General features: G+C 42.9%; 24 protein-coding genes, 1 long non-coding RNA gene and 1 other non-coding gene across 33 annotated transcripts; 8 read left to right on the top strand and 18 right to left on the bottom strand.

Annotated features, from left to right (window-relative positions):
* Window positions 1-27,063: 27,063 nt before the first annotated feature.
* On the bottom strand, window positions 27,064-29,368 carry LOC9661513 (beta-glucosidase-like SFR2, chloroplastic). Of its 2 annotated transcripts, none has more exons than XM_024666019.1 (10): window positions 29,173-29,368; window positions 28,999-29,108; window positions 28,783-28,950; window positions 28,551-28,717; window positions 28,287-28,508; window positions 28,071-28,236; window positions 27,779-28,018; window positions 27,574-27,723; window positions 27,387-27,516; window positions 27,064-27,326 (listed from the first exon to the last, which is right to left on the bottom strand). In XM_024666019.1, exons 1-10 carry the CDS (start codon window positions 29,357-29,359, stop codon window positions 27,154-27,156), a joined length of 1,713 nt encoding a protein of 570 aa, XP_024521787.1. In that variant the 5' UTR covers window positions 29,360-29,368; the 3' UTR covers window positions 27,064-27,153. The 2 variants fall into 2 exon arrangements, with proteins under 2 accessions (XP_024521787.1, XP_024521788.1); XM_024666020.1 differs by having other exon boundaries at window positions 27,209-27,326; window positions 27,383-27,516.
* LOC9661534 (cyclin-dependent kinase B1-1) lies at window positions 29,340-30,891 on the bottom strand. The gene is made up of 8 exons (XM_024666021.1): window positions 30,656-30,891; window positions 30,453-30,597; window positions 30,331-30,392; window positions 30,160-30,271; window positions 30,010-30,103; window positions 29,882-29,951; window positions 29,668-29,806; window positions 29,340-29,598 (listed from the first exon to the last, which is right to left on the bottom strand). The coding sequence occupies exons 1-8, from the start codon at window positions 30,850-30,852 to the stop codon at window positions 29,506-29,508; spliced, it is 912 nt and encodes a 303-aa protein (XP_024521789.1). The 5' UTR covers window positions 30,853-30,891; the 3' UTR covers window positions 29,340-29,505.
* Window positions 30,892-31,193: 302 nt separating this feature from the next.
* LOC9661512 (O-glucosyltransferase rumi homolog) lies at window positions 31,194-32,845 on the top strand. The gene is made up of 5 exons (XM_024666023.1): window positions 31,194-31,834; window positions 31,891-32,086; window positions 32,162-32,226; window positions 32,280-32,490; window positions 32,547-32,845. Exons 1-5 carry the CDS (start codon window positions 31,230-31,232, stop codon window positions 32,763-32,765), a joined length of 1,296 nt encoding a protein of 431 aa, XP_024521791.1. The 5' UTR covers window positions 31,194-31,229; the 3' UTR covers window positions 32,766-32,845.
* A 169-nt stretch (window positions 32,846-33,014) lies between these two features.
* Window positions 33,015-35,202, bottom strand: LOC9661533 (diacylglycerol kinase 5). 2 transcript variants are annotated; one of them, XM_002992280.2, is made up of 12 exons: window positions 34,880-35,202; window positions 34,699-34,809; window positions 34,514-34,642; window positions 34,364-34,449; window positions 34,214-34,298; window positions 34,113-34,161; window positions 33,974-34,056; window positions 33,851-33,918; window positions 33,720-33,794; window positions 33,582-33,669; window positions 33,419-33,535; window positions 33,015-33,368 (listed from the first exon to the last, which is right to left on the bottom strand). In XM_002992280.2, the coding sequence occupies exons 1-12, from the start codon at window positions 35,060-35,062 to the stop codon at window positions 33,075-33,077; spliced, it is 1,368 nt and encodes a 455-aa protein (XP_002992326.1). In that variant the 5' UTR covers window positions 35,063-35,202; the 3' UTR covers window positions 33,015-33,074. The 2 variants fall into 2 exon arrangements, 1 of the variants encoding a protein (XP_002992326.1); XR_002991169.1 differs by having other exon boundaries at window positions 33,264-33,368; window positions 33,419-33,507.
* A 98-nt stretch (window positions 35,203-35,300) lies between these two features.
* TRNAG-UCC lies at window positions 35,301-35,372 on the bottom strand. The gene has a single exon. It is a non-coding gene; the product is annotated as a tRNA-Gly (tRNA).
* An 88-nt stretch (window positions 35,373-35,460) lies between these two features.
* LOC9661532 (actin-related protein 2/3 complex subunit 5A) lies at window positions 35,461-36,187 on the top strand. Its single transcript, XM_002992302.2, has 4 exons — window positions 35,461-35,618; window positions 35,681-35,753; window positions 35,813-35,913; window positions 35,997-36,187. Exons 1-4 carry the CDS (start codon window positions 35,500-35,502, stop codon window positions 36,130-36,132), a joined length of 429 nt encoding a protein of 142 aa, XP_002992348.1. The 5' UTR covers window positions 35,461-35,499; the 3' UTR covers window positions 36,133-36,187.
* A 207-nt stretch (window positions 36,188-36,394) lies between these two features.
* On the top strand, window positions 36,395-37,858 carry LOC9661511. Its single transcript, XM_002992301.2, has 3 exons — window positions 36,395-37,098; window positions 37,161-37,398; window positions 37,470-37,858. The coding sequence occupies exons 1-3, from the start codon at window positions 36,395-36,397 to the stop codon at window positions 37,758-37,760; spliced, it is 1,233 nt and encodes a 410-aa protein (XP_002992347.1). The 3' UTR covers window positions 37,761-37,858.
* LOC9661510 (pectin acetylesterase 8) lies at window positions 37,795-40,136 on the bottom strand. 2 transcript variants are annotated; one of them, XM_002992279.2, is made up of 11 exons: window positions 39,980-40,136; window positions 39,506-39,930; window positions 39,345-39,427; window positions 39,120-39,249; window positions 38,971-39,065; window positions 38,834-38,914; window positions 38,659-38,780; window positions 38,487-38,601; window positions 38,353-38,430; window positions 38,078-38,299; window positions 37,795-38,015 (listed from the first exon to the last, which is right to left on the bottom strand). In XM_002992279.2, exons 2-11 carry the CDS (start codon window positions 39,717-39,719, stop codon window positions 37,908-37,910), a joined length of 1,248 nt encoding a protein of 415 aa, XP_002992325.1. In that variant the 5' UTR covers window positions 39,720-39,930; window positions 39,980-40,136; the 3' UTR covers window positions 37,795-37,907. The 2 variants fall into 2 exon arrangements, with proteins under 2 accessions (XP_002992325.1, XP_024521774.1); XM_024666006.1 differs by having other exon boundaries at window positions 39,506-40,136.
* Window positions 40,137-40,340: 204 nt separating this feature from the next.
* On the bottom strand, window positions 40,341-43,593 carry LOC9661509 (U2 small nuclear ribonucleoprotein A'). 3 transcript variants are annotated; one of them, XM_024666007.1, is made up of 13 exons: window positions 43,440-43,593; window positions 43,339-43,379; window positions 43,152-43,281; window positions 42,558-42,922; window positions 42,451-42,501; window positions 42,327-42,374; window positions 42,201-42,250; window positions 41,912-42,076; window positions 41,348-41,851; window positions 40,945-41,274; window positions 40,790-40,884; window positions 40,662-40,722; window positions 40,341-40,604 (listed from the first exon to the last, which is right to left on the bottom strand). In XM_024666007.1, exons 7-12 carry the CDS (start codon window positions 42,246-42,248, stop codon window positions 40,689-40,691), a joined length of 1,176 nt encoding a protein of 391 aa, XP_024521775.1. In that variant the 5' UTR covers window positions 42,249-42,250; window positions 42,327-42,374; window positions 42,451-42,501; window positions 42,558-42,922; window positions 43,152-43,281; window positions 43,339-43,379; window positions 43,440-43,593; the 3' UTR covers window positions 40,341-40,604; window positions 40,662-40,688. The 3 variants fall into 3 exon arrangements, with proteins under 3 accessions (XP_024521775.1, XP_024521776.1, XP_002992324.2); XM_002992278.2 differs by lacking the exons at window positions 40,341-40,604; window positions 40,662-40,722; window positions 40,790-40,884; ... (1 more) ...; window positions 41,348-41,851; window positions 41,912-42,076 and adding an exon at window positions 42,101-42,120; XM_024666008.1 differs by lacking the exons at window positions 42,327-42,374; window positions 42,451-42,501; window positions 42,558-42,922; ... (1 more) ...; window positions 43,339-43,379; window positions 43,440-43,593 and having other exon boundaries at window positions 41,912-42,120; window positions 42,201-42,245.
* On the bottom strand, window positions 43,580-45,128 carry LOC9661124 (GDSL esterase/lipase At3g48460). The gene is made up of 5 exons (XM_024666011.1): window positions 44,801-45,128; window positions 44,508-44,729; window positions 44,288-44,451; window positions 43,958-44,228; window positions 43,580-43,883 (listed from the first exon to the last, which is right to left on the bottom strand). Exons 1-5 carry the CDS (start codon window positions 45,039-45,041, stop codon window positions 43,639-43,641), a joined length of 1,143 nt encoding a protein of 380 aa, XP_024521779.1. The 5' UTR covers window positions 45,042-45,128; the 3' UTR covers window positions 43,580-43,638.
* On the bottom strand, window positions 45,100-46,752 carry LOC9661123 (pentatricopeptide repeat-containing protein At1g11290, chloroplastic). The gene has a single exon (XM_002992276.2). It carries the CDS (start codon window positions 46,750-46,752, stop codon window positions 45,100-45,102), a length of 1,653 nt encoding a protein of 550 aa, XP_002992322.2.
* A 2,487-nt stretch (window positions 46,753-49,239) lies between these two features.
* LOC9661531 (GDSL esterase/lipase At3g48460) lies at window positions 49,240-50,902 on the bottom strand. Its single transcript, XM_024666010.1, has 5 exons — window positions 50,542-50,902; window positions 50,224-50,451; window positions 50,003-50,166; window positions 49,636-49,903; window positions 49,240-49,575 (listed from the first exon to the last, which is right to left on the bottom strand). Exons 1-5 carry the CDS (start codon window positions 50,816-50,818, stop codon window positions 49,337-49,339), a joined length of 1,176 nt encoding a protein of 391 aa, XP_024521778.1. The 5' UTR covers window positions 50,819-50,902; the 3' UTR covers window positions 49,240-49,336.
* A 1,534-nt stretch (window positions 50,903-52,436) lies between these two features.
* On the bottom strand, window positions 52,437-54,096 carry LOC112343102 (GDSL esterase/lipase At4g01130-like). The gene is made up of 5 exons (XM_024666005.1): window positions 53,606-54,096; window positions 53,320-53,541; window positions 53,099-53,259; window positions 52,778-53,045; window positions 52,437-52,722 (listed from the first exon to the last, which is right to left on the bottom strand). Exons 1-5 carry the CDS (start codon window positions 54,069-54,071, stop codon window positions 52,481-52,483), a joined length of 1,359 nt encoding a protein of 452 aa, XP_024521773.1. The 5' UTR covers window positions 54,072-54,096; the 3' UTR covers window positions 52,437-52,480.
* Window positions 54,097-54,144: 48 nt separating this feature from the next.
* On the top strand, window positions 54,145-55,410 carry LOC9661122 (leucine-rich repeat protein 1). The gene is made up of 7 exons (XM_002992300.2): window positions 54,145-54,207; window positions 54,277-54,409; window positions 54,479-54,550; window positions 54,616-54,759; window positions 54,810-54,881; window positions 54,965-55,036; window positions 55,101-55,410. The coding sequence occupies exons 1-7, from the start codon at window positions 54,153-54,155 to the stop codon at window positions 55,153-55,155; spliced, it is 603 nt and encodes a 200-aa protein (XP_002992346.2). The 5' UTR covers window positions 54,145-54,152; the 3' UTR covers window positions 55,156-55,410.
* Window positions 55,411-55,600: 190 nt separating this feature from the next.
* Window positions 55,601-58,082, bottom strand: LOC9661121 (pentatricopeptide repeat-containing protein At1g11290, chloroplastic). The gene is made up of 4 exons (XM_002992274.2): window positions 57,974-58,082; window positions 56,216-57,917; window positions 55,859-56,169; window positions 55,601-55,801 (listed from the first exon to the last, which is right to left on the bottom strand). Exons 1-3 carry the CDS (start codon window positions 58,065-58,067, stop codon window positions 56,049-56,051), a joined length of 1,917 nt encoding a protein of 638 aa, XP_002992320.2. The 5' UTR covers window positions 58,068-58,082; the 3' UTR covers window positions 55,601-55,801; window positions 55,859-56,048.
* A 19-nt stretch (window positions 58,083-58,101) lies between these two features.
* LOC9661120 (leucine-rich repeat protein 1) lies at window positions 58,102-59,468 on the bottom strand. Its single transcript, XM_024666012.1, has 7 exons — window positions 59,208-59,468; window positions 59,026-59,158; window positions 58,887-58,958; window positions 58,507-58,650; window positions 58,365-58,436; window positions 58,242-58,313; window positions 58,102-58,183 (listed from the first exon to the last, which is right to left on the bottom strand). The coding sequence occupies exons 1-7, from the start codon at window positions 59,293-59,295 to the stop codon at window positions 58,132-58,134; spliced, it is 633 nt and encodes a 210-aa protein (XP_024521780.1). The 5' UTR covers window positions 59,296-59,468; the 3' UTR covers window positions 58,102-58,131.
* A 395-nt stretch (window positions 59,469-59,863) lies between these two features.
* Window positions 59,864-61,587, bottom strand: LOC9661119 (mitochondrial adenine nucleotide transporter ADNT1). The gene is made up of 8 exons (XM_002992272.2): window positions 61,276-61,587; window positions 61,150-61,198; window positions 60,935-61,098; window positions 60,825-60,862; window positions 60,643-60,755; window positions 60,463-60,576; window positions 60,080-60,409; window positions 59,864-60,021 (listed from the first exon to the last, which is right to left on the bottom strand). Exons 1-8 carry the CDS (start codon window positions 61,467-61,469, stop codon window positions 59,938-59,940), a joined length of 1,086 nt encoding a protein of 361 aa, XP_002992318.1. The 5' UTR covers window positions 61,470-61,587; the 3' UTR covers window positions 59,864-59,937.
* LOC9661530 (2-(3-amino-3-carboxypropyl)histidine synthase subunit 2) lies at window positions 61,580-64,337 on the bottom strand. Of its 2 annotated transcripts, XM_024666004.1 has the most exons (13): window positions 64,221-64,337; window positions 63,966-64,169; window positions 63,800-63,903; window positions 63,513-63,741; window positions 63,271-63,455; window positions 63,104-63,209; window positions 62,767-63,036; window positions 62,641-62,711; window positions 62,522-62,589; window positions 62,339-62,454; window positions 62,186-62,292; window positions 61,995-62,128; window positions 61,580-61,935 (listed from the first exon to the last, which is right to left on the bottom strand). In XM_024666004.1, exons 4-13 carry the CDS (start codon window positions 63,591-63,593, stop codon window positions 61,688-61,690), a joined length of 1,386 nt encoding a protein of 461 aa, XP_024521772.1. In that variant the 5' UTR covers window positions 63,594-63,741; window positions 63,800-63,903; window positions 63,966-64,169; window positions 64,221-64,337; the 3' UTR covers window positions 61,580-61,687. The 2 variants fall into 2 exon arrangements, with proteins under 2 accessions (XP_024521772.1, XP_024521771.1); XM_024666003.1 differs by lacking the exon at window positions 64,221-64,337 and having other exon boundaries at window positions 63,966-64,187.
* On the top strand, window positions 64,255-66,200 carry LOC9661118 (beta-glucosidase 6). Of its 2 annotated transcripts, XM_024666002.1 has the most exons (7): window positions 64,255-64,408; window positions 64,469-64,670; window positions 64,723-64,876; window positions 64,926-65,512; window positions 65,601-65,729; window positions 65,801-65,978; window positions 66,065-66,200. In XM_024666002.1, exons 1-7 carry the CDS (start codon window positions 64,271-64,273, stop codon window positions 66,096-66,098), a joined length of 1,422 nt encoding a protein of 473 aa, XP_024521770.1. In that variant the 5' UTR covers window positions 64,255-64,270; the 3' UTR covers window positions 66,099-66,200. The 2 variants fall into 2 exon arrangements, with proteins under 2 accessions (XP_024521770.1, XP_002992345.2); XM_002992299.2 differs by having other exon boundaries at window positions 65,801-66,200.
* A 28-nt stretch (window positions 66,201-66,228) lies between these two features.
* LOC9661117 (50S ribosomal protein L15, chloroplastic) lies at window positions 66,229-67,412 on the bottom strand. Its single transcript, XM_002992270.2, has 5 exons — window positions 67,305-67,412; window positions 67,080-67,233; window positions 66,766-66,978; window positions 66,552-66,700; window positions 66,229-66,505 (listed from the first exon to the last, which is right to left on the bottom strand). The coding sequence occupies exons 1-5, from the start codon at window positions 67,353-67,355 to the stop codon at window positions 66,281-66,283; spliced, it is 792 nt and encodes a 263-aa protein (XP_002992316.2). The 5' UTR covers window positions 67,356-67,412; the 3' UTR covers window positions 66,229-66,280.
* Window positions 67,413-67,759: 347 nt separating this feature from the next.
* On the bottom strand, window positions 67,760-68,908 carry LOC9661529 (GDSL esterase/lipase At3g05180). The gene has a single exon (XM_024666026.1). The coding sequence runs from the start codon at window positions 68,906-68,908 to the stop codon at window positions 67,760-67,762; it is 1,149 nt and encodes a 382-aa protein (XP_024521794.1).
* A 190-nt stretch (window positions 68,909-69,098) lies between these two features.
* Window positions 69,099-70,571, bottom strand: LOC112343104. The gene is made up of 2 exons (XM_024666015.1): window positions 69,429-70,571; window positions 69,099-69,355 (listed from the first exon to the last, which is right to left on the bottom strand). Exons 1-2 carry the CDS (start codon window positions 70,482-70,484, stop codon window positions 69,305-69,307), a joined length of 1,107 nt encoding a protein of 368 aa, XP_024521783.1. The 5' UTR covers window positions 70,485-70,571; the 3' UTR covers window positions 69,099-69,304.
* Window positions 70,539-72,416, top strand: LOC9661528 (diphosphomevalonate decarboxylase MVD2, peroxisomal). The gene is made up of 9 exons (XM_002992298.2): window positions 70,539-70,806; window positions 70,908-71,106; window positions 71,179-71,245; window positions 71,297-71,360; window positions 71,420-71,500; window positions 71,557-71,643; window positions 71,705-71,911; window positions 71,967-72,088; window positions 72,157-72,416. The coding sequence occupies exons 1-9, from the start codon at window positions 70,591-70,593 to the stop codon at window positions 72,323-72,325; spliced, it is 1,212 nt and encodes a 403-aa protein (XP_002992344.1). The 5' UTR covers window positions 70,539-70,590; the 3' UTR covers window positions 72,326-72,416.
* Window positions 72,417-91,167: 18,751 nt separating this feature from the next.
* Window positions 91,168-93,503, top strand: LOC9661116. Its single transcript, XM_024666025.1, has 9 exons — window positions 91,168-91,423; window positions 91,504-91,613; window positions 91,674-91,702; window positions 91,755-91,827; window positions 91,880-92,661; window positions 92,724-92,823; window positions 92,894-93,144; window positions 93,199-93,325; window positions 93,376-93,503. The coding sequence occupies exons 1-9, from the start codon at window positions 91,168-91,170 to the stop codon at window positions 93,382-93,384; spliced, it is 1,737 nt and encodes a 578-aa protein (XP_024521793.1). The 3' UTR covers window positions 93,385-93,503.
* A 110-nt stretch (window positions 93,504-93,613) lies between these two features.
* LOC9661115 (plant intracellular Ras-group-related LRR protein 1) lies at window positions 93,614-95,364 on the bottom strand. Its single transcript, XM_024666013.1, has 4 exons — window positions 95,118-95,364; window positions 94,690-95,028; window positions 94,438-94,604; window positions 93,614-94,367 (listed from the first exon to the last, which is right to left on the bottom strand). The coding sequence occupies exons 1-4, from the start codon at window positions 95,310-95,312 to the stop codon at window positions 93,716-93,718; spliced, it is 1,353 nt and encodes a 450-aa protein (XP_024521781.1). The 5' UTR covers window positions 95,313-95,364; the 3' UTR covers window positions 93,614-93,715.
* On the top strand, window positions 95,357-96,269 carry LOC112343103. Its single transcript, XR_002991168.1, has 3 exons — window positions 95,357-95,459; window positions 95,514-95,926; window positions 95,985-96,269. It is a non-coding gene; the product is annotated as an uncharacterized LOC112343103 (long non-coding RNA).
* Window positions 96,270-108,890: the final 12,621 nt, after the last annotated feature.

Here is a 108,890-nt window from a genome sequence, read left to right as displayed (position 1 = left end):
GTAGTTGATTCATTAGGATTCTGTGGTTGATTAATCCTTGGCTTTGGATTTTGTCTCATTATGGTTGTTAACAATTATGTTGGTGGTTTTAAGTTCTTAAGGTAGTTTATAATCACCTAATAGAAGTTCTATATATTTCACCTAATTTATTATCATCATTATTTCATTTTTCAGAGGGGAGGATGATGTAAGGTCTATAAATATATATATGTATATATATGTATTACCTGGTAATACATTAATTATAGTATTATAACATATGGACTATCTATTTAGGACTAAATTTAGTCCATTCATTCTTGTATTTTTTCTTCTATCTCTATTTTTCTTGTATTCTTATATTCTTTCTTCTATCTTCTATCTTCTAAATTTTTTATTATATTAGTAATAAAAATGTAATTCATTTTGTATATTTGATATTCTATGATTATAAGTAAGGTTAATATGATTTTTATGAGGCAAATTTTGAAAAATCTGTTCCAATTCCTATTAAACCGTGTTAGAAATGTATTTAGCTTGAGTAAGTAAGTTAGAGGATGTCCTGATTATATTATAATAATCTGTCCTCCTTTCAAATATTGCAAGAAATAAAAGGTAAATGAGCTGTTGGCTAAACACAAGAACATGGCCCAACCACGGTCCCCATCCATGGTCAAGCCCTCACCCTAAATTCTTCATATAAAGTTGGTGTTCATGCTTGATGGTTAGCAATTGCAGCACTCAGGAAAATGCCCAGCCTATATTGATCAAATTCTAGCTGACAATCTGTGCTTGTATACTACTATTTGATTGCCTTGGACAAACACTTGGATCATCAGTTATATTTTTGCATTTGAACACTCATTTTGTGCAGAACTTGGATCGATTAAAAAATGTACAGCTGGAATCAATTTAGGGTCTTACCACACCAAAAGTTTTGGAATGTGAGTATAGATTAAAATATGCTATCAAGACTGATAAAATTTTTGTTTTCACATCAAAATTTACAGCTTCATTTCTACATACAACCTTTCTTTTTTTCTTTATTGCAAAACGAAGGTGGAAAAAGCTGGCCATGAATTAGCAATGGAAATTAACTAATAATAGAACTAAATATTTACAACTTCTTGATGTCAAAAGTGTAAATGACAAGACTAACATTTTGAAACACAAAACAGCCTAATGAGGTGTGAAAGTGATTGCAACACTCCCTATACCCTATAAATATCAAAATTATTGTATTATAGCATTTGATTGAGTGGGCATAACCTTTCTATTAGGATGTTAAAGTGTAAAGTCTAGCTTGAGCATTATACCAGTATATGCTAAATTATGCTAACATTTAATTCTTGGCAAAGGGTTCTTTAGCTTGATCAATCCATACCTTGTCTACTCACAAGTCAAGCAGTAGCATATTCAGCCTCAACACTGCTTAGATTCAATTTGGAGCTTTGAGAATTTGGTTATAAGTCACTGAGAAATTTGATAACAAGGAGACTTGAGCTTGTTAGTGAACTATGCAGGGTATTCTTACAAAAACACATAAAGTGAAAATTAAAGAAGAACTTGACAAGTTCAAAAACATTGGCTTCATCTACCCAATTTAAAACCCAGAATAGTTATCACCACTTGTTATTGTCCCAAGAAAAGTGGAAAATTCAAAGTCTGTGTCAACTACAAAAAGCTTAACAATGCAACTCGAAAAGACACTTTCTAAATTCCATTTTCTAATGAAATTCTCGACGTAGTAGCTAGACATGAAATGTACTCATTTCTCAATGGCTTTAATGGCTACAATCAAGTTCACATTGCACTTGAAGATCAACACAAGATAGCCTTCATCAGTCCTTACGAATGCCTTTTGGTCTTTCTAACACACTATTTACTTTCCAGAGAATCATCACCGACACATCTAGAAAATACTTTATCGACTTCATGTGAGTTTTTATGGACAACTTTAGCATCTTCAGCAACAAAGAATGACATCTCTAACATCTCAAGAAATGCTTCATCAAATGCCGAGAGAATAACATCGCCTTAAACCTTGAGAAATCTACCTTCTTCATCAAATCTGGCATCCTATTTGGACACATCATCTACAAAATAAGGCATCCTTATCGACAAAGCCAAAACATTTGCCATCATCAATATGCAGCATCTAACAAACATCACCAGACTACGATCTTTCCTCGACAAAATAGAATACCATCAACGCTTCATCAAAGATTACATGAGGATTGCAAAACCCCTCATAGAGCTTCTCAAGAAATATCATGTCTACAATTGGATTCAAGACTGTCAACAAGCATTCCACTTACCCAAGAATTCATTGACAAGAGCTCTAATACTCCCCTAATCAAACTAAGACAAAGACTTCAACACACAAGTCGACACTTCCAACTACACCATCGGAGTGATTCTTTCTCAACAATAACAAAACCTCAAAGATCAATCAATCTACTATACTAGCCAAAAACTCAAGAAATGAACTATACCACCACCAAAAAAGAAGACTTAAGAATGATTTACGCATTACAAAAGTTTTGACATTACTTACTTGGCACCAAAGTCAAGATCATGGTCAACCACAAAGCACTTCTACACCTCCTCAACAAAACCATCTTCACCAGTAGAATTGCCTGATGGTTCATACTGTTTCAAGAATACAACTTTGAGATTATTCACAAACCCGAAAAACAACATGAATAAGTTGACCACCTCAACTATATTACAATTGGCGAACAACCGAAATACAACATGGACAACTTTCTTGACTCCAACATACTTGACATCCACACATCACCAACATGGACAGACGACATTTATTGCTACCTCACAACAGCAATAATACCAAATTGATACTCCATCTCTGATCCCCATAAACAATTTTTCTTGAGGACAAGATTGTATTTAGTCGTGAGAGGAAGATTGTATAAGAAAGGATAATCACCCATTTAGCCAGTTAACTTTGAGACAACATACTATAAAGATGTGTACAACTTAAAGAAACTCAAAATCTACTTGAAAAAGCTTACTGTGAACAAATAAAAAGCCACTTTATAGAAGAAATCACAACTTGCAAGATTTTGCAAATAAAACTTTAGTGCTAAATCAAATACCCTTAAAGGAAACCTGCGAAAAGAAAACAAAAAGCAAGAGTTACCATTTTGCAATGGCTGTCAGCTTAGAAAAATGCCACACAAACTATTTCCTGCTGGTCGTGCTCAATGTGCTCATGAGAAAATGGAGCTAGTCCACACCAATATCTGTGGTCCCATGCAGACACTTCGACAAGGTGGTTATCGATATTTTCTCATATTTATTGATGATCTTTCTCGCTACATAGTGGTGTATCTTCTACGCTTCAAATCTGAAGCCTTACCGCATTTCTCCAGTTCAAAGCTGTTGGCAAGACACAAACTGGGCAGCACTTGAAACAACTCAGGTGTGATGGAGGTGGTGAGTACATCCAATGAGTTCAATTGACTTTGCCAAGAGGCTGGCATTCTTCGTGAATTCACAGCTGCATATTCTCCTCAGCACAACGGTTGTGCTGAGAGGAAGAATCACATCTTGATGGAAGGTGCACGCGCAATGCTACAGGTTAGTGGCCTTCCAATTCCTTTTGGGTTGACGCTATTTGCTAACTATGTCCACAATCGGTTATCTACAACCACTGTGGATGGAAGAACTCCTTAGGAGGCATGGACTGGCAGAAAGCCCTTGGTGGCACACTTGCGTATTTTTCGCTGTGAAGCTTGGGCTCAGGTGCCCGTACAACTGCAAAGAAAGCTTGATGCAAAGAGCATTGAGTGTAAATTCTTGGGCTACAGCTTGGATCATGCTGCCTGGCATCTCTGGAATCCTGCTACACGCACAGAGATCATCAGCAGGGATGTGAAATTCAACAAAGAGCCCCTGCTCAGCTCGTCTCGCAGCTTACCTGGTCCAAACACTGTGGGAGACTTTTCAACGGTGGGAGATCCTCGTGAGGAGCTTCTAGTAGGCTATTCCTGTGACACATCTGCCTGCTGCCCATTCCTACGGTGGACCACGTGCATAGGAATCCAGTTCCTCCAGGCCAGTCATCTGACCGCCAGCGCAAGAAACCGTCTCGTCTCATTGAGACGATGGTTGCTTCTACTGCTGGCGAAATTCCAGTGGTAACTTATGCACAAGCCTTGGATTCTCCAGAAGCCAAATTCTGGCTTGCAGCGATGGAGGACGAGATGCGCTCGCAGAGGAAGAGTGGCACTCACGTGCCATTCCTGCTGGGAGGAAACTTGTGAGGAGCATGTGGGTGTTTGCTTTGAAAGTAAATCCTGATGGCACCACTCATTTCAAGGCCAGACTAGTTGTGAAGGGCTGCACTCAAGTTCCTGGAATCGATTTCCACGAGACTTTTGCGCCCTTGGTCAAGCACACAACTCGTCGTGCTTTGATCCATTTTGCTGTAGCTGGTGACTACGACCTCGAGCATCCATGTGTCATCATGTTCTAGAGGATGTGGTCCTTTAGCAAAAAACCTTAGAATACACCACTGCTCTTAATAACCCTTTTGCCATACTACTGCTTTCCTCTATGGAGGAAAAGAGAGTCACGTTTGGCTTTTAAAGAAGGCGATTTATGGACTCAAACAATTGCCTCGTTCTTGGTACAAACGCTACGACAGCTTCATGTTGAGCATGGGATTCAAGCGAAGCCATGCGGATAGCAATCTCTACATCCAGTTCCGCCCACCAGACTTCACAATCCTTGGCCTCTACGTTGATGACAATCTGGTTACTCACAACAACGCTGCCATGTTTGCCCAGGTGAAGAAGATCTCAGTTCGAGATGAAGGCACTAGGGCCAGCGAGATATTTTCTTGGCATGGAGCTCCTCCGTGACCGTTGTTCATCAGTTCCCAACCAATGGAGCCTGGTTGTAAATTGACGAAAGAGATGTCTCTGGTAACGGAAGAAGGGAAAGCTGTTATGTCTTGCTAGGGTGTACTTGGCCTTTGCCATGAGCAAAGGTAGTTAATTCTTGGAGAACCCTGGCCCGTCTCACTGGGCAGCGGTTAAACGCATCTTCAGGTATCTTTTTGGCACCACTCAGCTTGGCTTGTGTTACCAGGGCGAGGAGCTCAAGCTTCATGGGCAGCAGATAGCGATACTCGATCAGGTTACATTTTCAATTTGGGCAGTGCAGCGGTTTCTTGGAGTTCCAAGAAGCAATCGATGGTAGCTAGAGCGCGGAATTTCCTGGTGATCAATGTTCCGGCTGAGTACTTGGCTGCCTCACACGCAGCTAAAGAACTCGTTTGGCTCAGGGCCTTACTTGCGGAGATTGGCATTTTTCAGCAAGGTCCAACGAGGCTGTGGTGTGATAACCAGAGCTGCATCGCCCTGGCTGCTAACCCTCGCTACCATTGCCGCACCAAGTATTACGATATTCATCATCACTTTGTACCTGAGAAGACTGAGGAGGAGATTTCGAGCTAGCATACTATGCTACAGGAGACATAGTGGGTGATATCTTCACCAAGCCATTGGCTCGTGATTATTTTCTTCAAAATAATGTTGGTCTTTATTCATTGACTTAGGTTTTGGGATTATTTTTTTTCCTTTCCATAGTCTAGGATTTTAAGATACAAATCCTATGGGTACAATAAAGGCTTCAGTGCTGAAGATGGTGAATCCTTGCTCTTTCCACGTCAGTGCCATGTAGCATCCTAGGTCACGCCTTATGGCAGTTTGGCATTCCACCTTCATTCGCTATAAAGTATACAGAGCTCTTCTTCACTCATCAGTCTGATTAGTTTTCTTGGCCAACAAGGAGCAAGCTGTTGCCATTGCTTCAAAAATGTACTGTGGAATGGCAGCTATCAACGATTTTGCAGTCTTATATGTGCTAGGTATTCTAAACTTTTCTTCATCCATTTAGCACCGTGGTCAGCTTTCCTGCAGTCTCTTTTTTTTGGAGGTGTGAAAAAACAGCGGTTTTGGAGAGTTTGCCGGCGTTGAGGCCTTCGAGGCTGCTGTCTGGTGAAATCTATTGCCGAGGATCGATTTCCTTTTTCAAGACAGTGATTCCCACCCCAAGAGAACCTCACTTTTCCTTTACTGTGTAGTAATCATCCTCGTCTTTGCTGCGGCAGTATCCCATAGCAGAGAATGCTTTTCAGTTTGAGGAGGCTCTGGTAAGAATGTTTTATGGGGTTACAGTCGTGGAAAAGTTCCAGGGCCTCGTCAACCTGGTGAAAATCTTTACAGAACAGGACGTGAAAAAGACATTGTAAAACACGTACAGTACAAATTGTTGACAATTACCATGACTTATGAAGATTCAAGAAGCCTGGGGACGCTCACTAGAAAATCTGCGTTAGGAATCCCTTTGCCAACAGGTGGGAGTGGCATTTGGAAAGGTGTTCACCAATTTTCCACGCATTATATGAAGGTTTATTTATATATAATAATATACACTAATTATTTCTCTCATGAATATGCAGGCAAACGTGCCCGGGCATACTCGGATCATGCTTACATAATCATTCGTCTTGAAACTCTTATCAAGATGCTTATGAATGGATCTCACTTCTGCCTCGATCGCACTTTCTTGCTGCAGCCGTTTGGATAATTGAATGGCCCTCTCTTTAACCTGAAAATACACTGTTATAACAATAATTTGAAACAACAAAGAAAAATCGAGCAATACTTCAGGCTTGATCATACACTGGACCATTGTCTGCAGGGAGATTTGAGATAGGTGGATCGGTGTTGGTCCAGCCCCATTTGAATGAACAATTTCACCCCAGAGCTCTTGATCACAACAAGCATGAATCACTGCTGTTGGACACTGTCTATTGATTAGCCTATGCAGGATCCAGAGCGCACAACAGAAATCATCATGGAAGCTCTCAAACTGACCGGCCAAAGAGGGATCATTTCCAAGGGCTGGGCTGGACTGGGTGGTCAATCAAGTACACCAAGTCATGTTGTGCATTGTATCATTAGTCGATTGAATTTCTGCATCCTCCTTGCAGCTGAATTCCCAGACCACATTTACGTGCTGGATGAAGTTCCTCACGACTGGCTGTTTCCTCGTTGTTCTGGAGTCATCAACCATGGAAGCGTTGGCACAGTTGCTGCAAGCCTCGGGGCCGGGGTAACAAAATCGTGCACTCGTCTTCTTCTTCTGATTTACGACCTTGGCAAATATATTGCGCAGCATGGTTTTGATGAGGTTAGTCCAGAATGAAAACGTTTCAAAGTTTTTCATCTCACCAAGCTGCCAAACCCGATATGTATGGGAGGTTGCCCGGATTCTAGCCAACTGAGAAGCCCATGTGCTTGATCCAAGAAGCAAAATCCAGTCACATCCACGTTCTCGCCCCAGTCTGATCACAAACAACAGATCAATTTCCTCCCTTGCTTGTTTTGTGTTTAACGTTCTTTATACTACAGAATGCGTGTTCAAGCATACTAAATCTATTTTGCTGCCTTAAGAAGTGATCCTAAAACAAAGTCAAAGAGAAAGATTGAATTTACATGTTGTTCTTATGGAAAAGTAGAAATTTTTATAAATTCTACTTTGAAATCTAAATATAAATGGTCTTTATGTATTAGTGTGGTGTTGGATAAGTTCTTTTCCAGGCTGGCTGCTGAAGCACCATTCATGCATAATGGCCTCATTGTGGATAGCATGTCTCCCTGGCAATTTTCAAACGTGACAACGAAATCAACCAGCTATAAAAATCTTGATTATTTTAAATTGAAACAAACAACAACTAGAATTGGAAATAAAATTTGAAATAAATAATTTCATGAACAGTTCATTTGTTGAGGTAGTGATGGAGACTTTCTGGGAAATTAAGGAAGATACCAGCCAAAAATCAAACCCTTAATAGGTGTATTAAGTGATGAAAAGAGTGATGCTTATGTTCCAATTGCAATCGCGTACTTCATCCTTCTGAGTCTAGGACATAGCTTGGATAATAAGGTTCCGATTTTAATAATTGGTTATAACCATGGCATGGATACAATGGATTGTTATGCATGTACACTACTACACTAGAAGATATGCACTACCATAGTTAACGGGAAAGTGTGATATCTATGTTTGAAACCCATTTCGGAGAAACAAATCTAAGCTGTAGCTTGCTCTTTCCACAACTGATAGTTCATGAGCCAAGACAACATTGACTGTGGCCCATGAAAGCATGACATTGAAATGAGATAGCAACCTCCACACCTTCACTCATGGCCAGGCTGCCATGGTGTCCGCTTGGAATTAGAGATTCCTTTACATGTTTATATTAAAAGAAATCAGAAATGTCAAGAATATACCTGAAATATCTTAAGTATATTTAAGGTGGCTTGACTAGAGCCTGAATAACTGTGTGACCAATTATAAAAATTCAATCGGGCTCCAATATATCTAATTTTGTGCACTTGGATTTAAAAAGCCGGTCACAGGAATGTTGGTTGATGCCCGAGCTTGTGGGAGAAATCCTGTCTATCCAGATGGCAGTAGAGAATCCATGGATGAGCCCAGCTTCTAGAGCTCATCTCACCTTTTCTGCAAACCAATTTTCATATGATTCAGGTTAGAGGTAGATAAGAAGGTAGATGTTGTTGGAGAATAAGATTGGTATGGCATGCAATTTGTAAAAAATGTAGATTTTCACACATAAATTTCCATGCATACGTGTCCTTATATTTTTCTCTTGCCAAAGAATATTATTTCCTGTTAGTGAAATTTCTATGCACAATTTTTTTATGGCCTTCATACCTATTCTAATGGTATATGATGACCACATCCTATATATATAATGGATTAATCAATGGGCTATACAAGTTGCCATGCCATAACACCACTATTGGCTATAGACAATGTTTTCTCTATCAAAACCTAGTAAGAATGCTTTTCACATCTTTGCAATATTGAGTTTAGTCCTTTAATATTCACAAGATGATAGTTTACTATGTTTGCCAAGCACCCTCATTATCATGCACCTAATGTTAGTTCCATTTAGTTTCAATTGTTATTTATGAAAAGTGTATAAATTTGTTAATTTGGCATATCTATGGAATGTAAAGATTATCTTGAACATAATGGTGTTGGTCCCATGTCCAAATTCACAATCTAACACTATTTCATATTTAATAAGTTTCGAGGTTAGTATGGCCAATTAACCTAAAGCATAATTTAGCTTTCACTTGTGTGCCTCTCCTTGTTCTGCGTCCGCTTGAGTATAAACTCAAGTTCCACACCATGCTAGCTAGTGGGAATACCCATATTATCGTGTTAGGTCACCAATATACTAAAATAGCACTAGCCTCTATTTGGCGTCATTTTGCATGTTAGTCCTAACATTTGGATGCTGGATATTTTAGGATTGTTCCAAGTTGTTCTATGCTCCTATCCCTTTGTTTCTTGGGCTATACGATCAAGAATCACTCTATCCTTCAGTTCTTATATTTTTTGGCTTCATGCTTAAGAGTTTGGCTTTATTCTTTCATTCAATAACCCAAGGCCTTGACACTTATGTTCCTTTCTAGTTATCCTATGGTGAATTATTATAAGATAAAGGGTGAAAACCATTGGTATCAGAAGATATGTCTTAATGAGTACTATCTAATAAGATTAGGCAATTAGTTTTGTTGCATACGCAGAAATGAAAATGATAGTTCAAATGGGTATATGTTTAGGTGCAAAGATTTTGCATTTGTTCCTTGGGTATGAATTTTAGTTACTTTTTTGTACCATATTACATGAGTTTGCTCTTAGGCCCATAAAATGGACAAAGATGTTTCATTTGCACGAGTTTGCATTTGGGCTTGTGAGTGAGGTATATTAATAACTCAAAGTTACACTTTGAGTTGGCAAGATGGATTTGAGGCATACCATTTTGCATGAGTTTGTGCTTGGGCTCGTAAGTGAGGCACATTAGCAACTTAAGGTTACATTTTGAGTTGGCAAAATTAATGTTAGCCTATAAAAGGTTCCATGAGTTGTTCTATGTACCATGGGTGAAAATCGACCTTTCCTAGGTTTGTTATGAGTTGCAAATAAGCTAACTTATAACTGTTTAGCATAGCATTAGTGGATCCTTCCTAGGCATAATTATAAATGGATCAACCAAGACTGTAGGGATTAGTCTATTAGTTCAAATAGTCATTGTCATGCTTTCTCATAAACTTTTTTTGGATTAAACTGAAGGCAGTGTGACCACAAGTTTAAGGTTTAGTTAAAGATGAGACCGAAAAGAGAGTCATTAGGGACGAAGAATCAAACACATAAATCAATTTTTTTTCTTGGAGAAATGATTTGTAACGAGGTGTTAACTTATTGCTCATACTTACGTCATGCAATCAAGAGTTTCTATCTTGATATATGTTGGAAATAATGGTTTTATAAGTGGTGAGTCATGAGATGAATAACGGTGAAATGTTAAACCATTTTGTCTAAGTTTGTTATTGAAAACTTAGGTTGCAATGTTTAATTCTTTTCCATAGAACCTTGTTATTACTACTTGAGTAGCTTAGTGTTGGATTAATTTTGAGTTTGGTCAAATAAAGAGTAGCATAAACTTATTTGTATTGTAAACAAAAGGTAGTGGTGTTGAAGGTTGTAAATCTCTATTGGTAGGGTGTGGCATTTATGTTACATTTTGTTGAATCGAGTTGGCACTTGATACTCACATAAACCTTTGTAATGGTGATATAGACATTGCTCATGGTGTTTCTCAATTGATGATCAAATGATTGTGATTTTTATATCATATCCATATAATAGTGAGTAATCTGTTTATGAAGTTGCTTAGTTAAAGGATGATCAAACCCAAAATGGTTGATAGTGAAGCTAGTCTACTTGCAAGTAGTAGCATTGAAATAGCTTTGACTTAGTTCTTAATAGTGATTTATGATATGCTATTAAATAAATAATATTTCAATGCTATTTCAAGCAGAGTGTTAGTACAATATAGATATTTGAAGATATAGTCTTTGTGATCAAAACTATATCACGTCTTGATAGTCTGCTTGAAACATCTATATTGTACCAGTTTAGATATAGTGTTTTGGCTATATTAAACAAAATATAGTTAATACCTTATTTCCTTGAGGAACATCCAAGGCTTGATCACGAAGACTATATCTTTAGATATCTATATTGTACTAACACTTTTCTTCAATCACCTTCAAAATCTAATATGAAGCCAAAACACTAACAAAAAAATTGACATGGAAAATCAAGGTCTAAGGAAAATTCCTTATCACTTGAAACAATACTTCCACTAATACAAGTGTTAGTGATGTCAATGCCTCAACTATACATTTTCACCATCTAATAATCTATTCCAAGTATTAATGGATAAAGCAACAAGCCTTAGCAAGTGAATTCTATAACCCTTTCCAACACTTTATAGGAAAACCATGTTGGATGTCGGAAAAATGGGCAAAATATTCAATGTTTAAATATACTGTTGGGTCATAAGAACTAGTGTTGAAGTGAACTTATGTAAAATTGTTAGTAGGAAGAAGTTGGTTCAATTTTAAAAGTTTGTATTCCTAAACCGAGAGTCATTCTTTCTCTAATATGGGAATTTTCCACAAATTTTCTTAGATTTTTCCAATGGTTGATCTATTGATCATTTTGCTCAAAAACCATTCCATTTTCGTAAGCCAATACAAATTGGTAAAAGGGTTAGAGTTGACTTTGGTTAACTTATACCTTAATAGGTAGTTTGTATGATACGGCCCGAAAGGAATGCTGACTTTTGAGGCTAAAACAATTGAGTTGGATAGAATTTGGAGTTAGTGTAGAAAAATAGCCATTGCACTTTTCTAAAAAATGACCCTTGTGTCTTTGTCCAAAGAACTTTTCTCTCATACCTAGTGTATTATGTTCATGTTGGACAAGTATAAAACTCAATGATGTGAGTTTAATGTTTAGGTCTTATGAAAGTAAGTTGAAGAGTGATTGTTGGTTGCTTTGCAACTAGTGATTACTTGTAGACTCATGATCATTGTTAAGTGAGATTTGGCTTTAGACTTCTTCAAACTTTTGGTTTTTTGAGTTTTTATGCTTTGATATTAAAACTCCATTTATTATGAGTTGTTAGGGAAGGCATTTTGACTCTTTAGCTTTGATATTAAAACTAGTTTTTACATCTGGCAATCATTGGTGATGATTGACTATCATCTAAGATAGTTGATTATCCTTGTCAAAGGTTTTACTTGATTATTGTTGATCTGGAATGATTTGCCATTCTTTGGGATGGTGGATTTTTTCTTCAATAATGATTATGCATTTTTTTATTTATAGGATAATTGATGATCTTTCATGATAGTTAGTTGTTCTCTTTGATAGCTTTTGGATTATCACATTACCATATGTTCTTCGTGGTTTTCTCTAGATTGGTCTCTTGGGTTTGATATAAGCTCTTGAATTTGGACTTTCTAACCCAGTACTATTCAAACCTAAGGATGCTTAACCTTAAGTATCCCAAGATCCTTAACCGATTGAAAAAGGGGTGCACTTTTGTTTATGGGCCCTTTCCCTATATATTTGAACCCCATTGACCATCTCTTGAGTCGTTCCCTTTGGTTGCTTACAATCCACCATGCTTACTTGCAAGTTCATGCCCTCGTGAACGGAAGCTGAGAGTCACAGCTCTCCTAAGAGCCCCGCTCTCTTGACACCCTACCCCTCGGGTCGAACCCAATGGGAGCAAACTAAACCTGCCAAATGTCAATCAACATGTGGTGCGATTCCCCTAGCCAACCAACAGAGTCAGACCCAAGACCCCTCTGATACCAAATGTAAGCTCCTAAATTTGGACTATTCAAACCTAAGGACACTTAACCCTAAGTATCCCAAGACCCTTAACCGATTGAAAAAAGGGGTGCACTCTTGTTCATAAGCCCTTTCCCTCTATATTTGAACCCCATGGACCGTCTCTCGAGTCGTTCCCTTTGGTTGCTTACATTTGAGACATCAGTAAGATATTATTAACGCTTGTTTAAACAATTTGAGTTCCTTTGTATAGTTGACTAAGCTCTATTTAAATTAGCTAGTGTGATAATTAGCATGAACAAGTGTTTGTTAGTCTTGCCACATTTATTCTGTTTTGTTGATTATTGCTAATTATTAATACTGGTTTATTAGTAATTAAGTCTCTAAGATATCATTGTCTATGACTTTGATATTGTCCATCTCTAGATCTTTGGGTTTGGGCCAATATAAGTAAATTGACTTCAGCACTTCGTGTGCATGGTGAAATCTTTAGTCATGGGGTAACTAGTATAGATTGGTCATATCACTTGCCTCTCTCTTGATATTCTTTATTTTGTTTAAAAAGGGCGTGACCGTGTAAACAACTTCAACTACATATTTATAGTAGTCTATCTAAACCTTACTGACAGGTTTAGTTTCTTTGCTCAAGAGCCTCTGGCTTCTCTCTCTATGCCACCTGCAGATAGGGGTGTATCACACTTTTGTAAGCTAGGTGGCACCCAGAGCAACAAAGGTGGCTAACTCTGTTGGTCATTTCTTTGTCAGTGATAGCCGAAAAGTGTCTGAGTGTAGCACATTTACGTTAGACAGAGAGGTTGCCTCCTAACTCATTTAAGTTGGTGCATTTCACAAAGTGTGAACACCATGAACTTTTTCTAGAGTTGTTTCCTTGGCGGTGTTCTAGATTAAAGTTTGTATCAATGAGGATCTCAATCTTCCCTAAATGGGGGGGGGGGGGAGAGTGTCGCGAATATGACTATTTGTATCGAAAGTTACTTGTTAACTAGTCCTTTTGGATATTCTTTCCTTACTACTATGACAGCAGGAGGTTGGTATTGTTGGACCCTTTATCAGTTGTTCTTGTTCAAATGTTAGTAAATTGGACTTAGCATCTGTACTTGACCAAACAAGCATAAGGAAGGAACTCCTAATTGTCTATTTAGCTAAGCATACTTGGCTCAACTTGTTAGTTCTCTTTTGCTCTGTCTTGCATTGGCTTAACAAGAACCCTCTCGTATTGAGACTAATCCCTCAATATTGTTAAATGATAGCTTATTGTGTTTATTAAACACTTTCACTATCATGCACCTTATGCTAGTACCGTTTGATTTCAATTGCTATTTATGGAAAGTGTCTATATTTGCTAATTTAGTATATTTATGGAATGTAAAGATTGTCCTAGACATAATAGTGTTCGTCCCATGTCCAAATTCACAATCTAGTGCCATTCTATATTTAATAAGTTTCAAGTTAGTCCTAAAGATTAACTCCTGGTACTAAAGATGGCTAAGGGTGAAAGCCCAAAGCGTGCATTCCTCAAGGGGGGGGGGGGGGGGGGGCTATATAGGGGTGTTCCAAATGTATATTAAGGATAGTGGGGTAGGTCAAGCATGGTTAACCAACCTAAGGCATAGTTTATCTTTCACTTATGTGTCTATTTTTGTTCTGCGTTCAGCTTGGGTCTAAGCCCAACACCATGCTAGCTAATGGAATACCCATATGCTTGCATTAAACCACCAATATGTTGAAATAGCACTAGATTTTGTTTAGCTTCGTTTTACATGCTGGTCTTAACATTAGGATGCTGGAGCTTTAGGACTGTTCCAAGTCACTCCGTGCTCTTGTTCCTTCGCTTATTGAGCTGTATGCTCGAGAGTTGCTCTGTGCTTTAGTTCCGTCACTCTTTGGCTCAATGCTTAGAAGTCCAGATCCGTTTCTTCATTCAGTGGCCTAAGGCCTTGAAACTTAGGTTTCGCACCACTATCCTTGGACATATGGCATGTGACACATGGCATATGGAGGGTTTAAATTCTACTTTGTGGTTATCCTATGTTAAATCACTATAGAATAAAAGGTGAAAACCACATGTGCTACACTTGGGTTGTACACTCGGGAGTTGCTCCATGCTCCAGTTCCTACACTCCTTAGCTCCATGTTTAGGAGTATAGCTCAATTCCTTCATTTAGTGGCCCAAGGCCCTGAAACTCAAGTTTTGCTCCGTTGTCCTTGGACACGTGGCATATGGCACATGGCATGTGACATGTGGCATATAGAGGGTTTAAGTTCTACTTTATGGTTACCCTATAGTGAATCACCATAGGATAAAGGGTGAAAACCACGTGCACTACATTATGAGTAGATCAACTTACACACTCTTTTGACATGAAAGCCAATGCTTGTCAGCTAGATAGTCGCCCATATTATACAAGTAGATCACTAACACATGTTGATCACTGCCTCTATTGCAACATTTGACTATATTGTTTGTGTTGACCAGTAGCAAGGTTTACATGAGCTTGTAAGCGATTAATTTTTCCATTCTACTTTAGTCACTTAAACATACCTCCAACCACTTGGAGGAATCTCACTCACAACCTCCATAAGTCCTATTCCAGACTTGGGCTTGCTAGCCCCGAGAATGGCATCCCTGCCACTCAACATTTGCATTTGGCCCAAATGCTCCACGTGTCTGATCCCAAAACTGACACCCCAAGGTACCACTGACATATCAACCCGTTACGCTAAAGCTATGCCCCTTCACCTTGGTCACACCAATGGTCTAACACCACTTGCATCACAATCCCGTCTCTTAAAGACTTGGCCATCCATCCATGAGTGATCATCCTAGATCCACTCCTTAGCATCCTTAGGATGCCTACAAGCATAGGGAATAGACTTCCCCAATGTCCTTTTTCTTGTCCCCACCAAATCCCTTTTTGTCCATGGCCGTGTTTGCCAACACTGCCACTGGATCAAGGCTCACAGGCCTAACCACTAAGTCCCACAATCCTCTGGGACTTCCTTTATACATGACCATATCCTTGGTCTTTACACCAGAGGACTACTCCTCTTCCTTTTCACAGTTTAGGACTTTGGGACAACATTTCGGAACACCGTGGCCTTACGCGAGCCTCGTGGGTACTCTCCCTGCCTTCCGCCTTTGGGTGCTCTAGCCATGAGCTTAGAGTGAGGTTCCGTTGAGCCACACTAAGTATCCAAGTAGGTAGCGCCACCCACACTTGGACTGGGAGCATTGACCATTCGATCTTCCAGGGGAACTAGAGCCAGCTCTTGAACACTTCACCAAGCTACCCCACTTGTCGGTCCGTATTTACTCTAGTCTTGGATTTTCCAGTGGTCATCCCATCACCCAACAGCTGGGTATAGCCTTCCTGGGCCAAATTAACCTTTCCTGGCCAAATTGACTCCACTGGGCTCCAACCTACTATACTTTTGGAACCCCCTGCAGCCCCCCCCCCCCCTGGGAGGACGATCGCTTTGGGCTTTCACCCAACAGCTTGTATTAGTATTTGGACTCGAACTTGAACTCGAACTTGGTCTTGGCCTCAGGCTCAGACTCGGACTCGGTCTCGATCTCGGTCTCAGTTCCATCCCGAACTCCATTTCGGACTCCATCTCGGGTTCATCTCAAACTCCATCTCAGGTCCATCTCGGACTCCATCTTGGGTCCATCTCATACTCCATCTCGAGTCCATCTCAAACTCCATCTCGGACTCCATCTTGGACTCCATCTTGAGTCCACCTCGGACACTTCCATGTGTCATGTGTTGATCCTTATGTGTCCTTTTTCTAGAGACTCACTTATTACTCGCTTCATGCTTGTTCCTCAAGCACTTCATTAGGAGTTGCACTCTCGACCTTTCAAGTTGGAGCTTTTAGTCCAAACGTGTTACGCTCATTTGGCTTTCACTTCGGCCACCACCATGTGGTGCCCTTTTGGCTCCACTTTGGGGCTTAGGGATTTGTGTTTCACAACTCTACCACCTATAGACGAAGTTCAATGTCCTTATCGAACGATAAACTACTTTATAAAGTAACACCAACATATATTACCCTTTCTATCCTTGGCACCCAACTAATTTTGTCTATGGTTTGATACCGAAGGCTCACCATGCCTTGTCCATCCAACCATCAAGCGGGATAGCAACTCAGTGGTTTTCTCCCTTTCATTGGTTTAGTTCTCGCTAAACCTGTTAGAGACACTTTCTCTATCTCAATTCCACTACTCATTCTCGAGTAGTCTTAGTTCCTATTGATATAACCTTTGCACTTTGGAACTTTTAATTTTGACTTCTCGAAGTCAATTTCTTAGGTGTTTTCGACACCTTGCTTTGCACATTTTGTGCAACTCCACTTCCCCATCCTAGGAAGTTCTCTACTCGAGGGTACCATCATCCTCTTTTCTATTTTGTGCCACATTTGGCACTACATTTTGATTATCATAATTTGTGCTAAGGCTGTCCATGGCCCTATCATTTGGCTACTTTGCCACTCCCTCATTTGAAGTTTTCACTTCACTAAATTGGAGCACTTGGGAATCCATCCTTGAAAGTACACTTCCTTTCTCATAATCTATTAGCATCCAACACATTAGTGTTCCTCGATTAACTTTGTTATTTGGATTCCTTCTAATGAATCCCATAGCCCAAACTTGGCCATTAATCTCTTGCTCCTATCCATTGATTATTGCACCAAGCAACATAGGTTCACTACCTCCATCCTTGAGGTATTCTTTCGGTTCCCTGGCAAAGGTTCTACTTTACTAAGTCCAGAGGGTGCTCACCCCTAGTAAGTCTCTTTAGCATTCTCTGCTAAGGGCTCTATCCATAGCCCAACTTTATGACCCTTTCATGGGTCTTTCCTAGAAACTGCTTCTTTAGACTTACTATACCATCATATTGACACCATTGATTTCCCTTTTTGGTGTCTTTCCCACTTGGTCACTTTGACCAAGTCACGCCAGGAGTCTTATTCCTTAACCAAACAAGGACCTTGTCCTCATTTAGCCACAAGATCACCTAGTGATCTCATCTTGGTCACCTTGACAGGTTTGCTAATAGGTACTAGGTCTTCCAGACCTTTAACTTGTTGACTATGACCTCGAGGGCATCCCCCACACTTGGTGGTGCACCCAAATTAGCCCTTCTAGCCAAGGGTCCATAGCAACTAAGATTGGGTGTCCCCATCTCATTCACCACGTCCTTGGTGCCACTTGCACCAAAATGTTCAAGTTAGATATGCCGAACCATACTAAGCAATCTAACAGTGTATCACGACTCCGGGGCATCCCCTACTTGGCGGAGTGCCCAAACTAGTCTCTTTACTAAGAGTCCATAACCATTGAAAAATGAGTGTCCTCATATTCCAAACCATCACCGTAGCGAGTTGGGACTTGAACCCAAGCACTAGAGGGTCAGGACTCGAACCCAACCTCCGTATATGCATCTACGGATGGCATCACCCAAGATGCCTAGTATGACTCTTCACACTGGTGCACCAACTTATACTAAAAGCATGCTATAGATCACAGTGTAAGGAACCAACTTGCCAAGGTGTCGTAGGCTAAAAGATCCCCGAAAGCATGACCAAAATGACAAAGAATTTATCGGATGGGACCGAGTCGAAGATCGAGTCCAAGACCGACTTTGAGACCGAGTTCGAGATAGAGTCCGGGATCGAGTCCGAGGCCGAATTGGAGACCAAGTTCGAGACCGACTTTGAGACCGAGTTCAAGATAGAGTCCAGGATCAAGTCCGAGGCCGAATCTGTAGCGCACCTGAATTTGGAGCTGAACTCCAAGCCTGTTGCGCTACGAAACGAGGGTCCAGTACAATCCCACGAGCACCAGCTCCCCGTATCCAGCACCTGCACGCAAAATGGTGTCAGACGGAGTCTGGCACAATTTTGGCATACCGGTGGCTTAACGCAAGGAGGAGGGTACTCCACCGATTAGAGCAGCGTGGAGCTTGGGCTTAGACCCAAGCCGGACGCAGAACAAGGAGCGACACAGCCCAACGGGAGCCAAACTAATGTCTCAGGTGGTCGGACATGCATTCTAACCACTATCCCTACTATACATTTGGAACCCCCCATAGCCCCCCCCCCCCCCCCCCCGAGGAACACACGCTTTGGGCTTTCACCCCAAGCCTCCCTTAGTACCAGGAGTTAGTCTCTGGGACAAGCTCGAAACTTACTAAATATGGAATGGCGCTAGATTGCGAATTTCGACACGGGACGAACACCATTGTGTTCAGGCCGATCTCTACATTCCGTAGATATGCCAAATGAGCGAATCTAGACACTTTCCATAAATAGCATTTGGGACCAAAATGAGACCAACACAAAGGGCGTGATAGCGAGGGTGTTTGGCAGACACAGTAAGCTATCATCTAGCGAATATTGAGGGACTAGTCTCAATATCGCGGGGGTTCTTGATACTAGCAAGTGCAAGTCAATGACACGAGTTTTTCAAACCAGGCCGAGTATGCTCAGCAAGAAACACATAGGGTTCCTACCTTATGTTTATCCAATTTAAGTGCACGGTCATTGACCAATTTCTCAACTAGCTCAAGTGGGAACGATAAAGAGAACCAACTGTACCGACCTCATGCCGTCATGGCAGTAAGGAAAGAGTGTCCGTAAGGACTAGCTGACAAGTATCTTTCGATACCCGAAGTCACATTCGCAACAGAATCGGAGACCGAGTTCGAGGCCGAGTTCGAGACCGAGTTCGAGATAGAGTCCGACACCGAGTCCAAAGTTGAGTCTGAGATCGGGTCCGAGATCAAGTCTGAGATCGAGTCCGAGACTGAGTCCAAATACTAATACGGGTCAAGGGGTGAAAGCCCAAAGCGTGCATCTCCTAAGGGGGGTGGGGCTGAAGAGGGTTCCAAAAGTATAGTAGGGATAGTGAGGTCTAGGAATCAGTCTTGAAGGAACTCTCCAGTGGTGCTTCCAAACTGACTTGAGGTTGAGATTGGGGCCGAGGGGCCTTGGGTGGGAGTGAGCATGGACTTGGGTGGTGCTGGAGGGGCCACCCCAGGAAGTGCTCAAGAACAGCTCCCACTCCCAAAAGGGAAACTAACTACGGTGCTCCCGACTCATGTGGAGTGGTGCCCCACTTAAGTACCTTGTGGCTCATTAGTCCCTTCCTAGGGGCTTGGACCTTCCCTTCGGGATGGAAGTGGGGGGGGGTAAAGGTACCCATATTGGGCTGTTAGGCCACGGTGTTTCCCCCGGCGTCCCGAAGCAAGTGTTGCACCTAAGACTTGGGATTTAGAGGGTCCCATGAACAAGTCTTGTGGTAACAAGGGATGTTAGGAACCTGGAAGCTTTGTGTGTTTGGCTGCTTGTGACTGCAGGGAGTGTAGCCGAACCTTAAGTCCAGTCTAACCCGGAGGGGGGGGGGGGGGGGATTGGGAGAGATTTGGGAATCCGTGGGTGGATGGCAAATGCTCCGTTGCTCGTGCAGTGAGTAGCTGAAACCAAGTAGGACCAAGTCAGAGCTGGTACCATAGGAGGGAACTTTGGTGAGGGAACTTAGCAAAAGCCAAGGCAGTGTTGGACGGATAGACGAGGTAAGTTGGCAAATTGGAAAAGAAAAATTTGTGGCTTACACACAGCTTAGAAACTTAGTTGGTCCACATTGCCAAGTCCTCTCACTTAACATGTCTGTGATCATGCATGGACTCCTCCATGTTTGGCCCCATAGGCCACCCCTTTTGAAGTTAGCATCTTCAACTAAGGGATTTGTTCCCTTGGCTTGCCAATTTCACTTAGCAAATCATTCGACCAACGTAACATGGTTTCATGTATAAGCGTGAAAGTCTTTCAAGACCATGCTTCTGCTGTGCCACTTTAATTTCCCACATTCTATGAATCATTTACACTTGGCTTTCTAGGTACTAAGTTACCTAGAATTGTCTTTGGGAACCTTGAAGGAACCCTGCTTGCGAAAGCCTTTCCTTTTGCAAGCTTTTTAATTGCCATATGGTCTAACATGGACAATTCCATGCTTTAGACTCTCCATGGCATCATAGTTGCCAGTAACAACATGCTCGAGCATCCACTTGATTCTCCACTCCCCACTTGCCTAACCACTTTTGATTATGCCCTTCAATTCATATGATTTAGTTTTATCCCTTTACTACTTGCTTTTGGCTTCACATATTTCCTTTGGTTATTCTCCTCCAGGCTAGGAAGATAGTTTTGCACTTTCTACCATGTCTTGGCAAGTATTCATAGGGATGAACCTGCCCGATATCCTAAGGAGTGGTTCCTCAATCTGGGTATGCTCACCTTATAATCCCATACACTGGGATTAACGTTACTATTTATGGGCCTCTATATACCCGTCATTAGCCTTGCCAAAATCCCATTTTATGCTTTGTCCAATTCGGATAGACAGACTTCTCCCGTCTTCGCAACCTTGGACGTTTGGATAACACCTCTTATTCATTATTCGCTAAGGACTTAGTCCCTTGGGCTTTATCTATTGCCTTCACGACACCAAGCACTACCTCCTGGTGTTCTAAAGTGTTTGGGTGTCTCAATGATGGCCTTATTTTATAATGAGCATTCCCTTTATAACATTAACTTACCATATCGCAACATAAGCAATTTATTCCTCATAAGGATATATCTAACTTCTTTATCCCAGAAGTCTTGGGTAGTTACCTTCTACCAATTTAACCAATTATTTTGCACCTTTTGTTTAGTTGCTTTATAGTTGTCAAGTCCTACAACTCATTGCTAGTGCTTCCACACCTCCATCATTACTTGGGTCACCACACTCCAACCACATACCTTCTAACTTAGGCTATGCCATTCCCATTTCCATTAGGATTCTTTTGGGAAGGGGTTCTCATAAACCCGCCGACTTGACCTCAAGACATCACGCCTTGGCACATTCGGTGTCTTCCTAGTGGTCATCCCACTCGCAGCCCCCCCCCCCCCCCCTTTGGGGGATGATCGCTTTGGGCTTTCACCCAACAACCTGTATTAGTATTTGGACTTAGACTCAGACTCAGCCTCGGACTCAATCTTGGTCTCGGTCTCGGTCTCAGTTCCATCTCAGACTCCATCTCGGACTCCATCTTGGACTCCATCTCGAGTCCACCTTGGACTCCATCTTGGGTCCATCTCAGACTCCATCTCAGCCTCCATCTCAGGTCCATCTTGGGTCCATCTCAGACTCCATCTCGGACTCCATCTCGGATCCATCTCGAGTCCATTTCGGACTCCATCTCAGATCCATCTCGGGTCCATCTCAGACTCCATCTTGGGTCCATCTCGGACACTTCCACGTGTCATGTGTTGGTCCTCTTGTGTCCCTTTTCTAGAGACTCACTTATTGCTCGCTTTGTGCTTGTTCCTCGAGCACTTCATTGGGAGTTCCACTCCCGCTCTTGACCTTTCAAGTCAGAGCTTTTAGTTCAAATCTGTTATGCTCATTTTGCTTTTGCTTCGGCCACCACTATGTGGTGCCTTTTTGGCTCCACTTTGGGGCCTAAGGATTTGTGTCTTACAGAGCTCTCCCCAAAGTTTTGGGCCTCAACTAACTCCTTTGTCTAGCATGCTCTACTCACAAAAGCAGTATAGTCGGCAATCAAAGTTAGGGTGACACTAAAAGGTTGTACTTCAACAAGCACTTTGATGGTAAACTAGGCAATATTAGATTGGAAAAGGTGTTTTACTATAGATACCACCCCATGAAAGCCCTTTTGGCAACTCAATAGGCATGTTTAGTAGTTTGATGATCTTGATGGCAAGTTCTCAATTGCACCCATAGTAATGCCATTCCCAAGATTGCAAAAAGGCTATATACTTGATAACCTTGGTTGTGGGAACTGATCATGGAACATTTACTACTTGCAATAACTACTTTGGAGCAACATTTGGGATGTCTACTTCGAGAGCATGTGGTTGTTGTCAGCAAAGTTGTGACCAGTAGCAACCATTGGGGATAAGCTCTACAAAAAGAATGATCATTGTTGGATAGAGTTAGGAAAAAAAACAAAAGGTTAATATATATAAGATTTGGTTGGTAGGCCACACGACATCAAGGAGTGCACTATCATAGCAAATGAGGTGAAGGATGCTTGCAAGATGGGTGATGTGGAATCATGGTTGAATGCTCGATGTGCTGGTGGAGTGGTGGAGTCATCTTATGTTAAGAAGCCAAATAAAAAAGTGAGAGGCAACCTCTTCCAAGAGAGTATATTTACTATTGCTATATGCTTCCCTTGGTTGGATGTGTATAAGGAACTAACTCCCCGAGGTGTTGTAGGCTAAAAGATCCCTAAACCACAATTGAAACAATAAAGAGTTCATTAAATGAGCCAAAATCCAAAATCAGGTCCGAGACTCAATCCGAGATTAAGTTTGAATATTAATACAAGTCGTGAGGTGAAAGCCTAAAGCAATTGTCCCCCAAGGGGAAAGGGGAGAGGGGGGCTTAGTTGGAGAGGGGGGCTTAGCTATCGAGATTCAGATTATTCTTGTGCATTAAAAAGGCCACATCTTTTACTATTGCCAATTCCTATGATAAAGGAACATCTACGTTAAAAAATAAAATAAAATTATTAGGTAACAACTTACTTATTTGAGTATAGCTCTGTCAACACTAGAGATCATCTTACCAGGCATATCCTTGATATCCTTCCTTGACAGAGTTTGCACTCCTAAGAAAAAGAATGAATAACCTTCAATGGCAAAATAGCTTATCCTTACATGAGGTCTTGCTCCAATGGTTGAAATATGTTCACAGGTATATAGGACGGCCTGAGATAATCTCCATAACTGTAAGGATAGACCTTATGTAGGTTCCATATGGCAACCTAGTCTATAATGTCCTTTATGAGATAAGGTGAGAACACACTCCAAAGACTTTGTCTATACCATTACTCACATCAAGTATTCCTATGTCCATAGTCTCAAAAAAGTGCTTGTAAAACCAAACCACCCACTCATACAATTTACACAATAAGTGCTCAATGCACTAGAGATATCAAAAGTCACACTAGAATACAATGGAAGAACATAAGCTCTATTGATGTTCCATGTATGAAACTTCTTGACTCAACACCCCAACACCACTTCATATCATTCTCCACAACATTGTGTTTTAGAGAATTGTTATGACAGATAACTTGCACATAGATGTTGAAAATGGCATAGGTATCTTTTGTGGTAGATAGCTCACAAGCAACAATGGAATGAATTGCACCACAAATCATTATATGGACATAAAAATTATATGTTACAAGTTTGTAGTATGCTGCAGAAGCATAAGACATTAGTATTGATGATCACTAGAATTTTTTTATAAAATACTCACAATCCATATGGCATAGTGCATAAGGTGTTTTGTTGGTGTGATGAATTTGTGACAGATGCCTACTTTGCAACCTCGATGTGACTGAAGTGTTGCGAATTTGGCACCTACTAAAACGGTGGCCAACTGCTCAGCAAGAAGAGCAAGAGTTGATATCCCCCAGTTTGTGCTAGCATGATTTATAGGAATGTTAGTCTGGACATAATAAAGCACCTCCTATGCACGTTTTCTATTGTAAACACCCCTCCAGTTTGAATCAACCACCCACATATATTTGTACAGTGTTGGGCATGAAATTCTAAAGTAAGTAGCAACTAAAATCATCAGGTGCAAAATGCCACTGCACTATCAAATCCACATGACTGCAAAAAGTTGTTAAAAGCCTGCAAGATCCACAAGATGGAGGACTACAAAATATAATTAAACCAGTCCAGTGAATCACTTGTAATTCCTCACTGTCCCATCTTCAGTCTCACTACCTGAAGAAGAGTCGGAATAGGTTAATACTACAGATGAGACACTGTGCTCATGTTTTTCAACAAAGCTTGTGATGTCCAGAAATTTGACCAGTTATTTGAAATTGGTAATCTCTGAAGGAATAGATCCCTCTCACCTAATGCTAGAAAGTGCTTTACTCATTGTGAAGTTCTCTAGTGGCCTATAGGAACTGAGGCAATTGCAAAGTTGTGGATTCCAGCAGATGAAACCACCAATGCTTACCTTTCATGCCTGAACTGCTTAGCTAAGCCCTAATGAACCCTCAAATTCATGTGGTATTCATAAGTGGCATCGCGAAGAAGTATGGCCTCATGGATAGGGATGAACTTCTCATCTACTGCAAAATAAAAAGGAAGATCTTGAAGTGGCAGTATGTACCTGAGTAGCAACTGGGATTAACTTGACTTCCCTGGGACAGCATCCATTTCACGGTGGATGAGAGGCATTCCACCACAGCAGCCTGTGAAGAGAAACTTTGCTGCAAAAGATGCCCAATGTGGGCATATGCAATCGCCAAGTCCCTCTCCTGCAGAGAATCAAAGGTTTTTCTCTCCTCAGCCACGTAATTGTCACCGTAACAGGATTTTCCAGGAGGGACATTGGGATCCTAGATTGAGATCACCTCGTCAATATGGTCCACGTATGTGTGGAAATAAAGTTACTTTTTTCTTACAAATTGCACGCCATAACTGGAAAAGTGGATCAAAGCTTTACATGATTTCTTACAATGAGGTTCTTTAGTATCAACTGGCAAGGACGTTGAGAACTTCAAGTGACCTTTATGCGTAATGACAGTGCCCGGCAATTGATACTCTCAATCTTTTGCAGAATAAGCTCGTATTGCTGGAGGTCAAGACCATCTGAAAACCAATCAATCAGATTATGATCATACATATACTTGCCTGCCCTTGCCGTGTTACTCTCCTGCCTTGCACAAGGATTGAATGTCAACTTCAAACTTTAAAGACCATAAGAGAAACTATCAATGATCATCAACTTCTGGTCGCCAAGTTCGTCACAAGCACGTAAGCTGCCGCATTGTCTCTCACCACATCAAGTCCAGCTAAAATTCTCGAAGGTCAACAGTAAGATGGCCTTGGAACTGGTGTCAGATCAATGAAGCGATGACACAAGGCCGAACTTTGGCTCACGTCCCAAACAGCCATCCAGCCGTGCCACCGCCCCATGCAGCCTTTTAAAACTTTTAGAACAAAAAGCTCCCAAAGTCCTCAGAAAAGAGAAGAAATCGCTCTCACCATTCTCATAGAGTTTCTCAATTCCTCAGAAACATTGTTCTCAGCTAGAATTTTTGAGACTTTGGAAAGAACTTACCATCTCAGCACTCAGGACCAACACAAAAGCCACCACGAAAAACTCTAGCATCGTCAGGTGCGATCCATCAAATTATGCGAGAAAGAGATCTCTTAAATCTTTGGATCGAGCAAGGATTCCATTTTTAAAAAGGAGTGAGGGGAAAAGGTAAGAGAAAGTATAAAACAAGTTTAGGATTCTTTGGCAAGGGTATGGCGTGGACGAAGAAAAGCCCGGCCACAGGAATGTTGGGGTTGACGCCAGAGCTCGTGGGAGAAATTCTGTGCAGGCTTCCATTCTCATCTCCAGATGCGTGTGCCGGGCGTGGAAAACAGCGGTGGACGAGCCCAGCTTCCGGAGCTCCTATACGGATAGCACTAAGTTCGACCCCGGGGAAAACTATATCCTGGACAGCAGTGGCAAGATGATGCGCTGGGAGCCTCGCAGTCACAATGCTCCCGACTGTCTGTGTGCCATCTCCCAAGACAATCGCTTCTTGCTCGCTCGATCCAGAAAGCTTAAAAAACTCTACGTTGGGAGTCCCTTCGCAACCAGGTGGGAGGAGATCCCCTACTTGGGGTTTACGGTTTCGAGTGTGTTCCTCTTGGCCACTGCTGCCGAGCAGTTCAAGGTTGTGGTGGGGTTCTTGGATGGCAACATCCACACTTTCACTCGCGGCCAGGCGGAATGGTATCGTGTCCCGGTGTCCGTGCTGTATCGACCGCATCAAGTTCTCATACAAAACAAATTGGCTTGTATAGATTCCAGCCATGGCAAGTTTGTTCAGTTTGATGTGCAAACCAACAAGATCACGTACAAGGATCTCAGTCTGTATCGCACGAGCGGCAAGTGTATCTACATTGCTAGCTGGAGGGAAAAGCTCTACTTGGTGTGGCTGAATGGAGGTATGTTTACAATCAAGGAGGTTTGTGCGAAGACTGGCAATGAGATTGCCGTAGTGGGTACGCATACGGTAGAAGCTATACAGGCTAGACCGAATATCAGATTTATTATTATTCAAAAGGATAACAGCTTGAATTTTGTTGGATATGGACCACATAGTTGTCGTGTAGTTTTATCATGTGATTTAGATACAGGTACTTGTGCTTGCTTTACTTTCTAATAATCATATCATATATCAAGGAATACAAAACAAGTTTTATTTTGGTCGTCAAGAATCCCAGTGATCATTCAACCAACAAAAGCAAACTCATTTCCAAACTTTCTTAATGTTTGTCACTGGCGATGAGATTCTTTAGAGCCTTGATAATATCACTGGCAAGGATGCGGAGAACGTCGAGTGACCTCCCCGCGTAAATGACAATGCCCGGCGATTGATACTCTCCAAATCTCCAGTCTTTTGCAGAATAAGCTCGCATTGCCGGAGTGTCAAGACCATCTGAAAACCAATTGCCTTTGATCAGATCAAGGAAGTTTACTTGATCATACACATACTTGCCTGCCCACATCCTGCCGTGTGCATCAAATCCTCTACAAAACGGTCTCATGCTACCTCTTCTTACTTCCTTTTGTAGCACATCCCACGCCTCCACTCTGATTTGCCGCGTTACTCTCCTCCCTCGCACGATCTGGAAGGAAGGATTGAGTATCAGCTTCAAACGTTAAAGAGGAAAGAAACGACTAACCTGCTGATAGAGGTAGTAAGATGGCCGTGGAACTCGTCTCAGATCATTGAAGCGATCGACCGACACAAGGCCGAACTTTGGACAGTAACCATCTGCCCATTCCCAGTTGTCTGAGATTGTCCAGTGGATGTAACCATCGATTGGAATGCCCTGGTAAAAAACCAACGAATGTGTAACTAGTAACCTTAGAAAAACCGTCAAAAACCTTCTTCAAAGCTGTGCTCACGGCCAGCAAGTGTTCGATCAGGTATGACCTTCGTAAAATATCACGAGCGTCCGAAAAGCCGTTCTCTGTAATGATATATCTGAGCTCAGGCTTGCGCGTCCTGTAACGATCATGAAACGCTTCGAGTATTTCCAGCAGTCCATTAGGATAGACTCCTCTACCAGCCTCACTGTACTCTTCTCGTTCGTCTAGCATCAGCCCAGCCGCAGACAGGATTTCCTAAAAACCAGCGGAACTTGTGTAAGTAATAGTGATTCGCAAATCTACTTACCTGGCCATAGTAATTTATCCCACAGAAGTCAAGGTGGTTTTGGATTAAATCAATCCAGTGAAACTGAGTGAGCCACTTGGACAAAAGCGAGGCGGGAATGTCGAGAAAACCATAAGGCTTGATCACTCCCACATGATGAGCAACTCCTACGACGGCCTTTGGATTTCTACGAGTGAAGCATCTCAGTCGTTGTCAAATAGCAAAACTCGAACGTACCTTTCGTGGAGCACATCATACGCAGCAACATGCGCAGAGCTTATCGCACGTATAGCCTTCCCATAATCACCGAGCGGGGAGAAACACAACAAAGAAGAAAACAGCGACAGTCGAACACCCGGTGGCCAGGTTCCGGAACAGTGAGTGAGCAAGGCAAATATGTGTGGCTCGTTGAATGTCACCCAGTAATCAACATACTCTCCAAAATTCTCATCGGCAAACCTGGAAAGGTTTTAAGCAACAAGTATTCACAAGAATTGATACCTTGCAAACTCCGTGAAGTACTTAATCGTCCTAGTGTCCGTCCAGCCTCCATATGGCAAAGCCCACTTTGGAAGAGAATGATGGAAAAGAGTGAGCATAACTCGCATGCCGTGATCCAAGACACTCTTAAGGATCTTCTTGTATTGCTCTACTGCTGCTTTATCCACCTACAACATGTAAACAAGAAACAAAAAAAATTAAGAAAAAGAAGCAAAACACAGACACGACGTACCACTTGCTCGATGCCATTCACTGGCTCAGCTATCACAATTCGACCCCAATCTATGCCCAGTCGAAACACACTCACTCCCGTTTCTTTCGCCAGCTTAAGCTCTACCTCGGGATTCGACCAGAAACGGAGGCGCTCATCGGGTTGTGGAATGTTATGCCATGCTCTCACCTGCAACTTAAAATCTGTAAGTACAAAAACGAAAAACATGACGTTTACATTGAATCTCTTCTCTTGCGCAAACTCCAACCAGGAGTCGTTCAGCTTGTCTTCTACATGAGCTGGTGCAGTCGCAAGGCCGAAAAAGAATTCCCGTTCACATGAAAAGTCTGATGATATTGATCAATCAATGAGCTACATTTCTTAGCACAGAGGAGAAACAAAAATGCATACCTGGCGGCTCCACGTTGCAGGTACTAAAATCAGCCAGAACTGGAGCTTCATCGCCGCTTAGAAGCCTGGTTTTCGGTGTCTGACGCTCAAGAATCCAGCCACACACAATCGCATACACTACACCTATGAACCCCAACCAGAAGAAGAAGCCTGCTCTTGACATGGGATAAAATACCTCAAATGACATTCAACCCTATAAAGAAAACAAAGAGAGCATTGTTTTTTGAACCAGACCACACACAGTCTCGACACTCCAGCTAGAAGAACTAGTGTACCTGTAGCTATGTACAGAAGCAAAGGCTTCAGGTCGGTAGTGTCTCTCACTCTGACTTCTTAAAACTGCGACTTGTCGAGGTTTTCGAAGTAAGGGTGTTGCATTGCTGCCTTTGCAGAGATTCGCTTGGAAGGATCGTATTGCAGCATTTTCTGCCAGAAGACGGATGGAAATGTAAACAGTGAGATAAGAGGTTCGTCTCTAGAAATCGAGAAACTCACAGTCAGCAAGTCCACTCCTTTGGGATCAAGGTCCGGAACGGCGCGGCTTATGTTTTGTGGTTTCCACTGCGGGAACTCGTGCCAGTCACGGAGCTTGCTCACTCCCGGCCAGATTTCATCGTTCGGAGTACCCAGGAGCCTTTATGACGAAGCAAAAAAAAAAAAACAACAAACGTTCAAGAAAACAGTGATACACAACAACTTTTGTTCATGCCTGAAAATGTGAAGCAGTTGTTGCAGCTCTGAGTCGCCTGGAAATAGCGGGACCTTCCTGGAGAGCTCGGCTGCACAAAGAAAGCAAGCGAGCCACATTATGTTTGCGAAAGGTACGAGGAAACATACCGAAAATGCAGCCGACGGACCAAATATCTACAGGAATGGAGTAGTGAGTAGCACCCAAAAGTACTTCCGGGGCACGATACCACAGTGTCACGATCTAACACGAGAGAAAAATCGTCAGGTCGAGTTTCATGAACTGATGCTCAATCTAACCTCGTGGGTATAGCTCTTCAAGGGAACAGTGAAAGCCCGGCCGAGTCCCAAGTCAGCAATCTTTAAGATTCCTTTCTCCTTGTCGACGAGAAGGTTTTGCGGCTTGAGGTCCCTGCAAAAGGACACTCGTTAGAAAGAAGAAAAAAACTAAGGAAAAACTTAAGAAAATACCTGTGCATCACTCCATGGCTATGGCAATGCGCGACGCCCTTGCACAGCTGATACATGAAACTCTGGCAACAGATCACACAAGTAAGAAATCCAGTCACAAAACCACTAGAATCCACGAAAACCTGGATGATCTTCGGAGGAATAGGACGCCCAGTGTTACCGCGGCCAAACAGATCGATGTACTTCTTCAGATCTGTGTCCAGGAACTCGAAAACCAGATAAAGCATTGGCTTTCCCTTCTTATCGACGTGTTCCACGCACAGGAGCCTGGCGGCGGCAAGAAATACTGAGCGACAGAGGAAGAAGGCAGAGATTTCGAGCTCACCTCACGACATAGATGCTCTGCGACAGCATCTGGAGCAGCGAGACCTCGCGCAACGCCGTCGATGGCACTCCCTCCTCCTCCATTTCGAGCCGCGTTTTCTTGAGCGCTACCAGGCGCCCGGAATTCTTCTCTCGCGCCTTGTAGACCTTGCCATAGGTCCCTTCCCCGACCTTCTCGAGCTTCACGTAGTTGTCCATGGCCGGATCGAGGCGGCGGCAGCGGCGATCTGGAGCTCCAGCGCCCAAACCCTAAAGAAATATTTGGAGCCGTTGCAGTCCCTCCTCTGCTCTTCACTTCAAACTCCAACGAATCTGGGCCGTCCGTGGCTCTAACGTTAATTCCACGTGTCATATCCATGACGTGTCACGCCAACTCATCCGCTATCACAGCCGTTGGATCGGACTGAATCGGGGCCGTCCGTGGCTTATGACGTGTCACGCCAACTCAGACGCTATCACAGCCGTTGGAGCGGATCAAATCGGGGCCGTCGGTGATAAAAATCTCTACCGTGGGATATGCGTTACACTAGAGCGCGTTCAAACTTCAAAGTCTCACGCTATGGTCATTGGTGGCGATGATGGTCAGGGTTTCTTCGCCGCGCCTGGTGATCGTGGCGGCTGGAGCGATCGCCATCGCCACTATCTTGATCGCTTTCGCTCCAGTGGTCGACAAGGCCAGATTCATTCCATCAGCGGTAATCTCCAATTTGATCCGGCCACGGCCAGTGAATTCTTCTGCCCGAGCGATTGATCGCCAGCGCCTCCACCAGTGCTCCGCGATTTCAAAATCCCCATCGCAGTGCCCGGCCTACTTCTCCTGGATTGACAGGGACCTGGCACCGTGGAAAGATCACGGAATCACGCTCCACAGCCTCCAAGAAGCCAAGAAGAGGGCGGATTTTCGCGTGCTCATCCTCAATGGCACGCTCTACATGGAGCGCTACCACAAGTGCTTCCAAACGCGCGACGATTTCACGCTGCGCGGCCTCCAGCTGCTGCTCGATCGCTTCCCAGGGATGGTCCCGGACGTGGATCTCATGTTTGGCTGTGGAGATTTCCCGGCAATCCCACGCGCAAAGGGCAGCGACGATCCATCGCCGCCTCCTCTCTTCTCCTACTGTACCACCGCCAGGGGCGAGAACTACGACATCGTATTTCCAGATTGGTCCTTCTGGGGATGGTAAGGCTCCCGAGATTTTCGGTTATGTTCTTATAACTTCCTTGAATCACGGCCAGGCCCGAGGTAAACATTCTTCCGTGGGAGGAGGAGAAGCAAAAGATCTACTCGGGAGCTCGAGAGGAGAAATGGTCAAAGCGGCAGAGGTTTGCGTATTGGAAGGGGAATTACTGGACTGGGGCCGCTCGACCGGATCTAGTAAAGTGTGCTGCGAACAAAGATGTCAATTCCAGCCGCTTGATCACTCATCACCAGGTAAGAACCAAGTTTCAATCCAGGTTTGAAAGATCTTAGACCTCCAAAGAGCTCTTTGTCTCCATGATCTCGCAGGATTGGAATGCTGAGAAAGGGCAGGGTTTCAAATCCTCGGACATGTCCAAGCAGTGCACTCACAGGTAGAGTTTCATTTTCATAGCGCCACCTACAGATCTAGCTTTGATCCTCATAGGTACAAAGTCTATGTGGAAGGTCGAGGCTGGTCTGCCAGTCTCAAATATATCATGTCGTGTGGATCCACCGTTTTGTTCATCCACCCCGATTTCCACGAGTTCTTCTCGAGATCACTGATCCCGTTCGTCCACTACTGGCCGATCAACCGAACCGACATTTGCAACTCGATCAAAGCTGCTGTAGATTGGGGGAATGCCTTTCCTGAGGAGGTTTGTCACGAGATTTTCTTGTTTCTTTTGTGCTTGCTAACCATTTCATCGGCCAGGCCGAAGCTATGGGGAAGTGTGCTCAAACATTTCTAGACATGGAGCTCGATATGAAGTTTGTCTACCAGTATATGTTGTTGCTTCTCCAACACTATGCCCAGCTGCTAAAATTCCAGCCGGTTTTGCCTGAGGGATTGGCACCATTCCAAACTGACAACAAAGCTTTTGTAAACAAAACTAGCACTGTAGCTCTGACCCAAGCTTGCACTATATACTAGAATTTTGAGCGATTAATTGTTATTTAACCTTAGCTGTTAGTTTAATAAACCCCAAGCACGAGAAAGACTTTTCTGGTTCATCTCCACTGTGTCCCTGGACTTTTTGTGTTCCATTTGGCACAAGGACTAGAAGAAAATGTAGTGCCTTGGCATTTCAAGGAAGTTGACGCCTATGAAATAGAAATTTCACTAGCTGGCTTTTGGCCTTTGGAGTTTTCCTAATAGTTTAAATATTTGTATGTATGTATAAGCGAAGAGGTATGATTAAAATTAAATCAATTCTAAGAACATTCAAAAACCTATACATTATTATTTTTCAGAAGTTAGTTTGAAAGGAAAGCAACAATTGGACTTTGGTTTCAATCCATGCTCCAAGCCATGCTTGGTGATTGTCAGGGCATGCCGGTAAGCATCTTTCCTCTCTGCAATGCATCCCTGCCTTGCAAGCATCGCTCCCTGACCCTTGTGACAAATCTCCACTGTGATAATTCTATCTTTCTCCAACCTTTGTTTCCATGGTTCCCCGTCCATTCTCATGTAAGTGCAGCACTGATTTGATCGTGACGATGATCTGCACTGGAGCTCGATCTTAATCTCGTGTGCCTGACAAAGAAAAACGCAACCTTTACCGCAAGAAAAGTCGTTTTTCATACCTGAGCGAGACGAGTTCCATGGCCCTTTGGAAACAACAGGAACAAGCCGTGCCATCCATCTCTGAAGCCAACTATTTCCAGCAATCCATCTTCCACAGATGGAGAAGTTAATCCTCTCTACAAAATTCTTCCAGTAAAATCGAAGATTACATAGCTAGAATACCTTGATAGATTTTCTGTCATTGGGAGTCCCCCAAGGATCCAAGCCTCCTGAAAAGCTTGGTAAGTTTAGCAAAACCAGGGACCTTATGCTGTAAACGAAAATCATAGAACACGAACACATTGGACTTCAACATAATACCTCGAGGAAATCGGCAGTTTCTTCCATGGACCATTGAAATCAGCTGTATACACTGTCGCGATTTCATTGATACTCCTGGAAACAAATCGTTGGAATAAATAACAAGACGAGAAACGAGTAAATTCACAAACCTTGAGGACGGATGCAAAAAAGGAGCGCAAAACCATCCTTGAGTACAGCCAAGAGTAGCATAAGCACACTGTAAAACATTGCTCGGTTATTTAAAACCACAGATATCCTAAACTTTGTCATACTTGGTTTCTTAGTTGGCTATTGAATTTCTCGGGGTTTTCACGTCTTTGCTTATGGAACTCGTATGAAACCTGTGCATCCATACCTGAGAAAGTATAAAGAATGAGAATATTTTGAAAACTAGAACACTATGATAATCACCTATGCTGAAATAATTCCAAAACCCTCCACGAAACTTTAGTGGAGCTTCCTGACGATCTTCCAGAGTCAAGCCATCATCTAGAACGTCAAAAAGAGCTTACATTGGTTTCTTCGATTCTTGGAACCTTTTGGATTGAATGAGGCAGCATATCCGGCTCTCCTTCCATTGTCATTGTTAGCTGCCATCTTAGATGACCAGAATCATCACAACTTGTTAGAGATTTTTAGCTCTTTAGATTTTTAGATAAAACCTGTCCACTTTCAGAAAATGTGCCTCGAGCACTTGCTTGAGAAACTTTTTCATGGAGCGAGCATCCGTGCCAGGATTGAACTTCCCCTGAATGTAAAGTTTGGAAGAAGAAAAATGCAAGAGAGCAGTGGAAAGCTTGGAGATCACTTACCCAGCCAAACGAGAATGGGAGATTGTTTCCAGTTCCAAGAGGAATCGTGGCAATTGGAAATGGATGGTGAGGGCTCACGTCGCTCGCTGTTCCAAGCAGCCATCCAGCCGTGCCATCACCCCCTGCAACCTTTAAAATCTTTAGAACAAAAAGTTCCTGAGTTATCAAGAGACGACATCGCTCACCACAATCCTCAAAGAGTTTCTCAATTTCTTCGCAACATCGTTCTCGGCTTCTAGATTTTTGGAGACTCTGGATAGAACTTCTCGAGGATCAACCTTGCTTAGATCAAACACCTAGTAGACCAAAGAAACCACTAAGCCAGAAAACCAAAAAACAAAAGTTGGAAGTGAAAAAGATACGTACCTGGTGTGACGCTAGAAGCTTGGAGAAGGTCTCCAGGAGCGCGATTCCCAGCTGCCCACCACTCTTGGCGTTGACAAAAACGAGCAAAGGAAACCTGGGAACCCTTTCCAAGCCGCCACCATCGCAGCGCTCCTCGCGATCCAACACAAAATCCGGCACCAAAAACTCTCCCAAATCCAGCATTGTAAACAAAAAAAAAAAAAACGTCCCAGTGCGATCGATCAAGGAAGAGATGAGCTAAGATACCATCCGTCAAGGAGTGAATGAATGACGCGGTGTTCCACAAAGGAGGCTACTAGAAAGCCTAAATTTTGTCAAAGAAAAAAGAAGCAGCCACTCACACCTCCTACCTAGGTATTCAAATATTTTCAAAATAATAGATTTAAAGAGAAGGTTATATCTGTGCATTTATAAGAGAAATTGCGTTAGCCGGGAGTCGAACCCGGGTCTATTGCTTGGAAGGCAATTATCCTAACCGTTGGACTACTAACGCGATATCTTGTATGCTTTTTCCAAAGTAAGCCTACTATACGATTTGCCCAAGTGATCACTAATGACCGTTGACCGATTTTTAAAATTTTTCTCGCAATTAGGGTTTCCTGCGTCGAGAGTGATAGGGCATGGGGGAGGCGGACGATGGAGCGCTCTACGACGAGTACGAGGAATCCGAGGAGTCGGTCGATGCTATAATCGCGAGGATCGAGCACAAGGCGCCGCAAATGGAGCGCCTGCTTAGATTGTAAGTGTAGCGCTATCAAATCGCAAGATTTCTCTCACCTCTCTCTCATTCTTTTGCAATAGATCTCGGAATAGTGAAGCGCTCAAGGTCGCATTGGAGGACCCACCGACAAGAACCAAGGACGAGCGATGCAAGGTCTGGGATTGAATGGTTTTTTCCAAGTTTCTAAAGTTTTTTCTAGGAATGCTACGCAGTCTGCGAATTGGATTTTGGTACATCAGGCTCTCATGGCGTGTAAAGACGTGGATGCGTTGTTTGCGACGCTAGATCCAGAGTACTACGACATTCTTATGAAGTAAGAAGAGATTTCCTCTCGTGCTCGACAATTGCTGATTAGAAATCTCTCTTCTTTCCTTGCTTTTTTGTTGAGATTGCCAGGTATGTTTATAGAGGTCTCGCCACGGGCGATAGAACAACGTGTGATCAATGCCTTAGAATCCACGAGAAATTAACTGATCGAGCAGGGATGGGGTGTATAATGCGAGCCATAGCTGACACTTGGAACGTAGTTTGACTAAGTTTGTAAAAATTACTACAGTCAATGGGTCAACTTTTTCTTCTGTTTTTTTTCTTTGGAAAATACCTCGCATTCTTTTAGAAAGAAAGATTGGATAATAGTAGAATATTCGAAGAGCTCACCAATTAGAATTAGAAAGGAGATTTCTCCATCTTTGTCAAAGGTAGACGTGTTCTTCATGCACAGTCGCGTTGATTCTCAATCGTTTCCATATATAAACAAGCCCTTGCTCGGTTACTAGGTACGATAGCAGCTAGCTATGGCGCTCGTCACACATTCTTTGATCGCGTTCTTCTTCCTCTCCATCTTCTCCACATTCTCGCTGGAACGCGTCCACACTCTGGGTGACAAAGATGATGATTCGAAGTGTCCACCGCCACCATGTCCACCACCGCCGCCGCCACCCTGCCCCCCGCCACCGCCAAAGTGTCCGCTGGGCTGCATCCCAGCTCCTCCTTGCAAGCCTTGCAAGTCCTGTGACAAAGGCAAGGATTGGAAAGACGATGATCGCAAGAAGGGTGTCAAAGATCGAGATGATCAGGACGATTGCAAGCCCTGCAAGGATGATTGCAAGGACGATTGTAAGGATGACTGCAAGCACGATTGCAAGCACTGCAAGGATGATTGCAGGTCTTGCAAGCCAAAGAGTCGTCCCAAATCCCCAAAGTTTCCACCGAAGTCTTCCAAGAATCCACCAAAGGACGGCGACGACGAGGACGATCACAAGGGCGACAAGCTGACGGATCGCGATGTTCGGAATCTTAATAATCTCCTGGCTGTGCAGTTTGTGCTCAACGACATCTTTCTCAGAGCCAGCCTCGGAAACGCAAGGGCGAGACCATCTTCGGTTGTGCAGCCAGCTTCGGTCTCCCAGAAAGTTGTGTTTCAGCAAGTTTCAGGAGGTCAGCAGATGATTCCACAGATGTTGAGCGAGTTCAGTGCAATCTCAATCGCCCAAGTCAGGTAACATTTTTAATTATCAATCAATCCATATTGCAAAGTGTATTTATCAAACGCTCTTTCAGTTCCATGCTTAGTGTGCTCCAGGACCGGGCCATCCAGAGGCCTCAAGATCTAAACGTGACCAACGAGGTGCTCTCCACGGCAGTGAACAGGGCTTTCAATGGCAGCCTGCGGCCCGACTTCAGCATCGATGACGATCCCACGAAACTGCTGTTGGGTGTTCAGTCGCTCGGCCCGGGCTTGGCAGCATCAGTGGCAACAGACATGCTTCCACATCTCGAGAGCTCCAGAGCAGTCTCGGTAAGTTATCATTCTGAAAGCTTACGAGAAAGTTGGCGAGCTTTGTAACTAATGGTATTGGAATTTGGCAGCTTGTTGCTGGGATTCTTCCGGCTTTGGCGAGCCAGGATGCGTCCATGCGCACTGTTCTATACTCGGAGAGGGAGGCTCGCGTGGAGCCATACAACTATACCGTGGGAGAATTCATGCAAAAGACGAGTTCCCTGACCGCGAATTTGCAGCAAGATCCTAATGGTAGCTCCGGGGATGGATCTGGTGGTGACATCCTCTCGGTGAATGTTTTGGGATCTGGGATTGCTGTGCCCGCGGAGAATGTCTTGAATCTCATTAGCAGCCTCCTCAACATTGCAAGTATCGGATAGATTTATCGGAACGTTATAGTGTTGTCGCGAAGAATAAGAGGAAGTATCACTTTTCATTTATACATCCATGAATAAAGCTTTCGATATGTTATCTCTTTTCTCTTGGGGTTTGTAAGAGGAGTTTATTTCTTTTGCAGTTTCTTTCTTTCAATCGAGCCTTGTGACACAAGTTGGATTGCAAGGGTATGCACAGTCGATGTGTATGGACGACGACGAACGGCCAAAGTACCAATCACCCACAGTTTTTGCAGTTGACTGTCCAGTCAAACAAGATCACGATGAGGCTTGAAGCAAATCTACGAGAAGTTTTTCCATACCAGGCCATTGACTTTGGGATTGTTCCACTTGTCATCCCCTTGAACTTGGCAGTGACTGAAGCAGGAATCGATGAACATCCCCGACGATCCCCGGGAGCGCGAGACGGAGAGCGCGTCGAGCATGCTTTGCCTGAACCCTTGCAGAACATTTACGTTTGGGCACGCCGAGTGATCCACACAGGAGCTGTATTGATCTCTCGACAATCTCTTGACATTCTCTAGCTGCGACAATAATTTATAAGAAACAACAATAGTACCAAGTGAAGAACTCTTGCCTGCCAAAAGTCGTAGGCACCGTTGACGAAGAACAAGGGCGGTCCAACGTAGTTTTGCATGTTTTGTGGAAAAAAGCACTGGAAGATTCTCGATGGAAATACACTAACTTCAGCAAGATTGTTTATGAAAATACCTGGGTTGCATCTTTTGATGAGATGCAAGAGCTAGGCAGTGTATCTTTCAAGCTGTGTGTGTTGACAACTCCATTATAAAAACTATACAGTGCATAGTTGCCGCTGGTATCCGGTCTGAAAAAAAAAACAAAAGAATGTGGGTCAACGGAACTCTGACTTTCGATGACTCACGCGTTGAGAAAGAAGCCACCATCGCTCAAGCACTTGACTTTGATCCCAGGGAGATAGTACTGAAAGTCATTGCAACGGTGAATCGTTGACAGTCCTCCGGCCGAGCATCCAGTGAGAAATGCCTGTAAAAATCACAAACTCTTGTAATTTATTTCGTGTTACTGGGGACTTTTACCTGGTCTGCATTGCCAAGACCTTGAGACTTGAGATCATCTATGATCGCTTTAAAAGCTTTTCTTCCTCTGAAATACAGCGTCTGGAAAGATTTTTCTTAAGAAAAACATTAAGTTTTGTGACATTACGATAGATTACCTGACCAGAAGAAGTCTTGTAAGGATTTGCTACGTCACTGTTGAACGATGATCCATCGCAGTATCTTACGTAGACGTGATTCCAGTTATAGAAGTCTATGATTCGACCACGTATCAAAAACAATTAGAGAAAGACGATGATGATCTCACCTGGGTTGACGTTGTAATTGTTATTGAGAAGGCCCGTGAAAGGGATTGAGGTCTCCATCTTGCTGGAGCTTCCCAGATTCGTAGATGCCCTCTCGACGCACTTCTCGATCGATTCGCACCAAGCTCCACCCTGGAAGACGACGATCCAAGAATTTGTGTTAGAATTCATGGCATGGCTGGTCCAATTTCTCGAGATCGAGATAATGAAAAACAGAGGAAGCACACCTCTAGATGTAAATGCCAGCTTTTCGCGCCACTTCCAGAGCCTTTGAGGAGATGATAGGCAGGAGCACTCCCATCCAAGCATACTGCATCACAATTCCACCGAATTTCACGAGAGATTCTTGGAAAACTTGAGAGAACTTTTCATCGGTCCTTCCACTCACCGCCTCCAGTTGCCGAGGCCAAAGCGCTGGAAACGATCGTAATTCCCACCCAAAGTTGCCCGTCCCCGGCCTTGCGATGGTGGTGTTGGATCGGTGGAACGTCCGGTGTCAATTCAAACGCGCTGTAAGAGCTCTGGACAAGAAGAAGAAGAAGAAGAGCAGCTAAAGCTAGGCGAGACTGGAGCATCGAATTTTGTGCGCTGCTAGTTCCCATGCCAGCAAAAACTATAAGATACTCGCTCCTCGGAGAAGAAATTCTTCGATCTTGTTCTTTGCGATGTATGGAAGTACCACTTGACGCGCAAGAAAGTTACCAGACAAGATTAGTAGTACTATGTGCCACTCTCTCTTTGTCGAGAGATCCCAAATTTATAGCGCCGAGCGTGTGTAGTGGACAATCGTTCTTGTGGCCAGTCGTAAACCAGCTGGAGAGAAGTTTGGTGTCGTTAACTCTGTGAAATTTATGGACTATACGTTTGCCTTTTGTTGTGGTTACACAAGCTCCATCGCCTAACGCTCTGCTTGTTGCTGGATCGATCTATATATCTGAGAGTTCCATTGTTTTCTTTTGTGTGTGTTTTTTTCTACCAAAAGAAAATTCACGTGAAAACCTTTGTCACCTTTGCTGCGATTGAGATATGAGAAACGAAAGTTGGAGGACCCAAACTTTTGCGACTAGCCAGCTAATTCAGCGAAAGCCGCACGCATGGTGCCCTGGCAATTCTGTCGATGTCATCTCGGTGTAACATCTTAGTCTCAACGTCTTATAGTCTTAGAGTGATTATAATGCAAAAGCACTGCTCTTATATAGCTCCTGCCAGTATTCCACCAATAATTGCAAAGGAAGAGCCAAGCATGACAGAAATTTTGCATTGTTAATTGGGACAAGTTGTCGATATCATTGACAAGCACGGATAGCGACGCAGCTCGGCTGAGATAAGAAGCTCCCAATCTTTCCTCCTGTTTGTTCACGAAAGGAGAAAAACAAAGAGAAGAAGAAAATAAAAAAGGCACATCACTCTCTTCTCCAGTTGTCGACGCGATTTGCTCGTCGCTACACAATCCCAACGCTTGGTGGAGTTTGATCGGAACTGCACACCTAAGAACATGACACGCAACTTAACATCCTTTTGGCAAAGTCTCTATCGAATCGAACCTTGAAAGTGCGATGTCTACAATTGATTCATTTCCTTGCCAAGTGCCTGTTTTCTTCCTTCCTGGAACAAAGCTGGATTGAAAAAAAAAAACACTCCAAGAAAGAACATTCGTCTATAGCGCACTAACCTGGCTGCGTGTTCTTGCCTCCGATTCTCAAACCAATCCAAAACGCGTTTCCTTGGGACGTGAGTCAGCTCAACGATGTTTTGGATCAAAGCACCCTGCTCGAAAACCACGAGTTTAGTTAGAAAAAACACCGAAAGATTTGATCGAAAACTCACAGTCGGCCTCTTCGTACGTTGGAACACCTTCTCAAAAGTTTCCAAGTGTTCTTTCCGGATTCTCTTCTTCCCGTACCACGCCTTTGGACCTGTTCCTTGAGTATCACCCGGCAAGCCTATCCTTTCTACACGAGGAGAGTCGTTTTCCTCTTTGCCAGCTTCGCTATCTTGTTCTTGACTGCCTGTTTGATCTTCGGGCTTGTCTTCTTCCTCGTCCGATTCCTTGTCGGATATCGAGTCAATCAGTTCGATGAGCTCCGGTGGAGGATCGCGTAGAAAGGTAAGAACATCCCTGCGATCGAGTCCAGTTTCTCCAGCCAGGGCCTTCACCTGGAAAAAGAAAAGAGAGAGGAACAAGTGAACAGACCTTCGAGAAGGAGAAAGAGAGAAGCCATGCACATACCTTGAGCTGGCTCTTTTCAACGTCCAAAGCATCTCTTAGCTTTCGAAGTTGCCATTTCTCGAGCTTGACAACCCGCTTCGCCACCATTTCGCTTTCCAATCGCTGTGCCTCTTCAATAAACTTCGCCAGACCAGATCCACCACCGCTGCTTTCTTGTTCTTGTTCTTCCTCCTCCTCCTCATCTTCTCTTTCATCCCTCGAAACGTCTTTCTCCTCTTCTTCTCGATCCTTGTTCTTCTTTTTCTTTGCGTTTTTCTTTGCGCCCCGACTGCCACCACCACCCATCAGCTCCTGTTCCAGAGCAACCATCTGTTCCTCAGTGATCGTCTCCACCTCCACCTTCTTTCCCGCTCGCTCGGCCTCCAAATCCTTCTCCAGCTGAGCGAACAGTGCCTCCAGACCCGCTTCATCCTCCTCATCGTCAAAATCATCATCGTCAAGTTCTTCCACTCGAATTCTTTGCTGCCGGCGAGGCTGCTGCTGCTGTCGATCCTTGAAACCTGCCTGGGGTCTAGCAATCAGCCCATATCTCTATCCTCGTCCAAGAGAAAGAATGAAACAAACCTTGCTCTTGCTGCTCCCACTTCCCTTGCTCCGCCTAGACGACGCCAAAGCCACGATCGCCCTGCCCACACAATGCTGCCTCGCGGTGCTCGCCGGATTCCATAGCGCTGTGACGCTCCTCTGCCCCGGAAGCGCGAGCGCGAGCGAGACCGCCATAGCCATTACCTACATCGGGGTTTAGGGTTTATAGAAGAACGTTTGCTTTCATTCTGTTACAACAAAGAAAAATCTTTGGAAGTTACATAAGCTACTCTCTACGAAGCAAAAAAATTATAGGAAGAAGAATTACCATGTTGGTACTTAAGGTTCGCTTGGATTGCTTGGATGGAGCTCTCATCCCTGTGAACACCAACACAATCAAGCTTGAAACTTTCATCCAGGAAAAGAAATATGGAAAAAACTCTCGCTTTCTTACCTCTTCCATTGCGTCTCCAGATCCATTGTATTGCCCAGTCGCAAGCGCCTGTAAACACGAAAAAAAAGAGAGAAGAGTTTGCTGAGCCAATCTCCAAGAGAAATTCAAAGACTTTGGAACATACCCTCTCGAGCCTCGCAACTTCTGCCAGCGTTTGAGCGTTTTGAATAGCAGCCTATGCAAGAACAAAGAAAACGATAAGAAAGACCGAAAGAGTGATTTGTTTTTTACCTTCAGAGCCGTCCGGCTTAGATGCTGGTGCTTTGCGTCCGAGGCTGGCTCAACAGCAGCAGGAACCTCGCCGGGAACGAAAGTTTGCTCCGCTCCACCTTTCTTGGCATTTTCTTCGGCTTCTTGCGACGCAAACCTTGCCTTGGCAGCGATCTTTTCCTTGGCCTTCACCTTGCTAAAGTCCAGCAGCCGCAGGTTTGGAAGCTTGTGGATGACGTAGAGCCGATACTCGGGCAGCTTGGTCACGACGTTCTCCAGGAGCGAGAGAGTGTGGAGCTTTACGAGCGATGCCAGGGGATCCAGTTCTGCGAGATTGCCGAGCCTGTTGTTGGTCAAGACGAGAGTGTGAAGTTTTGGAAGAAACTCTGCAAGTAGAAGGAAACAAGTCGTTAGAGCAAATACAAGAAGAAAACTACGAAAGAAGAAACAATGCAATGCGAGAATAACATGTCGACAGCCTCAGACAAGTAGTGGAATCATGTACATGATCAGCCATTGTCAGGTGTAAAACACATCACTGGCTGAGTCCTCCTGAATGAAAGGATTGAAAAAAAAATCCTAAGAGCTTTCTAAGAGCTGTTCTTTGCAACTTACCTCCAAGGCTGGAACTGATGCGAGAAATTCTGTTGTTGCTAATGAGAAGTGTGGACAAGCGTCGCAGCTCTGGGAATCCATCCAGCTTGACGATCTCATTATCTGAGAGGTCTATACTGTCATATTGATCCTAAGAAGAATAGAAAAAACGAGAAATCAGAGACTAGAAGAGACGCGCATTGCGTACCGCAGTGACTCCAAGGTTCTCAATAGCAGCGATTTTGTTTCCTACAACCACAGAAGAAAGAAATGTGAGCGCTTTCCATACAAAGATCGGTGTGAGAGTACCTCGCAGATCGATCTCCCGGTCCTTGACGGCATTCAGGTACTGCGGCGCCCGCGAGATGAGCTCCGCTCCAAGCCGCACCATCGCGGAACCCTAGCGCGCTCGCCCTAGGGCTTTTCGTTAAACCCTAAGAAACAGAGCAAAAGCAAGTACGGTACTTTCGTACGAAACTTTTGATAGATGCTTATATACATTTTGATGTCATATGGTTTGCGATAGTTTCGGGAAGATTGGAGGATCCAGAAACTCTCCCGATAGAAACGCGTTTGCCACAATCTCGTAGAAGTGTTCCGTGAAGTGATTGTCGTTCCAGAAGATATACTGCGATGGGTCATTGCAAGTTGGGCCCTGGATGCGAGCTCCATTCACGAAAACGCTCTCTCCACAGTCGACAGTGGTGGTAGCGTTATAAATCCCACAGCAAGCCTCGAATCTGTGCGTGAATCCTGCCAAAAAAGTTGGAGCAGACTTAGAACCTCAGCCGGATCGAAAAGCTTTGGATAAGGATGAACGATCGGACCATAGTGTTTGTAGTTTTCAAAGATTTTCTTGGTGATCCCGAGGAAGTCCCCGGTCGCGAAAGCCGAGCCGGGCAACTCGTCACGCAACTTGCGTACCATTCTCTCGAGGAGGAATTTATGACGATAGCCAACCTCGTTGAATCGTGCAAGACAGCCCAACTCGTCCATTTCCTCCTTGCTCCAATCAGTAGTAGCAAGGGAGCGAACGTTACATCCCTGGATTGGAACATTGATCACCAGGAAATTCCGCGCTCCCGCTTGATACAGCTCCTGTTCGTAAGAAAATCTTCCTGTCAACATACTGTAAACTTCGATCATTCTTAATTTACCCGGATCGTTTCTTCAATCTCGTGGACCACTCGAGGGACAAAGAACTTGATTATGTCTAAGAAATCGACCCCACTTCCGTGGAGCATTGCGTAATCGTTGCCCCCAATCTCACCGATGACATACAGAGCTTCACGAAACTGGCGAAGATTTGGAACGGAATAGGCTGCGCGAGATCAAAACAGTATGATACTACCTAGACAAGAAACAAAGATTACGTACCAGTTGATCCATTCATGAGTGCTTGCTCTTGGAAGCTATGGAACCACTGTAGCTGTGTGTCAAACGAGAATGTGGGCCTGCGAGGCATGATGTTGCGCTTGCCGTAGAAATCCCTGATGCTCAAAGCTGTGGCTCCAGCCGTAGCGAAGTTGGCGCCATAGACAAAGTTCGCACTGGCCTTGTCGAGGTATGGGTCCAGAAAAGGGACACCCATTCCACTCGCTGCACAGTAAAGACGAATCGATCACGCATTTCCCTCTCGAGAGAACGATGTGAGTAAATCAATCACTCACCTAGAAAATCGATGACAAGTCGCCCGTCCGTCACTCTTCCAGTCGCCCTCTTGAAGAAGGTCTCGCCGTAAGGGGGGAGGCCCAGGATTCCCGATCCATTCAAGCCCGGGAACGCGAGGAGTGAATTGCCCGCGTCGGAGAGCGAATCGCCAAATTGGAACACAACCCGGTGATCGCATAGAACCCCGAGATGGAATTGGATCGCGCACAAAATCACCACGAGCAGCAAGAAGAGCGACATTGGGGGCAAGAAAGAGGGAAAAGAATATCCTCTATTACGGATCGTAGAAATACGGTTTTTACGTGTTTAGACTTGCTTCCCTCGCGGAGAAAACGTTTGAGAGCATGACATACGTGCAGTGATCGTAGGGTTCCAGCTCCGACGCGAGAGCGCCAGCCTTTGCGGCGAGCTCCACATTGCCGTGGAGTTTGCAAGCGCTGAGCAAGACCTTCCACACAACGCTTCCCGGGTACACGGGCATGCTCTCGATCAAACTCTCGGCATCTCTCACTCTCCCGGATCTTCCCAAGAGATCAACCACGCAGCCAAAGTGCTCTGCGGTGGGATCTATCCCGAAGTCCCATTTCATGAAACGAAAGTGTTCGTGCCCCTTCTCCCACGCCCCGAGGTGGCTGCAAGCACACAAGATGGCCACAAAGGTGATATCGCTAGGCTGCAAACCCTGCACCACCATTTCCTTGTACAGCCTCAACACTTCCATGCCGGATCCGTGTTGCGCGTGAGCCATGAGCATGCAATTCCAGGTTATAATGTCTCCATTGCGACTGAGCTTCTCGAAAACATTCGCAGCCTCCGCTACGTTCCCAAACTTTGCATACATGTGTAGGATTCCGGTCCCGAGGATTGGATCTGAATCAAGCCGGCTCGCAACGACACGCGCGTAGATCATCCGTCCTATCTCAAGGGCTCCAAGCTGAGAACACGCCTCAACTAGGGCAACAAAGGTGGCAAGGTTTGGCTTAAACCCTTCCTGCTCCATTCTCCACAGCAAACGCATGGCCTCCCGCGGATGCCCGTACTGGGCATATGCGGAGATCATGTTTGTCCAGCAAATGGTATCTTTGTCGTGCCCAATGGCATCAAATGCCGTACGTCCCTCCTCGGCACAGCGCCCGCACTTGCCGTACATATTCACGGCCGCGGTGGCCACCAGCAAATGCGAGCGGTACCCGTGCCGTACAGCCCGCTCGTACACCGCCCTCCCTCTATCGAGGAGCTCGAGCAGCGCGCAGGCTCCCAATGCCGCCACAAACGTAGCATCGTCTGGTTTGAGAGCCATCTGATCGTAGAGCTCGAGCGCTCGATCCGGCTGGCCGAGCTGGATATAGGCGCCCATCATCGAGTTCCAGGAGATCACGTCCTTCCACTCGATCGAATCGAAGTACTCTCTGGCAAGCTCCGCGCTGCGGCACTTGCCCAGCATGTCGATCACCGCATTGGCGATGACAACGTCGGAGTCGAGCCCGGTGGCAGTGACGGCATCGCGGATCGCAATCGCCTGCGCGAGATCGCCCAATTGTCCGCTCGCGCCAAGGATCCCGAGGAACGCGACCTTGTCCGCCCTCATCCCGCGCTGGCACATCTCGCGGTACATTCGCATCGCCTCCCGCGGATGCCCGTTTTGGGCATACGCACCAATGATCATAGTCCATGAAAAAACGTTCTTCCAGTTGATCCTCTCAAACACCTCACGCGCATTCTCAAGATCACAGTACTTCCCATACATTTGGACAAGGATGTTCCCCACAAAAGTCCCGCGATCTCGCCCCTCTCGAGCAGTTTCATCGTGAATTGCGCATACCTGCGCCAGGCTTTTGCATTGACGAAGCAGCGCTGCAAATTTCGCCTTGGCTCTGTCGCTAGGAGAATCAAAAACCCTGTCCTTCGTCCCAATCCTGGTGGATTCCAGCCCTACCGCCAAATCGGTCATTCTAGACCACCATAAGCCCTAAAACCATTTGAATTGTGACCGTAGGATTTATCAAAGTCCATTTGAAACTTCTGAAGTATGGAGCACGCGAGTTTGGCTTTGTAGGGTGATTTCTATCTACCTACTGGTCAAGCTTTGGGTCTGCGACTAGATCAACATATTGTCCCGTGAGAAAGACGTTTGCGACAATATGATAGAAGTGTTCCGTGAAGTGTGGCCCTTCGTCATGATGCCGTTGATCATCACCGTCCACGCAATCAACAACCTGTGTTCGCCAGGGGGTAACGTTGCGTTCTTAACCAGGTTGAAGGTTAGATTTCGCAAGATCGGGTAAATCGCGCTGTAGAAATCCCTGTATGCGATCGATGCTCCGGCCAGGCTGTCGCGGAGATCGTCCACTGCCATAGCGAATTATGGTGGCCACTGGGATTGCATCCCTGGCTAGGGATGTTAATCACCAGGATTTTAAGCGCCCAAGTTGCACCATGTGTGGGTGAGATCGATCAATCAATCACACGAAAATAAACAAAAGCGAGAATTGACACGAAGTCATCCTTGCTTGGATGAAATTCCGCTCCTTGGACTTGGACAGCAGCAAGAATGGATCTAGCAGCGGCAATCCATAGCCCTCCGCTATGACCCTAGAATCAAAGAAGAATGAGACAAAAAGATCATGGCGTCCTGTCTCTCCCTGCGGGATGATGGAAGAAGGTCTCGCCATAGAGGCGCTTGTAAGTATGTGGAGCCAGGGAGAATGTGAGCAATGAATATTCTGTGACTAGCGGCTTTGTTAAAACAGCCAACGGAAAACTGACCAAGCTTTAATTAGTCTAGCATATTCTTTTTGGCAGTGAATCGTTTTCAATTGTTTTTTGGATTATTAGTACATCAAAGTGATTAAAAAAAGTAGCTGAAATTACCATGAAAATATGTAATAACTTTTTATAAAAATTTCTTTATGAACTAATTTATTATATTCACATCTATTTTCAGAACAAAATAGTTGTAGAATTTGAATTTTTTGCCAAAAATTAGTTGATTTTAATACAATTTTAAAATTTTAATCACTTATTACCACTTTTTTATACTACTTTAGCATACAACTATCCAGTTGCTATATAATTTAAAAGAAAATAAATATAAATCAAAAGTATATATCTAATGAGAAATCATCCTTAATTGAAAAAACATAAATTTTATATTGGAAAAAAATTCTTGATTTTTAAGCAAATGTTTCAGTAAAAGTAACACTTATAATATAGGAAAATTTTCTTACAAAATTAACAATGTAATCGTACAATTGTACATTTGAATTATCCATTGAAAAATGTGTGATTTTCTAAAAGTATTGAATTGAAAATTTCTATAATTTTTTTTTAAATTTAGAAAAATAAAAATGAAAGAATAACACAAATAAGGTTTGATAATGAAGTTAACCACTAAATAATATATATTTTTTAATATTATTTAGATTAATATATTAAATTTCATTGTGAAAAAAGATAAATCTTTTGAACAAAAATAAATATCACTAAAAAGTTAACCAAGATTATGTAAGCTTTTCTTACAATAAAATTAATAAAATTTATATCTACTTTTTAAAATAAATAATAAAAAATATTTTTAATTTATTGAGTTCTATATTATTGATTTTTTTGAAAATATAAGACATTGATATATATATATATATATATATATATATATATATATATATATATATATTAAATTATAAAAAATTTATTTTTATAAGTGAAGTATCATTACAATAGAATACTATATTTTAACTCTAAATAATGACTATAATATTGTATACATGTAAAAGGTAAATAAATATTTGCATACTCAATAATCAAAATTTTTAGTTTATTTGTTATTAGTATGTATAGTTGTTAAAATATTAACTTTAGTAGATTTATATATAGCTAAATAGCTAATAATTTAATATGAATATATACACATTTTTCTGTTACTAAAAATAGAAATAATTTTATAGAAATTATGTTGCTCAAAAATTTTGAAATTTCACATCAATAAAATATAAACATTATTAAAAATAAATGCACTATTATAGTATTAATACTTGTAATGTCTATATTACACTATCTTGTAGACTCAACTATTTAAAGCTATTTATTTGTATATAATAATACTTCTTAACCTTTTAAATTAGTATATTTAATTCTCCAATTCAAAATAATAAAAAATTTCATTAGCATATTCCCATTGGTATGAAGCTCTTGATTAATTTGTAATAGTTGAAATTGATAATAATGATGAAAAGTTCCTGACAATTATTTATAAAAGATGGAGCAAATTTATGATAGTAATGAATATACTTTGAAATTTTAGCAGATTCCATATTGTGTTCTTAAAATTAAATATCATTTGTTAAATTGTTTTTCCACTATTCTATTTTTTAAAATGAGTTTTAGCATAATGGAGACAAACCCTATAGTCCTGTGTGCCATACATTCTCCAGATCTTCACTTCCGTGAGTCCAATGACGTGTTTGGTTTTCGAAAGAACTTCCCAGCAGTATAGATCCCGCAAGTTTCTTTAATCTCTTGGCTTTGTATCTATCTATCTACTGGTCAAGCTTTGGGTTTGCGACTAAATCAACATATTGTCCCGTGAGAAAGGCGTTTGCGACAATATTATATAAGTGTTCCGTGAAGTGAACTCCATTCCAGTATATGTGAACTGACGGGTCGGCGCACGTCTGGCCCTTCGTCAGGATGCCGTTGATCATCCCACCGTCCACGCAATCAACGACCTGCGTTAGCCAGGGCGTACCACAGCATACCGTACGAGGTTCGGTAAATCCTGCGTGTAAACTCTCGGTTTAACCAGGTGATAAAGGTAGAAACAGAGATGGAAATTTACCGTATGATTGAGGATTTCGCAAGATCGGTTCAATCGCGCTGTAGAAATCCGCGTGCGCGATCGACGCTCCGGCTAGGCTGACGCGGAGATCGTCCACTGCCTCTCGGAGCAGCGAATTGTGGTGGGCATTGAGCGCGTTGAAATCCGCGATGCAGCCGAGCTCGTCCAAGCGATCGCTGGGACGGCGCGAGACGAGGAAGCTGGGATTGCATCCCTGGCGCGGGATGTTGGTCACCAGGAACTTGCGCGCGCCCAAGTTGTAGAGATTCTGCCCACCATGTGGAGAAATTTAGTGTGAGATCGAGAGATCCATCAATGCGCGAGAGTAAACTGACAAAAGCAGAGGATTGGGAAAGTTCATCCTTGCCTGGATGAGATCCCGGATGGCCTGCACGACGAACGGGACGAATTCCATCATTTGGGGGTAATCCAGGCCACTCTTCTTCATGAATCCATAGTCGTTTCCACCGATCTCGCCCACGATGTACAGGGCCTGGGAGAAATCATGCAGAGAAGGGTGTGTTCTTCTCCCTGGAGTGAAAAAGAGTGAAATTTCTCGCTTGCGAAATGGATTGATCGATCGAGTACCTTGATTCGAGCGCAGCATTGACACATTCTGGAAATCCTGGAACCACCGGAGCTGGATATCGAGCGGGAATGTGTGCCGTGATCCCGCGAGCGATATGTTGTGTTGGTCATAGAATCGAAGGGGAAGCGCCGAGGCTCCTCCCGCCGCAAAATTCACGCCATGGCGCCAATTCCTCCCCTTGGACAGCAGCAAGTATGGATCTAGCAGCGGCAATCCATAGCCTTCAGCTATAACCCAAGAATCAAAGAATCAGACAAAGATCGCGGCAAAGAAAATCGAGACACTGTTCCCAGGATAAAATAGATTCGAGCTCTCACCCAAGAAATCGACAATGAGGCGCCCGTCACTCTCTCTCCCCGCGGGATGATGGAAGAAGGTCTCGCCATAGGGCGACGTGTTGAGGCGCTTGTAAGTATGTGGGAATGCGATGAGGGAGTTGCCAGCGTCGGAGAGGGAATCTCCAAACTGGAAGATCGTTGGGACTTGTTTGATGCCTCCCAGCGCCCAGGGAGAGCGCGCGGCTCCAGCTGCTGCAAATTTGAGAAAGAAAACGAGGAAAAGAGCTGCTGCTACCATTGATCCCATTGATCGCATTGGCGTCAGACTGGAAGGAATATATCCTTGGAAGGAATGAGGACCAATCTTTAGACTCTTGCTTCTTTAAAACAGCCAACAAGAAACCACCAATATGGGCATAGCTTAGAATTTATCCAAACTGAATTTGTTTAAATACTCTAAAGTATTTTTACCATTTAGTACATTGTGAACTTTAGCTTTTTATCTATCTACTGGTCAAGCTCTCATTGGCTAGGATAAGGTCCAGTACGCAAGTCCTTGTACATCCATTAGGAATGCAGTCAATCAATCAACGTGTTTACAACGAGCTATTTGACATTGTTGTGCTGTACTTTCATGTCGTATGTAGGAATCACGATCTATTTGCTGCTCCATGCTGTAATCTTCATGGACCAGATATTACCTAACATGGGTAATACGATGAAGCCCAATAAGCAGCATGAAACAATGTGGGTGCCAAGATGCAAGTTCATAAGGTCCAGATCTTAGCAAACATACAATAGAAGAAATCCACTAACTTTCCAGGGGACACATTAAAATGCCTGAGGACCAATCTCCACCTTTGGAAGTTCTAGACAAATATGTGAATACATGGCAAAAAACTCCATCTAAGGATGGTATCATTTAAAGAAAAACCATAAAATGTTTTCTCAGTACCAAACAAGAACCTATTCATGGATCTAAATCCAGCTCTGCACTAGGAACTGAGACTCCTAGCCAGGTTTGATCACATCAATATCCATGTTTATGTAACACTGTAGAATTTTATTTTTTCTTAAAACAATTCTCGTTACTCTTTGTGGTCATATTGCTTTCTTCAAGCCCTTAATCTCACAATGTTGCTCATTGGATTCTCTTTACAAGGAACTCCACCAATCACCTTTCTCACCCAAGGTGCAAATCATTCTCACTAGTTAAATCTGTTTAGCTTGTTATTAGAAGACCACTGCCCTAACAAACCGTGTGCTCTTCCATGTTTATTATCGATGATTGACTCTTCGTACTTGGGATGATGTCATATATTTACAAAGTTGAATTTTGAATTACAAGGCTGATGTGGCATGGGATCCTAGCTGGGAATGGCTGACACATCGGATCAAAGTTTAATAATCATAATAAAACCTTCCACTAATAATGAATTGATTATTTCTTACTAATCTTGTATTTAAACAATGTTTTGGAATTGAATCTTTCATTCATATACTGTTTACAAGGTCTCATGGCACCCGGCATGAAGTATGAGGCCAAAAGATTTTAAAACTATTGTCCATGAATTAGAAATAACAGGTTCTAGGCTCCCTCGTTTAAATATCTTAGTAAAGCCTATGACGATCTTAAAGATAAAATAATAGATGGCATACTTGAATCTGGTCATTTTTATGGTTATTAGGGATGTAAACATGAATGATTATTTAATCCAGAAAACATCCACCACCAATTTTAAAGTTTTTCAATTGCATTGCATTCATAAAGTCTTATGCTTCTCTATGAGCACTACAAGACTGTAAACAACATATAAATAGATAGATAGATAGATGACACCTATCTCTCCCCTCCTAGCTTTATTGCCATCTCAAAAGTCTTGTATAGAACTGAATTTGTTGATTGAAATGTTTGATTTTTATCTCAGGAGCGGTAGATGGCAAGCCTTTATCAAATTGATTTAAAAAATATCTTTCATCACAATTTAACATTATCCCCCATTTTGGATACACTTATGTATTGTCCCTTGAGAAATGCGTTAGCCGCAACCTGGTAGAGGTGTTCCGTGAAGTGCAATCCATTCCAATACAGATGCGTTGACGGGTCAGCACATGTCTGACCCATGGTCAGCGCACCGTTGATCATCAGTCCGTCCACGCAATCGACGATCCAGTTTTGCCATGGCGAGCCACAGCACGGTTTACTCGTCTCAGTAAACCCTGCGCGAGACCAATTTTTACCTTCATGGTGCAGTAAAAAAGAGTTGCTTTTTACCATATTCTTGGGGATTTCGCAGGACGTCTCCAGTTACGCCATAGAAATCCGCGAGCGCGATCGATGCTCCCGCAAGGCGTTCCCGGAGATTGTCCACTGCGATCCGGAGCAGCGAATTGTGATGAGAATTGAGCGCATTAAAATCCGCGACGCAGCCAAAATCGTCCAGTCGATCGCTTGGGCGGCGCGAGAGGATGACGGAGGGATTGCATCCCTGGCGTGGAATGTTGATCACCAGGAACTTGCGCGCCCCCAAATTGTAGAGATCCTGTGACATTGATCAAACAAAGAAACGAAAGGATTGGGAAAGTTCATCCTTGCCTGGATGAAATCCCGGATGGTTTGGACGACCATCGGTACGAATTGGAGCATTTGAGAGTAATCCATAGTGCTCATCATGTCTCCATAGTCGTTACCACCAATCTCGCCGACGATGTAGAGCGCCTGGGAGAAATCATCCGCAGAGGGGTGCGTTCTTCGACCTGGATTGCAATTATCTCACGAAATTCTTGATTGTATCCTCTGATCTAATCGACGGTTACCTCGATTCGAGGAGCGCATCGCCGAGACATTCTTGAATTCCCGGAACCACTGGAGCTGGATATCGAGCTGGAATGTCGCCCCGATCGAGATGTTGTGATCGTGGAAGAAGGAGCGGCCTAGCGCGGAGGCGCCGCATGCCGCGAAGCTCACCCCATGCCGCCAATCCTGCCCCTTGAATCGACGCAAGTAGGGTTCCAGCAGCGGCAATCCATAGCTGGAAGCTTAATCACACACAAAGAACAAGAAGAGATGATCCAAAAGAGAGAAAGAGGCCACCATTCTCACCCAAGAAATCGACAATGAGGCGTCCATCACACTCCCTCCCCGAGGGGCCATGGAAGAAGGTCTCGCCATAGGGCGATGTGTTGAGACGCTTGTAAGCTTGTGGAAATGCGATGAGAGAGTTTCCAGTATCGGAGAGGGAGTCCCCAAACTGGAAGATGGCAGGGATTTTTTCCGTGAATCCTCCCAGTTCCCAGGACGATGATGATCCAGCGTCCGTGAATTCGAGAGAGATCAACGCTGCGATAACAGACACTATAACCATAGCCATTGGCCAAGAACTATGCAAAGATATTCGCTTTATAGATTCTTTTGTCGTCTTGTATGAAAATCGCGCTAAATAAGATAGAGACCAGCGATTCGAACACTGGACTTGGTTGACTAACTCAGTCAACTCTGACCGAAGACTAGTAGTGCTGTGATCCACTGAAAGGCCACATTCCTGTAAACAAGGCTCGCGACGGTCCATATAGTTTTAAACGTTTGTGGACTGGCCAAAAGGAGAGAGGAAAGAGTTTGGAGCGAAGATTTGGAGCTCGGAGAGGAGAGGATGAAGCTCCTGGGCTTGTTTCTCCTGTTCGATCTCGTCCTGGCCAGTTTGGAAGGTAAGAAGGAGAAGAAGAGAGCTTCCCTCTTGGCGTCTCTTACCGGGCATTGTTCGTTCTTCTTGGCAGGAGACTCGCTCAACGCGTTCAAGCAGGCGGTGAGCGATCCCACTGGGATGCTCGAGACCTGGGATCCGACATTGCTCAATCCTTGCACCTGGCTCTATGTTACCTGCAACCAAGACGACCTTGTCACTAGAGTGTAAGCAGGGAGAGAAGATTGGAAAGCAACCTGGACGTTTTGATGATCGGATCGTGTTCTTCCTTGCAGGGACTTGGCACGAGGAGATCTGTCCGGGAGGCTGGTTCCCGAGCTCGCCAATCTGAAAAACTTGGAGCATTTGTAAGTGTCGCACTGGAAAGTTTATGTAGCTTACCTTTCTTGTGGATCGATTGGTCGATGAGCAGGGAGCTTTTCAACAACAGCCTTACTGGATCCATCCCTCCGGAGTTTGGAAACTTGAAGTCCCTGGTCAGCCTCGACTTGCAATACAACCACCTGTCCGGATCAATCCCGAAATCGATCGGTAACATGCGAAGTCTTGTTTTCCTGTGAGTGATTTGTCGAAACGTCGTTCCTCTTACGATAATTCTCACTACAGCCGGCTCAACGACAACCAATTATCCGGTCAAATCCCACAAGAGCTTACGACGTTGCCGAACCTGAAAGTCCTGTAAGCTATAGTTTGAACAGTTCTGCCAGCGGAAAGCTCCAAAAGAACTTACATTTCTTCCCTGTATGTTTTTTGTTCTGCAGCGATCTCTCTCATAACAGCTTCACAGGGACTGTTCCTCGGGGAGGCTCGTTTCAGAAATTCGGCCAAAAGAGGTAAGGTAGATGTAGTTTTCGAGTCGTCTGGGAGCTTAATTGTCACATTAACTGCGTGTTGCAGCTTTGAAGGCAATCCAGGACTTTGTGGACACGCAGTCAAAAGACCCTGTACTTGAACCTCAAGTCCAAACTGCATCAATCAATCACCCACGAAAAGTCAGTCTTGGTAATGACAAAGGCGTAGCAGCAGACTTATGCATACCGCTCTCAGCAAAACAGAGACCATAGTTCACGTCCACAGAATTATGATTTTCCAGAGAGTTGTAGAGGGAATGATCTTCCGGGGATGCCATGAGTTGTAATCCTCGGACTCCGTTCTGGAAGTTTCCTCCAACAATGATCATGCAATCCAAAGTCACCGTTCAAAATTCCTTCGCTTTGGGACCTGTAAAGAATTCAAAAACGAAACTTTAGCGTCGTAGCCACAGACAGACGACAATGACTGGAATCAGACCTTGGGCTCTCTTCTGCATCCCTGCTAAACGTTTCAAGCCCGGAAAAAATGGTACTTATCTGAGGTCAGCACTTACACACAAGCCAGCAGGAAAAAACACTTGATTCTAGTATAAACGGCATTCGAGGGAATTAAACACCTGATGAAAAGTCTCTCAAAAATCAAAATTTTCTCTGTATTGTACGTACCAGTCTTGGAAAAGACGGAGATTTAGAAGCAGTCCAACAGTCTCCACCCAGAGCGCACTATAACAATAATTAGGAGTTTCGCCGTTCCACTTCATTCTTTGAGACTCGTAAATAAAGAGTCTGCAGGCTAATGTCTTAGAAACAACGAAAAGCAAACAATTAAAATGTGATATTTACCAGTAAATCATATTTTCTGATGCAGGTCAAAGAGAATCTCGTGTCAAATACCAGTACGCTGCACGCCCGTCCCTGAACACAAGAAATGCATGAGCACTAGAAAATAAAAAGCACAACGTACTCTCTCGACACGAAAATTTTCTCGGTGGGTCAGAAGAATGGTCTCGAAAGTTTGGTTCGCAATAATACTTTAAGCGAGATCAGTTACCAAGAAAGATGGTGTACTGTGCCCTTTAGGAAGCTTTCCAGAACTGGAAACAAATTCGTGTGCCTCATCCGTACTGATGACAGTTTTCACGAGCAGCAGGTTCCTGCGTGGATTAACTGGATCAGAAAGAACGGTGCTTGCGTGCTTACTGTGGTTCTGGTTCTTCAGTTGTCGAGCATATGTTCGCAAGGACGACGTAAGGGAAAGAATCGCCTGACTCCAGGCGTAGAACCTCAGCAGCAGCTCGAGCTCCTTTCTCCATGTTTCCGTGCGTCTTACACGCATCCAGAAACATTTTCCACACCACGGCATTTGCTTCTACTCGAAAGGCCTTCATGCTCAGTATAAGCTTTTCGGCTTGGTCCAGCTTCCCCACTTTTCCCAAAAGCGAGACCATACAGCCAAAGTGCTGTATCGTTGGAGATACTCCCAGCTGGAGCATGGAACGGAAGTAGTACCACGAATCTGTCACGAGGCCACCGTGGCCGCAAGCGTCCAGCAGACTAACGAACGTAACTTCGTCTGGAATCACGTCCATTTTGTGGAAGAGCTCGACTGCCTGCTCTGTGTAGCCGTGCTGTGCGTATCCTGCTATCATCGTGTTCCATGCCACCAAGTCCCTGTTCATTGTCTCGAATACTTCTCTTGCATCTCCCACACTTCCGCACTGGCTGTACATTTTCACCAGGCCAGTTGCCACAGAAGCGTGGTCCTCCATCCGAAACACCTTGACGTGACCGTGAATCCTTTTCCCGTTTTGTAGAACACCAATCGATCCACAGGCCGCGAGAACGCTGGTGAAAGTGATATGATCCGGTTGTATGTACTGCTCCCCCATTGCATTGTAGATTGAGAGTGCCTCCTCTGGACGATCACCGTGAGCGTATACTGAGATCATGGTGTTCCACGTAACCAAGTTCTTCCCGTGTAGTCTCTCGAACACCAGCCGGGCGTCTTCCAAACTTTTACACTTCCCGTACATGCTCATTACCGCGGTTCCCACGGCCACGTCCGACTCGAATCCATGCTCCACAATCTTCGAATGGATATCTCGAGCGGCTGCCAGATCCTCGTCAGTAGAAAAGGCTTGAAGCAAATTCATGAAAGTCACCTTGTCTGGTTGCACATTCTCCTCCAGCATTCGCGCAAACACTTCGAGAGCATCCTTAGCACCGCCTAGTTGTGCCCACGCAGCCACCATTGAGTTCCACGACACGACGTTCCTCCTGGTCATGCCTTGGAAGACAAGCCTTGCATCTTGGAGACTAGCGCATCTCGTGTACATGTGGACCAGCGAATTCCCGATAGGAGTTTCGCTGTCGAATCCACAGGCAGCTACGCGCTGATGCACTTCCCTGGCACGTGAGATCTCTCCGATGTAAGAACAAGCTCCCAGTATGCACAAGAGGGTCACCTTGTCCGGCTTCAGTCCGTTGAGCTCCATGTAATTTACGAGCTTCAGTGCCTCCGACGGATATCCGTTCTGGGCATATGCCGAAAGCATAGTGGTCCATGAGACAAGGCTCGGTTTTACCATCCTGCTAAAAACCAGGCGTGCCTCCTCGAAGCAGCCACATTTGATGTACATCTGCATTACCAGATTAGCCACGAATGTGTCCTGCTCGTACCCGTTGTCGATAATGTGCTGGTGGACAAACTTGCCGTGAAGCACCGACTTTGCTCGGCCGCACTCGTCCAAAAGCTGGGCATATGTTCCACTGCCTGCTCCAATCAGTGCAACCTCCAGGTGATCCAGGGGGTTCTTTTTGCGCTTCGACATGAGCCTCTGGTTTGCTCCCGAATTTGCAGAGAAGACGACTGCTCTAGTCGGTAAGCTATGATTTTCCATTTCTGTACACGAAAACACAGATGTAAGTCACAAACCACAGAAACATGAAGCTGCTTACTTGCTAGATTTTTCGAATTATGACCCGCACTAATGCTTGAATCAAGAAAACGAAGGCACAGGGATTTTTCAACGAATTTTTCAACAAGTTCCATCCATTCATAATACGTAATCTTAACATGTATACTGCTATATATACCTGTGTGAGAATTATAGAAATCAGCATTTTCTCCCGACACTGGGACCGCAAAGACCAGAGTTTCCTTGAAAACTGCAAGAAAATAAAATTTCGAACTTCACTTTGAAGCATGAAAAGAACATCTTCGCACCTCTTGGAGCTCATGCGGGCGAATGGACCATCATTGGGAACCCGTCCGCTGAGATTATTATCCGAGAAGTCTCTGGAATATCAGAGTCATATTTTTGCTATCAACCGCACACTCTTCACTTACATTACTTTGAGATTGGACAAACAGGTGAGCGATTCCGGAATAGATCCCGAAAGCAAATTGCTATTTAATCTTCTGCACTCGACACACACAGTGTTTAATTTAATTCTCGAGTCAGACAGAGACATACTGGGAGTGTACTCACAAGAATCTGAGAGAGTCGAGCTCAGACAAAGTGTCAGGAATGGTTCCAGTAAGATAGTTGTCGTACAAGTCCAGGCTGATCAGTTCCTTAAGCTCCCCAAGTTCCCGTGGAATGGAACCGCTTAAGAGATTATTGTTAAGTTCCCTGTAGATGTGAAACAAGTCAGCTTCTATAAGTCGAAAGGACGACTCCTATGTAACAAGAGTTGCAGCAAGGTCCTAGTGGCCAAGCAGACAGACTGAAAATCTGTGGCAGCTAGAGTGGCAGGTTCAAATCCTCCTCTTCTTTTTGCAAAGACAAGGACCCACTGGCCCCTCTATTCTATTCTCTATCTATTTCTCTACAGTGTGCTCCATCCTCTTTTTAATGTAGGTACTTACAGATATTGCAAATGACGGAGGCTCGCAAGGTGAGGCACTAGTCTCCCTCGCAACGATGCATTCTCCAAGTCTCTGGAACGGGAAAACAAAATGAGGGAGATAATAGTTAGCTTCTTGTCATGTATGAGCTTGAACTCACATTCGCATCACGAAATCGTCGCTGTTGCAAGTCACTCGAAACCATGTACACGGATTCACCAGAGATGGATCCCAACTATCCAGCACACCGTTTGGGTCGACGAGCGCTTCTTTGAAAGCTGCTAAAGCTTCACCTGAATATTTCCCCTTGAGAAAAAATAGGAAAGAAACCAGGCTTATTACCTTCCCGATTTGCTTTTCCATTCTCGAAGAGCAGCGCCACCACCACCAGTGTCACAAGACGCACAGCGCTTACGCTTCGTCGCCTCATCCTTCCTCTCCCTCTCCCTCAAGCGCCAAGCCGCACCACCGCCGGAGATACTATATTGTTTGCAGGACGCAAAGGACCACACCTTACAAGCGTTTCTGTGTGCACTTCTCTTTATCTGTGCTCATCAATCCAGCAAAGACGTCATAGTAATGTACAAACAACAAAGAAAGAAAAGAAAGAGCAATCCTCTCGACTTACTTCACGGCCCAAGGCCAACCTTCGGATCAGGAGAAGAAGCCGGCGTTGATTTACGTGCCCACCGCCGCGGTCATTACTTGCCCACCAAACTCATACCATGACCGAGTCGAGAGTTGACACCGATCGATTTTCACTTCATTCGTTCCTTTATTGCAATGGGGAATTGTAAAAATACCAATCTCGGTCTGTCATTCTAATCCTCTCGTTCTTTGTCCTTTTTCCATGACGTATCTTGTCACCGAGAACCCACTGCTTCACACCTACGTTTTCATCAGCATACTAAAAAGTACCTTTGCCATGGGAAAATTTCGTCGACCGAAGGATCACAATGTACGAAAGAAAGGAAGAGGGTGATAGGAACCAGCCCGGTGCCGCGTTGGGAGCAGCTAACCAGATTTCTGCGCTCGTCAAAAAAAAAAAGGAAAAACGAGGGCCGCTGCACTTTCAGTCGGTGATACGGTACTCCAGCGTCATCAGGTCCTTCATGATCTCGTAAGTCACAAACGCCAAGGCGATGGATGGAACCACCTGGGAATGAAACCGTTAGTAGCCAGCCATACGAGAAAACATAGACAAGCCACTCCACCTTGACCGAGTTGGGAACCAGGCCTTTGTAGAGCGCAGTGAAGCCTTCCTTCTTGACAGTCTGAGAAAATGCGTCCAGCATGCCATTGTAGTGCACTTGCACCTTCTGTCCGTTGATCGTTGTCGTGTACCACCCTCCCATCTGCATTCTCCGTCGGATGACATCCAGAGGATATGCCACGGTTTGGCCAGTTGCTCCCGCAACGGCACCACACCCAAGCTTCGTGAGAACAGCAAGCTCCGAGCCCGGAACGGGTCCGAATGGCTCTTCCTTGACGATGTAGTCCTTCAGCGATTCGTAGACGGCGAAGTTAAGTCCCACGTAAGGCACCTGGAAAACAGACATTAGTGAAAGTAGACACGCACAGAAAACAGAAAACTTACCACTCCGATCACAGACGGGAGCCATCCTTTGTATAGCGCTTGCCATCCTTCCATCCTGACGATCGTCCTTGCCGCGTGGAGCATCCCGTTGTAGCTACTCTCGGAACCTTTGGTCTGTAGAGCCGCCGACGTGAGCATTAAATTGTTCTAGCAGCATGCAAACGAGAAAAGAAGGTAGACCTGCACGGTTAGTCGACCTCGAATCATGTCCATCGGGTAAGTCGCAGACATTGCAATGATCCCAGCGCAAGCTCCGGCGCCCAGGCGTAGAACGGGATTGAGCTCCGCTTCGCCTACAATGCAATTCCAAAAAACCAGCATGAGAAACCGTCATCGCAGTTGATGAGAAAACAAAGTCTTACTATCGCCAGTTTCTCTTCGATACGCCCAGAGGATGGCACTGTGACAAAAGAGAAAAGAACCTTGAGCAAGGCAACAAAGGCAAGGAAACAAAGCGAGCGTCGCAACTTACTTGGCCGCATGCTCGTAGCTTAGAAACTTCACGGCCGAGTTGGGGACGATTCGGGCACAATTGACGCCATTCCCGATAAAGAATCCCTTCACTCCCTCCGTGTTCCAGATCGTCCTCAGCCCCTGAAACATCCCCTTGTAGCGGGCATTCTGGGAATTCTGGACCTGTCCGACACACCGTTAGTGGCACATTGTCTCCCAGTGCATGGAGAGTACCTGGAGAAGAATCTTTAGGCGCTCCAAGGGGGCAACGGCCGTCCGGGACCTGGATCAGCGATGGAAATTTCACGAAATATCACTCCACCAATGCATGCAAGGGGGAAAAGACCCGAGATTACTCACACTCCGCCCGCGACGCCACCGGCAATCAGCGACTTGGTGATCGAGAGGAAGACATCCGTGGGAGATTTCACATCCAGCTTCGTGTTGTCGACCAGCGAGGCGATCGCCGACGCGTCTCTATCGTAGACTTGAGGCGATTCGCAGAAAGCCGCGTTACCGGCGGGTGCATTCTTGCTACCTGCTTGATCGGCCATGCGCGCGCGCTGGGAGCTCAAGAATCGCCAAGCCGCTGCCAATCCGCGCTGGGCTTGGCCGCAGGAGCTCTAAACCCTAAACCCTAACCGAAGCCGGATAGAGAATGCCATCACGTGTACTACCATGGAATACCATTATAAAAAAGTATCGCGACCGTCCGTCCCCCACACGAGCGGTCGGGATTTGATCTCCCCGAGATCGAGGAAAAGTGTAACTCCTACTGCTCATCTTCGTACACTGCGGCTCGCCCTTTTCGTCCTGTCACTGCTCTCAAATCGCCGTCTTTGGAAACTTTCGTGCTCTTGGCTTCCAATTCCAGACCTTGAAAGCTTCTGGATGCGAAAAAATCCGCCGCGGTTCTAGTTCCTGGTGATTTCCCGACAGTCGAAAGAGTTCCAATCGACGAGGAGTCACTGCCCACCGCGACAAGATCGCCGCTGCTTTCCTCGTCCTTGTTGTCAACCGCTAAGCATGACGTCAGTGAAGATTGACTTGCGAGAAGAGTAAAAAACGCTTTGTCTCACCAGTTCTTGAGGAAACATAGCCACCGCTTATAAACGAGAAGCGTGGCTCTTCTTCCGTGGTGGAGTCTTGCGGATCAGCGGGCAACTGGACGTCTCGAAAATCGAGGGAGTACGAGCCAGTCCATTGTTTGCCCCTGTCAAATTCGACGTGCTTAGAGCTGAATGAAAACTAATCGCAAACAAGAGCATACCTCACAAATGCCAGTTGAGCTTCGAATGTGGTGAGAAGAGGAGCAAAGAACTCCTTGTTATCTACTAACGCCGTCTGGGGACATGCTATAAGGACAAACACATCACACTACTCAAAGAAGAGTAAAACTTTTGCGAGTGGTAGCTCGACATACCTCAGGAAAGTTTGCAAGCTTTGCAGGATTTGGCTTCCCGACTGCAAGAGTGTATGACTTTTTCCCTGCGCTCTTCACCATCTGCTTTACATTCTGTATAGCTTGCTTATAGCCGGCTGCGAGAAAGAACAGGTGTTAGAGAAAAAAACATCCTTCAATCAACTAGTAAGGAAAAACGCCGACCAACCCCGAGTGTTCCCACAACTATGCCGACAATGTTTGCATCCTTGGCACGCTCGATTAAATAGTACCTGGAAAACTCGATATTAAAAATCAGGTACTGCGAATAAAAGCTTTTATACCTTCGCCACAAAGTCGAGCTCTGACTGGACATGCTAGTTTGCTCACCGCTCGCAGGATCATATCTCACTGTCTGCGAGTAGCCCATCAGGTCCTCACGAATGCAAAAGAACTTAGAAAGAACTTACGGCAGCAGAGTTGTACGTGAGCATCACGTTTGTCAATGCCGGGCCTTCCTTTCCAATCCACAAAATCTTGGTCGGCGTTGATCCTTTCCATTTCAAGCCACCTATTGAATGTTCATCGGTATCGAGTATTGGCTCTTCGTCACACTTGCAAGGATTTAGTTCCCTGCCAATAATTTCTGCAAACGTCAGGCCTGAGTTCTCTGGAGCTTCCTGTCGGACTGTTTCTCGCAGCTCTGGAATCGCGTGCGCGTACTCAAGATCATAGAGAACCTGTAAGCAAAAGAGATACAGTCTCGATAAGAACAAAAGAAAAAAACTAAGAAAACGAGACACCAACCAGTAGACGTTCGTCTTTAGCAACAAGGTCAGCTACGACTTCTCCACACGTATTTATATCCAAAGGAGTTCTTAAGAACACAAAGTAGGCAGGAAGATTGGTCACACTGCACAGAACAACGTAAGCAAAGAACTTTCGAAAATTTTCTATGATAAAAGCAAACTTACGGGCTAAGGCAAGCCGGGCCATAGTGCACGACGCAATCGGCATTGACGTGAGCGGCCGCGACCTCGTCAACACAGCAGCTGCCAAACGTGGTGTCCGCCATGATAAAGAATCTCACGCCAGAACCGCAAGCGCTTTGCAATGCGCTCGTCACGGCGACGCTGTCGGCGAGAAGATTATCCGGAAACTAAGATTTCGAGAAGATCAATGCCTCTGCTCGACAAATTCTACGCTAGATTCTTGCCTGGAGACCGACGCGCGAGAATCCGTGCTGCTGGATGTGAGCCGCAGTGGAGGCGACCTCGTAGCGATCCAGGAGCGCCATCGCCAGGCGCCTAAAACCCTACAAACCCTAGGTAGAGCCACACAGAAGAAAGAAAAGCTTCTTTATTGATTAAAACATAGCGCTATCCCTCGAGCTGTGTATTCACAAGCAAAATTTCTCCTCTCATTCCTTGCTCTTGCTCTTGCCCCTGAAAGAAATCCAAGTGTTGCCACCAAGAAATCTCTCGACACGCGGGGAAATTTTACCTTGATAGAGCGAGCACCTACTTCGATGTGGTCGCAAGAACACCCTCGATCGGCGGATTGCTGCTCGACGCGGCCTCCTGTTTGGGAGCCGGCTTTCCAAACATCTGCAGAGAAGGAGCGATGGAGGATTACTCGCCAACGATCGGAAGACCACAGAGATTTCTACCTTGCCGAGCGTGTTCATGAAGCAATTCTTGTGATCCTCCATGGACGCGCTCATGAACTCGTCCAAGTGATCCCTCACGTCCTGGATGAAGGATGCATCTGGATTGGATCTCTTACGGCAGGAGCGAGGAACTGGCGGCTCCTGTGGCGTCGGCGTCTTCTCCTCCTTCGTCTCCTCTTTCTTCTCCATGGCAGCCCCGAAACCCTAACAAGGGTAAAAAGGGGTCAAATGGAAGGGTTAAAACTTTTTGACTACCGTTGTTTTATCTGGCCTAAGCATAAAAGGCACGGGCACTGGAACCCAGCATGATGGAGATCTCCACTCTTTTGCTTGCATTTGGGACAATGTGGATTAATCTCCACTGCGTCTGCGCTGCCCCGGCGCTCTCCAGGAGAGATTTTCCCCCAGGATTTCACTTCGGCACTGCGGCATCGTCCTACCAGGTAGAAATCTCTCGAATTCCTCTCGCGATTTCTCGTGTCAATCCTCCAATGCTTCCACAGTATGAAGGCGCGGCGACGACAGGAGGAAGGAAGGCATCCATTTGGGATGAATTCGCGAAAATTCCAGGAAAGATTGTCGATTCCACGTCCGGGGATGTGGCTATCGACCAGTACCACCGATTCGAGGACGATATCGACCTCATGGTGGATCTCGGTACGGATGCTTACCGATTCTCGATATCTTGGAGCAGAATTTTCCCCGGTACTCTTTCAAGTATCTGTTGTTGTTCCAGAGCTGATCGGTCATCTCGCAGATCGCAAGATCAATCCCGAAGGAGTGACCCACTACAATCGACTGATCGACAGACTGATCGAGAAAGGGATTACACCATTCGTGACGATTCTTCACAGCGACACACCGCTCGCGCTGGACGAAGAGTACGGCTCGTGGCTGAGCCCGCGCATAAGGTACGAATCTGACGGGATGTGCTCTCTCGAGCTGACGAAATATTCCCAGGAAGGACTTCGCGGAATATGCCGAGCTATGCTTCTCTCTCTTTGGCGACCGTGTGAAGAACTGGATCACGCTCAACGAGCCCCATCTCCAGGCGACCTTCGCTTACATTCTTGGACTTCTTGCGCCGGGGCGATGCTCTCAGGAGTATCCCAGGGGCTGCGCAGCGGGGAACTCCTCCACGGAGGCCTACCTCGTCGTGCACAATTTCTTGCTCGCGCACGCCGCCGCCGTGGGGATCTACCGCTCCAGGTTCCAGCACCAGGGCGGATCGATCGGGATCGCGATCGATGCGAGCTGGTATGAGCCGCTGACGAGCTCCCGGAGCGATGAGGAGGCGGCGCAGCGGGCAAGGGATTTCGAGGTGGGATGGATCTTGGATCCGATCTTCTTTGGGGATTATCCGGATTCCATGCGCCGGTTGGTTGGAGATCGCCTTCCAAGATTCAGCGTCGAGGACAAAGCTCTTGTCCAGGGATCTCTCGATTTTCTTGGAGTGAATCACTACACTACAAACTACGCGACCACGGGCTTGGATTTTCCTGTTTCACTCGTGGGCTATTACAAAGATCACAATGTCCGGCTTCTAGGTATGTTTGTAGTTTTCTTTCTATGATTCTTTGCCTCGCGTTTGATTGATACGTGCCAGCGACCTTTTTTCTTTTCTTTGCCTCACAGCTCAAAAGGATGGAGTCTCTCTAGGCCCACATGTGAATGGTATCAACGTTGTTCCCTGGGGATTTGAAAAGCTGCTGGGCTACATTCGCGTGAGATACAAGAATCCACGAGTTTTCATCACCGAAAATGGTCAGTGGCCCGTCCCTGCTGGGACAAAAATCCCTTACACTCACATCTGGTTTGTTTCACGCTATTTTCAGGGATTAGCGACGATTCCCTGACGAACTCGAGCAACTTGGGTGATCTTACCAGGATCAACTACATAAGCGGATACGTCGACGCGATGCTCACGGCTATCCGAAAGGGAAGCACGATCCGAGGCTATTTCGTGTGGTCACTCTGTGATAACTGGGAATGGACGAATGGTTTTACTTGGAGGTATGGTCTCTACTACGTTGATCGCCATGACAACTTGACGAGGTATCCCAAGGAATCGGCTAAGTGGTTCAAGAGCTTTCTTGCAGGCAAATACTACAACACGATTGCGATGTTAAATAGTGCTGCAATCAAGTGAATTTTGCAACACCAATGTCACCATGATTGAAAGCAACACAATCCAAAAATCTGTTTTATAAAATAAAGTTGAAAGTCGTTACAAGATATTTAAAACAGGAAAGATACGCAAGCATGACAGAGAGGATACGTAAAAATCGTGCCTTGGCACGCTAACTTACATCATCTTACGTCTCAGAAGTTACAAGGCCTTTTTTCTTCGCAAAGTATTCTTCCGCTCGCTTGATGTTCTTGGACACTGAAGCGCTGACCCACTTCTTCCTGCCGGGAAGTGTGATCAGCGTGCATCCGGCTGCCTCGAGCTTCACTTTGGCGGACGCTGAGAATGATCTAGCTTTGATCGACAGTTTCTTTATGCTCGAGTCCTGGAGATCGCCGAGATCTCCCAAAACCTGTGGAAACAACGATGTATAGTAGTGAAACTGTCTATGCCTATACCTTTAGTGGAAGCTTTTTCTCCTTTCCGGAGGGATTGATGATACGTTTGCTCGTGAGAGTTTCCAGTGACACTTCCTCGCCATCGTTAAAATGCGTGGCAATGTCTCTTATGTTGACGGCAACGTACTTTGGAACACCAGCACGCATGCCTGTAAGGTGGAAGGAGTAGAAACTCGAGAATAACTACTAGACTGATCGATGGAAGAAGCTTTACCTCCAGCGATTCCTTTCAACTTTGGTAGACGGCGATAGAGAGGCATTTGGCCTCCTTCGAATCCCGGCCTTACTTTAGGCCCCGCTCGCGATTTCTGTCCTCGCATACCAAAGCCACAGCTTCCACCTTGTCCGGCTGAGTGTCCTCGTCCCTTTCGTTTGTTCTTGTGCCTGGATCCGGGTTGTGGAGCCAGGTTGTGGAGGCGAAAGCGATCTGGAAGGAAAAAAAGTAGCAAACAAACTTGAGAGTCGAAACAAGCACAAAGAGTTTCTTGTTCTAAGAAAACAACATAAACTGCTAAGCTTTCGGCTCACCTAGAACCGCTGGTGGCTCGACGAATGGATCATTCTTGGCCGTGACAATGCACCGCTTCCTCTTCTGTGTTTGCGCGGGCACGGAACTGGAAGCCGAGAACCTGAAAGATTGTGTGAAATTCGACCGCAGCAAGAGTCCGCCGCCACTTCGATCCTGAAGAACAATGCAGCACCGGTATCACAAATGCGCTCCCACAGCTGAACGGAACAGGGATTTTCACTCACCCTAATCGAGGCGTGGCAGCCACACAAGCTCGCCATCGGCGGCGTCGCCATAGCCAAAGCCTTAGCTTCAAATCCAACCTAAAGAATAAAAGAGCATATGCGCTTTTGAAAAATCACATCTCAGCCGTCCAAATCTGTGATCCCAGCCGTTGATATAAACCCAGAGAATAAAAACGTGGGTTTTCAATCTAGTTGTGTATAGAAAATTGATTAGTTATGAGGTGTTTGTGGTTGTGAGATGCTTGTGCTAGCACACTATGACAATACAATCACGTTAGACTATGACCTTGCATCCTTTGTCCAGCTATAGACAAGATATAGGCGAGATATAGTCTCCACAATGATAACCAAAGTAAAAAAACTGATTAGTGATTAGTGATTAGTGGTTACATTGCTTTATATGAGGTGTTTGTGGTTGTGTGGTTGTGAGCAAAGAAATGACAAATCACCCATAGTTAGACTATGACCTTGCATCCCTTGTCCAGCTTAACCATGGGTGAGATATAGTCTCCGGCGATGATAAAGTCGGACATGATGTTGTAGAAGTGCTCCGTGTAGTGAATTCCATCAAAAGTGAAGTATTTGCTGGGATCCTTACACACCGTGTAAACAGCATCGGTCTGGTTCAATGGAGCGCACCCGCAAAGCCCATCTCCATTGCAGTTAAACTTGCCGCCGCCGCCGCAGCACGACTGGAGCGAGTTCGTGAAGCCAAACTCGTCCATGTTCTCCAAAACATAGGTGTTGGCGGCAAACCAATCGAAGTAGTAGACAGTGAGATCGGGATACTTTGCCGTGAGGTCCGTCGCCAAAGCATGGAGTTGTGCGTTGAAGTAGGAGATAATCTGGGCAATCTCGACGATGCAACCATCCTTGTCGTAGTGGAACATCCCCTCGGGGTACTGCAGGAAGGACTGGAGATAGTTTGGCGAGCAATCGGCGCGGGGCATGTTGTAGAGCAAGACACGGCGAGCTCCGTGTGTGTACAAGTTGTGGATTCCATCAGCCAGGCCCTGGATCACGGCCGGAATGGTGACATTGATCACGTAGCCGCCTCCCAGCGGCAGCCCGAAGTTGATATCGTCACCTCCGATCTCGACCATGTAGAGCGCGTTCTGGTACCATGGATCGCTATCCTCGCGGCCGTATTCGCGCACGACCGTGTCGCGGTGACGCACGAAGTCGTCAACCTGGGCCGAGAAGATGTGGGGGCTCGAGAAGGGCTGGTTCTCGACCTTGATCACCGTGGCTCCGGCGTATCCGAAGTTGAGGCTGACGAACTCGGTGCCATTGAACTCGAGGCTGGGGATGCCGAGGTTCTCGAGGTGGAGCTTCTGGATCAGGAAGTCGGGGATGACGAGACCATCGGAGTAGCGTCCGGTGGGCCTTCCGTAGGTGACGCCGTAGGGATACATGCCGGAGAGAGTCTTGCCGCCGGCTTCGATGTCGCGGTTGCCGCCATCGCTGAGAGAATCTGCAAAGGTGAAGACTGCGGTGGGGCAGAATGAGTCCTGCTTCGGGGATCGGATTGCAGCGGAGTGAGAGAGCAATGCAGCAAACAAAACAGCAAAGATTGCCAGAGCAGCGAAAGTAGAAGAAGCCATCTCTCTTTCGCTTTTGAGCTGTGAGTCAAGTTGATGGAATTGGGTTTGGGGGCCGAAGTTTATATACTAGTTGTGAAGTGTGCTAATATCTGAAACAGGAACGCTAATCTCAGCTTTCGAACGATCAATGTATTTTGAGTTACCAAAGCGATCGAAAAATCCCTTTCAATTTGAGGTGTGGCAGCGTCTCTTTTTACCACCTTGACTTTGTGGTCAAAGCAGAAAAAGTTGGGTTGGAATTAGATTCGACACCTAAATAATGGTCGCCACCTTTTTACGTGAACCAACGACTGTTTTCTTCTTCACACAAATTTAATCTCGTCATGCGAGCAGCCTGAAAAACCCTGCTCGAGAAAAATAACGAAACGAAGAGGGTAAATATATAAGAGACGGTAGTCACAAATGATCTTGAGAAGCTCTGAGCTTCGCAATCTTCGTCATCTTTTCCTGCGAGAGCACGAAAAACTCATCAGTCGCATTGATCATGAAGAGAAACGAGAGAAAAGCATGGATGAAGTACCTGGACAGCCTCGGAGCTTTGTCGAACTTCGTAGGCGATCTTTTGCATCTTGGCCAGCATTCTCGAGTAGAGGAGCTCGATCTCCTGCACGCTACCACCGCATCTGGAAACGTTTTGGAGCTGGTCGATGCTGAATCCCTCGGCGTACATGCCGAGCAGCGCTTGCTGCTGCTGCTGCCGCAGCGAGGAAGAAGATCTCTCCCCCCTTCCACCAGTCCCGGAGGAACTCCTCCAGCTATCAACCTCTTCCTCCTCGCCGCTCGTGGAAGAGCTCCCAAAGCTCGTGGAGAACCAAGGCAGCGGAGACACTGGAACAAAGCTTCCATACAAGCCACCTTGCTCGGATGATCTCCCTGCTCTCCCAACGTTTCTCACGACCAAAAGCCGAGGATGGAACTGCCGTGTCTGGCGCTGGAACTGGAATGCCCGGTACTCGTGCGTCTGGATCGAGTTCTCTGCCGTGGTCTCCGTGAGAAGGAGGAACAAACACGGCAACAATGCTGGAGCATCGCCCAGCTTTTCCTCCTGGCGATCGATGAAAGAGTCGCTAATGCTGCTACTCCTGCTGGAGGTAGCGTAAGGCAAGCCCAGATCGATGGAGGAGTTGGAGTTGTCTAGTATTTTCTTCTCCCGATCGAGCGATGGAGCTGGAGAGGCTGGATTCCTGGCGTTGAGGTTCGCAGTGACGGCGGCCTCTCGCATCGATGGCCGCATTGAGGAGCTCCTGCGACCGAGGAGCCAGCCAATGATCGCGTCCCCGCCCCACTTCTGGCGATTCCCGACAAGGCGCTCCAGCTTCCGATCGTCCAGCTCCCCGGCGGCATCGTAGAAGCTCATGAGCGTACCTGAGCAGCAGCAGCCGGTAATGATCGCCGTGTGCTCCTCGCGGCGGCTGGGCGCCGCAGGGGAATCACCATCGTCTTGGAAATTCTGGATGGATCTGGTGTGCAATCGCCCGAAGAGCAGCCCGTCGGTGTCTGTGTGTGATCCCAGCTCGCGCAGCGCCATGGCCAATGTGGATCCGGAAATCTCCACACGATCTATGGGATCGTCCATTTCCCCGCTCTGCCCTAGAGATCTTGGCTAGGGTTTTAGATTTCGTTGAAAAGGAAGTAAAGGAGAGAAAAGGAAATGCGCTAGAACCCTAATCGATTCCTAGCAAATGGGGACCGATGGGAGCGCCTGGATCGTGTCACGAACCGCGCGAGCTCCAAGCAACATCGCGGTGATCAAGTACTGGGGTAAGCGCGACGAGGATCTCATCCTCCCGCTGAATTCCAGCATCAGCGTCACGCTGGATCCGAACGATCTCTCCGCGACTACCACGGTCTCTACGAGCCCGGATTTCGATGCTGATAGGCTATGGCTCAATGACAAGGTGAGCTTCCTTCAGATCCAGGCTGCTCAAGATCGACACATCCTTTTTCTTTCTCTCGATCGCGAAATTCTTTCATATTTTCTTTCATTCTGTTATCGCAGGAGGTTTCTTTGTCGAGCCATAGATACGTGAGCTGCCTCAAAGAGCTTCGTGATAGAGCCACCGATGTGAAAGACGAGAAAACTGGGATCGTGATTACAAAGGAGGATTGGAAACATCTCAAGCTTCACATCGTTTCTAAAAACAACTTTCCTACCGCTGCTGGATTAGCTTCATCAGCAGCTGGATTTGCTTGTCTTGGTAAGAAGAAAAGCAAAAAGAAATCTCTGTGAGATATATCCTGACTGACACTCTTTGTTTTCTTCCCTACAGTGTTTACCGTTGCTGAGCTTATGGGGATCAAGGAGTCGTTTCCAGGGGAGCTTTCAACGATCGCTCGGTAAAGCATTCACTGAATGGAGTGTTTTGGAGCAAACCTTTGCTGCTACAGGCGTGGTTCCGGTAGCGCCTGCCGCAGTCTCCATGGAGGATTTGTCAAGTGGGAGATGGGAAAGGTACTTGTTTTTTCCTTGAAAAACTTTGATACTAACATGCTTTTTGGTGTGCTGTAAAGAGGGCCGATGGAAAAGATAGCATTGCTGTTCCGCTTGCAGAGCATCACGAGTGGGATGATCTTCGGATTGTGATTTGTGTGGTAAGTATGAAGCTTGGAAAGTTCTCGAGTGTAGCTATTGTGATTTTTATTTCTAGGTGAGTTCGCGGCAGAAAGAAGTGAGCAGTACATCGGGCATGCAAGAGTCTGTCCAGACAAGTCCACTCCTACATTATCGAGCCAAGGTGATTTTTTCTCTCTCGATTTTTGACGTCCTGGCATATGTAAGTTTATATTCCCAAACAGGAAGTAGTGCCAAAGAGAATCACTGAGATGGAAGAAGCTTTGTCCAAACGCGATTTCTCTTCCTTCGCCAAGTTGACTTGCGCGGACAGCAACCAGTTCCATGCAACTTGCCTCGACACCTCTCCACCAATTTTCTACATGAACGATACCTCCAGAAGGATCATTGGACTCGTGGAGCGCTGGAACAAGTCCGAAGGGAGTCCTCAGGTATACTTCGATTTCGACTTCGTGACTCGTGGTTGATTGGTGTGAGAACTGCTAGGCAGCATACACTTTTGATGCTGGACCAAATGCAGTAATCTTTGTTCCCCAGAAATCTGGAGGAGCATTGCTGCATCGTTTGCTCTACGAGTTTCCCCCACCGGAAGGCATGAATCTATCAAGGTAAGACAGATCGATTTCTTCTTTCTCACAATTAGTAGTCCTAAGGCATTTGTTTGTGTGGTTTGCAGCTACGTTGTTGGTAGCACAGAGCTTTTGGAGGCTTTAGGCATTGATAAACTGGAAGATATTCGTTCCCTGGAGCGCCCTATAGAATCTCCAAAGAGAGACGAAGGACATGGAGAGCTTGCTTATCTAATTTGCACCCGGCCAGGGAATGGCGCTTCCTTGTGTGAATGATTTCAAGGAAAGACCACTTAGCCATAGTCTTCTCAAAAGCGGTTACTAATGGAGAATCCAAGACAAAAGAGCACGAATGATTGGTTCCAAAGCTTTTGTTGGGGAACTTGGGCCGAGATCTGGACACTCTTACTGGCTAAGGTTGTAAAACGTGAAACTTGTACTCTTACATTTGCAGTTACACGTCAACGCTTCCTGTTCCTTCGGATGGAACTTGTTGAGCTTATCTATATGCTGTTTATGTGTGGCTAGAGGCCGAACGTGGGGAGAGTACCCACGAGGCTTACGAAAGGCCTCGGTGTTTGATGTGTACCTTGCAATTGGATACATTTAGTATTATTGATGATGTTATTATACTAATAAGAAAGTTTCCACCAGCTGGCTCTTACATGTGAGAGGTAACGTTTTCTGGCTCCTCCCACTGACTAATTCTTCCTCACAACTCGTACTTAGCAGCGAGCATACAGAGTTCTTCTTGGCTATGCACTTGCTTCATTGAGAGTTTCCGAGTTATGGCCATTAGGCAGCTTTCTAATGCGCAGCTAGATAGGATCTTTGCTGGTTTGTCATCCTTGGAGTTTGATGTCCAGTTTAAAGAGTTTGAGTTTGAGGATCTTGATAAGTTGAATGGTTTGGATCGTGATGTTTGGGTATCTGTCCCTGGAAGGGTTGAGTTGGATGAGAACCGGATGGCTATCCTAGAGCGTTTAGGAAAGAAGCTGAAACACCTCTCAGCATCTTATTGTGATGACATGTCCTTGCAAAGTCTCACCAGTTTGGCATCCTTGGATCTAGAAGTCGACCAGAATTCTACGTTAGAAGGTCTGATTTGTGCTCTCCAGGCTCCATCTTGCTCCTGGCGGCACTTATCCATCAAATTTCCACAAAATGGTCTAAATGAGCGCCTCTGTTCGGCTTTGACATCGGTTCCTTCCCTGGAGAGCTTGGAGCTGACAGTGGACGGTAATATCCATGAAGAGCAGGCTCTACAACTGCTCGTCCAACGGCTCGTCAATCCTGCGTGCAACATTTGGAGGCTCAGGCTCTATCGCCGCACCCTTAACTCTCAGATCTTGTCGCATTTGGGCCGCACACTTCAAAGCCCAGATTGTAAGCTGGTTGACCTCGGTTTGGATGTGTACCAGCAGAAGCTCATTGCCTTTGACAAGAGTGCCAGCGAGTTTATGACAGGTTTGAGAAGTAAGCATTGCAAGCTGCACCATTTGATGCTCAGAGGGGTACAGAGCACTGGTTTCATTGGAGAACTTGGGAAGCTATGCAAGGACTCGGTGGTTCTCAACTCACTAGAAGTGCATTCAGGTTATTCTGGTTTCATGAACGAGGAAGAGAAGCTGCTATCTGTCATGGGTGAGCTTTTAACCTCAAGCCTCCGCAGTCTCGTCTTTGATATTGAATACGAGCCAGAAAACATCCGAGATAAAAGCTTTCTAAGCTGTAAAGGTCAATTGCTCCTGGAGTTGTTACCTAGTTGCAAAATTCAACGCCTTGATATTGGTAAGCTGGATGGCCTGGCACAGATTGTTGAGCACCTCAACGAGAATTTTAATTGCCCCCTGGAGACATTTAGAACGAATTGGGACAGCGATATTATGGCTACGTACTGCTCACAGATCATGGAGCGCAACAAGTTATATCGTATTGAGGGCCTTGCAGCCCAAAAGCGGGTGGAACCAACCATGGCCAAGCTTTTCATCTGTGGAAATTCTGGAGTCGGGAAGACTACAATACGGAAAAATCTCTCCAGACAAAAAGGTATCCTTCCCAAGTTGCAGCGCCATCTATCCACCTACGGGATTGATATGGAAAAGATTGAATTTGATAAGAAGACCCTGCTAATGTGTGACTTGGCTGGTCAACCGGAATTCCATGCTTTCCACCACTATTTCATCAGAGGGAGCGACAAGGACCTCTTTCTAATCGTCTCCAAGGCTCCTGGTAAGGAAGATATTCGAACGTGGGAAGACCAACTTCAATACTGGTTAAGGTTCATAGTGTCACATAGAACCTTGACCAAGCACAAACCAAAAGTTCTGATTGTGCTGAACTATTTTGAGGACAGTATCCTGCCACAAGACGGTTGGACGATGTCAGACCTGGCAAAGTCAAGATGCAAAGAAATGGTACGGCAGTACTCAAGTGTGATCGACTTTGGGCATGCTGAAAACAGCCTCTTCGGTTTGGTGGCCACTAAGGTCAAGAGCGTGAAAGTTTTGAAAGAGCACCTAAAGCTCAAACTGGATGAGCTGCTAACAAGTAGACCGAAGGTACCTGAGATCTGTCAAGCTGTCATTCTAGCCAAAGCAAAGAAGTTTCAACAAGAAAAGCTTATACGCATGAAGCACTTCAGGAGCAAGTTGGGCATTCAGGACCATCGACTATTCAAAGTCGCAGTGAGCCATCTGCATGATATGGGGGAGGTGATCTATTTTGATCAGGAGGTGGACGATGAAGACCAGGTTTTTCTCATTCTCGATGTTCAGTGGTTTGTTCGAGATATTATCGGAGTTTTCTTACCTCGCCAGAATAGGACGATCGACAACCTGCCAGCGGAGCAGCCTCCTCCCACTTGGATGCCGATAATCCAGGTCGAAGACATGCTTCCAAAGAAAGGCTGCACACCGGACGATCTTCCCTATATTATCACCTCGCTGAACAGGCTAGGAGTGTTGCTATTGGATCAGAAAACTAAACGAGCCATTGTCCTGTCACTCCTAACCGAGAGAATCCAATCGTGGTCAAATTTACCAGCCGGTTCGATGGCTGGGGATGACGACACCACCACTTTCTGGGGGAGGAGGCTCGAATGCAAGGATTCAGAGAAGATGCTGCTGCCAACAGGTATATTTACAATGCTACAGGTCAGGCTTGCGAGCTTATCATCCGCCTACACTGTGGGGCAAGGCTGGTGGCACCTGGGTGAGAACAACATTGAGATGATCGTCAAAGTTGGAGGCCAGAGGGGTCATTGGAACGACCGGCATTGGATCGACGTGCTAGCTTGCATACCTGAGGAGTCAAATCTTGACGAGGCAGGAAGGCTCTTCATCAAAATTAAGAAATGCATCAGTGAGATATGTGGTGCGTACAACTGGGGCTGCCCGGCCATTGAGCTGGAAGAGAAGATCATCAAGCCAGAGTGCGTGAAGCTCTTGAACTTGGAGTTCACGAGCTCGCCTCCAGTTCAAGTGGTTCCGCTTGCCGAGGTCCTGGAGAAGAACTTGCTCTACAAGTATGCATGGCCTTCGGAAGATCATTGGAAGTTCGAATACAGTCAGGTGCTGAAGATGGTGTTGCCGGAAGAGCGGGAGCGATACTTTGCAACTCGTGTAGACCTCCTGGACGCCATCAAAGACGAGGTGCAGGAGTGTGTAGAAGCTGAAGATTTGGAGACAACGAGTGCTTGCATTGATAAGTCGGAGGACATCACACTTCAGGATGCAGTCAAAATTCTGCAGGCGCAGATCAAAATTCTGGAGAGGCACATCAAGAATCATGTCACCAAAGAGGCCGACCGGGTCATTTCTCGAATCTCCAAGCTGGAGGAGAGGGTGTTGCAGAAACTGGCATCAGTCCAGCTGCAGAGTGATAGGATCATGTCCAAGCTGGCGTTGCAGTGGGACTCAAAGGAACCCAAGTATCCATACTTCGTCGACAACAAGAATATCTTGCAGCGGTTTTCATCCTCGGCTTTTGGTTCCAGTTGGAAGCTGCATTTCCTGTGCGAGTACGGTGGCTGCCATCCGGTGGAAGATCAAAAGGGATTTCCCATCAGAGTCGATCCCGAGTGGTGGACAAAGGCTGCTCCCGTGCTGATTCCTGCCCTCAAGATCTTATTCTTCGCGGGAAAACTTGCATTGGTGTCTACACTTGGGGTACCTTTGCCATCGCTGCCCAAGAGCGTTAAAGACGACGTATTCAAGGAGGTCGTGGGTAAGCTATTTGGAGCCATAGACAAACGTTTGGATGAGTCTCCGACGCATGAGAACCCACTACACAAGAGAATCCCCACGCTCGAGGAGCTGCAAGTGTTTTACAAGTACTTTCTCGGAGAGCAGAAACTGAGATTTGCTGCCGACTTTGGTCTCTTCCGCAACAAGGAGAAGGGCATCTGGGTCTGCCAGGAACACCTGCAATGACAAATGATTCTCCACTTTTGGACACACAACAAAAACTTACCAGGCTAGTAGCAAAGGTCCTTGTTCACATCCTCCACCCCACAGCCTCCATGGAGAGAGATGGAGGTGTTTGATGGAACGAACCCAGTTCTGGGAGACCCCTAGGTGGTGGTCGTACAGCGTTCACGTCGGTCTTGATATCTGCCATTGTCAACTGGACGAATGGTGACAATGGTGGAGCATCGCCACGGCATCTCTCCAAGCATTCTCATCCTCGGGATCGATGAAAGAGTCGCTCCGCTACTCCTGGTAGCATAAACAAGCCCAGGTCGATATCGTGGGCCGGAGAAGCTGGAGCGGTGCTGGAGCGCATCGCCAGAAGTGGGGCGGGGACCCGATCATTGGCTGGCTCCTGAGAGGCTGCGAATATCCGATCGTCCAGCTCCCCGGCGGCATCGTAGAAGGTGATGATCTCCGTGTGCTCCTCGCGGCGGCTGGCGCTGCTGGGGAATCGCCATCGTCTTGGAAATTCTGGATGGATCTGGTGTGCAATCACCCCACTTCCATAGCCTCCACTGGCATTTCTTCCTGGACTAGGAGACCACCCCGGTTTTCTCATGCCTCCACCCTGTGCATTAAGACCACCTGGACCGTTTCCGCTCCCAGGATTGGATTGAATCCGCCAGGAGCGCTCCCGGCATTTGGATTAAATCCTCGTCCAAGTCGTCTCAAGCCGAGGAAATAAAGAAGAAAGGCATGGTTCCATGGAGGATTTGTCAAGTTTGTTTTGTCGTAGAAAAACTTTGATATTAACATGCTTTTATGTGTGTTGTAAAGAGGGACGATGGAAAAGATTTCCGTTTGTAGAGCATCACAAGTTTGTGATTTGTGGGCAAGTATAAAGCTTTGGAAGTTCTGAGTGTACCTATTGTGATTTTATCTAAGTGAGTTCGCGGCAGAAAGAAGTGAGCAATACATCGGGCATGCAAGAGTCTGTCCAGACAAGTCCACTCCTACATTATCGATTTTTTCTCTCTCGATTTTGACTTCCTGGCATATGTAAGTTTATATTCCCAAACAGGGAGAATCACTGAGATGGAAGAAGCTCTGTCCAAACGCGATTTCTCTTCCTTCGCCAAGTTGACTTGCGCGGACAGCAACCAGTTCCATGCAACTTGCCTAGACACCTCTCCACCAATTTGCTACATGAACGATACCTCCAGAAGGATCATTGGACTCGTGGAGCACTGGAAGGAAGTCCTCAGGTATTTTTTTATTTAATCAGATTTCGTTACATTGATGTGAGAACATTCCAGGCAGCGTACACTTTTGATGCTGGACCAAATGCAGTGATCTTTTCTCCCCAGATATCTGGAGGCGATCGTTTTCTCTACGAGTTCCCCAGAAGGCCTGGATTTCTCAAATTTCTCTTTTTATACGATCAGTAGTTCTAAGGCGTGGTGTGTAGCTATGTTGTTAGCACAGATTTAGGCATCGAGAAGCTTGAAGATATTTGTTCCCTGAACCGCCCTATGGAATCTTCAAAAGAGAAATGAAGGATGTGGAGACCCGGCCAGGGAAGGGCGCTTATTTATAGCTTTAGAAGATCCAAAATCATGTTTGTGAGTACCTAAAAACTCTGGAAATTAAATGACTAACTTAAATACAAAATCCCATTTTGCTTTGCTTGCTTTTGCATCCATGGTTATAAAAATACATTACTAAATGAAAGTTTCAGAAACTCACACTTGTCATTACCAGATAAACAAAAATTTCAAAGTTTGATATTTGCTTCCTTGCAAATATACAAATAAGTAAACACAAAACATTATGTAAAGATGCTGTTTAGTAAAGCTTGGTGGCAAAGCTATGACAACTCTTTTAAACATTAGAGTTAGAATACTTTTTCAGCACACAATGCAAAATGGTAAATATTAAACTTTAAGTCACGTGATTGAAGACTTGTCATATAATAAGATCAGCCATTAAACTTATAGCAAGCATGCAAACTGCTGATATAAAGGTTTTTCAGTATTTAAAGTATCCAACTCATGCAAACTCTAGTGATAAGAAATATTACAACCTTGATTACAAACAGAGAAAATTTTAATAACAAACTATAAAAATATATCTACATAATTGACATTAAAAAATGTGACTTAGAATGTATTAAAATTTAAAGCCTTGTATGCTTTTTCACCAGATTGTGTTAAAATGTTTCAAAGAGCTTTAGGTATGGAGTCATATTGGATTACTATTATAGAGATCTTTTTAGCAGGGAATTTTTATTTTGCATTAAATACAATGGTAGAAGTCAAATTTGAATTAAAGGAGTTTATAAAAATTCTAATTATATCTATCTAGAGTGGAAAGGTTTTTTCTTCAACAACCATATCATGTGGAGTGTACCATTATTGGCAATACACTCTTTAATAAACAACTCAACAAAATATTCAAGGATGTGATAAAAGTAGGATGGGTATATTTTGGTGAAGCTTGTAGCATGGATAGTAAATTATTTTGTTGAAATTTTTTAATGAAGTAATTATTCTAGATTCCTTCAAAACTTTAATTTTTATATTCAATTTCAAGAGTTCAATAGTAAACAAGTTTATAGTATATTGCCTATTTGACCCAAATGAGGTGAGATATTTATAGAGTAAATCCATTTAAATATTCTCTTTTTACTGCCATGATAACAAAAGATCCCCCTTATTGGTTTTTGCCTAAGCTAGTTTAGAAATCAGCTATCTTATGTATACTTGAATTGAAGAGTAAGTATACTTGATTTGGTTGCACTAAATAATGATAAAAACCCTTGCATATTAAGCACTAATCCCTTAATATCACTACATTATATCCACTAGACACTCTCACCAATATGCTTTATATTTTGGTCCTATTTTAGTCTCATTAGTTATTTATGAAAAATGACTAAATTTACTAATTAGGTATATCTATAAAATGTAAAAATTGTCCTCAATACAATGGTATTGCTTTTAGGCCTAAATTTACAATTTGACACAATTCTATATTTAATATATTTTTTATTTGTCCCAAATACTATTTTCTAGGACTAAGGTGATGTAAGGCATATGGTTTTCACCTTTTACCCTACGGTGATTTACTATAGGACAACAACAAAGAGGAATCTAAACCATTAGACATATGCAATAGAGCAAAACTTAAACCCTTAAACATGTGGACCAAGAGTAGCAAAGTGAAACTCAAGTTTCAGGGCCTTGAGACACTAAACAAAGAGATGGAGCCAAACTCCAAAGCATATATCCAAGGTGTGAAAGAATCAAAACATAGAAATACTCTTGAGTATATAATCTAATAAGCAAAGGAATAGAACTAACAACTTAGGAATAGTTTTAGAGCATTTACCATCCCAACGCTAAAACTAACATACAAAATAGAGTTAAATGAAGTTTTACACTATTTCAACATATTAATGGTTTAATATGAAGATATAAATACTCCACTACCTAATATGGTAGAAAGCTTAATTTTACACCCAAGCCAAACATAAAATAAGGACAGACATGTAGGTAAGAGTTAGACAATGCTTTAAATTGGTCAGCCATACATAACTTACTTGCTATTGTCATGAATGTGACTTTGGGTATCGAAAGTTATCTGTCGGCTGTCTTTTCGGGTATTTTTTTCTTATTGCCACAACAACAGGAGGTTGGTATTGCTAGACCCATTATTAGTCCCTTTTGTGCTAGTGGAGTTAATTAGGCATTTCGAGTGTATTTAAATCGGACAAGCATAAGAATGGAATTCTTATGTACTATTAGCTAAAAATACTTTATGTAAGTATCAAGTGTCAACTCGATTTGACAAAATACAACATAAATGCCACACTTCACCAATAGAGATTTACAACACTCAATACCACTAACTTTTGTTCATAACACGAACAATCTCATGCCACTCTCTTTCCGACCAATCTCAAAACTAATCTAATACTAAGCTACTCAAGGAGCAATAGCAAGGTTCCTCAAAAAAGAATTGAGCATTGCAACCTAAGTCTTCCAATAACAAGCCTAGACAAAATGGTTTAACGTTTCACCACTATCCATCCCATAACTCACCGCTTGTAAAACCATCACTTCTAACATGCATCAAGGTAGGGACTTTTGATTGCATATTGTGAACACGAGCAATGAGTCACTCTTCATTGCAAATCATCTTTTCAAGAAGAGAAAATGATTTATGTGTTTGATCCTTCGTCCCTGACAACTCTTTATTTAGTCTCATCTTTGACTAAACCTCAAGCTTACTTTCATACTACTTTTAGTCCAATCCAAGAAAAGTTTATGAGAGAGCATAGCAATGACTACTTGAACCAATAGATTAATCCCTACAGTCTTGATTGATCCACTCATAATTATGCCTAGGAAGGATCCACTAGTGCCATGCTAAACAGCTATGGACTAGCCTATTTGCCACTCATAGTAAACCTAGGGAAGTTTTACTTTCACCCACGGTACATAGAACAACTTATGGAACCACCGATAAGCTAACATTAATCTTGCCAACTCAAAGTGCAACTTTGAATTTCTAATGTGCCTCACTCACAAGCCCAACGCAAACTCATGCTAATGTGCCTCATTCACAAGCCCAAGTGCAAACTTGTGCAAATGGAACATCTCAAATCCATCTTATGAGCCTAAGAGCAAACTCATATTATTACGGTACAAAAAGGTAACCAAAATCCATACCCAAGGAACGATTGCGAAGCCTTTGCACCAAAACGTATACCCTCTCGGATTATTGTTTTCATCTTTGCATATGCAATGAGACTAGTTGCCCAATCTCATTGGATAGTACTCGCTGAGACTCATCCTCTGATACCAAATGTAGCGCATGTGGTTTTTACCCTTTATCCTATGGTGATTTACCATAGGATAACATCACGAAGCAGAACCTAAACCCTTTATGTGCCATGTGTCATATGCCACATGTCTATAAGACAGTGGTGTGGAACCTAAGGTTCAGGGCCTTGGGCCTCTGAACGAAGGAATGGTGCCAAACCCCCAAGCATGGAGCCAAGGAGTGATGGAACCGGACCATGGAGCAACTCCCAAGCGTACAGCCTAAGGAGCAAAGAGACAGGGGCATGGAGTGACTTGGAACAGTCCTAGAGCAACTAGCATCCCAATGTTAGGACTAACACGCAAAATGGAGCTAAACAGAATCTGGCGCTATTTCAACATACCTGTGGCTTAACGTGAGAATATGGGTACTCCACCAGCTAGCATAGTGTGGAGCTTGGGCTTAGACCCAAGCCGGACGCAGAACAAGGACAGGCATGCAAGTGGGAGCTAGACTATGCCTCAAGTTGGCCATGCTTGACCTACCCCACTATCCCTATTATACATTTGGGACCAATCTCAATATGCGAGGGTTTTTGTTAAGCTAGTGCAAGACAGAGCAAAAGAGAATTAAGAGCCAGGCCAAGTATGCTCAGCTAGAAACACATAGGAGTTCCTACCTTATGTCCATCTGGCTAAATACAGATGCTAAGCCCAGTAAATTAACATTTGAACAAAAGGGGCTGATAAAGGGAACCAGCAATACCGATCTCTTGCCATCGTGGCAATAAGGAAGAAGTGTCCGTAAAGACTGGCCGACAGATAACTTTCGATACCCAAAGTCATATTCGCGGCAAAATATCTAAAGATATGGTCTTCATGATCAAGCCTTGGATGTTCATTTTGCATTTTGCAGATGTCAGTGTTGGATGTTGGATATATGGGCAAAGATATTCAATGCTTAAGCACATTGTTAGATCATGAGAATTTATATTAAGGTAAACCTATGTGAAATTCTTAGTAGGAGGAAGTTGGTTGAGTCTTAAAAGTTTGTATTCTTAGACTAAAAGTCACGCTTTCTCTAGAATGAAAAATTTTCCATAAATTTTTTTAAACTTTACTAATGGCTGATTTATTGATCACTTTACTCAAAAACCTTTCCATTTTCGTAAGCCTGTACAAACTAGTGAAAGGGTTTGAGTTGACTTCGGTTTGATTAGACCTTAGTATGTAGTTTATATGATGCAGCCTGAAAGGGATATTAACTTCTTGAAGCTAAGGCAATTGAGTTGGAAAAGTTTGGAGTTGGTGTAGAAAAGTGGCTATTGCACTTTTCTAGAAAAGTGACCCTTATGCCTTTCTTTTTTTAACATTATGTTTGGTGGCAAGTTACATCTTGCATTTCGTTAAACTCTATGAGAGTAGTGAGCTCTCACTGATCTTGACTTGGTCTTGGTGGGCTTACGCCTTGTCTTAAGATGGTGATGTCCAACTTAGTTGTTTGAGGTTAAGAAGTTAATACATATACTATAGTTTTGTATATGAGGAGGTTGTGTACCAATATGAGTCTTCACTTTAGTTTTGACTTAGTGTTGGTCATGTATAGCTAGCCATGTTAGTGAACTTATTGCAGCTGAGTTGGAATCGAGTGGTTATTTAATTTTTGTTTGTCCATGAACCTATATCTTATACTTGGGATTACATTCATGTTGGATAAGTATATAACTTGATGGCATAAGTTTAGTGTTTGGGTCTTGTGAAGACAAGTTGAAGAGTGGTTGTTGGTTGCTTTGCAACTAGTGATTGCTTATAGATTTTGTCAAAGACTTTTGACATTTAATTCGCTTGATGATAATTTAGCAATGATAAACTTATTTTACTGAATGATGTTGCATAAGATCATATCATGGCTTGTATAGTTTTTCCATGTTGGCATATCAATTCATTTATCGATATCATTTAGTTACATTTAGTCTGTGGTGTTGGATTATATTGAGTCTTGTCTGTAGTGATTCACTCCTTGATGATATGTTATTTGTAGCTAAGTATTGTTGAAAGATTAGTCTTGGATACTGATTAAAGTATCTTCAACTTTGGTTAGTTTAGTTGTTAAAGAGTTTTGGGTGGTGATTCACTCTTGCTTTCTTTTAGCTTTGTTCTGGTGTTGTTGGCATAGAAGTGATGAATTATTGTTGATATTGTTGATGTTGAGATTTAAGTGAAATGAGATATCTCTCCGTAGGATTGATATTGAGTTTCATTAGTCATGATAAAGATAATGTTAATGATTTAGCTGTAGCTTTGTGTTATTAACATTCATACATTTGCTAGTTAGCAATTGTATTAATGTTTAAATGAACTAAGTGGTAAGTTGAGTTAGTTATGTTCTAGATAAGATTGTTTAGTAGGGGTTGAGTTTTAGCTTTTCCTTGAAAAGTGATTTAGTCGTGAACTATACTAACTTTACAAGTGGAAGAGTTAATGATCCATATTGGAATGTTTGAATCCTTATTGAATTTGAGTTAGAATATATTGATCATTAATGATTCTTGTTGTGTTTGTTATAAAGTGAGTTACGTTTTGCTATAAATGGATTCATGGAGGATCAGTTTGGTAGTCACTTGTTGAGTATAATTCTGTTATACTTAGCTTTTGGATTGATGCAAAAATGCTCTTCATTAGCTTTGCATTTTTTAAGTTTAGCTTATAGATGTGTTAAGAAGGATATTGTGGGTTATACCATAATTTCTTCTTTAGCATTGAAGTTAGTTCATGCAAAACTCGTGATTATTATTATACAAAACTTGGTTATAGGCTTTTTTGAACTTTTGGTTCCTTGAGTTTTCATGCTTGTTAGGGAATGCATTCTGGCTTATTAGATTCGATATTGAAGTTAGCTTTTGCATATAACAATCATTGGTGATGATTGACTAAAGATAGTTGATTATCCTTGTCAAAAGGTTTTACTTTATTGTTAATATAGAATAATTCGCTGTTCTTTGAGATAGTGGATTCCTTCTTTGACGATGATTCTGCATATCTTTTTTTGATGAGATGATTAATGATTTTTCATGATAGTTAGTTCTCTTTGATGACTTATGGTTTTTCGCATTACCATATGTTCTTTGTGGTATGTTCTAGATTAGTCTTTTGGGTTTGAGACATTGATAATATGTTACTGACGCTTACTTAAACAACTTGAGTTCCTTCATATTGTGGCTAGTGCAATAGTTGGCATGAATAAGTGTTTGTTAGTTTTATAGCATTCACTTTGTTTTATTAATTATTGCTATAGTTAGTTCTGATAAGTTGGATATTATTACCTTTTGATGATATATTCGCAAACTTCTTGCTTATCTCTCAATGATACTTTGTGTTCTTTGAGTTGTCTTTCATAAGTTGTTTGGTATGCTATTCACAATCTTTGATAGTTAAATTTTATCATTGAGTGTTATTAATGATATATATTAGCTATTGAATTTTGTTGGATAGTGAATCTTATGTCGTCCAACTATAGTGATCTTAATGGTTTCTATACTATAATATTGGTTTATCAAAATGATAACTTATTTAGAATACATTTGTGTTTTAATCTAAGATTTATTCACTAATAATTAAGTCTCTAAGATCTCATTGTTTCTAACTTTGATATTGTCCATGTATTGATTTTTAAGTTTGGGGCCAGTATAGGCAAACTAGCTTCAGCACTTTGTGTGCATGGTGAAATCTCTAGTCATGGGGTAGTTACTATCGATTGGTCACATCACCCACCTCTTTGTTGGTGTTCTTTATTTCGTAAAAAGAGTGTGACTGTGTAAACAACTCTAACTACTTGTTTACAGTAATTCATATAAACCTTACCGATGGGTTTAGTTTGTTTGCTCATGAGGCTTGGGGCTTTTGGCTTCTCTCTCTATATCCTTGTGGGTAGGGGCATATCATACTTTTGTAAGCTGAGTGACACCCAAAACAATAAGGTGTAAGCTCCTGAGTTTAGACTTCCCGGGAGGTTACCCAGCCCAATACTATTCACACCCAAGGACGCTTTAACCCAAAATATCCCAAGACCCTTAACCGATTGGAAAAGGGGGTGCACTTTTATTCATGGGCCTTTTCCCTTTATATTTGAATCTCATAGATCATCTCTCAAGTTGTTCTCTTTGGTTGCTTACAATCCACTACACTTTTTTGCAAATTCATGCCCTCATAAACGGAAGCTGAGAGCCATAGCTCTCCCGAGAGCCCCACTCTCTTAACACCATACCCCTCGAGTCGAGCGCAATGGGAGCAAACTGGACCAGCCAGATGTCAATCAACATGTGGTGTGATTCCTTTAGCTAACCAACGGAGTTGGACCCAAGAACCCTCTAATACCAAATGTCGAGCCCAGCAGGAGCATGTGGTGTGATTCCCCTAGCCAACCAATCGAGTTGGACCTAAGAACCCATGTGGTGTGATTCCCCTAGCCAACCAATCGAGTTGGACCTAAGAACCCATGTGGTGTGATTCCCCTAGCCAACCAATCGAGTCGGACCTAAGAACCCTTTGATACCAAATGTAAGCTCCTGAGTTTGGACTTCTTGGGAGGTCACCCAGCCCAATACTATTCACACCCAAGGACACTTAACCCTAAATATCCCAAAACCTTTAATCGATTGGAAAAAGGGGGTGCACTCTTATTCATAAGCCCTTTCCCTCTATATTTGAACCCCATGGATCATCTCTTAAGTCGTTCTTTTTGGTTGCTTACACAAAGGTGGCTGACTCTGTTGGTTATTTCCTTATTAACAACGGCCGGAAGGTGTCTGAGTTGGTAGCACATCCGTGTTAGACAAAGAGGTTTCCCTAACTCATTTAAGTTAGTGCAGTGTGATCACCGTGAACTTTTTCTAGAGTTGTTTCCTTGCTAGTGGTCTAGACTAGAGCATGCATCAATGAAGACGTTGATCTTCCCTAAGGGGGGGAGAGTGTTGCAAATGTGACTTTAGGTATATGCTTTATTTCGTTAAAGTGGGACTTATTCAGTAAAGTGGGATATTAATTAGCATGTGTCCACTAGTACTTAATTAATATTTATTAATATTTCTATCAGTTTTTTAGTTTATTTTTTTATATTTCACAATATTATAACACAAAATCATATGAAAAGTTTTTAATTTATAAATTATAAAGCTAAAACTTCAATTTTTTATTGTTGTTATAAAAATGGCATGTGGCCACACACCATAAGTGGGATAATGAAAAGTTCCACTTTAACGAAATAAAGCATGTATCAAAATTTACCTATCGGCTGTCCTTTCGGATATTCTTTTTTTACTGCCACAATGGTAAAAGGTCGGTATTCTTGGACCCATTATTAGTCCCTCTTATGCTAGTGGAGTTAACTGGGCATTTCAAGTGTACTTAGACCGAACAAGCATAAGGACAAAATTCCTACGTACTATTAGTTAAGTATACTTAGCCTAGTAAAGAATTCCTGTCTTGTTATATCTTGCATTGGCTAATGACAAGAACCCTCGTGTATTAAGATTAATCTCTCAATATCACTGAATGATAGTTTACTATATCTGCTAAACACCTTCGCTATTATGCCTTTTGTGTTAGTTTTATTTTGGTCCCAAATGCTATTTATGAAAAGTGTCTAGATTTGCTCATTTGGCATATCTACGGAATGTAGAGATTGTCCTAAACACAATGGTGTTTGTCCCATGTCCAAATTCACAATCTAAAAACATTCCATATTTAGTAAGTTTTGAGCTTATCCCAGAGACTAACTCCTGACACTAAAGGAGGATTGGGGTGAAAGCCCAAAGTGTGTTCCTTAGGGGGGGGGGGGGGGCGGGGGGGCAAAAGGGTTCCAAAAATATAGTAGGGATAGTGGGTAAATCGGGTACGGCTGACTAACCTAAGGCAAAATCTAGCTCTTGTTTGCATGGCTATCCTTATTTTGCATTCGGCTTGGGTCTAAACCCAAGTTTCACACCATGCTAGCTGGGGGAGTACCCATATCCTCACGTTAAGCCACTGGTATGCTAAAATAACACCCGACTTTATTTGGTTTCATTTTGCATGCTGATTCTAGCATTGGGATATTGGATGCTCTAAAACTGTTCTAAGTTGTTCTGTGCTCCTGTCCCTCGTTCCTTCGATTAGTGGCCCAAAGCTCTGAAACTCAGGTTCTAGACCACTATCCTTTGAACACGTGGCATGTGACATGTGGCATATAGAGGGTTTAAGTTCCATTTCATGGTTATTCTATAGTAAATCACCATAAGATAAAAGGTAAAAACCACATATATTACAACTATCCCTCACTTGAAACACTCTATAGAGCCTCTTGGCTTGTGTTTGATGGTCATGGCTATGTAAGACTTGAATTAACCCATTGAGCTTTACCTTATGTTTGATGGTTGTGGATATGGAGGACTTTGACTCATCTATGAACTCTATGTTGGCTGTAGTTGAAGACTTTGCTTGAGATTATATTTTTAAAAGGTGGAGTTATGTAACAAAGTATGGTTTTGGATATTTAGTGGATCCAGCTCATGCAAACTCTAGAGATAAGAAACATTACAACCTTGATTATAAATAAATTAAAGAAATTATAATATCAGAAAATCATAGTATAGAAAAATATTTATATACTTGACATTCTAAGATGTGACCCAAAATGTTTCCAGGTTAATATTAAAATTTAAGGCTTTCCTTATATGTGTTTTTTTTTGGCTTCCATTAGATTGTGTTAGAATGTTGCAAAGGGATCCAGCTATGGAGTTGCTTTGGGTTACTATTATAAAAATCATTTTAGGAAGTTTCACAAATGAATTTTTAGCAATAGCAAGCTCTTCAATAACAAAACATTCTACCTTCTAACAATTCAATAGAGAGGATTTAATAAGAGCAAGATGGGCATATTTGAGTCAAACATGTGGCATGGAGAGCAAATTATTTTATTGGAAGAGTTTAACAAAGTAATTATGTTGGATTTCTTTAATACCTCAATTTCTATGATTAATTTCAAGAGTTCAATAACAAATAATTTCACAGTGTATTACATATTTGACCTTAATGTAGTGAGGTATTTACAGAGTAGCTTAGTTCCATAAAATAACACTTTCGTAAAGAGTTTCTATGGACACTCTTGCTGTCATGGCCCTTGGTATTGATTATATTTTGATCCAATCAGTTATTTATAGAAAGTGTTTAAATCTATCAATTAAGTATATCTATAAAATGTATGAACACCTCTCCCCCTACTCCCTATATGAAAACTTGATTTGGGCATTTTTGGCTTTCAACCCAGTCACAAAAGATAGTCTCTAGGACAAAGTTGACAATTTACTAAATATAAATTGGTGCTAGATTGAGAATCTTGTATGTAGGTCAATCTCTAATAGATCTAGACACTTTTTATAAATAATTAATGGGACCAACACATGGGGCATACTAGCAAATGTCTATGGTAGATACAATAAAATATCATATAACAATATTAAAGGATTAATATGTGATGGTTCTTGTTAAGCTAGTGCAAAACGAAGTAAAAGGGACTTAACAATCCAGTGGCTAAGCTGAGGGAAAAAAAAACCATCTCTAGAAATGTAATACCAATTTGCTTGCTTGGAGGTGCAACCTTGCAATTAAGCACCACTTGAGCTACTCATTGCTTGGCTAAGCTCGCCACTGCCTAAGTTGGCATGTTAGGCACAATAGTAGTGCTTGGGCCACTACAGCAGTTTGTGGTGGCCTCACCACCATTTAAGCTGCTATGTAAGGCACAATAGTGTTGCTAGGGCCTTCTGGCAACCTATGGTGGCTGAAATCAGAATCACCTGAACTGTCACACTAGGTACAATAACACTGCTCAAGTCCCCATGACAGCTCTCACCACTGCCTCAGGTGCTGCACTAGGCATAACAGTGTTGCTTAGGGACCTGTGGCAGCTCTAACTTCCCAGCTCACCATTGCTCAATCTGGGCACGGTGCTGCTTACGCACATGCAGCAGTGCAGGCATAACTAGCTTACCACTTCTCAAGCCTGTCAAGTGTTCAGGCCTCTGAGGCAGCTCAGGGCTCAAGTGGTGCTGTTGTGCCTGACACATTAGTCCCTACTCCCAGGTATAGCTGCTTTTGCACGTGCTCAATCCTTGTGCTCATCTACTCAACCCTAGAAACCCTAAAAAAGCCTAAACACCACCCCAAAAATCTAATCTGGATATGCATGGATGCCCATTCATGTGCCAAACAAGTATTGAGTTTAAATCTTATGAGTAGAGGTTTGAGATTTGATTCACATAGCATTAAATACAAAGATATCACAAATATGTGAAACAACATAGAATCTATTATCTATATTACAATTGGTGTACTAATAGTTGTCAAAAGAGTAATAATATATTTTGCTCTATAGCATATTATATTTTTCGTAACCACTAATACATACACTAATTTTATTTATAAAAAAATTAAACTTATTATACAATTTAAATTTATATGTTAGATATATTTCTAATTTAAGGTTTATTTGTCCAGATTAACTTCTTAAGGCCATTGGAATATGATTTAACAGTTAAATATCCATTATTTTCAATTGTTAAAACAGCAAATAATAAACAATTTTGACAAAAAACATTAGTTTTCCATATAATATTACTTTTATCATCAATGATAAGTAAATGTCCATCAATTTGAAGATGAAGATAGCAAAATGTATTATATCTAAAAGACATAGTAGACCATATTGTCTCATAATTTGTAAGATCTTGAACTATCAAATTACAATTTTTTAATTTTACTTTAAATTTATTATTTAAAGATATTAAAGCATTATTATTTATTATATGTGTACCAAGAAATTTTAAAGGGCCACTTATTAATTGTGTGCGATATGGCCAACATTGCAAGTTGTCATATTCAAGATTATTATGTATATTTCCAGGTTGATTATTATCATCAGGTAAGCCTTTAGGATAATCAACATGAGGATATATTTCTTTAGGATGTCTTGTAGAGTTTCCAAATGCATAATAATCTATTGAAAAGTATCTATATACTACCATCATACTTTTTGGAGCATGTTGAAAAACATGATATTCTAGAAGTCGTAACATTTGAGTAAAGATAATACGAACAATTGAAGAATGAAATTGAGTGTTGGGTGGAAGTGGATTACAATTTAAATAATTTCTTATATCAAATGGACTAATATAAACCCTTATTGCTACTGCTTGTTGACCAACAGAAACTTCATATCCATAATAAATTCCCTGACCGATTAGTAATAACTCATTTGGATTTATATTGTCAATTAAATACATAAGCCTATTTATTAATGTAAACATATCTCGATTAGAAAAATGGTCATATTCTGTGCTCCATCTTGCTTGAGGTGGCTGGGCATTACAAACTAAATTAACTGTTAATAACCATATAAACATATAAAGCATTCTATTTATATTTTAGAAATTTATCTTTTAAATTGCTTTGTGTGTATGTAAATACATGATTTACATGTAACTAAAGAAAATATCATTACACATAAAAGACATTTTAAAGAAAAATTTATAAAGTTTTCTTTTATAAAGTTATTAAAAGCTGTTAAAATTTCTTTAATTTTTACAACTTTATTAAAAGGACCTTTCTGAAGATATTTTTATATACCTCTCAAAGCAAGATTTTTATAGGGTTCTTCAAATTTAAAAACCTGTATGCATATGGTTTTTTTTTTTTTTATCACAGAAAACTCGTATAAGAAACCTCATGTTTACAAAACCTTTTTCTTAGAAATATTTAATAACTACACTTGAATAATACCGTTATAGTAAGAATGCCAAGTTGAAGTTCGTAAATACTTAGAATTGTGGTTTACATGCACCCTAAAATGGGGATATTACAGGGCGACTATGGGTTCCAGCTCGCCAGCGATCTGGAGGCGATCGCGGCGTGGAGGCCATGGCTGGGCGATCACCTCTACTCGGAGCTGCGAATCCACCTTGCCACGCCCTCCGCCTGGTCGGCATTCATGAGAGGAAACGATGGCAGCAACAGCGGCCGCTTGCGCTTACAGCTCCGGGTGCGTGCTCTTCTCTATGACAAGGCGCTCGAGCTCCAGGACACAAGGATCTCTTCCCCCGCCAGTAAGTTTTATGTCACGGATTGATTGATTTGATTGATCGAAAGGAGTTTGGAGGGAATAAGCTGTGTTGATTCCTATCAGGCCTACAGCTCCAGCCCGACAGCGTCTATTTCACTCTGGAACACGACGCCTCGGACTGGGTCAGACTCCAGGCAGAGAGAGCTCCTACCATGGCTGCTCTTCAAGCCAAGGTATTTTAGCTAGAGAAACAAGTCTTTCTCGTTTTAAGTTTTCCCTTCTTTGTTTTGAAGTATGGATTGGACAACCGCGATACTTTGAGGTGGGGATTGTTCCAAGGATTGGCTAGACTCTTTCTTTTCGTTCTCTTGCAGCCCGCATTTTGCAGTAGGGGATGGGAAGCAAAAATCACAGCTGCGAAAGACTGCCATCAATACCATCAAACAGGTTTGTGACATTCTTGGTGGTTCCGTTTTAAGGCAGAGTGTCTTTGGTTTAGGGACGAAGCAGTCCTGGTTTTCGTGGCGTTGAGCAGTCGAAGCTTTTTTCCAGAAGCTCTCGCGAGCTCGATGCAGAAAAGAGCAGCATGGACTGTGACTTGTGGTACGACCAATGGTTTGACAAACACCTTAGCGAGAGGATGAACCGTCTCGCAAGGCGTCTGGCTCAGCAGAAACTTCCGTTTTCCGATCAGGAGGCACTGAAACGAACACCCGAAGGCATGGCAGCCTTTCTCAAGCTGACCACAAAGGCTCTAAAGAGACAACACCTTTCAGCCGGGAACGATATATCGTTGGGCCACGAAAGGGAACAGGAATCTTTCGATGGCGAGCTCAGCATTCTTCCGGAGTTGACGTCCATTTCGAGCTGTGTTCCGGAGAATCCTTGCCCCGCCACATGCGTGAGTGGGGCTTGCAGTCTTCAGCAGTCCCTGGAATCTGCTGCCGGTGGTGAGGCATCCGTTTTATCTGGACTTTCCAGCCAGCTTGTGAGATCAGGGACATCAGCGAGGAAAGCCAAAGTGTCGTCAGCAGATGCAGAGATTCTAAGCCAGCAGACGATTGCGAGAATTCTCGAGACTCATGGTTTCGAAGGCGTAAGACAGGTACCGATGGAGATATTCTCTGAGGTGATGGCTTTGCACATTCGAAAGCTAGGGAGCTGGCTGAGAATGCTGATTGATAGTTACCAGAAGCATCTATCCACGGACGAGCTGCTCAGGATGTTCATTCAGAGGCTTGTTTCTCATCCTGCCCGGGAAAACTCCGATGTTGGAGGAAGGTAAACTGCTTGGCCGTGCTAAAGATGACGTTTTCATATCTCTTTTTTTTGCTCTCTGGCAGTCTCCGAGATCTGGCAGAATACTTGAAGAACGAAAAAAGTCGTACTTCTCAAGTAGTACAAATAGATGCGCAAATGAGTAACCAGTTGCATCAGTTACACGTAAGTCTGGTGTTTTCTTTTTTTTTTTTCTGCCACGGAATGACTATTCTTGCCGATTTCCAAAAACCAGGCACAGTCGCGGAATCTGGCAGCATTTCAGCGCAGCATGTACCTAGAGAACCCTTTAAAAAAGAAACAATTGCCGTCTCTTCGAGCAAAACGGCAGGCCGAGGATCATACGACTTTCGAAATGAAACCGTATGTGTCAACACTGACAAAGCAGCCATGGATTCCTCAGCAAATACAAGCTTCAAGTCACTCTCAGGTTATGCAGCATTTACAGCAGCAAGCATCGTCTTTACACCTCCCTGGTGTTCAAGCGTACGTTTGAATATTACTTTCTCGGCCGCTGACATGCGTTGCTTGCACCCTCAGGTCGCCCAAGCTTTCAAACGCAAGAATTGACGGACTTCATGAGATTTTGGGGTCTGACGTGATGAAGCATGAGAATCCGGATGATCTGGACGGAACACTTGGCTCCCCAAACAAGAGAAAACGCAAGGTTTAGCCTGGTCGATACGCGATCACTGTACTGACTTTGTCAAGTTACAGGAATACTGAAACATCGCTCTTTGGTGTGCTGGCCATTCTGGGCCAGAGCATGGTGTTGTTGTCGTCGATTGGCTTTGAAACGGTGCTATCGTTCTCTTGGAATTATGAGCAGCCTTTTTCCGCATTTAGGGGACCACCTTTCGTTTGGCATGGCACCATATTCACTTGACTATGATGCACGAATTCTCCATCGCTATCGCCGAGGGCGAGAGGTCATCTCTGCCTACTGACAGGTACATGTATGTACTGCGTTTCTTCTTCTATTGATTCATTCATATACAACTTCAGTCTAACACAGAGTTTTCGTTTTTTTTTTTGTTCTGTCTTTTCCTATTTAAATCTAGAGTTGCTCGAGATAGCGGTCTGGTGACCGATGCCAACTGAGCACCTTACTTGATGGACGTCTGAATTCGGTACCGGCAGCACACATTCCTCCGAGCCAAGAGATGACCCTCGAACCGCCATTTGTCACAACCCGAGCCGGCGTATTACTTCCAGCACGATCGTGTTCATCGTCGAGTTTCATACTAGACCGCCACTTTTCGGCCATGTACTCGAGAACCGCTTCAAGGCTGTGATCGACCACCTCCGGAGGGGGCACAACGAGAGGATTCTGGTCCAACTTGAGCTTTCTCAGCTTCTGCAGCCGTCCGAAAGAAAGTGGCAGCTCCCGGATCTGGTTGTAACTCAGATCGAGCTCCCTGAGGCAGTAGAGATCTCCGAGCGAGCTGGGAACAGTGGTCAGACTGTTGAAGTTACTGCTGCAATTGAGGACTTCCAAGTCCTTGAGGTTGCCAATGGAGGAAGGGAGTGCGACGAGCTTGTTGAAGTGGATCTCGAGAACTTTGAGGGACGTCAGGTCGCCAATGGACGCCGGAAGCATGCTGAGCTTGTTGAGCTGGAGGGACAGCTTCTCGAGGTTGAAGAGCGAGCCGATGTTGGGGGGAAGCTTTTCCAGCTGGTTGAAGCTCGCGTTGAGCTCCACCAGAGAACTGCAACAGAGCAAAACCACTGCCGTGAGACGCGGCACAGGCAAAACAGAGAAGAACCAAGGTGGCTTACAAGCACAGTGCGAGCGAATCCGGCAAGCTCTTGAGAGCGTTTCCGGAAACGTTGAGAAACCGAAGCTTTTTGAGCGAGCGGATGGAATCCGGCAGGGTGGTGAGCTGGTTGGAGCTGACATCGAGCGTTATCAGATTGCTGAGCTGAGACAACGAATCGGGAAGAGCCTGGAGAGGAGGATCCGAGAGAAAGAAAAAGTCAAACATCTATGAACACGAAACAACGATCTATGATCTATGGAACCGAAGCTACCTCGAGGCAATTGGTGGAGAGATTGATCAGCGACAGCGACTTGATCCGTCCCAGTGACTCGGGCAGGCATGCAACACGGCGAGACGAAAGAAGCAGCTTATCAGATCGAGTATCGAAAGCGTCCTGGAGGACTCTGGCAACATCATCGTCGATGTCGTCAGTGATATACAGCGGCCTCATGGGGCTCCGGATCGGGGATCCAGGCACGGCAAATGGTGACGACTCGGCGCTCTTGAGCATCCCCGAGTAGAGCCTGTGGAGCTCGTCCAGCTGAATTGTCGACTTGTAAGGCAGCTTCTCCTCCTCGGCGGCTTCGATGGCTTCGTTCTCCTTCTCGGCCTGGACAACGAAGCGAAAGAGAAAAGACGAAAAGCCAAAGCTTTAGAAGCTGGAAGATCCAAGACGAGAGAAAGAGCAGCAGCACAGACCATGATCGATTCCCATTCCTCCGCGGTGGTGCTCGGCGGCTTGGCTTCTCGCGACAGTGCCTCGAGCTGCTGAGCCAAGTAGTCATCGATCACGTCCAGTGCCTCGCGCGCATCCTCGACGAGCTTGGAGTCGGGACGAGGGCCGAGAGCGTTGAGCATCGCTCTCGTCTCGGCAATTCGCACCACATTCGCCATGATATTTCAGAGGAGCCACTGCCAGAGGCGGAGGAAGACAAAGGAGAAAAGGGGAGCTTTTAGCTAATATTTCTGGCGGAGCGTGTTTTTATATTCCCAGAGGAGGCCCATGGCATTTTTTCCACCCGTACGCATTCGTCCGGAAAGGTAGTGGCTCATTTCTTTCCATTTCTTTCCCTAACTCTTGTGCTTCTTTTGTAGCTTGCGGAGCGAGCTAAACAAGTACTAAAACTCCGCAAGTTGGATTTGCTGAAGAGATGAGGATGAAGAGGCGGCAAGGAGTTGACCTCAAGCCACGCAGCCGCAGTAAACAAAGCTTTTGTAGCCCACCGCAGGCCATTTGACTAGGCGCGCTGGACAAGCCTATCATGCTTCGGCGAAGATGCAGTGGTGATGTACCGGCAAGTACTCCTCTTTTTTTTCGAAAGTACTCGTCTTGGCGTCTACCTTTCGGGCTAGAATTGTGGAGAGGTGACGAGAGCAACAAAAACAGGAAGGACTTGCTTGCATGATCATCAGCTTCCATGGCGACCTTGTCTCGGTGTAGAGAGCTGACTTTCTGCGGGAATCGAGTTGGGATCTAGGCTCGAAAGTCGTGCTGCGCTGCTTGGGAGGTGGGCTTTTTAATTTTATTCTTCGTTTCGTTGGTTTTGTCTAAGCTGGATCGAACAGGATTTGCATGTGAGAATCTTCTCAAGACTTTGTGGCATAAGGGCTTGCAAGTTGCGTTGCGGGGATGGTTTTTGCTGCAAGGAAAGTGGGCTGGAAGTTTATTTGATGTCTTTTTCCAAGTCCGGGGGCGAGAAAACTGGGGGAATCTCGATGTCTCTGACTGGTACAGTTTTGAAGCTGATCGCGGAGGTAAGTCGTTGATTTGCCAGAGATTTTCGGGTTTGTGTTTCACGCTGTTTTCTTTATCATGTTTATAATTCTATGTAATAAGTTCTCCAAGTAAGATGTGAAATCCTTGTGTTGTCATGCAGGTACTCCAATCTTTTGACAGCTCCTATAGTGTTATTTTCATCTTTGCATTCCAGCCCAACGGTTCCTTGTCAAAGGTTACTACGTTCTGTATGTTACAGGAAACAATACAAACCGTGGCTCCCAAGCTGCTTTATGTACTTGTAGAATTTGATCGACATCAGAACAATAGCTGATTATCCAAACTCCCTTTGTTTAAATGTCCATTTCTTTCTAGCTGCTTCACTGCATGATCTGCAACCATAGCCACTGTATACGGCCAAAGCCACATAAGCTGGAGCCATTTTTTCTTCACGAGAGGACCTCTCGAGGGCCAAGCAGGCTGCCCGGAAGGAACCGCACGACGGTTGTAGAGGTGCTCTTGAGCTGGACAGTCGGGAGCCGGGCACTCAAAAGAAAACGCCACTTCAGCTTGTCTCGGTTTGAGCAGCTCGATCTCGACGCTAGAGATATCCTCCCTCAGCGATTGCAAGTCCCCTTGTATCTGAGAAACAAGACGTTTAGAATCTGTGGTCGCTGTCATCCCAAATCACTCACGACAACTGGCCTCAGAAGTTCTTCCAGCTATTGCTCTGCCTGGATCTTCGCAAGAACTCGCGAAGAACCTTGCCCTCCTTGTGCTTGGCTTTTCGCTTCTTATCGCTCAAGAAGCAAAGAATCGAGTGGAACTTCGAACCCCTATAAAAAAGAAGAATAGACATCGCGATATGCTAGGAAGGAACATCGAACAGAATGCCAGTGCCAAAATTTTCCAAGATTATTAAGACTTAGAATATACCTAAACTCTGGATATTCTATGAATATTCATTACACCCTTAATAATAACAAATTTTCTTACTTTGTTTACAAAACATTTAAAGGAGTGTTGAATAAAGAAGATACTAAAGGTGTAAAGATGTTATCTATAAAAAACAAAAGAATGCAAGGAAAAATAATGAATATTACCAACATAAAGCTTTAGACTAAAAGGCTAACTTTATAAAAGAAATCTTTTTAGTTTATAAAATATTTTAGTTATTTTATTCTCAGATTTGATTAAATAGTCACTTTACTAATCAATTGTTAAGACTTGGGATTTTTATATTATAATCTCAAGTAAATGAAGTATTTCAGCAAGAAATGTATCATCATGTTGACTGTATACTAAGATATTTTAATTCAGCGTCAAACAAACATGATTATTATGGTTACATGTAAGATGGGAGCTTCAATATTATGGATCTAAACAGCAAACTTATGAAACTTTAATTTTGTAGTTAAATAACTATAACAAATTACACCCATTTTCTATTCTAGGGCATAAGAGCATGTTACTAACAATTTAAATATGCCAAAATACATTGTGTTTTTGAAACATTAGGCTGAGTTGGATGTCATGCTTTTAAAACTTTAATTTTATTTAGCCATTATTATAATCCATCATGACACCAGAATCAAGCTAGGGCTAGAACATCAAATTAGAGATAGAATGGGGGACTAGGAAGAAAATTCCAGATTGCATGTGGAAGTTGTGCAGTTGTTCTTGGCAGTGATGGTGATCCAAAAGGATTTGCATATGGCATATTTCAGGTTGTCACTTCCAGGCTAAGATCTGTCGTTGCAGCTCAGTGTCACTCTGCAATAGGTGGTAGATTTCAATTCCAGCTCTTTCTTCCCCTTCTGCACTATTTTAGATGTATATTAAAAAATGCTAAGACAAAAGGGCAGATGCAATAAGATTTAGGGTGGTGTGCAAATATTGATGCCCTCCATCCACATTTGGGTAAATATTGCTGGAAGGAACCAGCCACTGTTGAGGTAGCTATCTTGGAAGGTAAAACAAAAGAGCACAAATATTTAATTCCTCTTCATTTGCTTCAGCTTTTTTGGTTCATCACAATTCTTTGCCATGGTTGGAGACTTGCATGCAAGATATCACCAAGATGGCGACTATTCTTACAACAATAACTAAAGGATGGAAATAGTTGTTGGCAAGGTTGGCAACTACATAAATTGGACATGAACACGTCCCAGGGAATTTGGTGGTCATGGAAATATTACTTGACCCCTCTATGGCAAGACCTTTTTTGTGGTTGAGAAGGTAAAAAAACTGTGTTTTTCACAATAACTAATAAAAGATATAGACTCCATTGTCCCTATAGTTGGGTAATGTAACATTATTTATCTGTTTAAGGATGATCTCCACTGAAGAACTTTGAAGCCTTGGCAAATTTTTTATAAAATCCATTGGTGAACTTTAAGTTTTTTCAAATAATGTCCTTTTGCAATAAAGAATACCTTTTCCAATGAGACTGTAGCCAAGTTTGAGGTAATGATAGTCTTTTAGAGCCATCAACTTCATATACTTTGTTAATTGATCCACTATGATCTAAAGTTCATAAAAAAAACTATTAAACACTAATCCATTAATATCACTGATAACTCGCTAGACACTCTTACTAATATGCCTTATATATTGGTCCTATTTTAGTCCTATTGGTTATTTATGAAAAATGCCTAGATTTGTTAATTAGGCATATCTATAGAATATAAAAATTATCCTCAATACAGTGTATTGCTCTCAGGCCCAAAATTACAATCTAATACAATTCTATATTTATTTTGTCCTAAATATTATCTCTTAGGACTAAGATGATGTAATGTATGCAATTTTCACCCTTTACCCTATTGTGATTTACTATAGGAAAACCCTTACGCCCTTGAACACGTGGACCAAGGGCAACAAAGTGGAACTTAAACCCTTGGACATATGGACCAAGAGTAGTGGAATCTACATGTGTGTTAGTGCAGTATCTACGCAGGCACCAAGAGAAATCACTCTACCAAGCACTGGACAAGATCAAAGAAGGTATGGCTGTTTGCTGTTTTTTTTCCGGAGCCCGAGCTCTCAAAAAATGTGGCTTTTGCTCGTGTTTTGTGTGTGTTTGTAGAAGTAAAACTTGAGTTTTAGAGCCTTGAGCCACTGATCAAAGAGACAAAGCCAAATTCTTAGCCATATAGCCAAGGAGCAAAAGAATTGAAAAATAGAACAATTCTTAAGCACATAGTTCAATAAGCAAGTAAGGAGTGATTTAGGAACAATTTTAGAACATTTAGCATTCTAATGCTAAGACTACCCTATAAAACAAAGCCAAATAGAGTTTGACATTATTTCAACATACTAGTGGCCTAATGTGAGGATATAATTACTCCATCAGCTAACATAGTATAAAGCTTGAGTTTACGTTCAAACCAAATGTAAAACAAGTACAAACACCTAAGTAAGAACTAAACTATGCCTTAAGTTGGTCAATTATATCCAACTTACTCACTATCCCTATAAAGCCTCCACCGATAGAGGGACGATGGAAAAGATAGTATTGATATTCTACTTATAGAGCATTATGATTGATGTTTAGATTGTGATTTATATGGCAAGTAACCTATTGTGATTTTATCTAGGTGAGTTCATGGTAGAAAGAAGTGAGTATTATATCCATACGCAACTGGAAAATACACTTTAAACCTCCCAAGCAAAGATATATATTTTTATAAGTCTTTTATATGAGCATTCTCATGGTAATTTTATTTTATCCTATGTTTTCTTTTGTATGCAATGAAATTCCTCAAACTTGCCTATACTGTAAAAACTTCTATGGCTATCATCACTAATTTCTTTTGCTTGTGGAGCTCCCATTTTTTGCATTAGCTACAATTGGGTTATTTCTCATATCATTTATATGGTAGAGGTGGTGAGTTGTCCTTAACAAAATTAAGACCACCTTATTATGCTTAGACTTGACTGGTTTGTGCTTGATGATAGGACTTGGACTCACATATTGAGTTCTACCTTGTGTTTGATGGTTGTGGCTGTGCAGGATTTGGACTTGCCAGTGAACTTTATTTTGGTTGTGGTTGAAGACTTTGCTTGAGATTATATTTTAAGAAAATGAAGTTATGTAAAAAAGTATGGTTTTGGATATTTAATGGATCTAGCTCATGCAAACTCTAGAGATAAGAAACATTACAACCTTGATTATAAGAAAATAGTATAGAAAAATATTTATATACTTGATATTCTAAGATGTGACCTAAAATGTTTGTAGGTTAATATTAAAATTTGAGGCCTTATATGCTTTTCTTTTGCTTCCACTAGATTGTGCAAAGGGCTCCAGCTATAGAAATGTTGAGTGCAGTTTTTTGTGCCTATACTCACATTCTTGCCCCTACCTGCAAAATAGTGACACATAAACAGAGACAAGAACATAGAGAAGAGAAAAAGAGAAGAAAAATGGGAAAAGAATTACTTAGCATGGAAAATAAAATGGAATGGAATTGGCCTACTACATGATTTTATAACCATTCTGAACTGCTTTTTGTTTGTTTATAATAAGCATTTCCTAGGTCGGGATTTTCTTCTTGGGATGCCTAAGCTTAGGTATAATTCCATTTCGCTTAAACTTCATTCTTTTGCTCTGCCTAGGAAGATACACAAGATAAAATATTTACCTCTTCATCACTCCCCCAGTCAAATTCTCCAAATCCCACTCTAGGTTGTTGAGCTTGGTCTTCATAGTGATAATCTTGATGCTTCGGCATAGATCGTCGAGTTATTGACACATGATCTGATTTTCTTGGTCAAGCATTATGATGCGCTAGTCCTAGCAATTGATGCACCCTGCATCTGTGGATGTGGAAGCCGGGATCGTACTCTTGATTTCTTGGATTATGTGGCATTGATGATTCTGCTCACCTATGATCAATCACTCTTAATTTAACTTTCCAATCAATTTTGAAATGGGGATGACTTTCCTTTAGAGGCCAAATGTCTAGGACACTTATTATATGAAAGTTCTAGAAATTTTTCAAGCAACAAATATTGTTTTTCATAGCGTATCTATCTTGCTCATGTGTGGTTTATCTTAAAAGATTTTCACTCCACAAAATTTTATTGCCTATCAATCCAATCCCGAAAGGGTGGGGGGGGGGGGGGGGGGGGGGTCCCCAAAGTTTAAAAAGGAAAATGGGTGGGTCCGGGCTGGCCCAATAAATTTAAAGAAAAGCTTACCCCTTGGGGGCCCATCCCTTTTTTTGGGCCCGCTTAAGTCTAAGCTCAAATTCCATACCATGCTAGCTAGTGGAGTACCCATATCCTCGCATTAGGCCACCAATATACTGAGCCCCATTTGGCTTCATTTTACATATTGATTCTGGCATTGGGATGCTAGATGCTCTAGAACTATCCCAAATTGCTCCATACTCCTGTTCTTTTGCTCCTTAGGCTGTATGCTCGGGAGTCACTCCGTACTTTAGTACCTTTGTTCCTTGGCTCCATGCTTAGAAGTTTGGTTTTGTTTCTTCATTCAGTGGCACAAGACTTTGAAACTTGGGTTCCACTTCGCTGTCCTTAAACACATGGCATGTGGCATGTGGCATATGACACGTGGCACATAAGTTCTGCTTTGTTATGGTTAATCATCATAGGATAAAGGGTGAAAACCACATGCGATATATTTGGTACCAGAGAATACATCTCAACGAGTACTATCCAATAAGATTGAGCAACTAGTCTTGTTGCATACTCAGAGATGAAAATAATGATTTGGGTGGTATACTTTTGGGTGCTAAAACTTTGCATTGGTTCCTTGGGTATGGATTTTGGTTACCTTTTGTACCATATTGTATGAGTTTGCACTTACATTCATAAGATGGATTGAGATGTTCTGTTTGCACGAGTTTGCACTTGGGTTCGTGAGTGAGATATATTAGCAACTCAAGGTTATACTTTGAGTTGATAGGATTAATGTTAGTTTATTAGTTGTTACCATGAGTTGAACCATATACCATAGGTAAAAAATAAGCCTCCTTTAGGTTTGCTATGAGTGGCAAATAGGCTAGTCTATAGCTATTTAGCATGGCATTAGTGGATCCTTCCTAAGCATAATTATAAATGGATCAATCAAGACTGTAGGGATTAGTTTATTAGTTCAAGTAGTCATTGTTGTGCTTTCTCATAAACTTTTCTTGGATTAGACTAAAGGCAATGCAAATGCAAGTTTGAGGTTTAGTCAAGATGAGACCAAAAGAAAGTCATTAGGGACAAAGTATCAAACACATAAATCATTTTTTCTTCTTGGAAAGATAATTTGCAACAAGGTGTTAATTCATTGCTTATGTTCACAATATGCAATTAAGCATCCCTATCTTGATGCATGTTAGTTATGATGGTCTTACAAGTGGTGAGTCATGGGATGGATACTGGTAAGCATTAAACCATTTTGTATAGATTTGCTATTGAAGATTTGGGTTACACTGCTTAATTCTTTTCCGGGGAACTTTACTATTACTCCTTGAGTAGCTTGGTGTAGGATTAGTTTTGAGTTTGGTTAGAAAAAGTGTGACATGAGCTTGTTTGTGTTATGAACAAAAGTTGGTGGTGTTCAATGTTGTAAATCTCTATCAGCAGGGTGTAGTATTTATGTTGCATTTTGTTGAATTGAGTTGATATTTGATACTCATATAAACCTTTGTAGTAGTGACATGGATGTTGTGTATGGTATTGCTTCATTGATGATCAAGTCATTATGATTTCCACATCATATTGTGAGCAATGTGTTTATGAAGTTACCCCAAAGTGGAGCATAAGTGTGACAAAGGTGAATGGGCATGGCCTTAGCATAACCGACTGATATGTTAAAAGAATCATTCCCACCCCCAATATGTTAAAGATAAAGCTATATTATGGCTATAAGTTGGTTTTGTTGTGGCTATAGGTATGGCCATGGCTATAGCTAGCCGTTATTGTAGCTATGGTCATGGTCAGCTTTAGCTTTGGCCATTTATGGCCAACCTAGTTGCTATATTATAGTTGTACTTAATCTCTTTTATCTTGCTTGAGTATAAAGGCATGTGATATCTAATACCAAAAACAACATTAGAGTTTTGGGGCAATAATAGGATCAACAACATTAGCATCTACTAGTGAGTTTTCTACTAAGTTTAGATTTGAGATTTTTAGTTTTTATTTAGCTTTTTAGTTTGTAATTCTGTTGAGTTTTCTAGTAAGTTTAGAATAGTTTGTTTTTATTAAGTTTTCTAGTGGATTTAGATTTAAATTATATTGGATCCTTCATCAACCCTTATGGTTGTGACTATGACTATAGCCATGGCTATAGCCAACCTTGGTTTTGGTTATGGTTCTGGCAATGGAACATTTACTAGTGAGTTTTCTAGTAAGTTTAGATTTGGAATTTTATTGAACTTTTTAGTGGGTTTAGATTTGAAATCATAGAGAATATTTTTTTTGTTTTACTTAATAATTCTCAAAAACAAATTTTTAAACCAAGTGCTATAATTTTGACAAACCAATATGATCAATAAAAATAAATTAAAAACCATTTTTAACAAATGAGCATTTTAAAAATATTCAAATAATCTTAGTAAAGATACGGTTTAAAACAATCTCATAATTATATCAAACAAGTACTTCTTAAAATGTATTATAAATCACTTAAAACACATATCAAACTTATCTAAAAAAGAGTTTAAAAACTGAGTATAAATATTGCAAACTAACCATTTTTTAAACCAACTTTGTAACCAATCACTATAAACTAATTGCTGAAATCAATATTCTATAAGGAAGTTAGTTCAATTTGTTTATTAGTCTGAATCACAACCAATTGGTTTCACACTTTGGATTTTGCAACAAAAACCTACCATTTGGCCACTCTATGATTGATCTCAAGAAAAAACAATACACAGCAATATATAGAAGAGCACAAGGCTAAAGTTTACTATAAGTAGGACCCTGTACTTGCTATTTTCAGGAAAAAGTGACCAAATACGTTGATTCAAAGGGAGCTTATTAAGCCAATTGAGACATGCTTTGCATATATTTATATGCACTTTCCAGGCTCAACATATTTTGGGGTGTTTTGTGAGAGAATTTCAATAGCACTGGGTATCAAGCTTGGGAAGAGACTACAACTACTCAGGATCAACAAGAAAAGAGAAACTCAACAACAATAAAAATAAAGGTAACACTAGCTGATGATAACTTTTTTGGCACTTGATTAACAACATACTAATTTTTATAAGGCTAATATGGTATGTGATTAAGCAATTTGTACAATTGCTAGTTTGGTTTGGGAACAATGGGAAGCAATCAACAGGTACATCACTTTTGTTTGTTTTATATAGCATTTTTATTAATACATAAATTTCCCTTATGGCATAGCTTCTTTTTGAACTCGGATGTGAAGTTCAAAGTAAAGAAGAACCAATTCCAGTATTTATATTAGCTTATTTATGTAACACATGTCAAATACATGAGTGATTTTCATTGAGCAACACAGTTTCTGCATCTAAAGAATTTTGTCGAATGCAATATACTTTAGGAAGAAAAACTTGAGATATCAAAGATATTCAAGACTGTGGTCAAGAAATTCTACACCGATTGGACTGATATCAAGTTGCAAGGAACATGGCATAAACTTGTTGAGAAGAAGGCTCCATCTCATACTATCTAGCAAATATATGGACAAGCATCGCCACTTTTTAGGAAGATCGCAATGCATATCTTAGCACAAACTTCATCAAATAGTGATACATTACATAGAATTTTATAATCCTTTTTTCTCTAGCTATATAACAGAGCTTTAGTGCAAGAAGTTTGTGTATAATATTGCATGAAACAGATTATCATCAGCTTGAGTGAACAAGCTTATTCATGTTTTTATCAATGAGCACACTAGCACACTTCACGAGTAAGGACCAAGTTAGATGACTACATTAGACTGCATGAAAGCCAAATTTTCCAAGAACCAGGCTAACCTAGTGCTCCTGATGTTGCTGATGGCATGACAACAGCAAATGAAGCTCCAGAAAGCACAAAAACATATGGATCTAATGGGGCATTTTGCAGACCCAATGGCCTTCATGTTAAAGATGACACAGATGAAGTGAACCTTACTTTAGCAGATCAGAGATATCTATCTGATTTTTCTCTCATTTTGATTTTTATAATTGCTACATTTATTGTGGAGGATGTTGACAAAGAGTAGGAATTACAATCCACTTTGCTGCGTAATAAAAAAGCAATATCACCAAGAAGTATTTGTGCTAATCATTATTAAGGACAAGATGGACCAGACATTATTCCTCTAGTGGTATACAGGTAATTTTTTTGTGTGATTAAAATCTTTCTAGTTTAAAAGAATCCTGATTGCAAATCCACAACATGTTTCACCTTGGCTCCACAAAATGTGAATGTAGCAATGGCAATAAAACTAGGCATGGAAGACTTAAACTTAGAAGAGCATCATGCTGAAAGTGATGGAATTTTAGAAATAGTAGCAAAGAAACAACAAGTGCTTATGGTGAAAGTTCTACTAAAGCAACTGGTCGACAGCAAAGTACAAGGCAAGAGACTTCCAGGCATCAAAAATAGAAAAAGAACCAGAAGAAGTGAGTCCAACAAGTACAGGTTGTTGAGCATCACTCCTACAGCCTAGGATTAAGTGCTGAATAAAATGAATAAGGCATTTAAATAGATTGTGTAAAGGTGGTCATTTGGTTCATCATCTATACTATAATAATCAGTAGAGTTTATCTATTTTAACTAGTGAGGATAATATTTGGCTTGGAATGGACTTGTCACTGGATACAATAAGGTGATTCTTTCAATTCAGCAATCTGCACTCTATGAGCTTGGGCATGGTACACACGATCATTTATATACTAAAATTCTAATTTGAGGAATTAAGGGTGCAAGGACTTGTGCTTGCCTGCTAGGGTATGGCAGCAGCGGCATCGTAGCAGCCACAACAGTGCCTTAGTATTTGCAAGGAAGCAGGCTGTGGCAAGCACTAAGAAAGTGGCATCCCAGTGGCCACAGCAGCCACAACACCGCCATTGCAGCAGCCACAACAACAGCATCCCAGCGGCCACAGCAATGGCATCCTAGTGGCCACAGCAACGGCATCGCAGCGGCTATAGCAGCATTCATGGTGTACTAGGAATTCTCTAGGGCCGCTAGCAGCAGGGTCTGGTAGTGCGGAATTGCATGGTGGTAATGCAAGATCCTTTATTTAGCTAGAGAATTTCTTTCTTTTCTTAGTGAGGATTTATTTAGTTTCATGGGGAAGGAATATCAGCAAAAGGATGAGTATGGATGTAGTTCATGTTTGTTTTGATTTTGTATTGGCAATGAAAATAGCAAACCATTGTGATTGGGATTTTCCTTCCTTCAAGCAAATCATAAGTTGACAACCAAGACAAGAAAAAGAAAAGAGAAATTTTTAACCACAAATCAATGACATGTACTTGTCTATGTAGAGCAAAAGGAATAAAAAAACTTTTCTGGCTTGTGGCCATCTAGTTTCAAGAAATCATAAGTTGTTGGACAAGCTGGAACATCAAGTTCATAATATAGTAAGGTAAGAAAATTCTCTTGTGTGTATTTGATTCACTAGGAAGAAAATTTAGAGAAACTAGTCTTAAAGTCATAATTCAAGATTCTGTGGAAGGTCACCATAGCTTTGCTTCATTCTCTAGATGGTCCAGGACAATATCATCCTCATTATTAAGCCTATGCTTCACTAGGAGGTGGATGAAAGCTCTGTCACAAGGTAAGATTTTTTTTCTTTTTAATTTTGAGAAGCAAACCATTCACTTCATTCTTGTGATAATCTAATAGTAGAAATTCACTCTCTTCAATGAAGAAATTAGATGGCTCAGCCTCACTCTTCCCACTCTCAATAGATTTTCTAGTTGTACATATTGAATTTGAAGTCTACTTGTTTGAATTTAGATAGAACATAAAACAAACAAGTATAGTAATGTTTTACACAAATTACTTTCCTAAATCCATTAAATTGAGAAGTTTGTATTAAATATCAATTGTTAACACAGTAAGAACTAAAAAAGATATTATTTTTCTATATAATATTATTCTTATCATCTATTATAAGTAATAAACCATCAATTTGATGGTGAAGATAACAAAAAAATATTATTGTCTATCCTTATTTCCTAATGTATTTTTTAATATTATTTTTTAAGTGAGGGTTATACCTAAGATTTGGTGTCAATATTTTTACTTAATATGCTATAATACAAATGGTCTTTGCAATAGTATGTTACAATTAATTTATCCAAATATTGTGCTGAATGAAAAATATAATATTGTTAGGGACCTAGCATAAGGGCTTATACTCTTCCAATGTTGCAAGTGATGTTAAGGTCATTCTTCTTTTATCATACTTGATTTTTTTAGTTATATTTGTCATGTATGACTAATATATGCAATAGAATGGCATTAATCAAGAATACTTAGGCTCTCTTGCATCAACACACCTTTAAGATTAATATAAAAAACATCCACATGCAAAATGAATGGGATTGCGGGTAACCAAAAGTTAGCTATCAGCGTAAACTAAAGAAGATATTATTTTTCTATATAATATTATTCTTATCATCTATTATAAGTAAATAGCCATTAATTTGAAGGTGAAGATAACAAAAGTTGAGAAATTAATCTTTTCTTGTGCACTTGGCCAAAAGAGTATAAAGACAAAATTTCTAAATGTTTTAGTCAAATATACTTGATGCTTTCTATAGATAGCTAATAGGACCAAAATAATACAAACATATAGAGCATGATATTAAGGGTGTCTTGGCAGACACAATAAGAGTGAATATTAAGGAATTAAATTCAATATTGTAAAGGTTCCAAATACTTACCCAATCTACCACTATCTTTATTATACATTTAGAACCCTCTATAGCCATCCTTTATCAATATTCTTGGCCTCTAGCATTGATTTCCTCACAAGACTAGTATATGGGATAATCTTGAAAACTTCTTAAATATGATACGGTGTTATATTGTAAATTTAGACATAAAAACAACACTATTATTCATGATCATAAATATGCCTAATTAAAATATTTAGACTTGATTAGAGAAACTCTTGCACTTACTAAGGTTGACTAATATGAGATATTGTTTATTTTTCTACTAGGTATTTTTGTCTTTGTTATGCGTCTGGTCTAAACCTAAGCTCTATATGATTATAGTTGATAAAATACCTATATTATCATATTAAGATACTAAAATAATATTAAATTCTATTTGGCTTTATTTTGTATATTTGGTCTTGGCTTTAGGATGTTAGATGCTCTAGAATTATTCCAACATTGTTTTATAATTATATTCCTTTATTGTTTGCTTGTACAGTCAAGAGTTATTCCATACTCCAGTTATTTCACTCTTTAGCTATATTATTGGGAGTTCAACTCCATCCTTTCCTTTAGTGGCTCAAGGCTCTAAAACTCAAGTTTCACTCTATTACATTTGACACACATGTCTAAGGGTTACATTCCACTATATGATTATCAAATGGTAATTCACTGTGGGGTAAAGAGTGAAAATCATATACACTACAATATTGAGCACTTTATTTTCCATTAATATGGAGTAATTTTTGTTTCTTATTCTTGCAAGCTTTAGATATTTATACCAATTTTGATGTTTATGTTAGTTATCTTCTATATATCTCTTTTGCATGGAGCTAAGAAAGGGAGATTAAGTGGAAGTGGAACGATAGGAATAGC

This window comes from Selaginella moellendorffii, unplaced genomic scaffold (assembly GCF_000143415.4).
Source record: "Selaginella moellendorffii unplaced genomic scaffold, v1.0 SELMOscaffold_133, whole genome shotgun sequence".
In the NCBI taxonomy this organism is placed as follows: domain Eukaryota; kingdom Viridiplantae; phylum Streptophyta; class Lycopodiopsida; order Selaginellales; family Selaginellaceae; genus Selaginella; species Selaginella moellendorffii.
This window is presented reverse-complemented; position numbering and strand designations above follow the sequence as displayed.

Coding starts and splice junctions, on each gene's coding strand:
- LOC9661513 (XM_024666019.1), bottom strand. CDS start 29,359: ATGTCATTTGAGGTATTTTATCCCATGTCAAGAGCAGGCTTCTTCTTC. Junction 27,517..27,573: donor CTTACTACCTCTATCAGCAG/GTTAGTCGTTTC, acceptor CCTTCCTTCCAG/ATCGTGCGAGGGAGGAGAGT. Junction 27,327..27,386: donor ACACGGCAGGATGTGGGCAG/GCAAGTATGTGT, acceptor ATTGGTTTTCAG/ATGGTCTTGACACTCCGGCA.
- LOC9661534 (XM_024666021.1), bottom strand. CDS start 30,852: ATGGACAACTACGTGAAGCTCGAGAAGGTCGGGGAAGGGACCTATGGC. Junction 30,598..30,655: donor CAGAGCATCTATGTCGTGAG/GTGAGCTCGAAA, acceptor TGCCGCCGCCAG/GCTCCTGTGCGTGGAACACG. Junction 30,104..30,159: donor TGAAGAGCTATACCCACGAG/GTTAGATTGAGC, acceptor CTCTCGTGTTAG/ATCGTGACACTGTGGTATCG.
- LOC9661512 (XM_024666023.1), top strand. CDS start 31,230: ATGATGGTCAGGGTTTCTTCGCCGCGCCTGGTGATCGTGGCGGCTGGA. Junction 31,835..31,890: donor GATTGGTCCTTCTGGGGATG/GTAAGGCTCCCG, acceptor AATCACGGCCAG/GCCCGAGGTAAACATTCTTC. Junction 32,227..32,279: donor TCCAAGCAGTGCACTCACAG/GTAGAGTTTCAT, acceptor TGATCCTCATAG/GTACAAAGTCTATGTGGAAG.
- LOC9661533 (XM_002992280.2), bottom strand. CDS start 35,062: ATGCTGGATTTGGGAGAGTTTTTGGTGCCGGATTTTGTGTTGGATCGC. Junction 33,795..33,850: donor TTTTTGCATCCGTCCTCAAG/GTTTGTGAATTT, acceptor ATTTGTTTCCAG/GAGTATCAATGAAATCGCGA. Junction 33,670..33,719: donor AAACTGCCGATTTCCTCGAG/GTATTATGTTGA, acceptor TTTCGTTTACAG/CATAAGGTCCCTGGTTTTGC.
- LOC9661532 (XM_002992302.2), top strand. CDS start 35,500: ATGGGGGAGGCGGACGATGGAGCGCTCTACGACGAGTACGAGGAATCC. Junction 35,754..35,812: donor CCAAGGACGAGCGATGCAAG/GTCTGGGATTGA, acceptor AATGCTACGCAG/TCTGCGAATTGGATTTTGGT. Junction 35,914..35,996: donor TACTACGACATTCTTATGAA/GTAAGAAGAGAT, acceptor TGAGATTGCCAG/GTATGTTTATAGAGGTCTCG.
- LOC9661511 (XM_002992301.2), top strand. CDS start 36,395: ATGGCGCTCGTCACACATTCTTTGATCGCGTTCTTCTTCCTCTCCATC. Junction 37,099..37,160: donor ATCTCAATCGCCCAAGTCAG/GTAACATTTTTA, acceptor ACGCTCTTTCAG/TTCCATGCTTAGTGTGCTCC. Junction 37,399..37,469: donor AGAGCTCCAGAGCAGTCTCG/GTAAGTTATCAT, acceptor GGAATTTGGCAG/CTTGTTGCTGGGATTCTTCC.
- LOC9661510 (XM_024666006.1), bottom strand. CDS start 39,719: ATGGGAACTAGCAGCGCACAAAATTCGATGCTCCAGTCTCGCCTAGCT. Junction 39,066..39,119: donor CAATTACAACGTCAACCCAG/GTGAGATCATCA, acceptor GTCGAATCATAG/ACTTCTATAACTGGAATCAC. Junction 38,431..38,486: donor CATCAAAAGATGCAACCCAG/GTATTTTCATAA, acceptor AGAATCTTCCAG/TGCTTTTTTCCACAAAACAT.
- LOC9661509 (XM_024666007.1), bottom strand. CDS start 42,248: ATGAGAGCTCCATCCAAGCAATCCAAGCGAACCTTAAGTACCAACATG. Junction 40,885..40,944: donor AACGTACGAAGAGGCCGACT/GTGAGTTTTCGA, acceptor GTTTTCGAGCAG/GGTGCTTTGATCCAAAACAT. Junction 40,723..40,789: donor AGGCAAGAACACGCAGCCAG/GTTAGTGCGCTA, acceptor GCTTTGTTCCAG/GAAGGAAGAAAACAGGCACT.
- LOC9661124 (XM_024666011.1), bottom strand. CDS start 45,041: ATGTCGCTCTTCTTGCTGCTCGTGGTGATTTTGTGCGCGATCCAATTC. Junction 44,730..44,800: donor ACTTGTCATCGATTTTCTAG/GTGAGTGATTGA, acceptor TTTACTGTGCAG/CGAGTGGAATGGGTGTCCCT. Junction 44,229..44,287: donor AGATTGAAGAAACGATCCGG/GTAAATTAAGAA, acceptor TCTTACGAACAG/GAGCTGTATCAAGCGGGAGC.
- LOC9661123 (XM_002992276.2), bottom strand. CDS start 46,752: ATGACCGATTTGGCGGTAGGGCTGGAATCCACCAGGATTGGGACGAAG.
- LOC9661531 (XM_024666010.1), bottom strand. CDS start 50,818: ATGCGATCAATGGGATCAATGGTAGCAGCAGCTCTTTTCCTCGTTTTC. Junction 50,167..50,223: donor AATGCTGCGCTCGAATCAAG/GTACTCGATCGA, acceptor TTTTCACTCCAG/GGAGAAGAACACACCCTTCT. Junction 49,904..50,002: donor CCATCCGGGATCTCATCCAG/GCAAGGATGAAC, acceptor CATGGTGGGCAG/AATCTCTACAACTTGGGCGC.
- LOC112343102 (XM_024666005.1), bottom strand. CDS start 54,071: ATGGACCGTCGCGAGCCTTGTTTACAGGAATGTGGCCTTTCAGTGGAT. Junction 53,542..53,605: donor CCTCATTGTCGATTTCTTGG/GTGAGAATGGTG, acceptor TGTGTGATTAAG/CTTCCAGCTATGGATTGCCG. Junction 52,723..52,777: donor GCGAAATCCCCAAGAATATG/GTAAAAAGCAAC, acceptor GGTCTCGCGCAG/GGTTTACTGAGACGAGTAAA.
- LOC9661122 (XM_002992300.2), top strand. CDS start 54,153: ATGAAGCTCCTGGGCTTGTTTCTCCTGTTCGATCTCGTCCTGGCCAGT. Junction 54,208..54,276: donor CGTCCTGGCCAGTTTGGAAG/GTAAGAAGGAGA, acceptor TCTTCTTGGCAG/GAGACTCGCTCAACGCGTTC. Junction 54,410..54,478: donor GACGACCTTGTCACTAGAGT/GTAAGCAGGGAG, acceptor TCTTCCTTGCAG/GGACTTGGCACGAGGAGATC.
- LOC9661121 (XM_002992274.2), bottom strand. CDS start 58,067: ATGGAACTTGTTGAAAAATTCGTTGAAAAATCCCTGTGCCTTCGTTTT. Junction 57,918..57,973: donor TAATTCGAAAAATCTAGCAA/GTAAGCAGCTTC, acceptor TTTCGTGTACAG/AAATGGAAAATCATAGCTTA. Junction 56,170..56,215: donor ACTGAAGAACCAGAACCACA/GTAAGCACGCAA, acceptor TAATCCACGCAG/GAACCTGCTGCTCGTGAAAA.
- LOC9661120 (XM_024666012.1), bottom strand. CDS start 59,295: ATGAGGCGACGAAGCGTAAGCGCTGTGCGTCTTGTGACACTGGTGGTG. Junction 58,651..58,886: donor CTCCGTCATTTGCAATATCT/GTAAGTACCTAC, acceptor TCACATCTACAG/GGAACTTAACAATAATCTCT. Junction 58,437..58,506: donor CTCGACTCTCTCAGATTCTT/GTGAGTACACTC, acceptor TGTCGAGTGCAG/AAGATTAAATAGCAATTTGC.
- LOC9661119 (XM_002992272.2), bottom strand. CDS start 61,469: ATGGCCGATCAAGCAGGTAGCAAGAATGCACCCGCCGGTAACGCGGCT. Junction 60,577..60,642: donor GAGGTCGACTAACCGTGCAG/GTCTACCTTCTT, acceptor GCGGCTCTACAG/ACCAAAGGTTCCGAGAGTAG. Junction 60,410..60,462: donor TCCCGTCTGTGATCGGAGTG/GTAAGTTTTCTG, acceptor TCTGTTTTCCAG/GTGCCTTACGTGGGACTTAA.
- LOC9661530 (XM_024666004.1), bottom strand. CDS start 63,593: ATGGCGCTCCTGGATCGCTACGAGGTCGCCTCCACTGCGGCTCACATC. Junction 62,712..62,766: donor TCACGTACAACTCTGCTGCC/GTAAGTTCTTTC, acceptor GGCTACTCGCAG/ACAGTGAGATATGATCCTGC. Junction 61,936..61,994: donor CTATGTTTCCTCAAGAACTG/GTGAGACAAAGC, acceptor CGTCATGCTTAG/CGGTTGACAACAAGGACGAG.
- LOC9661118 (XM_002992299.2), top strand. CDS start 64,271: ATGATGGAGATCTCCACTCTTTTGCTTGCATTTGGGACAATGTGGATT. Junction 64,671..64,722: donor TTGGAGCAGAATTTTCCCCG/GTACTCTTTCAA, acceptor GTCATCTCGCAG/ATCGCAAGATCAATCCCGAA. Junction 65,730..65,800: donor AGTTTTCATCACCGAAAATG/GTCAGTGGCCCG, acceptor CGCTATTTTCAG/GGATTAGCGACGATTCCCTG.
- LOC9661117 (XM_002992270.2), bottom strand. CDS start 67,355: ATGGCGACGCCGCCGATGGCGAGCTTGTGTGGCTGCCACGCCTCGATT. Junction 66,979..67,079: donor CGAGCCACCAGCGGTTCTAG/GTGAGCCGAAAG, acceptor TTTTCCTTCCAG/ATCGCTTTCGCCTCCACAAC. Junction 66,701..66,765: donor GTTGAAAGGAATCGCTGGAG/GTAAAGCTTCTT, acceptor TCCACCTTACAG/GCATGCGTGCTGGTGTTCCA.
- LOC9661529 (XM_024666026.1), bottom strand. CDS start 68,908: ATGGCTTCTTCTACTTTCGCTGCTCTGGCAATCTTTGCTGTTTTGTTT.
- LOC112343104 (XM_024666015.1), bottom strand. CDS start 70,484: ATGGACGATCCCATAGATCGTGTGGAGATTTCCGGATCCACATTGGCC. Junction 69,356..69,428: donor AAAGCTCCGAGGCTGTCCAG/GTACTTCATCCA, acceptor GTGCTCTCGCAG/GAAAAGATGACGAAGATTGC.
- LOC9661528 (XM_002992298.2), top strand. CDS start 70,591: ATGGGGACCGATGGGAGCGCCTGGATCGTGTCACGAACCGCGCGAGCT. Junction 71,361..71,419: donor TCAAGTGGGAGATGGGAAAG/GTACTTGTTTTT, acceptor TGTGCTGTAAAG/AGGGCCGATGGAAAAGATAG. Junction 71,644..71,704: donor TCCTACATTATCGAGCCAAG/GTGATTTTTTCT, acceptor ATTCCCAAACAG/GAAGTAGTGCCAAAGAGAAT.
- LOC9661116 (XM_024666025.1), top strand. CDS start 91,168: ATGGGGATATTACAGGGCGACTATGGGTTCCAGCTCGCCAGCGATCTG. Junction 91,614..91,673: donor TGGCTGCTCTTCAAGCCAAG/GTATTTTAGCTA, acceptor TTTGTTTTGAAG/TATGGATTGGACAACCGCGA. Junction 91,828..91,879: donor CCATCAATACCATCAAACAG/GTTTGTGACATT, acceptor TCTTTGGTTTAG/GGACGAAGCAGTCCTGGTTT.
- LOC9661115 (XM_024666013.1), bottom strand. CDS start 95,312: ATGGCGAATGTGGTGCGAATTGCCGAGACGAGAGCGATGCTCAACGCT. Junction 94,605..94,689: donor TCTCCACCAATTGCCTCGAG/GTAGCTTCGGTT, acceptor CCTCCTCTCCAG/GCTCTTCCCGATTCGTTGTC. Junction 94,368..94,437: donor GATTCGCTCGCACTGTGCTT/GTAAGCCACCTT, acceptor GCTCTGTTGCAG/TTCTCTGGTGGAGCTCAACG.